The sequence below is a fragment of the Ambystoma mexicanum genome, chromosome 5q (assembly GCF_040938575.1).
Source record: "Ambystoma mexicanum isolate Mex_15411 chromosome 5q, UKY_AmexF1_1, whole genome shotgun sequence".
In the NCBI taxonomy this organism is placed as follows: Eukaryota; Metazoa; Chordata; class Amphibia; order Caudata; family Ambystomatidae; genus Ambystoma; species Ambystoma mexicanum.
Window position 1 is genome coordinate 492,134,244 of NC_090933.1, and position 144,179 is coordinate 492,278,422.

A 144,179-nucleotide genomic window follows, 5' to 3' on the forward strand; every position below is an offset into this window, starting at 1 on the left:
TTCCCGCCTTGGTGTCCGTGTTCCCTCTTAAAGGAGCTGTGTCCCTTTTAATCACACACAACAACATGCATTTCATTTTGGTAAATGAATTCCCATAAAAATACAAAATCAATCAAAATTTATACAAAAACACATCTATAGCAGGTTTACTTTCAATATACAGATTCTTTTCTATAGAGATTACTAGCCCCATCTGAGATAACAGCTTATATTTCATGCATGCGGATTTGCGGCAGGGAAAACAAAACAAATTTATTGAAAAGCAGAAGATTTCTGATGGTGTCCGAAAACCGCAGAGTGCTGAAAATCTGAAATTGGACTGTGGCTATGTTGCACCAACTCTTAAATGACTCCCTGCAGACATGTGCACAGTTCTCTGAACACTGCAATATGTTATACATATTTTAGTGATGATAGTGCCTTATCGATAACGCACATTGGGTGAATCATCATGAATGTTTTGGAAGAATGATACGTCATATTTTTTTAATTTAAACAATGTGTGCATTATTTTTTGTATTGTATTGTGCTCCGGCTCAATCTGACAAATAAATACATAAAAGCAACATGTCCACATGTCGCTTTCAAGTACAGTAGACTTATGTCGGGATTTTGGGATAAAGATTTCAGGATATGCTACGCTCCTGAATCCTCGTTTATCTCTTTTGGTCTTTTTCGATAAGAGGCTGCTTCTCTGTTCCTTTGGCATGCCTCTCCCCGGGGTCGGGCCCTCCTTTGCATTTGCTTGCATAGAGTGCCTTGCTCTGGTCTTCATTATGAGTGTGCCGGCATGGTACAAATTTGTGCCGGTGTGGTACAAATGGCGGAAAAAATACTGGTAATCCCAGATCCCGACACTCTTGAGTGTGCCGGTAGGGGCAGTGAAGTACCAACAGTACCAGGAGTTCAGGCCCCTACCATTACCAGCGATTGGGGCAAACCAATTCCATGGAGTCTTACGGGACTCCGTAGTTGCCAGCACCCATAATATCCCGGTAACACCGGGATATCAGATGCTTTAACGATAAGGTATGTTTTCCGGTAACCCCACAGTGCTACCGGCGGGTTACCGGCAAACTCGAAATGAGCCCCTATGTGTTTCTGTGTCTCCCTGCCTCCATGCCCCCTCTGAATGCTTCTCTGATGACTTGCATTTCCTGTATAAATCACCTGTTTCCCATTTTGTCATGTACTCAATGTGCTGGTGCCTGGGTACCCACATTCACAAGTGTATGTGCTAGGCCGCCATCTACAGAACTCAGAGGTTTGTTCGCTCCCATGGAAAAGTCCTGAGAATCAAGTCGATCTGCAACATCATTACAGTTCGTTCACATATTTCAAGCAAATGGCAGTTTATGAAATGAGCTTGCGTCCATGAAAACATCTGTCCTGACCTTGTCCTCGGCTGCACATGATGAGATGTGGATATTGTTCGGAGAGTTATTCATGCATTCACCATGTAGTCTTCTAGGCCAAGCAATGTTAAGCAGTTAAAGCATTTGTTTAATTTATACGTTTTGGTTCAAGTACAGTGATCATAAAAAAGCTTTTTTCCACATTGTTTTATAAAGTTCAATACCTTCTCCTGTGCAAGGATCATAGAACGTACATTACATAAGCAATATGACCCGAGCAGCGGGGGCATTACCGACTCAGGTAATAACCCGGGGCCCATAGTTATAACGAAGGACCCGGGGCATTACCTGAGTCAGTAATGCCCCGCCGCGAGGGTCATATAGCTTTTAGTACCCCAGCCCGCATTATGTGCGTGACCGGGACACTAAAAGCATTTTGTTCTGTCCCAAAACGCTGCGGCGTTTCGGGACAGGAAAAAAAAAAAAAAAACGACCAAGAAAATGGCCGCCATGCAAAGGGCCTTTTCATGGCGGCCATCGGGAGCGGACGCGCTGGGAACACAAGTATTCCCAGCGCGTCCGCTCCCGAAAAAGAAGCAGAAGGTAAGTGGGGTTGGGAGGGAGGGGATGGGGAAAAAAAAGAAAAAAAAAGTACCTGCGTCCCCGGCGGGGGACGATGGAAGCTTCCAGCAGTGCGGAGGCGTGGAGCGGCCCTTCTCCGAGTCTCCACACTGCTGGAGGCTGCTATCGTCCCCCACCGGGGATGCAGGAGCAAGCAGGTAAGTGGGGTGGGGAGGGCAGGGAGGAGGGAGGGAAGGGAAGAAAAAAAAAAAAAAAGCTTACCTGAGTCCCCGGCGGGGGACGAAGGCAGCCTCCCAGTCGTGGGGAGGCTCGGAGCGGGGATGGCCCCGCTTTGAGCCTCTTCATTGGCTGAGGGGCTGCCACGCTCCCCGCCGGGGACAAGGCAGCTGGAATCCCGGCCAAGAATCGAAGGATTCTCGGCCGGGTAAGGACCCGGTGAGAGACAATCAGAATGCGTGTTGCATTCTGCTTGACTCTCGCCGGGTACTAAATGTAATTCAGTACCACAATTAACTGCACACTTCACATGGCTCTGCTCATTTTGGAAGTCCAACGAGCCATGGCATGCATTGCAAGCATCTTAATAATCAACTAATAGCACAATCCATCTTGCATGAGTCCTTCCAGGTGTCAAATCATATAATATTCACACCAGGGCAAATCATGCACACAAGACCTGGGACACAATGATCTGCAATGTACACCAGTGTGAACATTTGGGCAAATTCATTTAACACCAGGGTCCAGATTATCTAACATTTGCACACTGTGGTAAATTGGGCCAATGCATAGATAATACAGAATGGAGCGAATAGGTTTTGTCACAATCCGTATTATCTGAAAACCATTGCACTAGGGTGTGATGAAATGACCACTTCTCTGCAGATGACCACTTCTCTGCAGGAGTTTTGGAATGAGCAGTGGTTTCTAAACTCCTACTTGCCCACACACTACTACTAAACCTGAAGTGCTCTTAATCACAATGTGAAACAGGCACACCATTTATGGTACACCTCCAAGACCTCTCTAAGGTAGTTTGGGCCGAGGGCGAGCTATGCACTTCAGAGGCTGTGATCAGCAAGGAAGCATCCCAAACAGCAATGGTACCATGGTATCATAATAAAATAAATGTCCAATCAAGGTTCTATAAAAAATAAGACTCTAATAACACTGAAAGGACAAAAAACGAGTACTAACACTGGAAACTCACCCGCTTTAAGAAAATATATCGATAGTGCGAACTCTTGGTAGTGAGGAACAGAAGCATGCAGGCAAAACACTTTGAAATAAGTTCAAATTGAAGAACATGTCTTAAGGTAAAAAGTAGGATCGTAGTTGTCACCAAGGCCGATAGAACATGGCCAGTGGAACAGAACCAATGTAGATACCTTAATGACTACTTCTGCTCTATAGCATCAAGCTGTGTGTCAGGGTGCTCTCCGTTGAGTTGAGTCGAGGTCAAGTCGGCCAAGCTGGTTCGAAAGGATTCAGCAACACTCTAATTCAACAAGTGGCAATGGTTCAAGGATTGAAGAAGTGTCCGACAAGCAGCGATGTGCGGATATGCATGGTTTGAAGGCTGAACAGTGGCTCAGTGCAGCTATTCAACTTCAGTGACAAGATGCCTGGTTGGGGTTCCTCATAACATTGTGGTTTAGCAGCTGCAACAACTCGAATCTCACAGAAGCTGGGAAACAGAGAGCTGAAAGGGGCTTGAAGTGGTTCAAAGCATAGCATGACAAAAACAGCTCCAGTGGTTCCTTGCAGCAGCTCAAAGATTCCTGAATGAGCTTGCACCAGCTCACAGTGCTTCTGTGGTGCAGGGAGAGCCAGAGACAGCTTCCTTAGGTTCTGGGGTGCTGTCCGAAATCCCTGAAGATACGTCCCATGAAGGAACATTGCCAGAGTCACTTGCAGGTTTGCCACTTCAGCAGGCATTCCCTGAGTACCACGGGCCCAGAGGCAGTGTGGTTTTCCAACAGCAGGTCACTGAAAATGTTCCCCTAAAGTGGTTAGAGGGAAAATGTGCATCCTCTTTGGAAATTCTTATCTACACCCAAATGGCTGAGGATTTGTTGGCAGTCCTTAATCCAACACATTTCTAGTGAAATCTTGTAAGAAATGTCAAGAAGATTGTGACGAAATAACCTCTGCTCTCCAGGATTACAAGGATGAGTAGTGGCTAAACTGCCTACTCGGCCCTCACACTTCTACAAACCAACAGTGATCCCAATCATAAAGGTAGAACGGGCACAGTCAAGAGATATACCTCTTTCGCCTTTTGTGGTAACGTTGTCTATGGGAAGGCTATACTCCTATACTCAAAAGAAGGGGTGTAAATAAGAGAGAGTAGCAACGCAAATAGCAATAGTACACAAAATCCAAAACAAAAGAATGTCCAATCAAGGTTCTATAACATATATAGTTTAATTAAATAAATCAAGTATACAACTATTAGAAACACCATAAAAACCCACCTTTGTAAGGTGCTCTCAATAGTACCTGATTCCATTTCTTATGTGGTTCGATCGGGTCAAACTAGGCTTCAGGATACTGTACATGCGTGCCAAGCCAGGTCCAGGGTCAGTGAGTCAAGATGATCCTAGGCAGTGAGCTGGCATCGAGCCGGTTCAAGCTGTGCTCCATGTTGTTCGAAGGCAGACTCGAACAATACAGGTCTTGGGTCATCAGGAACAGTTCAATGATCAAGAGTGATTCACGATGGGTACCATGGTTGGGGGTCAATGAGTAACCCAATGATCCAGCGGTTCAAGTCGATCTGAAATACGTAGTCCTGGGTGCTCTAGGGCAAGGTGAGTTATTTTCGGTCTCTGTTCTCCCAGCCTTGGGAGGTTTTTTCGAGCAGAGTGGCAGGTCTTGGTCCTCAGGGAAGTTATCCCCAATGTGTCGTGGGGTTGGGTAGTGAGCAAAGATCTCCTCTGCCTTAGAACACCTGTCTTCACCTTTAACAGAGAGCTTTGGAAAGGACTGCTCTCCCATCAGACTCTAAATACATTCTTCTTGATGTCCTTGAAGGATCAAAATCGAGTCTAAAAGGAATGGAAGACCCTTACTTTAATAGGTAAAAGGCCACAGGGGATTGGAGGAAAGTGAACCTGCCTTCAGGGGTTCAACCAGTCCTTGAAACAAGTGGCCTTTGCCCCCTGATGTCATACACAGAATACCTTCTTCTTGAGGAAGTGGAGGGGACAGGAAAGGGGGAAAGCTCACAGAGAATCAAGATGGAGGAACCTTTCCTCAAGGTCACTTGTGGTCCCTGACTGTCCTAAATCTTCCCCTTTCCCAGTCTGCAGCTTCGAAGGCTCTCTGGTGTGCATCCCCCAATTGTGAGGCAGGCCTTTGATATGGAATTGCCTCTTTGAAGGCAGGCTCCTAGGAGATGTCCTGTTGTGAGCTCCTGGACTGGACAGGGAGGAGTTACCTATCCTCCCAGGGTTGACACAGGTATGATACGAATCAACAGTGATTTTAATAATGATTTGAACTATCAGTCCCCATTCCAAACCTATGTTCGGCTTACATTTCCAGATTATCCTGCCACCAAGTGATAGTTAATCCTAATTATAATGGATTTGGATCAGAAGTGCAGATTTAAATGCAAACTCTGTCTTCAGAGACTTTCCTGTCACAGCAGATGTCAAACAGGCCACATATGACCTCTGAAACTTCTCTATATTACTGGCGAGCAGGAGCTGCAGGTCGGGATACTGATGCACAAGGACACAGGTGTAAACAATGTTTTTGGCAATGTCACAATTGAAAGGGGGTTGGGTTAGCAGATCATCCTTTCTGAAATGGATTAACTGCCTCATTTAATCATACTATATAATAAAAGGGCAGATGTATGTTTCTCTGAAGCCGTAATGTACCTTCTTCGTCTGTTAACACTGCTAGAAGGAGCTGTTGCCTTACGCATACAGGAAGAAGACTTCAAGTTCTTCTTCCAGGCAACCAAAATGTGTATTTAAACAAAATGTGTATTTCAATAACAGAAATATTTATTTCAATGTGTATTCCAACAATGATAACATGCACTTAGCTGCAAAAACGCTCAAGAAAGGGATACCACTTTAACAGCATACTTCGAGTTGCATGAAGAGAATTATGCTGCATGTGAATTGTATTACTCTGACATCCCTCAACATTACGAATTTGAGTCCAAAACCTGTAAGTGGAATCCGAGACAAGGAGGAGCATATACAACAATTGGCGATATGTACTTTGTTGAACTTTTTTTTTAAACTTCAATTTTTATTCAGGTTTACAAAACAGTTTATGAACGTTCCCAAGCCCCCCCCAACCCCATACCCCACCGCCCCAACTTGTGCCCACCCCCCGACCCCGTGTCCAAACCAAGTCTGTTGTTCCGGGAGACTCTTAACTTACTCTCCCTCTCTACGAATGTGATGCAGCTAGTGTCCGTAACTCCTATAGGCCTGAAGCCGCCTTGCCCCGGGTACCGGGCATCCCTGTCCTTTGTAGCACAGCTCTCGGTCTGATTCACCCCGTTGAGTCTGAGTTCCCCATCCAGGATTCAATGGACCTCCCATCCCCAGGATTGTTGTACTCCAAACCAGTTCGTGAGGAACGAGCTAGTGTTATTGTTCACCATGGCAGTCAGTTTGTCCATCACAAACATGTTTTTTACCTTCTTCATCCAATCTTCCTTGGAAGGGGGCTCCAGGCTTTTCCATTTTTGTGCAAGGGCTACTCTACCCGCCCGCAACATTGTCTCCCACATCCTTGGGTATTGGTGTACTTCCGTTTCCTCCGGGGGGAGGCCCAGTAGCACCGTCAGGGGATTTAGAGGTAAGAGTTCCTCTATCACTTCCGCCATCTTGTCCCTCACTGACCCCCAGTACACTTGAGCCTTTGGACAGTGCCACCACATATGGCTCCTGGAGCCTACTTGACCACATCCCCTCGGGCACAACGGGGACACCGCCGGGAACATCTTAGATCATTTCACTGGGTCCCTATGCCACCCCTGCAGTACCTTGAAATTGTGCTCCATATCGGTAGTGAATAGGTTCCCGTGGAAGGCAATTTTGAATATTCTGGACCAGGAGTCCTCTGAAATCTCCTCTCCCGCCAGATCATTCCAGAACTACAGGACCTAAACCCTTTGCTACCCAGGTTGAGGGGGTGGCCCCAGAGGGAGGTCATCGGGGACGGCCATGTAGTGAGGTGTGCTGTCTCAGGCCCTTCCTTCCAAATGTCCCAGAGAACCCCCAAGGTCGGGTGGGTTTTCAAATGACTCAGGATTGTTTTTCGTGGAGCCCACAAAAGGTCGCGGACCTTCAGGGGGTGAGTGTCCATATCCTCCAGGTACGACCAGTACGTCCCCATTCCTTCCTTCATGTGTTCCAAGAGTACCCGCAGCTGGGCAGCACGGAAGTACAGGTGGAAGTCCGGCAACCCAAATCCTCCCTCCTCCCTTGGCAGCATCAGCGTGGTCTTCCTGGTCCTCTGGGTTTTCCCCTGCGATATGAAGTCCTGGATAGCGTTCTGTAGAACCCTGAAAGCCTGCTCTGGGACATTGGTTGGAAGGCCTGTAAAAAGGTATAATAGCCGTGACAATACGTTCATTTTAACCGCTGTCATCCTGCCATACCAAGAGAGGATCATCCTCCCCCACCTCCTGAGATCTGATGTGATCCCTGTTATTATAGGGTCGTAGTTCGCAGTGGCCAGTTTATTTAGATCCCGTCTGAGGAGGACCCCCAGGTATCATATTTCAGCCTTCCCTATTTCAATCCCGTGAAGCCTGTCTAAGGGGTCTAGCACCGGGTCCCGGGGTCTCATAGGGAGCAGGACCGATTTCGAGGCGTTGACTTTCAGGCCTGAGAAGCGTCCAAACTCAGTCACCAGGTCCAGCAAAGGGGGGAGCGAGGAGCTAGGGTCTACCAGGTAGACCAGAATGTCATCTGCAAATAGGGAGAGTTTAAGTTCCACCTCTCCCCTGTTGATCCCCTTAATTCCTGGATGTGATCTGATCTCTATAGCCAAGGCCTCTATCGTGAGGACGTATATCAGAGGGGAGAGGAGGCATCCCTGTCTTGTCCCTCGAGAGAGTGGAAAGGCCTCGGTCAACTCCCCGTTCACTTGGACCCTTGCCGTGGGAGCTCTGTAAAGGGCCGTTACCCAGCTCATAATGTGGGCCCCGAAACCCATCTTCCTCAGGAGGAGATCCATATACCGCCATTCGACCCTGTCAAACGCTTTCTCCGAATCTAAGGAGAGGACACTTGCGTTAAGCTCCGACTGTTGCGCGAAGTGGAATAGATCTATGGTCTTACGTATATTATCCGAACCCTGCCTCCCCCTGATGAAGCCCACCTGATCCCCATGGACTAACTTCGGCAGTATTCCCTCCATCCTCCTACCCACCACCTTGGCCAGAATCTTAACGTCGACATTTAGCAATGATATAGGGCAGTAAGATGCACACTCTGCGGGGTCCCTCCCCTCCTTAGGTAACACCGCGATGATAGCCCCCATCATGGATTCAGGGAGAGTTCCCCCTCTAGCACCGAGTTGAAAACCCTCACCAAGTAGGGGATTAAGGAGGATCTGAATCTTTTGTAAAAGTAAACGGAAAACCCGTCATCCCCGGGGGAGGTTCCCACTTTCATCCCACCTATCACCTTGTCCACCTCTTCCTCGGTCACTGGCCCCTCCAGACCCTCGGACATCTCCCTAGACAGAGCAGGGAGTTGGATTGAGTTCAAGAAATCTTCTATCGGTGCAGTTCCCCCATCATATTCGGATGAATACAGGGTCTCATAATGTCGGCGAAAGGCCTCTCCAATATGGGAAAACTCGCAACCCAGGGTTCCCTGAGCGTCCCTCACTTCCCTCACCATTCTGCTCCTCTGGACCTCCCTCAGATTCAAGGCCAGGATCCTGTCCGCTTTGTCCCCTTTTTCGTAATACTTTTGCTTGACCATATGAAGGCTTCTCTCCGTTTTGTGGAGAAGTAAGTCCTTCAGCTGGAGCCTGTAGTCCTCCAGGGCGGCCACACAGTCGCGCTCCGGCTCCCGGTCTGGGGAGCCCCCCGGCTGGAGTCGGGCGATTTTTTCCCACAGGGTCTTCTCCTGTACCTCTCTCATCCTTTTTACCGATGCACCCTTTTGGATCAGAACACCCCGTAAAGTCGCCTTAAAGGCGTCCCAAAGCGTGTGTGTGCCCACCTCCCCATTGTCGTTTAGCTCAAAGAATTCTATTATGGCGTCAGCAATCTCTTGGGCGTGAACCTCGTCCTTTAATAAGGCATCGTTGCATTTTCAATGGCCTCTGCGTTCTTTACGCCATCCCCCCGATATTGTGACCCCCACCATGTCATGGTCCGACCAGGATACGGGATCGACCCTGTAGCCTGCAACATACGGGCAAAGGGCTTCATCCACCAGAATATAATCTATCCTTGAAAACGAGGCATGGATGGCCGAGTAGTATGTAAAAGAGGGGATTCCTGTTCTGGAGGACGGAATTGAGTCTACCAGGCCCAGCTCTTCATTCACCCTCAGGAAGGTTCGCACCGTGGACTCATCCGCGGGTCTAGGGTTCTGGGGGCCCACCCGCTTCCTATCCAAAGATGGGTCCAGCACCATATTGAAATCCCCCCCTACCACCAACATGCCCCGTACAAATAGCTTACCATCATTTGGACCATACACCACTGCCAGGGGGGATCCTTGTAAGGTGCCCCTCACCAATAGAAAACGGCCCTCTGGGTCCTGCAGGGTGGCTTCGCTAGTGAAGCAGACACCCCTGGCGACCAGGATAGCCATCCCTCTTTTCTTCCCCTTGTGGGATGCATGGGAAACCTCCCCCATGACCCCCCTCTCATTTTGGGTTCCTTCCCCCGCGCCCAGTGTGTCTCTTGCAAAAACAGCAGGTCCAACTTTGCCCTCCTGAATTCTCGGCAAACCAGGGACCTCTTGGTGGGGGTGTTCAGGCCCCGCACATTCAGGGTGCCCACTCCCAGGGCCGGTTGGCAATCAGCCACAGTCTAGGTCACCAGATCTTTTGGGCACCTGCTTAGCATCACTATTCCCTTTTCGCTCCCTTAGTCTCACTGTTTGAACATTATTTGGACCTTCCCCCAACTCTTCCCCAAACCCCTTCCCCAACAATAAACCCCAAACTAACTTCGTCACCCCCATCCCCCCACCCCGGCGTCCAGCCAATTAGTTTTGTCAATCCTGGCATTAGGCCGGACCACCAGACTGCCCTTCCCGATCGGGCACTCGTATCCAAGCTCTTTGTTATGAGCCCCCCCACCCCCTCTGTTTCTTCCCCACCGTCGCCCCCATCTTACTTGCTGCTCTGGGGGAATCTTTATTCATCTGGACCATCATTGCGTCGGATCCCGCCCCTCAAGTGGACGAGTCACCCCGATCCACAGTCCTCTGAGTCCTTGCGCTCCCCCTCCCTCGCAGACGGTGGAGTATTTAGCTTCCTGTATTTTCTCAAGCCGGTTTTCCTCCTCCTGGACCCAGGACGGTCCGAGTCCCCCTCCCCGATCGCAGCCGGGCCCACCGGCCCTCTTCTGGGGGTAGGCTCCGTCACATAATCCCCTTTTATGTCCTCTTCTGTAATTAACGACGTCCGTTGGCCCATGCATTCGAAGGTTCAGGAGAATGGGTACCCCCATCTTTAGCGCACCCTTTTATCCTTCAACAGTTGCGTGAGGGGGCGGCACATTCTCCGCTGCGCCAAGGTGTAGGTGGAGAGGTCTTAAAATATTGAGATCTCTGCGTTGTTGTAGGAGATCACCCCTCTTTCCTTGCCTCCTTCAAGACCTTTGCCTTATCTGTATAATAGTGAAACCGTGCGAGGATCGAGCGGGGGCCCCCCGCCCTTCCGCCCGCTCTGTGCACACGATCAAATGTCAGCTCCGTGGTCATCTCTTCAGCGGAAAGGAGGGTGATTATGTCTCGCACCACACGGATTAAGTCTCTCTCCGTTTCCCCCTCCATCTCGGGAACCCCAAAAAATCTAAGATTGTTCCTCCTTTCCCTATTTTCGTAGTCGTCCATTGGCTGGCCCTTTCCTCGTCCCTCTTTTCCAGGGCCGCCAGCCGCATATCCATTAGCACCTCCTGCGTAGCTGAGTTCGACTGATTGGTCTCCACCTGCAAGAGTCTGTCTTCCACCTTGTCCACCCTGTTGTCCATTTTTTCCAGTTTCTGTGCAATGTCTGATCGCATATCCCGGATCTCCTGGAGTATGGATTCAAATCCCCTCTCCATGGCTGCTGAGGAATGCGCCAGGGCTTCCGTATAATCAATTTTCCTGTAGTTAATAAGGTCCTCATTGCTGTCACCAGCCCCCTCGTAGCGAAAGGTTTGCAGGGTCTCCCGCCAGTTCATACGGGCATTTCACGTATCTGCTTCGTTGACCGCCACTGGCTCAGGGCCGAAGGGAATGCCCCCCGGGGCCAAGTGGCGGGAGCCGAAGTACGACCCGCAGGTGGGCCCGTACGGTGGGAGGGGACCTTCAGGCGGCCACATGCCCCACCAGAACTGGGTGGGGGCCTCACACCCGAGTCTATCTCCTTGTCCTGTTAAATCCTGGGGGACTGCAGGCGGGCACAAGCCCTGCGAACTAACGCAGGGGCCTCCACCTGTGAGCGCCAGTTGATTCTGTTGGCTCAGCGGTGTTGCTCCTCGGTTTCTCGGGAGGGGGGGTCGTGGGGTGGAAACCCTCTGGGTCTTTCACCTTTGTCGCCGTCGTCTGTCTCCTCCTCGGGCACAGGCCTCGAGAGGCCTGTGGGTCTTTCACTGGGGGGGGGGAAGAGGGCCACCCTCACTCCCCGGGCGTCGCCTCGTCTCTGGCCCCGCCGCGCTGCACCGGCCCAGGGCGGGCCTCCCACGGCACCCGCCGCAGCCGCTCAGGGTACGGGGGTCGCCGTCACTGGGCTGCTCTGGATTCACCTCCACTGGGCGGCGGGGTCTACCCCAGGCTCGTCCCGCCGCCACCAGTTCTCCTCACCGGGGGGGTTTGTGGGACACACGCCCAGGCTCTACCGCTATGGGAGCCCCATCCTGCTTCGGGACCGATGACCCAGGTCTCCGTGTCTTCCCACGGTGGCGGGCGGAGGGCTCTCCGTGTGGGCCCACCACTCGGATGAGAGTGCCCCGCTCTGCCGGGCAACGCCCACGTGTGCGGGTCCGCGGCCACGGGGATCGCCCTTCCAGGCCCTCCCTTCGCTCTGTCACCTTGGGCCGCAAAGCCCGTTCTCCGGCTTCCCGTTGCCCCCGAAGTCCGCTCTTTCGAGCAAAGGCGGCTCGGGGGGTTCCAGCAACCGATCCGACACTGCGTTGCCGGCAGGGAGGTCTGGGGGGGCTCAATCCCCTTCAACGGCCAAAGTCGGCGGGAGAGCAATGCTCAGGCTGCCATCACCTGCGCGCCCCCTGGTGGCCTCCGATTTTTTTTTTTCTTGTTGAACTTTTAACAGATTCTGAGAGATTTTGTTTGAGGTTACTACTTCTCGTAATAGGAGAAAGATCCTTTACAACGTGGCTAGTGCGCATCCATGCGCATTCAAAGTCCAGTTAATGGCCGGAGGCGCAGCAGATGGGCACAGTGGGCAAGAGCCTCACGCGCCAAAGTCACGCCAAATTCAATCCCGTCTGTGCTTGTCCGTCCCCAGACCGGGCCATGGGCTGACAACATAGGTAATTATCCATCACACACTTTTATGGGTCATATGTCCTGCACAGATCTATTGCGCTTTGCTCCCACTGAGACCAAGTGGCCGGTAGGCTTTAGTACGCATCAGCAAAATTCTATTCCCTCATTAGACTGCCTCTTACTGAATGCTCGCTCATTGGACGCACATGCTCAGCACTGCTGTATCCTGCTAGGTTCCCTCCAAGCTGATCTGCTGGCTCATATTGTTTCTCAGTGTGCCTCCACCGACTTCTGTTCCTTGACGACCTTTTCTTCAGCTTTTAGTAGTGTGGCTGATTCTATTCCCCCCTTAAGCTTTTTTAAGAGGAAATTCCATCCATTGGAACCTTGGTTCTCCAATGAATTAAAATCCTGTAAACTAGTGCGCTGGCAGGCTGAAAGGAAGTGGAGAGCTGGGCTACTGTGCTGTGGACAAGATTAATTTCCACAGTCACTGCTGCTGACCGGAAGGCTATTCTTCTTGCCAAACAAATATTTTTCAGCACTAAGATCGAGGGTGCTATTAACCAGCCCAAGGCATTATTTGATTTGATACACTCCCTGTCCTCCCCGGCTAAGGCTAACAATGGGTTTATGGTATGATACGATATGATAAGTTATTTATAACGTGCTTAATACCCAGAGGTTTCTAAGCGCCGACCCGGGGATCGAACCTGTGGTGCTCTGTGTCATCTTGCTTCTAAGGCAAGCACGTTGCCCCTGAGCTATCCTCCCTCTCAGGTTTTTTGCGAATCTCTTTCCTGTTTCTTTATTGACAAAATTGACACCATTCATCATAAAATTGCGACTGTTTGTTCGCACTCTGTATTACCTACCCACCCTCCTTCCCATTGTATGCCTAAGGTTAACTGGTCTACCGTTCCTATCTTCACTGATCATGATGTTGTGTTTGCTATTAACAAACTGAAATCTGCTTTGCCTCTTGACCAAAGAGATTGCAGCTGAGATTATATCATGGATTACGTTGGCAGTCAATACCTCCCTTTCCTCTGGTCATGTTCCTAGTGACCTGAAACATGCATTCGTCATTTCTTTGTTGAAAAAACCCTCATGGACCCCTCTATTTTATCACCTCATAAAAGTACTTGAGTCCCTGATCTCCCCTTTACTTGGTTCCTTTCTCGAATCCTCTAAATTCTTTCACTCCTTCCAGTCGGGCTTTTAACATGGCAGGGGAACTGAGTTGGTCTTGGTGTCCGCAGGCGACAGCCTTGCCTTCCTTATTGACCAAGGTGGCGTGGGGGCACTAATCCTACTGGATTTGTTGGCTGCATTCGACACCGTAGACCACCGCACCCTGATCACCCATCCGGATGTCTTCTGCAGGCCTGTCGGGCCAGGTTCTTGCCTGGTTCTCTGCCTTTCTGGCTGATCGTTCGCAGTCCGCCTAGCTTCCCCCCTTCCGTTCTAAGCCTGTGCCCCTATCCTGTGGAGTCCTTCAAGGCTCTGCTCTATGCCCCTCCTTGTTCAACATATATATTTAGCCACTTCTCTGCCTTATTCACTCCGACGGCTTCACATGCTATTCCCACCTCGACGACACACATATATTATTTCGTCTGGATCTCGCCAGACTGAACACTACTGCTTGGCTTAGGGGCTGCCTGGAGAAGGTGGGGGGCGTGGTGGTGGATCACCGAGAACTGGTTTAAGTTGAACCCCGAGAAGACAGAGGTTCTGGTTGTTGGCACCTCTAACCCTCTTCCCTTTTGCATCCCTGATTTCTGGCCCCATATTCTTGGTCCCCTCCCCTCTCCTGTAACTCTGGCAAAGGATTTGGGGATTGAAATATCTTCTGCCTTGTCAATGCGTAACCAAGTCTCGTCCATCTGACAATTGGGCCATTTGAAGCTCAAAATTCTCTGCAAGGTTCTACCTTTCATCCCCTCTAAATGTCACGCTCCTTTAGTAGCTCCGCTTGTGCTAAGCAGTATTGATTACTGCAATGCACTTTATTTGGCCCAACCTGCTTATCTCTTTCACCGCTTGCAGCTTTTACAGAATGCAGCGGCTGAACCCGTACTGCACCCTCCTTCTGGTGTACATATGTCACCCCTTCTTCACCAGCTCCATTGACTTCCAGCCGAGAAACAAGTACTGTTTAAGTCCTTGTGTATCGTCCATAAAGCTTTTTATAAACTTGGAGGAGAATACCATCAAACAAAATGTTCCCTGTTTGTTCCTCTCAGAGCTCTGCGCTCTCAATCTGCTCTGACAATACAAATACCTTGGGTAACACTTTCTTGTATGGGCGGTCGTGCCTTCACGGTAGCCGCAGCAAATGCCTGGAACTCACTTCCCTTCTCCCTGCATGCAACCAGCAACCATCTCTCATTTCGTCTTGCTTTGAAGACGTTTCATTTTAGGAGTACCCCATGTTGTCTCTTCTCTGGACCATATCTGTTAGCTGAGTGCCATGGTGCCCCCGCATGAACATGCACTTTATACATTTCATTAAAATAACATAATATAACATAACATATTTTTTTCTATTAAGATAAATTACGTGAAAATACACCACATAATATATTTACACTCTGAAAATGTCTTCCTTTACGCACATTAGCCCGTGTACACAGGCTTTTTCACTAAATATTAATAAAATTGTTTACAAAATCTGGGGCTTTTACACCCTTACCAGACTGCAATCCTTCACAAAGACCACTCATTAAAAATGATTCAAGGATTCAAATAAGGGTGTGTGGTCCCCCATCCTTCATAGTCATGTTTCCAGAGCATATTGGTCCATTCCAAGTAAGAGGCCAATCCTTGCTGCTGTCAAAAGGGTTTTGCATTCTCATGTCAGATCCCAGAGTTCCTCGTCTGCAAGAAGTTAGAAGGAGGTCACAGGAAAGGAGTGTAGCCTGGTCACTTTCAAGATGGCGGGACACTTCTTCTAGGTAGAAATCCTTTCTTCAAAAATACAATACTTCACCCCTCTCCTGCTTGCCTGAGATCAAAAAGACTCCAGTAATGTTCACCCAGTTGTGGCAGCCCATTGTGTTACAAAGATAAGAGATACAATTTGCAGTACCTACCCCCACCTTACCATTTGTGGATATGTACTGTCTTCATGGAAGGTGTCAAGCCAGGTATGTCGTGTCTTCTTGAAAGCTGCTAAGTAGTCCCAGCAGAGATCAAAGGAGTATCCAGGCATAGGTCCAGCATCTGTGTAAATTATACCACCAGCCCCAGACAGCAATACACAAAATGCTCTGGCAGCTGCAGGAGTCACAGGAAATCAATTGATAATAAAAATGACATCAGATAGGTTTTGGCTTTTATAACAATATCTTCTCAAAGGCCACTATACCAAACTAGTTATCATGTTATATTTATTCGTAATCATACTTCTTCAACCAGGACATCGGGATACACAGTTACATATTTTGAATCATGGGTACTGCAGTAGGTCGGAAGAAGGAGTTGAACTCTTTAGGACATTCTAATTCACTTTTATTCCAATTATAAGAAAAAGGGCTATCTTTCCCTATTTCTAGAGGGAGGTACCTATCTAAGGAACTAAATGTGCTTGTTTGTCATCAGGAAGTTCCAAAGAAACAAAAGTCCTCAGTCCAAATCTGATTCTTCCTGACCCTTCTTGGCTTGACTCCCCATGGTGTGCCGATATCTTCTGACAGTCTCTTTGTATCAATGTCGCTGTTCCTTGTGCTCCTTCTCTAGCATGTGTTTCTGTAATAGTCTCTCTTTATCCCTTGTGTTAACTCTTGTCGCTCTTCTAAAACAGTCTTTGTTTTTTTCTCTCTAGCGATGTATCTATGACAACTTTCCTAGTGATACTTTCTCACATTTTTGTTGAAGGCTTTAGACCACTCATAGTCTATTGATACAGGCTTTCTCAGCTTGGCTGTGGTTTCCTCCCACTTGGTATTCCCCCTCTCTGGGGTTCTCTCTTTCTAACTATCTTGTTCAATTGATAGTTTTGCCTGTCCTTCTTTATACAAGATTTTATGCCACAGTTTTATCCCATTTTCACCTTAATGCTCATATAGTAATTTCCCTCATTTATCAGGTCTTTGTTCAGAGTTTTCATAGACTTCCCACACAGGGTAATTCAATCTCTTCTTTATCAGCTTTACACAGTTCCAATTACACAGATTTATACTAAGGAACTCATCGTGAGATCTGGGATGAGTTTCTCTTCTCGTATTCGGCTGCCCCCGCTTCTCCCGGTCTCCCAGTTACAACTCTGTATGTAGGGGAATGTTTCAGGCCAAGGCATTCACTCGGGTGAAACTCAGAGATACTGCCTTTCTCTTGCCTTGGTTTCTTTGTGCTCCCATTCTAGGCTTCCTTTCTGCCGTGTACGAAGGTTGGCATTTGGAAGCTGTTTGCGTTACCGGTTGCCCTCTCATTCTGCGTTTTAGTGGGTCTCCTGTTCTCAGCTTCCCTTTTGCCATATATGGGGTTTAACACTAGGACGCTGTTCGTGATCCCACTTGCCTTCTCTGATGGTCTTGTGGTGTTTTGGTGGGCATCCTGCCACCACGATATGGATGTCATCTCGCCACCACCTGACACCGGACTCTGCTTTCCTGTTTTACATTGGCTCCTCTGTTGTTGGCTACACCGGATGTCCATCATCTCTTTCTGGCATTCTGCAGCTCTTCGAAAGTTACTGGCTTTGCGTCTTATCTCCTGTCCGTCTTTCCAAGGCATGCTTATGTCAGCGTGTTTCACCGGCGTAGAATACTCTCTGCTTCTCCATGTTCTTCCACTTGTCCCAGCTAAATATGCGTCTCCGCTTAAAGAGACATTCTCCTTTTCTTCTGGTTGGTTCCAGCATTATCTTCAGCCAAATATGCAGATGTCACATTTGTCTTAATAGCGGATAGTCCCATGAATGCCAATATTCTGTGCGGCTTAGGGAGTTCCTCACAGGAATGGGAGTCCTTGTCTCCTAAACTGGAGTCTCTCCCAGTGAGGTCTAACTTGCACAGGCACACCTCCCTAGTCCCAAAGGGAGAAGGGACGAATACCTTTGGTTCTATCAAATGTATTTTTTTTCAGATTTCTCCATTAATGCAAAAACATTAATTACACAATACAGTTCTAAAATCAGTCCAGATATCCAAACATCCCTGTTAGCCCATCATAGAATTATAAAATAAATCATCCCTAAAAATTGTATTTTCCTAAAAACCCCAAAAACAGATAAAATTACTAGGTACAGTTTTTCATTAAATCATCCCTAATACTTAGGGCTTCTCATACGAGCTCACAAAGGTTAAAAATAATGTCCTCATTACTACACTTCATTATAAAAAATAAAGCCTCTTGATAGGTTCTAATTTTAGCCTTTAGAAACTGGGGCCTAGGCCACCTTTTTCGCTGATCGAGATAATTCCTACAAATTAACAGAAAGTGCCCCAAGCCTTCATCAGCTCCCATTCCACAGTTACATGTCATGGACTCTACCCACCTTTTCCAGGTGTTACGAGCATTTAATGATAGTACATTAGGTCTGATCATTAACATGCATCTGCTGCATTCATGGGGATTAATAGTACACATTTCTCTTCCTTCTTCACTATACAGTCGGGTGTCCTTGTACAGTACGTGGGATGGCAATTTATACACCTTAGCCCTAGCTATTTCTTTGTCAAAACAAACGGCTTTCCTCGTCAACTGCTTTTTCATTTTAAAAAAATCCTATTATTCCTTCACTCCCTAATGGTCACACTTAGTTAAAAGAGCACAACCCTCGTTATACCATACATATTTGCTTCTGGAAACCGAGCCGACCATCTCCCCTAGTGCATTCTGTATATTAGGGTTCCTCAAGCCTAACACATGCATCTTCAATAAAAAAGTTGTCATTTTAAGGTTCGCCAGAGTACTATATTTGGAACCGCTAGTTCCAACCTAATTGCCCTAATAGGCGCACGCGGGAGAAGACTGGTTAACTTCTTAAGCAGTTTATTCCGGGCCACCCCCAGCTGCTCAAACTTGGTGAAACCCCCAAATATCACCCCCTTAAATAAGCATTGACCCTACTTTTGCTCTGTATAATTCAAGGCATTTACTTAAAATCTGGGCCCCATATTTATGATAGAAACTCATCAGGCCTGCCACCCTCGGCTTCAGTTTTGCAACTACTGCTTTAATATGCAGGCCCAAATTCCGGACTTGTCAAAGGTCAGCCCCAAGTAGCAAAATGACCTTACCTCTGCAATTTATTGTGCCATTAGATTCCAGTCATAGTTGTTCTCGCCTTCCCCAAATACCATTTATTTTCGTTTTCCCCATATTAAGCTTTAAGCTGTTTATGGATATCTGCATAGTCCAAGCACCTTTGAAGCCCCTCCCCCGATGTAAGAGCCAATAATGCAGTATCATCCGCAAATAGGAGCAAACCATATGACACTTTTTGAAGTACAGGAGGAACAATTCTTGCCCCCCCTTTATTCAGGATTAAAATCCAAAAGAAAAAGAATAAATAAAATTGAAGCCAACGAAACATCCTTGTTTTACCCCTTTGTTGTTTGTAAAATTCTGTTTAAAACTGACCTTGGATGAGGCACAAACTGCTGCATGAGTATCCAAATAGTAGGCTTGCATAACGTTCAAGAGGGCACTAGGGACCATGAGTGCTTCCAGCTTCCTCCATAGGATGTTCCTGTCTATTGAATCAGAAGCCCCTTCAAGGTCCATGATTTGTCGCATACAGCTTGCCCACTTCTAATCTTACAATAGTTCTCAATTAATACATTGACTATAAAACATTGGTATAGGGTGCAAAATCACTTCTTTAACCCTGCTTCAGTGGCACTCAGAACGTTGGTGCTCTCGGACCATTCTTCCAGCCTATACATTAAATATTTGCTAAAAAGAATATTAGTCGTAAGGGATATTGGGTGATAACAGTTGGGATTGGCAGTTGAACCTATCTTGAAAATCAGGATAATTAAACTCCCACTCCAAGAATTAGGTGTGACTCCCTCTAATGAGATCGCATTAGAGAAAGCCAAGTTAGAATAGGAGTCCACCATTCCTAGCATCATTTGTACACATCTGAGCAAAAACTGCCAGGGCAGGCGGCTTTGTCCAGTAACATGGTTTTATTGAAAGAGCAACTTCCCACTCAGAGAAGACCATATCCTCTCCACTGTAAATTCTTTCTTGTCCATCTTCATCAACCCACGTTGAATAAATACTTTTTGGAAATGCTTAACGCAGGCATCTGATGACTCCTTCTGGGCCTCCCCTGGTTCATCAAAATCTTCAGCCACAAATTTCCAGAATCTATTAATATCTTTATTTTGGACTGCCTCCTCCAGCATATCCCATAATTTTATTGTATACAGTCTTTTCTTCTTCTTCTTCTTCTTCTTCTTCTTCTTCTTCTTCTTCTTCTTCTTCTTCTTCTTCTTCTTCGATTTATTGAGCGTGTACCTAGCTTTGAGAAGCAACGGAGCACTTTAGATGGGTATACAACAATACAGATACACAACGGAATGCTCCACAGAGGTATGCAACAGTAATGATGCTTAACGGAGCACTTTTGAGAGGGAACAATATATAATATACAGCAGGGGGTAGGATAGAGAGGGCACAGAAGAGGGATAGAGCTGCACAGGGTGGCGGGAAGGAGAGGGGTGGATGGCATCTAGTGAGTCAAGTGGCACGGAGCAATGTGATGCACTAGGTGTTGAGGAGGAGAGACTCCTTGAAGAGGTGGGTCTTCAGTTCTTTTCTGAATTGCAGGGGCATGGGGCAAGCCTGATGCTGATGGGGAGGAGGTTCCATAGTCTTGGGGCTTAGGCAGAGAGGTCTTGTTTTCTGGTCCTTTCCAGTGAGAGCCAGTAAAGGTCTATGAATTGTTTAACTGAGATTTAAAAGCTCTACAATCTATATCAAACCATGGGCAGTGCATTCACCCCCCCTCTCCCCCCCATTCGTGGTTGCCTCTTGGTATCCAGAGAGGTTGAACACCTCTGTCAGATGTCCTCCATCAGGGATTACAATTTCAAAAGAACTTCTTTTCCCTGGTTCAGTACTTTCCTTGTAGTCCAGCGTGACTGCGCTGGTAGATTTCGGGGGGCTGGGAACTATCTTTGTAGGTAAAGTTACCATTAAGGTAAGGGTGAAATGGTCCCTGCCTGGGTGTCTGATACCATAAAATCTGTTATCCTCTGAAGGAGCAGCAATCTAATATACTGTAGTCACTGTCACCCCTCTCAAAAATACAGCTATAAGGATTATCACCATTGCATCTACCATTAAGCACCATAAGACAGTGGGCAACCATAAAAGAATGAAGCATGTCTCTCCTACGGTCTTGTCTTTGGTTTTTAAGATTCCTGGCAGGAATATTACATATACGATCAGTTAAATGTCTCATCCTCAGTCCCCCTCCTGAGGGTCCCTAGCTTAGCATTAAAATCCCCCCAAATTATAATATTAAGGCTCCTCCTATAGTTTGAAATGGCCAGGGCCAGTTTCTTTAAGACCTCTTCGATAGATGTACCCTTATTAGGGGGGAAATAAACATTCACTAGAAACAACTCCTCCTGATCCGCAACTCCTTTTAAAAGAACCCCCAGAGCATCTTTGGCCCCCAGATGTACTGTCTCTGGCTTCATATGGAAGAAGCTTCTTATAAACTCCTTCCCTTCCCTTGGCCCCCTTCTCGGCATAGCTGGAATAGCTGTTATACCCCACGAGGGAAATCTCGGCCTGGCACAAAGTCTCTTGAAGGCAAATAATATGATAGGCGGTAAAAAAGGTAGTCACTTCCCATTATCTACCTTTCCTTTAACTCCTAGCAGGTTCCAGATATCAGTTTTATCTGGTGGCTTTTATCTTCGGCTCCCAGTGCTAAAGGCAAAATCAAAGCCATGTAACCATAAGCTGTTTCTTGGGCACGTAATGAAGGCTTCAATAGCTGCTCTGGCATTTGTGTATCCCTACTTGATTCTGCAGTTGGCTTGGTCCTAACTATCAGGTTTCATTAGAAATGTCCTTATCCTTACCCCCTCATGGGAGCACCAATATTCCCTAAGTACATTATCAGACAAAAGGGAATCATGTCAAAAATCATGCAGATGGCAGATCGTAGCTTTTCCATCAAGGTAAACTTCAGTACACATCAATGCCAATGCCTCTCTACATTGAATAAGGCATGCCCTGAAATGTGGATTGTTAAAACCGATTCGCACATTACATCCACCACAATAGAAACAATCAGATAAAATTCGTACAGAGAACATTTTAAAGGAAATGTCACTGATTCTCAAAATCGTGTGTAATGCATTTCAAAGAGCCTTCTTATAGGAATGTTTATTCCTGTGTGAGAGCCCCTTAGAAGTACAAATTACATGTGTCCTTCTCCAACCCAGCAGGGGGTCTGCTGGTACAGCCACCCCCCCCCCATCCCCTGGGAACCTTTACTCCAGAGGGATTATATGGACCAGCATCCAGTTGGTTTAAAACTTCACGTGCCACTCCTATTATATCACTCTGGGTTCTTTCGGAGGTCTGTAATCCTCTTTCCGTACCTACTAAGGGTACACCATCCACCATCTTCGCGCATCCATCCTTCTCCTTATGGGTACGTATTAGGGGTGTCTCTTCAGTCCTGGTAAGAACATTAGATTCCAAACTTATGGTCCCATCTCTCAAGTCCTTCCCCCTTTTTTGTACTTTTATGGCTGCCGCTTTCTCTTGGATAGGCTTGAAAAGCCCCCCTGACATCCTCTTCCCCATTTCACAATCCACAGTGGCCACAATGTTCTTAGTGCTATGCAGGTCTGGGAGCGGCCTGGGAGATTTTCAAGATATGGTGGCCTCAGAAGGTTCCACAGTGGCAGGCAGACTGTCCAAAATTCTAGTAGTATCACCATACGGAGCTCCTACTTTGATTTAACCCTGAATTAAAGGACTGTAATAAATCTTTAATCTCAACTAGGATTGACTATAGATGCTAAGAATGACAGGTACACTGTCGGAAGGCTGGGCTGACAGGTCATCCAATTTGGAGGGAGTTCAAAGATTGCCCCCTAAAGGGGGAGGCATGCCATGCTAGATCCTAAAGCATGCCCAGCCTCCCATCAGACCCTCCCTTCAATTTTTCATCCTGCCTTAAAGCATGCATAGAAAGTGGGTCAGTAATAACTCCTGCTATCACTGGGCTCGGATTGAGTCTGGAGGATATAAACCTATGGCTTATTACATCATCGACTTGAGAGTTCTTGATTTTCAGGAGGGTTAAGTCGCCTCTGGGAACCTCCTCCTCTTATTCTGTCAGATTAAACAAAGATACATCTTGGACATTTTCAAGAGGATGGGGAGAAGCACATACCAATTCTGAGGGTGGTCGAATAATCCTCAAACACTGCTCGTCGTTATAGCTATGAATTGCTGGTCACACTGGGCAGTATCTAAATTGGACCTATGACTATGGCAGATCAAAGGCCCCCACCCTGACCTCCAAGAGTATTAATCTGGGGGTAGGTCCCGCCACATCTCTCAAAGTGGCAGCTGCTGGGTCACAGCCCACAATACCATGCTCACAGGTACAGGCTCCACAAGTCAAGCCCATGAGCCTTGGCTCTAGAGTGAGCCCCTTAGCATCACACACAGATGCCTGGTTGTGGGAAACGTAAGCACACGTGCTCAGAGTAATTTCTCTGCTCACCCTCAGCCTCTCTGCTGCCCATCGTAAATCCCTCAGGGGCCACAAACTCTTCCCATGAACCCTGAGAGACACCCCCAGAAAACACCATGCCCTGGGCCCTGGGGCTTGTAGCTCTCTGTAATGCTGCACTGTGTGGACCCTCAATGGGGTGCAGACTGCACTCACCACCTTGACGCTTCGCTGCTCGGCAGAGATCTTGCACCACGAGCCACTCCAGGGTCCATTTCCATCTTGTCCCTCTGATTTGGTCCAGGTCAAAGGTCTTCACTGGTTTTTCAGTGGGTCACCTGCTCTCTTTGTTGCTTGATTAAATGGAAAGGAACAGCAACACACAACAGTATACTGGGACAAAGCGTCTGTGTTTGCTGCAGCCGATTTCGACGCAATGCAGATTCAAGAAAAGGACCATACACCTAGCCGCCGCACTGCACCGCACAACTCAGGCAGCCACTTTCGACAGCCAATCCAAATAGTCTCTCCATCTTCAGTCCGCCTCTCCTAGGCTTACTCACGTCAGGGGGCTTCCCCGGCTTCCCCGACGTAGAATACTCTCTGCTTCTCCATGTTCTTCCACATGTTACAGTTACGTATGTGTCTTCTCTGAAAACAACATTCTCCTTTCCTTCTCTGGGCTGGTTGGCTCCAGCATTACCTTGGGCCAAATATGCAGATGTCACATTAGTCTTCATAGCAAATAGTCCCATGTATGTTACTATGCTGTTTGGCTTATGGAGTTCCTCACATGAACAGCAGTGCTTGTCCCCTAAGGGGGAATGTCTGCCAATGAGGTCCCACTTGCCCAGACCCTAAGGAGAGCCTTGCTGAGTGGTCTCACCTCCCTAACCTCGAAGGGGGGGACTCCCCTTTGGGGAGAAGGGAAGAATACCTTTGATTTGTCACAATACCCACTGTTAAAGGCAGCGCTTGGCTACTGGAATTAATTTTGTTGCAGCAGACTCTTTGAGGAAGGCACATGTTACTTTGTGGCTATGTTGCAGAGTCACATTGCATCTGTTGAAATGACAGTAGACAGGCCCAGCAAAGTACATATGTGTGATCTATACTGTTTTAGCAAATAATATAAGAAAATGAGTCCTGTTTAGTAGAACTCCCTTTCTGAGAGAGAAGAGAAAACCAGAATCAATACACATTTTAAACATTAAAAAAGCTCAGGATATCACCCCTTTGCAGAAAGATCTGACAGTTTGTTGTACTACGTTTGCTGCATAACATGAAAAAGTATGTTTACTACATTTCTTTTCATTTAACGTAGTTACGCAGCAAACCTAGCAAATAAAACAGTGTTTTCAATTTTGCACATGTTAATATACGAATTGGGGCTAAACGTGGTTGCTCCATTCCATAATATCTCAGGAGCAAAATCGGTGCTAAATTAATGTGCTCCTTTCTCTGCAAAAAGGCCACGTTTTCATAATCTGGCCGCAGTTTTGCTGTGTAGCTAATACAGAGAGCGGTAAACAGGTTTTTCACAAGCAGAATGTTTTTATACTGTTTGCTGCGTAACTTAAAACAGGTTACAGAAGCATCAGTCTGATTCTTTTTTACCCTAGCGACCACGGTGTTAGATATTATGGCTTGGGGAAAAGGCTGTTTGCTGCATACTGTATTAGCTAAGCAGCAACATTGCAGCTATTGTTTGCACCAGTGCAACTGTTAGGTAATCTAGCCCCGGGAGTAAGATTGAGTACTTATTTACCCAGTTTATATGTGACGTGCATCATTGCAGGTAGACATTACTGTCATGCAATTCACGTGTAATTGAGTAAATGCAATTGAGTTACTTTGCAAATGGATTCACTTCTATTCTGACTGCAGCCAGGGAGCTATGTACTTTATCAATGCATACAATGAACCCCGTTGGGCTCTTGATGCTGATGCGGCATAAATCAACCCTACTGTCATTGGACAGACCAATGTTTCTCTCTGGGATACATTAACGCCTGTTCTAAGGTTCCTGGACGTCCTTAATTCTCTCTAGCCACTCTCCTCTTTTGGCACTTTCCAGCAGTCACTCCTGACTAGTTGCTTATCCCTGAAGATCATTCGCTGTTGACCATTCTTTTGAAAGACGCGGGCATGGCTGAGCCTCAGCAAGCTGAGCATCTCAAAACTTCAGAACTGTGCAACCAACAGGTGGGCCAACATGACACACACTGTATGCCCCTGCCAACGGCTGCCTTACTACTAGATGTCCTAACCAGCCCCCGCCTATACCAAACTGCCAAATATATATACACCCTTAAAGGGAACCAGTGATGAAACCATTCACTGAGAGCTGGAGCAATGCACACCTGCACCAAAACAGAGAAAGATAATCAGATACAATAGATAGTAACCACGTGGACACCTGGAGAAACCGGGTCCCAAAGAATGTAGCACTCCAGACAGTAAGCGCAATAACCAACATGCCCTTGCACTGACCAGTCTCCGCGCTCCCTCGTCCATCTTACACTCTGTACATCACCCCAATAAGACACATGCAGAAGCTGCTCATGCTCGCCCACCCCAGACTAATCACTCTTATCTACTCTTTCATCCCGCTACATTGCATTGACACACCTGCTCATGCTCATAGGATGAATCTCGTTAGCATGTAAAGGAGCAGCAGACCTGGGCCCCTTTTGGCAACAAATAACACATGCCTCCAACTTAGTTAGAACCACACTTGCACACAGACAACAGGTACTTCTGAATTAAACACTTGTCAACAAATCAGTATTCACACCTTGCGCCAAGCAACCCCAATTTATATTACATCATCTGTATTGACAGAACCAGCCTTTCCCTAGAACAATGGTTCTCAAACCTTTTAATTCCCAGCCCCTCAGCCCCCCACCCGTACAAATATTGGTTCCGGGACCCCCACAGGGTGTCCACAGGATGTCCAGGGGGCCCCACTTTCTTTAAAATATAAGCAAATGTTCTTCTGCTTATATTTTATATTAAAATCAGTGACCTTAATCCTTTTATATATTAAAAGTAGTCATCCTAATCCCTTTTAAAGAGCCTGGGGCACCCCTGGATATCCTTTGGGCCACCCTACGGGGGCTAGCCCCCCAGTTTGAAGACCTCTGCTCTAGAACAAGCACCTCAGTTGTGATGGGCAAGCCATCGGCTTCCAGTTGAAATGTATGTTTTTGTTCATGCAGGTGCTTTTTGGGTATATGTGATATGCCGACTCCTCAAAGGGGTGCAGATCTGCACACCCCTGGTCCCCAGTATTTTCAATTGGGGGATGTTAACCTCGTGCTTTGTTAATTTGAAACTTGGCCATCCAATACATGGTTGCCCCATAAACTCCTTTTAGCCAAGCTGGTTACACTCATGTGTCTTGTGGCTTTTCATTGTGTTTCAGATGGACATGCCCTGGAACTTAAAGGTCGAGTATTGACCACTTCTAGGTTTTCCTTTTGCTTGCCTTAACGTACTAAGGCTGCTTCTAAGGATATTGAGATTCCAACATTTCCGGCAAATCCTTGTTGTGTTAGTACAGTGCCTGTGGCAATATGAACCAGTTACAGCTGCAATAGGAATCTCTGTGAGCCTGTATTTGTGTCCTTTAGGAAGTCGTTTGTGCCGGTTTCATCTCTTAGCATAGCTAGATGGGTAAACTGCATTATGATGGAGGCAGTGGTAGACACCGAATTGTTTGGAGCCCATTCATTTAGAGGGACCATGGCATGTACATCCTTTTGGTTAGGGGCATGGCTTGAAGATATTCGCAGGGCAGCAGACTGGGCTAATGCTTACTTTTTAGTGTAAACCAGTGGTGTACGTTTCAACTCTGGTCTAATCACATGCAAGGGGGGGTGGGTATGAAGGGGTACAGGGAGCAGGCGTATCAGCCTCGTGTTCTTTACCTGCTTCTGTTTGTGATGATAAAGAAAAGGGAAGTGCCTAATACTCTCCCCTGTGCCACTAATATAATCACGATTGTCCGTCGAATCCTAGGAGCAATTGTAATTGTTTGGTGATGTTATGAAGTGTTATGCAAGTGCTAGCCATGTGGCCAAATAGTCCCCACTTCCCATTGGCCATTAAAGAAGAGACCTTGCATATTTGCTGTCATGGAATACGAATTTTATTCAGGGTCAGTTTCGGCATTTCATGGATCATTAATCAGCAGAAAGGTAGATTAATTGATAATACAGTTACCACCTGTCCCAGGGGATGCAGCCAATCAGGTGTCAAGGAATGTGGGCTGAATCTCCGAGGTAAACCCACGTTCCTAGCTGCCTGATGGCTGCTTCCCCTGCCTGCCATTTTCCTGCCACCACTTCCCTTTTTTTCATTCCCCTTTTCCCACTTAACTGTCTGCAGTGGCGGCACCAACCATTGTGGCTGCCATTGAATTGGAAGAAAGGCCCCATAAGGAGCGCTGTCTTCCAGCTATGTGGCGGCCATCTTGCTACAGTATTTTGAATAAATGAGAGGAACGCTGTGAGGAGCCCCGCTCATTAATTCAAAATGCAATTCTCTCAACACCCAAGGTTACCGGATTGTCAACCCCGGGATGTTAATAGCATTAACAGCCGATCCGGCACAGCAAATTGGGTGTTAATTCTTAATAAAATCTAGCATTCAGATCTAATATAGCTGGGGAAAGACTTTTAACGCCAGTGTCAGGCATTTGTTACGAATTTACTGATGCGTGACCGCTACACTCCCATTACATTGTTCCTGTGTGGGAGCCTGCACACTCAAAGTTGGACATGAACTTCCATTATGTACAGAATTAAAAAAACATGTTTTCAACACAAAGGGCTTGATTCAAACAGCATTTTTCAATGGGAAAAGCCCATTGAAAAAGACTTTTTGAATAATGACCAAAGAGAAATTCATTAGAAAGTATGACATGTTACGTTGCTTCACAAACCATAGAATAGCTCATTCCTATTATAAGGACACGCACATTTGCTACATTTTAAAATAATTTAACAAAACCGAGGTCAATATTGCGTGTGTTGGCAAAGCCAAAATCTCAGGCTAGTTTATAGTCTTTCATTCTTTAGTTTCAGTTTGCATTTCTTCATGGAGACAATTGCATACCACAGTCTGATGCGTTCAAAATGAGTCCAGCACTCATTTAGCTAGGAGATAAATGACATTTTGTGACTAAAAGAGTCGGGTGGAAGCAGAGGAGATGATATAGGGACTGAAGCATAAAAAGAAATTACGAGATAGGGTGAGTGATAACAACTAAGCAAAGTACAGTGTGGGCTAGGAGGGGGGATGATACATTACTGGTCTTAGGAGGTGGGAGGGTAAGGCAGACATTACCACAGCTGGCTCCTTGTCAAGTACACAATCATAAAATGAGTCACTGTCATTTCAGACTTTTTAAAAACATGTTAATGGAAGGAAGTGGGTCGAAGGTAATGATTGCTGAAAGGGAGTTTATTGTGACTGAAAGAACCAGTCACCCAGTGGTACAAGTACTTTAAAGTAAAGTGTAGAAAGAACTTTGCACCTGTTTCGCAAAGGAAAATCGAGAGAAGAATAATGTATGTGTGTGCTGTGCACATGCACAGGAGTGGCGAGATGGAACGTTCCACACATGGACAGGTGGTACAACGACCGCATATATTTTCCATCATAAACAGGTTGTACACATACACTGGGATTGCAGATGGAATAGTCCCACATACACCAGTGGCCCACATACCATATATGCAATCTTACATACAGCGATGCTGCACATATTGGGAAATGTACCTTGTGAGGAAAGAGTTGAGGTGAGGGAGCCGGAAAACCCTACTTCAGCGGTCTAGAGTCATAGGGCCTCATTACGACCCAGGCAGTAAGTTACCGCCTGGGCCGTGACTTTACCACCATGGCGTAAACTACATTTACGCCATGGTGGTAGGCGGACTTACCGCCCCATTCCAACCTTGGCGGGGCGGTAAATCCCAATTTTCCCATTTTCCCTTCCCCATTCCCATTTTGCCCCATAGGGCATAATGGGAGTGGGGAAGGCGTTAATTACGCCACCGTAAATTACGGTGGCGTAATTAACTCCATGGTCCCTTAGCGCCATGGATTTTAACACCAGCTAAAAGCAGGTGTTAAAACCTCCATGGCGCTAAGGGACCTCGGAATCAGGCGGTAAGGGTCGGCGCTGTTTACGCCGCCGTAAAACCCTTACCGCCTGAGTCGTAATGAGGCCCATAGTGTATTTATGAAAAGGAGGGACCACAAGAAGAAACAGTGGGATGGTGGAAAGATGGGGGAGAAGTGAGGGGATCTGCTTAGAGATACAGATAACTTATTGGAGGTAGAGGGGTGACAGTAGAATGAGCACAGAAGAGAGACATGGAGTTGAGGAAAGATAGGAAGCAGGGGAACCAGGGCGATGCAGTGAAGCAGTGGAGTAGAGATGAAGGGGAACAGACAGGTATTTTTGCCAAGAATTCTGGAATATGTGCCTTTAAAATCAAAAGATGAGATGCCAAAATGATAATGAATTAGTTGTAATTTGAAAATAAAAATCAGGAGTTGATATCTTTCAGGAAATTCAGGCATGAGGAAATAATTGTTTGTTCAATTTTGGACTTGATTACTATTCAATGTGATAATCATTACAATATATTCCTCCCAATACACTAAAGGAGGATTTATACCCACCCCCTCCAATTGAAAAGAACAGCCTATTTTTCTGCTTCTCAAATTAAGTTTAAGCTTATTGCATTTTCACAGACTAGTTAAACGATTTAGAGTGCTCTGAAAAGTATGCAAATGGTTTGCGGATTTAAATGGAAGATTGCGAGAGTGGAGTGGCCTATGTAGTAATATGCAGGTTTCCTTGTAGGCTGGCAGCCTTGGAAACCAAGTAAGGCTGGGGCTGAGTGAGTCACGTGGACGGCTGACCCTTACACACCACTGCCTCTGGCCATCTCTCGAATCCTTTCATTCCGACTTTGCAAAATCAGATTGTCTGTGACCTGCAGAACTGAAATAACTTTTTTCAGGAGTGAAGCACTTCGTTGCTTTGCCATTGGTGCTATCAGGTTTTGACAGCAATGTCAGTAAAAGCTACTTCCTTTACACTGAGGTGGCATCCATTATGTGTTATCAGAATACAGGCGTCATGGTTGCATTGCATTGGTCCTTCCATTCAAAGCTCTCAAAAGCAGTTTAAAAGAAAGCCTTAACCTCCTTATCCATTACCCCTATGTTCCTCTTTCTCACTCGAGCCATTACTTTTCAAAGATGTCATCTCTCGACAGAAACTCTGTTTACTTATTTTGCTCTGTTTGATCATATAAATCTGGAACTCTTCCACTTATGAAGGAGGTGCAAAAGCCCACCTCTTCAACCCGCGGGAGAATGGATGTGTAACAACTGGCTTAAATTAAACGGAGAGAAAAATGAGGTGCTGGTGGTGGAGCCTCCACCTGCTGCTTCTTTCTGGACTTCTGCTTTTTGGCCACCTGGTTTGGATCCTCTTCCTTCTCCTACTTCATCTGTGAAAGCAGCCTCTGATTAAACTCCTTGGGAGAACGGAGTGCTCCAAGACCCGTGTGGTGATCAGAACTCCATTCCTTCTAAGGCTTAGCACCACGCATCTTCGACGCAAAGCCTGTTTAGGGCTGTTTGCAGCCTGGTGCAGCCTGGTGCGAGGGTCAGGGGTCAGGGGGAAGTGCTGGTCGACATTGCGCACTTCCTATTTAGGAGAATACCCTGAAATATAGGTAAGAGAGCGGCATGGGGGCAGGCGAGATGGTTCATTGTGTTTATACCAGGGACACTCTGAGGGCACTGGAAAGGGAGTTGGGGCTTGTAGCACTTCAGGCCTTAACAAATTAAGAGCTCTGGGACTCCAGAAACCCTCCCTGGCAGATGGCTCAGCCATGGGGGAATCGAATAGAGCCCTACTTAAAGCCCCACTTAGAGCGTCCTTGCTTAACGCAAGATCTGCAGTTAGGCAACAGCACCAGTTTTATGATTTTATCGAGGGTCATAACTTGGATATCCTGTTTCTTACGGAAACATGATTTACGGACATGTCACATGCAATCTTCCATTTGCTGGTACCTGATAACCATGTAATCCAATCTATTAATAGAGCCAACAAAAGAGGAGGGGGGCGTGGCAATAATTTCAAGAACCCTGTTAAAATATCTCATCTTGTGGCTCTATATTGGGATGATTCCACCCAGATTGGCCATTGCAGTGTGTGGGTTTTGGCCACCAGCTCCATCAAGATTGTGTTGGGGTAGAGGCCCCCAGGCCCAGCTAAAGCTGTTGTGGAAAATGTGACCACTTATTTATTACATCAGGCACAAAGCAAACAGAACTGTGCACCTGGGAGATTTTAATATATGGAAGGACGATTGTTCACTTCCAGATGCTACTGCACTCTGTGAGCTGACAAGTAATCATGATCTAACACCATTAGAAGTATTTGCCTCTCATATAGGTGATCACTGTCTTGACGTATTATTATCTAGAGGAGTATGTACTAAAGTGCTGAACACAACACCCATTTCCTGGTCAGACCATGCAGTGAGGTTGTTCACTTTTGGACAACCTGACACCAAATCGGTTTCCACTGCAAATACCTCACAGTTGTGGTTCCATAGATCAAAAGATTTAGACAAAATCATTGGCTTAGAAGTAAAAAATGCCTTACAATCGGTGGACGATGCTCAAGACTGCGATGAATTCTTTGCATCAGCTACAGTGATTCTGGAGGAAATTTTCTCTAAAATAGCCTATTGAGACAGGGGAAGACAAAACGTACGATAAAACCATGGTTCACTTCAGATCTTGCCCAGATGCGTAAGTCCTTGAGAGGCATTGAAAATAAGTGGAGGAAACATAGATCGACTGTCAATGCAGAAAGACTGAAGAAGGTGTCCAAAGAGTACAGAAGTGCAAAATTTGAAGCAAAGTCTGGATTTCAGAAGGAAAAAAATAAAGGTCTCAATGAATCAACCCAAAGAAATGCTTTCCATTATTAACAACTTTGTACAACCAAAATGTATATTGTCAACCATGGACGCCTCCGCAGAACAGGCAAATAGGTTTAATGCTTTTTTCTTTGAAAAGATCGAGTTGATCCAAAAATGCATTGTCGCAGATAGCACACCGTTGGCAGAGGGCGAAGTTGGTATCAAAAACCTACCTAAGTCTAATTGTAAAGGGGAACCTTTCTCTTTCTCAGTAGTTACAGAGAGATACGCTGCTAGTCTCTTAAAAAATGTAAAACCAACCAAAGACCTATTCTTTCCCATCCCCGCTAGAGTGGCAAAATGGTTGGCGTTGAATAGTTCCCCTTTTGTGACTCCATTTATTAACAAGTCTTTATCAACAGGAGTGATACCCTTATCACTAAAAAGGCTACTGTCTCACCTCTCCTGAAAAAGCCATATCTGTACCCTGGGGAACTGGAAAACAAACTACTGCCAAATTGCAGGCCTTTCCTTGCCAGCCAAAATTCTGGAGCCGATTGTAATCTCTCAATTTCAAAAATATATCGATGATGAATCCATACTGCATCCTCTGCAATGTGGCTTCTGCCCTGGTCTTGGGACGGAAACAGAATTGACAGCGGTACGGACGATCTCCTGGAGGTGGAAGATCAGGGGGACTTGTCCCTTCCGGTTATGCTACATCTACCTGCAGCGTTCGATATGGTGGATCACCATACCTTACTTGGGATCTCGGTTCAAGCTAGCAAATGGTTTGCATCCTTCCTCTCAGAGAGACAGCAAAGGGTCAAGATGGGTGGTTTTATGTCGACCCCCTTTCCACAGGGATATGGAGTTCCGCAGGTGTTATCACTCTCCTCCTGTTATTTAATATGTATTTGCGTCCTGTGATGGATTTTCTTAGGACACATAGGGCCTGATTACAAGCTTGCCGGTCCGGATACAATGGTAGCAGTAAGCTTGCCGGTACCATTTTATCCGGACCGGCAAACTCCCAGTTGTGCTCGCGAGTGCCTTTCATTCCACTAGGTCTGACCTGGCTGAATGAAAGGCACCCGCAAGCACAGCATGCCTGTAGCACAGGCACCATTATGCACTGTGCTGGTGCTACAGGCATCCCCATTCCCATTGTGTCCTATGGGGCTCAAATGGGAATGGGGATCACCCGAGTCCGGCACCCGCGAAAGAGCAATTACTGGGTCCAGCGGGGCCGGAATACCCCAGTAATTGCCCATTCGCGGTTGCCGGACTTTCTTGCGAGTTTGGAGGTAGCCTTGCCAGTTTTGCCAGCAAGTCTACCTCCAACCTTGTAATGAGGCTCATAATATTACATTCCACTCCTATGCGGACGGCACACAAGTGTTTGCAAAGCTAAGGTTTGAGGATGAAACGTATAAAATGGTTGAAAATTGTTTGCTTAAGGTAAGAACTTGGATGTCTTCAATTGACTCCTATTAAATGCCCGTAAAACAGAAGGGCATTGTTTGGGCCAAAACACTGTCTGAACCACAATAGGCGTCTAGACCTACCGTGCTTTTTGGATGCAGACCTATTGTTTGCTCCCAAATTCAAAAATCTTGGTTGTATATGGCAAGAAGATCTAGGATGTGCTTCCCAAGTGAGTGCAAAGGTCCAACTGCCTTTTTTAACTTGTGCCTTTTACGACAGGCCCTCCCTTACATTCCTGTAGAGGACCACCCTACAGTGGTGGGTGCAATGGTGAATTCCTGCCTAGATTAATGCAATGGACTACTACCAGGCATGCCACTCACTCAAATGCATCGTATGCAAAAAGCTCAAAACTCAGCTGTCAGGATTATTTTTAAAGTAAGTCCCAATTTCTGTGTTTTGTTGTTCCCTGCACTGGCTCATGGTGAAGGACCGGATTGATTTTAAAGTTCTTTGTTTGGTGTTTAAGTGTGTTAATGGTCTGGCTCCTGTATATCTATCTGAGAAAACTCTGCAGTATTTTCCCAACCTGCAACTGCGCTCAGGCGACAAGCTGCTTTTGGAAATTCCCAGGTATAAGCAGGTGTTTAAGGTGACTGTATATTTCGTGTGTACAGCCCTAAACTTTGGAATAGCCTACCACAGGAAATCCGGTCCCGTGAATTATTATATCAGTTCCATAGGGCACTAAAACGTATCTATTCAAATAACCGTTAGCTGGGTTAAGGTAAATAAATGAACAGATTCCGTTTTTATCAGGGTCAAGTGGTGGTCGCAGACCCCATCTGGACGGTGGCTGCCACCTTATGTCATCTGCACCCAGATACGATTAAGTTTGTCAGGTGAGCATTACAAATATTTCAAAATCATAATCAAATTTTGTGCATGGTTCTTCCTGTGTCCGTGCAACTCGGGTGTGTTTCCATTTTTGCCTAAGGCGGCATTCTATCTCCATCTTTCCTTTAGTGTTGTGTGAACATGTTTCTATCCAAACCCTTATTCTAAAGAGCAGAAGTGACATGTGCCTCATTACAAGTAAAGCGGTAAGGCAACAACGGCGCCGGTATCACTACCGGCACCGTTGCTACTGTACCGCCATACTAGGAGTTCTGCTCGCAGGTGCCCTTGCAGCCACCAGGTCTGACCTGGTGGCCCTACTGGCACCCGCGAGCAGAACATGATGGTAGCACCAGTAACGGTATCAGTGCTACCACCCTCCCCCTTCCCATTAAGCCCTATGGGGCTCAAATGGGAATGGGGATGTACCAGGCCTCGCACCAGTGAAACGGCAATTACCGGGTCTGGTTGGGCCGGAATAGCCCAGTAATTGCCCATTTGCGGGTGCCGGATCCGGATGCGAGTTTGGAGGTAGCCTTGCCGGTAAAACCGGCAAGGCTACCTGCAATCTCATAATGACGCCCAATTGTCTTGATGTTTGGAGGTAAGGTTGACTAATTTGGACAAACTTCTGGTTTTGTGCAATCAGATAGCCTTTTTGAGGCATATGGCATGGCTGGTAAGAGTAGAAGGGCTTCATCTGCTTCAATCAGTAGGTGAATGTCTCTTGCCATTTCCTTCTTCTGCTTATAGTCCATTACCTCTGGAGATCCCGGTTTGAGCTACAAGGGGAGTTTCTGCTTCTTAGACTGACAACTCGGGTCATTACGAGTTTGGTGGTATCTGGGTGGTAAATCCACCCAGATACCACCAAACTGTATTTCTGTTACTGCCACTTGGTCCAGCGGCATTACCACTGGATTATAAGTAGCAGTGTATCTCCCCATGTATTCTGAGTCCACAGAACTCAATGGGCCTTTTTGAGTGAAATTACAACGGCAGACATTTTGCTGCAGTGATTCCACCGAAAATGGTCAGAAAGTCGGCAGATTTATTTCCAGCTCATGCCTGCAAGTGAATCCTCCAACTTTCCACCCACCTCATAGTTGGGCAGTGCGGGAATGCGGCGGTATATGGTAATACCGCTGCATTTATCCCACACCGCCCAACCTGTAATGAGGCCCACATACAGTGTTTCTGTTTGCAAAGTATATAGGGCAGTTATTTCATTAAGCCCCCAAAGTTTTTAACACTTTATTTCTTGAGACCATGGTGGGCCAGACAGTGACAAAAATATCTGGGTGTACATGTTGCAATACATTTGGTCAAAAAGGTGCATAAAGAATGTTTTTTGTGCTTTGTTGGAATACCCACAGGCCAAAACTCATCGACTATGATGAACCTCAAAAGTAGGGATTGGGATGAGGGAGAGGTAAATTGGGGTAATGTTTGGAATATTATTTGTTAATCTTTAGTTGAAGGATTGTGAGTAAGGGGAGGTATTTTATGAATTAATAAATAAATAAATATAGATACGTTCCAATTCCTAAGAAAAGTAAAACTTCCCAAAGTATACCTGAACAAGACTAAAAAGAATGACCAGATAACAATCCAAGGACTAGAAGGCATGACATCCCTCTCCATTGCTGATTTTGCCACACTATCAGAGTTAGACGAACTGGAAATGGAGCCTGTCATGTCCAGGGATGAGCCAGAAACATAAACCCCAAAGCAATCGGTCTCCACGAACCCACAAGCACATATTCTCTGTCAAAACAAATCAAGACATCAGCACCTTCGGCATCACCACAGACTGTCTTCAAGGAAGTGGCCTCAAAAGGAAATCCCCATTTCTGCCCCAAACATAGTGATATAACCCAGTTCATTTATACTAAGACTTTAGGATTGTTGATTTAAGAAAATACGACTGAAAGGGCCCATGAAACTGAGGAACAGTAGCAAGGAATTACAGACTGTCTTACAAACCCAACGTATTGAGTATTACATTGACATGCATCCTGCAGACACATGGAGCAACATGATCATAATTGCCAGAGAGATGTGCACCCGAGGATCCACGAGATGGCTCTCTTATAAAGAGTGCTACCTGAGGCTAGTTTCTCCAGAAAGTGCCACAGCCACTGAGCAACTCACTTGGGAGACCTTGAGTTGCCTTTAATGCTTCTCTACTAGAGAATGCATTAACGTTCCTGGACCATTTCTCATTTCCATGTGTCACTGGAGTGCCATCTTATTTAAGGAACATCAAATTGTACTCAATAGTTGAATGCCATTCCCTGTCAGGAAGGGTCCATGCTTGTTACAATGGAGGAGGTCTCACTGTGTAGAAGCAATGACCATAAAATAGGCAGAGATTTGTGCAAATAACTTTCACAGAGCAGATCTCTTAACTCCCCACGTCGCTCCAATATGCTAACTGAAAGGATGACTACTTCCCTGCCAGCAGCTGCTTCTATTTCAATAGTGAACACTGCAAGAGGCGCATGTGCCAACCTCACGATGGGCTGAGGGGAGAAGGAGCTTGTGTGGTCAGCAGCTGAACGGGAATGGATAGAAATGGCAGTAATCTGGATTAGGGTTATTGATGGGCCATTCATCATATGGTCACCTGCCAATCAGAAAAAAATGAGTAATCAATACCTATCCTTCAATATTGATGGGAACGACATTAAGGTAGATAAAGAGGTAAAAACCTTAGGCTTTTACCTAGACTCCTCCCCGAATCTGCGTAAGCAGGTCAGTGCTACAGCTTCAGCTACAGCGTATACCTGCAAGCTTATTCACGCATGCAAACCCTTCCTCTCTACTAAAAGCTGCATCACGCTAGCCAGAGCACTAGCATTGTCTAAAATCGACTACTGCTATGCACGTTACCTAGGTGCTAGTAAATACATTACTTACAAACTACGGATCTTGCAGAATAATGCACTTAGATCTGCCCCGGGCATCTCCAGCAGGCAACACATTTCCGGTATCAGACGAGACAACAACTGGCTCTCAATCACTCAGAGAATACATCTAAAAACAGCCTGCCTAACCTAGAAATGCCACAACAATTCAGCCCCTCCCTACCTCATCGAAACATTCTCTATAAACAACACCACCAGACAAACCAGATCTACAAACTCGGGCTGCCTAAAAGTGCCCAGGTACAAATTAAAAAAAGGAGGGGGCAGCAGCTTCCCTATAATGGCTGCTCAACTGTGGAATTCACTACCTACCTCCTTAAGAACTGACCAGTCTTTCTATAAATTCAGGAAATAAATTAAACTTTGGCTCATCTCCAAAGACTCACCAGAATAGGCACCTTCTCCCAGGATCCCTCACTGCAGCCCTATTCCTTGTACCTACATTCTGCATCCTTGAAACTTCAGATTGACTTGGAGATTTTTAGCAAATATGTTATGTTATTATTATGTTATTAACATTTGTAAAGCGCGCGTTCGCCCAAAGGCATCATGGCACTGGAAGGAAGCTACCAAGTCGGAGAAGACCAGTGAAGTGGTTAGGCTTAGAACAGGTTGGTTTTCAACACTCTTCTGAATCCGAGATGGTTAACAGTGGCCCTAAGAGGTTCAGGGAGGCTGTTCCAAAGTATGGTCGCAGTAACAGAGAAGGCTCTACCACCGAGCCTTGCCCGGTTAAACCTAGGGACAGTAAGAAGGTTAGAAGTAGCAGAGCGGAGGTCCCGGTCCGGACAATATCGGGTGAATTTAAGCTGCAAAAATTCAGCACCCTGACCGTGAATAGCCCGGTGAACAATACACAGAGATTTAAACTGAATTTGTTGGTTCACCGGGAGCCAATGCAGTTGGCGAAGCATTGGTGTAATGTGGGCACCATAAGGGGAGCCAGTAGCCAGCCTAGCAGCCAGGTTATGCATACGCTGAAGGCGATGGATAAGGCCGATAGGTTGAGACAAATAGAGCGAATTGCAATAGTCCAGTCGTGTGAGGGCTAACGCGGCTGCCACAGGGGGGCGGAGGGCTACCAGGATCAAGGGCATGACCCTCCTAAGGATTCTGATCTGATGGTGAGTGGACTGGCACACGGCCGCAACCTGGTTAGACATTGACAAAGAAGCGGAGAGGATAACTCCTAAATTCTTGACTTTGCTAACTGGATTGGGTAGCGGGCCCAAGGCAGCGGGCCAGAAAGCAGGGGTTCACAGGGACGGGTTGGGGGGCAGCCTACCAACAGTACCTCCGTTTTATCACTATTTAACTTTAGCCAATTCTGGTCCATCCAGATCCTGACTGCCCTAAGGCAGTCGTGGAGGCATACACAGGTCTCTGATTGATCCTGGTCCAGACGGATCAGGATTTGGGTATCATCTGCATATGAGTAGCAGTTTAACCCATAGGAGCGGATGAGACAAATCAGGGCCCAGATGTAGATGTTAAACAGAATTGGCGATAGAGAGGATCCCTGAGGGACACCACAAGTGAGAAAGCAAGAAGGGGAGAGAAACGGTGGCATAGCGAGGGTCTGAGTGCGATCCGAAAGAAACAAAGTAAACCAGGCAAGAACAGCACCAGATATCCCAATCTGTGAGAGGCGAGAGAGAAGAATGGACTGGTCTACCGTGTCGAATGCGTCGGAGAGATCTAACAGGATCAGGGCCCCAACTCCGCCAGCATCGACAAGTCTGGACATGTCGTCCTGCACCGAGACCAGGACACTTTCCGTACCTCTCCCAGGCTCCCATGCCTAAAACCCGCCTGGGCATGATTACATATTTTGGAAGATTCCAAAAAAGAGGACAGAAGCGGTGTGACCAGTGATTCCAGCAGTTTGGACAGAAACGGAAGCAGAGAAATAGGGCGGAAATTAGCCGGGATAGTGGGGTCAAGAGAAGGCTTTTTAAGGAGGGCAATAACCCTAGCAGATTTCAGTTCTGAGGGAACGAATCCCGACTGACACGAGTTGTTTATTGCCAATGTGATCTCAGTCAGAATATCAGGAGCAATAACCTTCATAATAGAGGCTGGGATGGAGTCCTCGGGAGATGATGATTTAATCTTCAAAATGGCTGTCAAGACCTCTGCCTCGGTGAATGGAGGGAAAGAGGACCAACTAGCCAAGGTATCAGTAGAGGGCATAACGCTGGGGGTTTCAGGAGGCAATATCGCAAGAGATTTAGCAATGTTTGCTCGTATAGCATCAATTTTGGTGGTAAAAAAGGAGGCCAGGTCATTGCACAGTTCCTGAGAGGGCTTAACCATAGAGGTCAGGGTCTCCGAAGAGGATAACGAATGCACAATGGAAAAGAGTGTTTTTGGTTTGCACAGAGCGTGTTCAATTTTCTGGGCAAAGAAGGAGGATTTTGCCAGTTTAACGCTCGCCAGGTATGTGGACAGATTGCGTTTATATATATCTCTGAGCTCTGGCTTATAACTAGAACGCCATTTCCGTTCAGCTTGTCTAAGTTGGAGGTGAGCCGTTTTGAGCTGGTCAGTAAACCAGGGTTGGGAGGGGAGTCTACGGCCTTGAATCAGTTTCAGTGGGGCGAAAAGGTCGGCCACGGTGGTTAAAGAGTGGTACAGTGAGGATAAAGATAGTTGCTTCAAGGGGGCACAGTTAGAGACAATCTGATCAGTAAGAGCCTTTAGGTCAACTGAGCGCCAGGAGCGCAAAGGCATCTTAGGAGGGCGAGCTTTACAGGAGGAGCCGGTAGGAAAAAAAGAACATGAGACTAGATAATGATCTGACCATGTCACTGGCTCGATATGAATTGTACATTACTGTATATTACTGCGGACTCCCATTGAGTGAATTTTCTAGTACTGTAATTTTTACCTTGCTAGTTTTTAGTAATTCTGAACTGTTTATTTTTGTTTACTACTGTATATGCCCTTTTTATGTAATTTGATATTTCTGTGTAACTTGTCATTTGTGTAAATTTCACGACTGTACAAGCTACCTGTGTAACCAAGAAACTACATATCCTTGTAATCTGCACCCAGTCACCCCCGGGTTGGGAACTCATTATAAATAAATTAAACAAATAAACACACAAGGAAAATGGTAGAGCAGCTTCTGTTCACAGCAATGTTGAGCAGGAACAGATGCACATTGAGATTCACAGAGTAGCACAGCTGCAAGGACAACAACTTTTGGATGGTAAAATCCATACAGAGAGTGGGAGAGTGAAGATGACTATTTACCAAAATCTGGCAAACAGCAATTCTCTGCTACATGTCAAAGCAGCCTCCCAAGAAACTAGTTTGAGATGATTCCAAATGGAGAATTCTTGCGGGGCAGGGATAACTTCACTACTAATGAGAACTTTGAAAACAGCACTAAACGTATTACTAAGAGATTCAGGCAAGGGGGGGGGGGGGTACAGTACAAGGAACATAATATCTGGGTGCCAGAAAGCCATGAAGATTGAGCAAAATAAATTGATCATGTCAACAAAAGAAAATAAATACATGCAGAAGATCATAGTTTACAACAAACAATTTCCAAAAGTGAGAGCCATTCTTACCAAGCATTGGACAGACCTATGTCAAAGGCTTGAAAAGAATTCTGGGTAGAAACATACAGAAAATCTCCACAACCCACGGCTTTGGCAGCAAAATCAAGTCAAGAAAGCGGATTGGCCGACAACCATTACCGCAGAAAATGCTTTGCACGAATGCAAGAAGTGTAAATCTTGCAATCCTGTTGAAGAATGAAGGAAATTCATCCATCACCGTGCCTGGAAACAGTCCCCATTCCTAAGAGAATAACCTGCAATGATTAGTGCCACCAAGGCTATATATAGGCATCATGAACTGCACTCCCAGAAACCGAATCCTCCAGCACAGGAGAGCCCTAACATGTCTGGACTTTGCCTACCCAGAGGCAAACACTTTACTGAGACGCATGCATCTGGCCTTTCTTTCTTTAGCTTCTTTCCCATTAACAAAACCCACACACCCATCAAAGGGGGAGAAATGAAAAATAGAATGTGACCCTTGGAAGCAGGGACATAGTTGCCTGAGCCACAACATTGCCATCTAATTGTTTGTATTCTTGGGCAAATGATGATATCAGAGAAGTCATCCCTTTGTGAAATTAAAGACGTATATGCCATCATGTGTCTCTCACTCCCTTTTGTTCATCTCCCTTTGTCCCATATAAGTTGATACAGGGTCCACAACTAACTTCCTCTGTTCAAACAACCTTGGGCCTTTCCTTCCTCATTCTGAAATGTGGACATCCACTTTCACGCTGCAAAAGAACCAACCAGGAGAGTTTGATGGATCCTTAAAGGTTTGGGTCCACGTAGTCATTACTTTGGGAACTTGGAGAGAGTACGCTTGATGGATTACTGTCTTCCATCCTCTCCCTTCCCATCGCCCTGTCCTCCCCCGCCATTCCCCAGTCAGCCCACTGTACAATCCACCCGGCTGATCATCCCAGTAATCTCCACCTGCACCAAAGCTGAACAGTTTCTCCCCCTGGGCACCTGCAGTTGTCGCAGTGCAAATGTAACACAGGACAATATCCTACAAGCCTTTTCAATTTTCTGGGGTCCAGACGTAAACTCTTCTTAACTCTCCACCTGCACCAAAGCTGAACAGTTCCTCCTCCCCTTAGGCACCTGCTACCAGCCTCCTAAATTTTCTGGGGCCCAGAGGTCAGCTCTTATTAACTCTCTAGCTGCATCCAGGATGAACCCTATCTCTCTCCTGGGCCCTTGCAGTTTTTACTAGATACAAATGGTACAGGCATCTCTCCCTAAACAACCGTCTGAATTTTCTGGGTCCCAGAGGTCAACATATGGAATAGCCTACCCAACATGAAGGGTCTCACTGAACCATTTGGTCATACATTCCTTGTAGCTCAGCCCTTCCACCATTTCCATATCCCCCTCTTTCTTTTTCCTCCTAACTGAACCACATCCTGAGAACTGCCCCCAAACATCCTGCCCATCCTTCAGGGGCCTAGTGGTCAATGTATGAATTAGCATGGCTGCTCCGAGTAGCTTGATTCAAGAGTTTGGTCATACACAAGAGGCAACCTTTCCTTGCCACCTCAATCCTATCCACACTCTTTTTTCTTCTGCCTCCTCGTTCTTTTTCCCCCTAGCTGATCCACATTTAGGTTCTTGCCCAACACCGTCACCCAACACTCTGCCAACGACATGCTTAACAGTTGCCTCTCCTTGCACAGGGCTGGCTGCATATCGTGCCAGCGCACCCATGCTGCTCCGGAGCTTCCTATGGGTGCTCACAACTTGCCTACAATATTATGTTTCATTTAACTTTACTCTCCTTTCAGTGGTCGACACACCGCACCACGTGCAACTGGAAGGTCCAGATAGGGGGTCTTTGACATCTGGATCGTGAGCATGGGGTTCACATTTTAGCCATTCGGACCACAGAACAAGAGGCTTCTGCCAGATTTCGATGACACAAGTCAAACTTTAATTTCATAGGTGTATCTTACTTGCAGCTCAATAGTTGACTCAGCTATTTACCAGAACCCCTCCTAACATTAATACTAAAGACAATCGGTTAGGTCAACCATGTTTTCACCAAACTGATTTGGATAGAATATTTGGTACTCAGTTAATGACCTCGGAAGGATGACAGGCTGAGTTGCCCACGCCAATATTGAGATCTGCAATCTGCAGATGACACACAGACCACATCAGCGAGTGACAAACCTCCTAAGATATTTTACTGGCTACTTTAATGCTCATCCTGCATACAGAGTAAAAATATCAAGTGCCTCTCCATTTGCTCTCCCTGTTAACTTGATCATGAGCACGAGGCATGACTCATCTTCTCGAATCTGGACCTACAGGCCCTTGGAGCCTGGCCACACCCTCTTACACAGGTACAACTATCCTCCCGACTCCTCTGTGCATCACTTGAAAAAGTCTGGGTGAAATGAATCATCATGCGGGAGGCTCCACCACCCTCTATGAAGCAGCACAGAGGATTGGGAAACCTCCACCGGCCCTGTCATCGTGTGATTTAAAACGAGTGCATTGGCAAGCATGAGCGTTCAGGTATATGTATATACATTAATTTAGTGACACGTGACAGGCGTTGCTGAGGGTGTGTGAGGGCGCAACAGCCCGGGTCTTTTGGTTGTAGCCCTGGATAGAAGCACAGGGGCTACAACCAAAAGGCTAGCCAGCCCCGTTTCCGGGAAATGAATGTAATATGGCAACGAATGTAGGCAGAACTAAAGAGAACCCGTGAAACTGATTGGGAGGGGCTGTCACAGTGGCATTACGATGATCTACAAAGAACCTGATCCACTCAATAGCTGCACCCAATATCTTATTTTATGTTGGGTTTGTTTTGTAAACAATAATAGCCTAAAAACAATTATGCTGCTGTACACATTTTATTGCAAACATTGTGTAAATGTTACTTGTTTTACTTGTTGTATATACAAAGCCACTGGGCTGAAAGTAGATCAAATTAAATACATAAGTAAACAAATAAAAACAATTATAAAAGATATACTGGCCTGCAAGGCACTTTTCAATCCGGCATGCAGCATTGACTATATGCTATGAAATAGCTAACTGGTGACAATCTAACCGACCATGGAGCACATGGTGCTGACTTCTTGTAATTCTAGTTACCTTGCATGTAGTAGCCTCAGCAGTTTTTCAGCTTTTTCTGATTGTACTTTAGGTTCTGCCAGCATGTCGTGGATTCGGTAGAATCACCAGGCTAGACAGAAAATGCTGACCCTAATGGGGAGAAAGCAAGCCCCCCCCACCCCTCACCAGCTGTGCTGGCGATAAGGGCCCAGCGCCCTTTTTTCTCGCGACACTGTAGCAAATGGTCACTAGATCAGAGCTCAGAAAATGTCTTTTCTGGTCCGATTACAACACCATAATGTGATCTGCTACAAAGGTAGAAGTGTGAGTGGGTGTAGCTTTGTTTGTTCACCTCATATGAACTCAAAGCATGTGATCGTCTCCAACACTCATAAGCATATCACATTATTGCACATGCAGCCCTCTCCCATTATTGAATAAAGTGCTACTTCATGTGCTCACTGTATTCATGTACTCGTGTACTCCCTGTACCTATATGCATTCTAGAAAGGGAAAGTGAAGAAAACAGAAGGGCCTAATACTTCAACACAAGGTGTACACGTTGAATGAAGAATGACTACTATTGTATAAAAGAATACATTTTCTTTTACTAAATATCTCAGTTTGCTCTCTAATAATTCACCCAAAAATCTAAACAAATCCAATCAACCTTCTTACAACTTCTATCAAGCCACATTCATGAGCAGGGTCTTCAAAGTCCACCTCTTCAAAACACAACGCTAAACATTGCTCAGTTCATTCCCACATGGGGATGTCACAATTCTCATTCTCAGAAGCTATGAGCAAAAAGCTTCAACATCAACTAAATTCAAAGAAGTATGTGCAACTCCACTTCTCAAGATACAAGCCTGTATCAGAGAAACCACATGTAACGCAATGCAAGAATAACACCACCTTCTCTGGTGCAGGAATACATTCTCATCTCTACCAGAGAAAGACTAGCATTTTAGCATCATTGAAAGGTACTGCAGCAATGAAAATGGAAACACATTATAGCATTGTATTAAGCACCTATATGAAAAGTAAGAAATAAATGACCAACTGTTAGCACAGTCCCAGTTCAGTTATACCCAGCAAATAAGGTGCAATCTTCAAAAGGAAGCAATCACGCCCTTGCCCCATCTGATTGTGCCGGCCTCCTCCAATGGGCTTTCATAGGGTTTGTATAGGGCCCTGATGGAAATTCACTCATAATTAATGCACATGTCACTTGATGGGCCGTGCGTCAGTCAATGCCCAACTATGGAACATGGCATTAAACCCTGCCTCATGTTCTATGATGTATGTAAACATCCTAGAATGACTCCTCCCATTCAGTACAAAGCTTCAATAACAGTCTTTAGAGTCTAGTGTCATATCATGTGTAGGCAGGCAAGGTGCCCAATTAGTCTGGTCACTTTGTACAATGTATGAAGGACAAGATGTTCTACATGACATCTCTATATATGATACAATTGTAGCTTGGCACTGTGGCGTCTACTCATGTCTAGTCTATTCACATCATCAAGCTAGTGTTGCGCTTTAATCAATAAAATAAAAAAATACAAATATGCATGCCTGTATATTTGAATAAGCGATATCAATCAAACATCTATGTGTAAGTAAATTAAACACAGGCACCTCACTAGAAGATGCTTTGCAAATGTAAAGCAAATACTAGTTAATACAGGCATCTAGCCCCTTGAGCGCTTCCTGTTGTTTCAAAGCACTACATTCTACTAACAGACCTTGTTTTAGTCTATGCTAGGTTACATATATGAGCGATTCCTACATGTCATGGTATCTTATATGCAGCTTTCCTACCCCAGAGGGGGCAGAATGTTCGCTTACACACGACAAGCTCTGATTGTATTTCCTTCACTGGCATGGGTACAATGAGGTGCATTAAATGTTCACTCTCTGGGCACAATATTTTAAACTGTTATAGTTTGCGCCTACACATTATGGGCCTCATTACGAGTTTGGAGGTAGTCATGCCCTTAATAAGGGCATGGCTGCCTCCAAACTCGAGTCCGGGTCCAGGTTCCTTGAATGAGGAATTACCGGGCCATTCCAACCTTGGAGGACCCGGTAATTCCTCATTCAATTTTCCCATACCCATTCCCATTTGAGCCCTCATAGGGCTCAATGGGAATGGGGAGGGAGCTAACAATTATTTATGGCTTAAATGTATTCAATTGGAGGATCTTCGCGGGATGAAGCACTGAGGCCAGGGACACCAAATTGCCTGTGAAATGGACACTTTAGCTGTCTACTCTGTCCTTGAAAGCCTTTGAGACTCATCTTTTTTTTTCTCAAAGTTTACCTTGGATCGTATTTCGGACAGGTCAGTCATTTTCCATGGGTGGCCCAGATCTGTCCACTCCAGGGTGCCTTACAGCCAGGGACACCTCCGGCAACACTTCCTAGTCTTATTCAGTGTGGTGTTACTAAGTGCCAATGATTCAGTGAGGCTGCGTGAACTCAGGGAGGTGAGACAGGATTATCTATGAAAATGTTGTTTCATTGTGGCACCCTGTGTACATTGCTCATCTTCATAGCTGCTCGGTGAAGCAATGCTCTAGCAGATTCATCCATTCTCACGCACCCAGTTGCCCCTCCTCTGCTGCATGCAACCCCTTTTAGAGTGACCTTGTTGGGACAATGTGCACTTACTCACTGCACATTTCATTGGTGTCATCCAGTAGTTATGTCTATTGCTTCTCTTCCTGCAATGGCAAGGCCCTTAAGGCCAGCAATGAGTGAGAAGCTGAAGGAGCTTTATGGTGCTGGGTGCACTGTTCAGCAGATACAACATTGGCTACTTTAATGGCAACTATTTTTTATGAGCCTCTAACACATGATACTGAATTATGTTTAAGATATGTACTTATGTAAATTATTTTCCCTTATGTAAATCTCATATGATGTATCGTTGTAACTAGTTTGTAAAGGTTTATTGTATACACCAAAGACAAATAAAACAAATAAAAAACCATTGGCTACTTACTTTCAGAATGTCTTTAACGCTGCCCACAATCTACTGCCACAGCAGTGGAGAGGCCCACCCAGAGAAGACAACTATCAAGCATTAGGTAATGCAACAGCCGGGCTCTAAGGGAACATGGTGATGTGTGCCTCCGCAGCTTAGCGTCGGGGAAAGCGTTATATGGGCTGCCTGGGTGCCATATCTCAATTTATGACAAGGTAGAGCATGGCTGGCCTGGCATAGACAGGCAGAGGATGGGGTAGCAAATAGTGAATGGCAGGAACTCTGGCTAGGAGACACATTCAAGGCAAATCAAAGTGAATACAAAAAAGAATACCAGACTCCATAAAGAAACAAACAGGGCACTTGAATAGAAATCAGCACAGCTTTTAGGGACAGGTTTGCAGAAAGCAGCACAAGTGAGACAGTGGAATAGAGCGGACATATTTGCATCTGTACAGACAGCAGGGATACCAAACAGTTGTGGCTTTTCACCTATATTTTACAGAGCAATGTCCATATTACAACACAAAATGCACACTCAAGGTGCTTTCATTAAACCAGCCTAGTGCATACGATTTTCAACCTTTTTCTCCTTTCTTTAATTATGAACACTTTTTACATGTATGACTTGAAAATGAGTTTCCTTTTCCACACTGTTTAACGACAGAGTAAACAAATGTACAGCACATTTCACACTTGAAAAGGTCAAACAATGCTCAAATATAGACTGAATAGTTGCAAACCCCAAGGAATCTGTCTAAAATACTCAAACAATGCCCATAACACCGGAATCTCAGGCATATAGACATTCATTGGCATAATGGTGGGCCCTCTAGGTGTGGATATCGGTACTGCACTTAAACTAGATCACAGAAATCAATCATACAGTGCGAGTCAATAGAAAAGTCAGCACCGTGCTCCCTATTAGCTGTTAAGGTAAATGTACCAGGGTTAGAGAAACCACATACATAAAAGCAGAGACATCTGTATGTGAAAAATGGGAAATGCAAGGGGCCCACCAGGCACACAACCTAGAGCAGCAGCTAAGGAGCGGGATCTGCCCAGGACCTGAAGAGTACTCACAAGCAGTTCCAACAGGGAGCAGAGTGCTTACATGAAATCAGGGACCACAGCATTTGCAGAGTTCCCAGCAATGGAAAGTCAGCACACATAAGTGCAAAGGTGACAGGACTTCAGTAGCAGAAGGACAGACCTCATGCAGGTCTGGCAGCAAAACAATAAATTGCAGAAGAAGTGCTTTCTGAATAATACATATTAAAACAATGCTCGCAATATTAAAATAGCACAATAAAATGAACAATTAATGAAATCACTCAACAGTTCTGTGCCCATTAAATTCAATAAATAAATGAAGATTCCAGAAGGTGTCTAAGAGACATCCTTCAGTTAGGCCAGGTGGCCTGTCTCTTCCTAAGCGGGGGAGGAGGCCTGGAACCTTCCTGCATTATAGGAACAAGGGGAGTGGAAAAAAACAATGCAACATTTTCCAACTGTCATAACTGAAAGGTCTGGTAAACAGGGTCTGGCGGGGTGTGCTGAGCAGCAAAGCTGGTGCACTGGGAAACTCCATCACATGGAAAGCAACACAATCCACTGAACAGAGTGAGGGTACATAGAGGAAGATGGCTGTCCGTAGGAATCAATGCAGTTTAAAAGCGCATTTTACATGCAAGTTTTCACAGTGAATTCTCCCAGTCATTTCAGTTCTATGGTCAAACCTGCACTCAGTGGAGGCCTTATCTATCTATAAGTGAAGCGAAGTGTCGGACAAAGTATTGCGGTCGGCAGTTGGATTTGTCGCTGCTCGGACTACTGATTGTGATTCTTGGCTACGAGGACTACGAAGTGCTCTGCTCCTCCCCTCCTGGGACGGGATATAACCCCTACGAGCAGAGGAAGTGCGCGCAAAGTTTCGTGCAAAGTGTTGAAGTTGCAGTCTGCTGGGCTGGCAGTGACAAAGGCAAGCGGACACACATTACGCTGCAACGGATAGCATTGATAAGGTCACCTTCGCACATTGAAAACCATAGTCTGCTGATACAATAGTTAATCTCTGTGGTTATAGGTTAAAGGATCGAATAAAAAGGATCGAATGACAAAAGGTTCGAGTCAAAAGGACCGAAAAAAAGGGTCGAATTTTTGTTTTACATTTTGGTGTAAAAACCATTTTTTTACCTATAGGGAAGCCAAAAAAAAAAAAATATACATTTTAAAAAAGCCATTCGACCTTTTTGTTTTTCGGTCCTTTTGACTCGAGCCTTTTGTCATTCCATCCTTTTCATTCGATCCTTTGACCGGACACAAATCTCCGTTACAGGGTGTACAATCTGGGAATCAGGCCTAGAGAAAGGGTGACTTCTCCTAAGCAGGACTATACAATGGAAGATGGCGGTCCAAGGTCCAGTAAGGGGGAACAATAATGGCTTTTTCTGATCCAATAAAAGCCAGTGAGCGTATGTGTCGGGAAGCTGAGGTCGTGGATGTTATGGTGGAGCCTACTAACCTCATGGAGGCCTAGCTAGTTGATAAGAATTAATTGCTGGAATAATGTTTAAGCCTGCAGAGAGTAACTGAAAAAGGCAATCCGCTGTTGATTAATGACTCACCTCCCACTCAGCATACAAATTGCATGGACATGGTGCCTTGCACTGCACACTTCACCTCAAGTGACTTCCGTTGAACTCCAGTGCTGGTTCTCTTATCCCAAAGGACTCCACGTGCAAGCTGGCCTCCAGTCCTCTTCCATTATAGTTAAGTTGCCCAGTCTACTGGTGTTCTCTTCAACCTGACACACTATCTAGAGCCTTATTAAAGGATTGTTACATTATTTTAGTCAGTAATGAAATATTGAAGTGCTACTCCAAAATATTTGCCATCTTTTGTTACGGAAAGAAAGTTCTGGATCCCCTAGTATACTGGTGGTACCAAACTGCGTCAGGGAAAAGATGGATAACTGGGAAGTAGTTGACACTAAAGATGCTCAGACTGTTATAAGTGCAAGATCAAACAACCCCAAAGATTGTGTCAGCACAAGATGATGGGTACAGCCCCATGCTGATCTTGGATCCTGCCAAATGCCACCTCCTCAGACAATGACAATAATGCCAAAGTACGGAATAAGAAGAGGAGGAAGACCTGCCAAGCAAAACACATAAAGAAAAAGGACAAAAATCAGCAAAAACACCAAGAGGACGTTGAGCCTCTGGACCAACTGATTACGGCAATCGAAGGAAACACTTCAGACCTTTCGCTACCACAGCCTGAAATTGGAAGAAGAGGGAGGAAAAAGCAAGCAAAAAAAGAGGTTGACGACCCGGCAACAATTTAGATGGCTGGTTGATCCATAAGAAACTGGACACGGCAGTAACTGCAAAAGTCCCCGCCAAAGTAGTGCTTGAAGAAAGCCTACCATCTACGAGCTCGTGATCATCATGAGGACAGGAAGAGGAGAATGAACTTATCACCACTGCACTATAGGACGAATCTTCCACAAATGAGTCAGTCCGCGTCGCCCTGTCTGTACTGATAGAAGTGTCCCCTCTAAAAGGTCCTCAAAAGGAAACGTATAAAGCCATCCAGACTTTGCCTCGCCTCCGTACCAGCATGAGTTTTATGATCCAAGACATTTTTGACCCGCTAGAGAAGGGAGCAATCAACAGGTCAAATCTTTTGTCCCAATTTTCATTGATTCCAGAACTGTGGTTTTTGACCTTGGCTGATCCTGTGTGGAGATTATAGATACCACCTGCCCTAGAACATCGCTTGTACACTGCAAATCAACTTAAATGGTTCATTCATATCATCTTATCTGGAAGTATTTTTGAAAATGGGCTATAACCTGCTAGTCGGAACCCAAGAGCAATAAAGGTGTGTTTCCCGATGCCCAGAGATACGGGTGACTTGTACAAATGAAGGGAGGTAAATGGAGTAGGGGAGAACGAGGCCCATGGGGCTTAAGCAGCAGATGAATACTGACTTGGTCTGGCTTCCTTCCACCCTTACCCAGAAGAAAAGCAATTCCTAGCCCTGGCAGCAAACCCCTCCACATTTTATCATGGAACACAAGAGGCTTAACGGAATGGTTCGGTCAGAAAATATTATTGGCCAAAAAGATGGCCAATAATAAAACAAATATCTAAAATATATATATTTTTTAAGTCCCTATGGAAAGTTTCGAGCAAATGAAGCTCAAACTTTAAAATTGGAAGCACTAGGGGGCATCCATTTTGTGATTTCAGGCAGCCTCCTCGGCTCTGCCTTTGCGGCACTAAACAAGCAGCAAAAGCCCCCTACCGGGTGCTTTTGCTTACTGCAGCCTGAGCAGAGCCGAGGAGGCTGCCTTCACTTTCATTTTACGTTTTCTGTGCTCCCCAAGCCTAGGGAAGCACAGAAAACATAAAATGAAGGCAAAAAGCCGAGGCGCTCCAATTAAAAATATAACATTCTTGTATTTGTGATTGCCGTGGTTGGAAAACCACAGCAATCACAGATACAACAACGTTGTTATTCTGACAGCGGCAGCTTTTGCGTGGAGTCTCCTGGGCTCTCCCAACCCTGAGTTTTTGGATTTGTAAATACTGCGGCATTTACAAATCCAAAAACATTGTATTTCTAAACACTGCGGCATGGAAACACAACCCTGTTGTGTTTCTGCCTACAGCAGCTTTCACTCTGCAGCATTTCTAAACACCCACGTTGTGTTTCTGCCTGCAGCGGCTTTCACTTTGGAGCCTCAAAGTGAAATCTGCTGTAAGCAGAAACACTGCAGCATTTGTAAACACCCACGTTGTGTTTCTGCCTGCAGCGGCTTTCACTTTGGAGCTCTCGGGCTCCCCACGGGGAGCCAGAGAGCTCCAAAGTAAAAGCTGTTGTAGGCAGAAACATCGCGGCATGGAAACACAACCACGTTGTGTTTCTGCCTGCCTTGGCTTTCACTTTGGGTCTCCGGTGCTCCCCTGAGGGAGCACCGGAGACCCAACGTGATAGCCACGGCAGGCAGAAACACAACGTGGTTGTGTTTCAAAGACACTGCATTTTTTCTTTCTAAGTTTCTCATGCTCCTCTGGCTTGGAGGAGCGAGAAACTTAGAAAGAAAAACCGCAGCATTTTTGAAACACAAGAACGTTGTATTTATGTGGGCTCCAAGCTGAAGCTACCACAAACATAAATACAACATTTTAAAAGATGCGGTTTTATTTCTAAGTTTTCCAGGCTCCTCCAGCCCAGAAAACATAGAAAAAAAAACGCAGCTAGAGCTTATTTTTTAAAGAAAATAGCACTTACCGAGATGCAGCTGCAGCTTTCCTGCCTGTAGTCTCTGGTCCCTGTCCTCCGAGTCCGGCAACAATGAAGCAAAAGCCACCCAGTGGTAGCTTTTGTTTACTACAGCTGACTGGCTTTTGCTTCATTAGTGCCGCAAACGCAAGCACAGGCGGCATCCATTTCACAAAATGGATGCCCCCTAGTGCTTGCAATTTTAAAGTTTGAGCTTCATTTGCTCGAAACTTTCCATAGGGACTTTAAAAAAATATGTATTTTAGATATTTGTTTTATTATTGGCCATCTTTTTGGCCAATAATGTTTTCGGACCGAACCATTCCTTTAAGGATCTGTGACCTCTTGTCTAAAATTCGATGACAATGATATTCTCTTTTGCAGGAAACATGGCTGAGGGCTAAGTTCCACCTGAATGGTTTTGGCTCAATGATTACTGTTGCTACCTAAATTTCTAAAGGATGGGCCAACGGGGGCCTGATTATGGGGGTCCGAAATATCCATAAACAATACGCAGAGTTAAAATCGTAAAAACATTCCCTGCATACAATAGCTGCAATTATACATATGTGTAAAGGAAGGCAAGTCTTGTTGATAAACTTATACAACCTGCCAGGTGGAACCTTCCTTCAGAGTACCTTAGACACAATTATAGAGATACTGACAATAAATAATCACTGCAACCCAAATATGCTTACTATCATTGGTGGCAATTTCAATGTACATTGTGGTCAATCAAATAACAATGAGTTTTATAAACACATGCAAGAGGTGGTTCCTGCGGTAAATCTGAAAGCCAGACAATTCGGGTGTTGTGTTGCTGAATTATATGGCCAGACAGGAGAGGGTTATATTGAATGGTGGGGCCAAAGCAGAAAACCTCAAGCAACCCCACTTGGAAAATGGGTAACGTTGAGGCCACCCTGGACTATATGACCTGGTCAATTGGGGAAGGGTGGATAACATGTCGATACAGATCATGGAACATAGTGACCATGCCTTAATAGGCATCGATATTGACATCCGGAAAGACACAGGCAAGATGCTTATGGAATGCATGCTTAAAGCGAACAAGCAGGGCAATTGCCTCTACTGGTCTAGGTGCAATATCAGGACCCTGAATGGGAACTTCAATAATGTTTGGACAAATGGCATGTTAGAGAGGCCTGGAACTCGAAAAGATAGTAATAATTGGATAAGGGTGGGCATGAATGAATGGGGCAAACAACGCCCAGTGAGGGAACTTAAAATAAGCTGTGGCACCTATGATAGCTTAATATCATAGAGAAAGTGTAACCTTCGAAGGCATATTTGCAAATTAGTCAAAGACAAGGGAGTGCACCCTGAGGAAGGACGCAGGCATGTAAAGCAGCTTAAAAATAGCTGAAAATGTTTTCTGACAGCACACCGCTTCTCAAATAGAAATTAAAAGTGGCAAGACATACTGAAGATCTTATCCTCCAGCAACTCGATAGGTTTCTGGGGCATGGTGAATGGTAGTACAGTTAGTTCTAACAACACCTTAATTAACATCACAACATTCAAAACTAGTATTAGCTAGGGAAAAAGTGCACCCTGCTACGTGACAAAACCTCCTCTGCTCTCTGCTGTTTCCTCCCATGTTTGTTCCCTAAGCTTGGCTGGCTTTCATCTTTCACAACAGTTTGAAAAAAATGGTGTGGAAGCTGCTGAGTGATGCCGTGGCATAGAAGTGCTTCAGGGTTGAGTCCACACCTCTCCTGCGCATCCTACTTCTTTCTCCAGTCATTTCTGTTTATGCACCACCCCTGTACCCTTATGGCGCATGCCACACTGTCCTTCCTGTATGTGCACTGCCCATTCCCCACCTCCATGGCGGATCCTGATGCCTCATACAGCCCTGGACTCTAAAGAAAAGCACCCTGTATCCAAGACCAATCTGCTTCCTCGTCACTCCTTTGGGAGTCCTAAAAGCCAACTAGCCTAACCATCTCGCAGGACAAGCCCTCGCAGGACAAGGCCGCGGTGTTGAGCGACGCAGGTGCGCATGAGACACTGCCCGATTATACGTAGCACACTTCGCTATGTCCATGCTACATGCCTATAAGAACTGAGGTACAGACCCTCTGCAAAGTTGTGGTGTTGAACGACGCAGGTGCGCAGGGGACGTTGCCCAATTATATGTAGCACGTTTTGCTACATCCATGCTACCATGCTTATAAGAACTGAGGTATGGACCCTCTGCGGCAATGCCCTCGCAGGACATGGCTGCTGTGTTGAGCGACGCAGGTGTGCCAGAGATGCTACCTGATAAAACGTAGCACACTTTGCTAAGTCCACACTACTGTGTCTATAAGAACTGAAGTACGGACCCTTTGTGGCAAAGCCCTCACAGGACAAGGCCGCTGTGTTGAGCGAGGCAGTTGTTTGGCAGCGATGGGGTAGCAGTGCATACTGTGAGCGCAGACGACCTCACCCTGGCGGTTGCAAGATAAGAAGGTGTGTGGAGAGTTAGCTTTGCTACTTTCCACGCAACCCCCAACGTTGAGCCCTTTCACACTCTTGCATACGTGTTCTGCCACTGCAACCAACCCTTGCATCCCCCCACATGCTCGCGACTCCCCTTCTTACGTTTGCTCCCTCGCAACGTAGGCTGTGTGCGCTCCACCGCAACTTCAGGCCGCATGCGCTCACTTGTGACTTCAGGCTGAGTGTGCGCCCCTGCATGTCTAGCTGCGTGTGCTCCCTTGCATTGTAGGTCCCTGCATCCTGCTCGCAGGGGTGTGCTACCTTGAAAACTGCCCATGTGCGCTCCCTTGCTTCTCTAGCCACGTGCGCTCCCTTGCATTGTAGGTCCTGCTCATGTGCATGCGCTCCCTCCCAACTGGCCGCATGTGCTCCCCTGCTTCTCTAGCCATGTGCCCCCCCTCGCATCGTAGGTCCCTGCATCCTGTCCTGCCCCCCCCCGGATTCCCTTGAGTCTGTTTCTTATCCCCTCCCTTCTTGGTCTTTTGTTAAATGTTTTCGATATTGTGTTTGCTCCACTGCATTCTTCCTCTAGGCTCCAGTTGTGCTCTGTGCCTTGTTGATGTTATTGACTTTGTGTTGATCCTTACAGTTTTGGTATTGTGTTGTTCTCCACTGTCTGTGGCAGTACATTAAATTGCCTGCATTCCTCACTTCCACCTTCCTGCTGTGATCTGTGTTTTTTTTTGGTTCTGTATTACATCTGCTTTCTCACTTCTAGTTTCCCTGCTGGTTCTGTGCCATGTTTTTTGGTTTCTGTATTAATCTTGCCTTACTTCAAGGTTCCCTGTTGTGCTCTGTGCTTTTGTTTCTGGTTCCGTGTTGAATTTGTATGCTCTACTTGTAGGTTCCCTGCTATGCTCTGTGCTTGTTGTTGGTTCTGTATTGCCTCATACATTTAGGTCTTTTGCTCTTGCTTTTGTTGTGCTCCCCTCCCTCTCATTTCCTCCCCTTATGCCTACCTCCTAGCTACCCACCTGCACAGACACCCTGCTTGGGCTCCCCTCTCCTCCCTCTTTCCTCCATGCACCACTTATGGTGCTCTCTGTCTCACCTATCTTCTCTAATTGCTTTTCTCAACTATCCCATCTCTCTCACTAAGTCTAGAAGGAAGAAGCTCAAAAGGGACATCCTGGTCTCCAACCGAGACCTCCATATCGCTGATACCTACACCAGTGCTTCCTCCAGACAGATCCTTACCAACATACTCTTTGTCATTCCCTGTCCAGGCCTATGGACCCCCCCTTATCATCTCTGTACTCTCTCCTTTTTCCTCTTCTCCCATGAATGGTGGCACCCATTGGGAGGCCCTCCTGGCCCCCTTCCACTCCTTTAAGACCATCATTAATGCCGACCTAAATGATATCATCTTGGTCCAGAGCCCCAAGGCCAATCTCCCCATTTTTGATAGATGCTTCCCGTACCTTATCAACTTCCTTTCCTCTCCTGATATCCCTTCTTAGCCTTCTCAGACTCCTCTCCCTCCTCCTTCCTCAGTCACCTCTCCTGCACTTCCTGCTGCTTCTCTGGCCACCCTGTTGCCTCTATGCTCTGCCACCCCTCTGGCACCTTCTTCTTCATCTATGACTACCCTGCCTTCTCTTCCTTCCTCTTCTGCCCATCCGAGGGCACCTCCAACACTTCCGCAGGGAATACCTCTGGCCTGTACCCCTCCCCAGAAACTCGTCAAATGTGGCAACCTGTTCCACATTGCTACTCTCAACTCTTGTTCAGCTGTCAAACATTCTTCTGACATCTGCCGTCTCCTGAAAGAGCTTGATTTGGATGCACTTGGTCTCACAGAGACTTGGTTCACGGCCTGCTCTGTCACGAGTTTTGACACTCTCCTTCCCAATGGCTACGAGATCCTCAGCAAACCCAGAACCAACCATCCTGGTTGGGGTGTAGCCTTGATTTTCCCAGAGTGCATCACTGCTTCTATCATTCCAATGCAGGTCTACTCCTCCTTTGAATGCATGGTCTACATGCTCTCTATCTCTCCTGTCCTCTCTCTCACAGTGGCCTCGATCTACAGGCCACCTGGCCAGGCCACCCTCTTCCTCTCTGAGTGGGCTGACCTCTCCTACTCCCTCCTTGCCTCTTCCTCTCAACTTGGAGACCTCAACATCCACCTGGATGCTACCTGCCCTTCTGTGGGACCCTTTCGCAACCTTTGCGACTCTCTCTCTCTCTTGCTCTGTCTCTGTACTTCCCTCTGGCCCGACTCTGCAGGACGCACCTTGGATGTTCTGATCACCTCAGACCTCCCCCTTTCTAACCCTCTCACCACCAGTGGTCGAAGTGGCTGGGAGCGGTGCTCCTCTACTTTAAAAAGAAGTGTTTTACCGTTCCCATACTTTTATTTTAAAAAGAAACTGTTACGGAATGGTTTTGTTGTAAAATAAAAGTGTAGGAAGAAGCTGAAACTTGCAATTCAGTGCAGTGCACTGAACATTCCCTTGAACAGCAGGTGCGTTTGTTTGGAGGTTTTGATTGCGCATTGGAGGGGGCATGGCGATGGTGTTTGTGGAGAGCAGGGGCAGGCCAGCAGGGAACATAGTTCCACTACTTTTCGTACACTTTGACCACTGCTCACCACTCCTCTCTCTTGGAGTGATCACTTTCTTCTTTCCTCCCACCTGTCTCTCTCTACCTCTCAGGCCAAGCCAACTCCAATACTGCCACCTACCTTCTCGGTCATCAGACCCATGAAGTGTTTGTCAGTTGAGGCTTTTGCCGCCACTTTCTCTCCTCCTCCGGCACCCTTGGCTGACTCACACCCTGACACAGCCCTCTCTAACTTTCATCTCTCCATCTCTAACACTCTGGATGTCATTGCTCCTGTCATGAAGATCCGCTTGAAGACCAAATCCAAGTGCAACTGTTGGTATGATTCCAACCTTGTCACCCTTAAATGCAAGTGTATGGCGGCAGAGAGGAAGTGGAGTGCATCAGGTGCACCCCCTGACAAACTGGCCTGACGCCTGCTCCAAAAGCAGTACGGACTCTGTCCTCTCTAGGAAGAGAGCCTGTTAGTTGAGCCGTGTGCACAAAGGTGTGTGTTGTGTCAGCATGACGCAATTGTGTTTTGGCATGCACATTCTTCATTCTCCATGAGTGTACTTGAGAGCTGTTGTTTTATGGCTACAGACAAGGGTAAGCACCAGTCAGCGCGCCTCTGCCCAATGAGAAAGGACATCCTTTTTTATAGCCAAGACTACTGTTGCACTCAGATGTTTTAACGGAATGGCATTTACAAGCAATCAACATTACTCCAGTAAGCCTTGTGAAGGTAAATGTTTGAGGCCTGATCCCCAAGAAGAGGCCAAGCCTCATGACGTTTTTTGAGGGCATAATAGACACTGGCCCTCATTACGACCCTGGCGGAAAGGGGAAAACGATGGCGGAAATGCAATTCCGCCATCGAATAGCGCTCGGTGCGACTATGACCCGTCACCGGAAAGTACGAAGCCATTAGCGACACCGTAGTGAACGCCAACGCTAACTGCACCAAGCACGCGCGCGCGCGCCATGCCAAACCGCAAAGACCACCATGGCGCAAGGGTACGCCAATTCCGACCCTAGCGGACATGTACCTAACGCCATCAGGCATGGCGGAATGTACCAATCCGCCATGGCGAGAAGTACGGCATCGCGAATCAACCGTAAACGGCCCCACTGAGTGCCTGTACACCGCTCCCTGCCCACAAAGTACAACCCCCCGTAGGTGCAATGAAGTCACAATGCAACCATTGAAATGTACAAGTCACCCCTGCATGGCAACGAACAGAAGAAACACAAGAGGGGCCAATGGGAGCTGCAGGGCACAGATGGCACGAATACAGAAGCCATCCCAATGGACATGACCACAGTCCCCCACCAAGAAACGCACGCAAACACAGGCACCTGTGACCAGCAACATTCCGAAAATCACATCATTCCACCAGTCCACCTGGCTGACCGGCATCTGTCACACAAAACCCAATCCCCCGCCCCTGAGCATGACAACATTCAAACAGTCATATTGCCAGCCCCCATCCCTGACCTCACTGGGCTTCGTAGGCAAACGCGCCCAGCACTGTACCACGCAACTAAACCCCGAAGCAGGAACCCAATGCAGATCCCCTCACAATACATCGCCCCCCAAATAGGCATATGCCACATCACTTGCAAAGAAAAACGCTACACGGGCCAAATCAGAATAGAAATTTAATGCACATCAAAGTCACCAAGCCCACACAGCCATCAGGCCATGAACTCCAAAACACCAATCACCATTGTGTGCTGCATCCGCAAGAAATGACCAGCCACTACCTGTGTGTCGCCCTGTTCCCCCATGGTACACAGAGCCACATTCACGTACGAAAAGGCAACATGGAAGCGCACAGAACCGCAGGGCCGACCCAATGGGGAGGCACTAGTCCAGCTGAAAGGCCGAAATGTTGCTCCGAGCCACCAGTACTGCGTAAGGGCATGTGGGCCATTGGCGATCGTCCCATAAGATCGTAATGCTGCTCCACTGATTAACACGAAGCAGCAGGTGTCGGGAGTAAAAGCCATCTGCAGGAGTGGCATACAGATGGCAGTGGCAAAAGGGGAGGAGATACCTGTCAACCAAAAGAAAAGAACAAGAACAGAATGGCCATCAGAACTACATTCGATCAACTCACTTCAATGATCACACGAAATCCACAGCCATATGCATGCTAGCCCACTCAAAAGGACCATCACCACCCCAAAACCACTTGCGACTCATGACCATCTATATCGAGGTGCAAACACCATCACAAACGAGTGTACCTGTGCATGCGTCTGTCAAAACAGAATCCATCAGATGGGAATGTCAACGTGCATGGACACAAGTGTCTGAGGGCGCGTCGAGACAGGGAGGGCTCAACAAGGCCAGATAGACGATGGTCCCACTATGGCAGCCCTGCATCACATAGCGTAGGGGAGGCGGATAGATCCCAAGAAGCCCTGTACATGGCAAACCCTGTATCAAATCACCTGCCCATGCATCCATTCATCATTCCCTCATCCCGGGATCAATAGGCATGAATAATAACTCACATGACATTAGAAACATCCATTGAGTCTGTGCGTAATGCAGCCTGCTAAATCCACAGTGCCCCAGCCCGTAATTCCAGTGTCGTGAAGTAACATGTATTTGGGAACGGCCTGCCTCATCGCCCACGTAGCTATTGCGCATCCCAAACTATTCATATCAATCATTGCCCCCTCGCCATGGGCCCTGTCTCAAGGACATAGAACAAGAGAACGTTACATTTGCAGTCAGACCTGTGGGCATCTCCTCGCCAGCTGGAAACCGAAAGCGCCGCCCTTCGAATTCCTCATTTGCAACATCACGTCGAAAAGGCACCTGTGGCCGTTTGAAATCACTAATTATTCCATCGAGTGCGGCTGTGTGTGAAAATGGCAACTGCCTTCACCCACAAATGGGACGCCCCTGCTAAACCTGCTTAACTCCCCTCCGAAGTCTGCACTTAACCTGCATCTGGGCCACTCTGTGACCTCGGCCCAGGGCCCAGCCACTCTCCACTTGCACGGCCTCCCTGGCTCCCCCTGCACTGCGGGACTGTCACTGCATCCCTACAGCCCCCTTCCCAGCACTTGCTCTGCACTTACCTCGCACTTGCCACCAGCTGGCCCTTTTATTTATTATTTATTATTTTATTACGCTACTTACCTTGTATTGCACTTTCCCCCCCACCTCCTCCCCCTGCACTTCTCCTTTTCCCCTTACCTCTGCACTTGCGCGATCTGAATGACACCTGGCCTAGTAGGATCGTTTGTCTGTCTTCCCCTTGTTTCCCCCCCTCCCTGCCTCGTCGCGCCTTGAAACACTCGTGTATAGGCGCGTTACAAATACCATATCATATCATATCATATCATAACTCGGTACAGTGATGCATGAGGGCCCACCGTTACTCGAATACTACGTTCCACTGACCCTTCACAAGTCTGTTCGCGACTGCACAGATAGTATGTGAAACAACGGGACCACAGCAGAATGAACATATCAACCAATGTTACACGGCCATCGGGTACAAATACATGATTGCAATAGCAAGATACCATTCCCCGATTTGCAGCGTTCTGCGCGGGACGTGCCCGGCCAAAGGGGAGAGCAGTTTGCACAGGTGGAATTAATCACCACAGGTGGAGGCCATACAGCCTGGAAACACATAAATTGCACAGCCAGTCTCCTCCCACAACCACACCGAAATGCTACCGGCAGGACTCGCGATGTTGGCCCTGGGGGACCTGATAGCACTGCAAGTGCTCCGACTCCAAGAAGAAGACGAACGCCAACTACAACCGGCCGCACGGAGGAGACGCAGGAGGAGGAGGAGGAGGAGGCCAAGGCAGGGCCAGCAAGGGCCGCCAGCACAGCCACTACCACCACGCAGGCAGCCCGCAATCCCACGCCTCCGAGCACATCCGTTCAACCTCACTGATGAGCAGATCCACACCCTCTACCGTTTGGACCGGGACACCATAGCCGCCATTGTGGACATGACACAGGCTGACCTTGTCAGCATGATAGATAGCCCAACCGCCATCCCACCCCTACTGAAGGTGGTGTCTGTACTCCACTTCCTGGCCACAGGCACCTACCAGCACACAGTCGGACAGTTGCATGGCATTTCTCAGCCACTGTTCTCACGGACACTATTTCATGTGCTCGATGCCCTCCTGCAGCACGCAGACGACTACATCTCACTACCACGCTCGGAGCAGGAAATTACCAACACAAAAGTGGGATTCCATGCACTTGCCGGCATACCGGGTTGCATTGGTGCCATCGACTGCACCCATGTGGAATTGGTCGTCCCACATGCCATGGAGGCCCAGTACCGCAACCGAAAACAATTTCATTCCCTGAATGTACAAATGGTGTGTGACTCCAACAGGATCATTACACATTGTTGTGCACGATTCCCTGGATCAACCCATGATTCTATGGTCTTGAGGAACTCTACAATACCACGCTACATGGAGCGACACGCAGGGAACAGATCCTGGCTACTCGGTGAGTCTCATTACATGCATGATGATGTGGGGTATGTTAATTTTGCAATGTACTGGCAGGAAGCGGGGGGGTGTGCGTACGTATCAATGGCATTCCACATCATACGTTTCTCGTCCACATACAGGTGATGCTGGATATCCACTGAAGAGATGGCTCCTCACACCAGTCCGGAACCCACGGGACCAGCATGAGGAGGACTACAACCATGCCCACTCACGTACCCGTGTAGTCATAGAACAGGCATTCGGCCTACTGAAGGGTCGTTTCCGCTGCCTCAGCAGGTCTGGCGGGGCACTCCTGTACCGCCATGAGAAGGTTGCAAAGATGGTGATGGCATGTGTCATGCTCCACAACATGTGCGTACGTAGAAATGTGCCCATGCCCCCTGACGCAGAACTGCAAGCACCTGATGATGGTCATGATGAGGGTGGGGATGTGGCAGCACCTCATGGAGCCTGCGAGGCACCGGAGGCCCGTGACATTCGTCAGCATCTCATTGATGTATGCTTCTAGCACTCACGCCTGGTGGCTGATACATGGACACGGGACTCGTGGCACTGTGTGTGTCTGGTACATGCACAATATGGACTGTACGCCTATGATGGCCTAGTACACAAAGATCAATGTCCACACATCTCATTGGTTGATCGTGCACTGTTTATGGCATATGTGATATCATGTTAAACACCCTATCGACCCGCCACCCAAGTGAGCCCAACACACCCCCTCCACCCTCCTACCTCCCCCCCGAACACCAGTGTCCAAAGATGCTCATTGTCAGTGGGCTGTCGCTATTGCTTGCCCCCTCTGCGGGTATCAGGGGCACCCCTGCCTGTGGAGCGCAGGTTCCTTCCAGATCTACGTTGGGGGCTGCCCTGGACGGAACTTGCAACGGATGATGTGTCTGCCTGCTCACGTCCATGCATGTCCCTAAGGGTTTGCGAGAGCTCAGTGAGCACGCGGCGCACTGCGGCAAGTTCGGCACATACGTCTTTGGACGTCGCATGCAGTTCCCCCCTCAGGCTCTCGGTGCTTCTCTCCATTTCTACTCTCAGGCTCTCGGTGCTACTCTCCATTTGTGCCCTTAGTGTCTCTGTGCTTCTCTCCATTTCTGCCCTAAGTGTCTCAGTTGATGTTTCTATGCCTGCCTTAGTGCCCCCACATTCATCGGCATGGTCCTTGAGGAGTGTGGCCAGTTGCTGCTGTTGTTCGATCAACTGGTCGAGGGACTGTTGCCTCTGCTGGGCCATGGCCATTTGCGGGGGTGTCGCAGAGGGGCTGTTGTCCTCATGTTGCCTTGCCACAGGGCTTGTGGGGGATGGCCAGTCGTCGTCTTGTGGGTGCCCCTGCGTGGTATCCTCATGTTGTACGGGATGGGACAGACAGGGGGATTGGGACAGGTCATGGATGGATCTGACTTCGGCATCCCCGTTTTCTGTGTCCGAGCATGCTGCCATCAATGGGGTGTCACCTATGGTGCTGCTGCCACCTGAGGCAGTGCCTTCTGTGGCATCCATTGGGGGGACCTGTGGTGGTGGTGTTGTGGGCATGCTGGCTGCTGGGGTGCCTGTTGATGTTCCCTCCTCTGTGCTGCCACCTGATTTGTGCTGCTGCCGTGTCTTGATGCGTGCAGCTGAGGTGGAGGGTCTCTGGCCGTTGGTCTTGGCCCTCTTTGCAGGTGTGCTGGTAGGGGTGTCCTGTAGCTCGTCGTTTGGATCGGACCCTGTGGTGGAGTAAAGGAGGGCGAGGGTTATTGATGGGTCTGTGGGAATTGGAATGGCATTGTATCACATGCATTGGGGTGGTACCTGAGGGTGATTTGGGTCGGGGCCTTGGAGGTGCTTTGATTTGTGTGTGGAGTGAGGGTGCAGTTGTTTGGCAGCCTGCAGTTAGGGTGTGCCTGCTGCACGTGTAGTGCGTGTTTTAGGGGTTTTTAATTATTTATGTATTTATTGTGGGTTTTAACGTGCGCTATCAGGCCGATGTGTGTGGACGTTCTCCTGGACATGTGTTTCTGTTGCACTATGTGGACGCATGGTACTTCACATGGATGGTCTGTGTGGATTTGGCATTGTTTTATCTGGCCCACCTACCTGATTCTTCGGATGTCTGCACTCCTTTCTCCATCCCTCCGACTCCCTCTATGCTCTCCATTCCGATGGTGGAGGCACATATTTCTTCCCAGGGGGTCAACTTGATGGGTGATTCAGGACCTCCCCCGGTGGCTGTGGCAATGTTGCGGTTGGCAGAGAGTATGCTGCGGACGCGTATCCGCAGGTCGTCCCATCGCTTGCGGCATTGCTGTGGGGTGCGGGGTGCGGTCCCCACCGCACTTACCCGCTGTGCCACCAGGGCCCATATGGCCTTCTTGTTTGCAAGTGCCGTTCTGGTCATTTGCGTGGAGAAGAGGACGGCGGCATTCTCCTGGAGGGTCTCTGTTAGCACGGTGAGTTCCTCACGGGAGAAGTGGACCTGCCGCTTGCGGTCGCACGCTTTCTTCGCTGCTTTTCCCATTTTACTTGGTTTCGCTAGGGTGGTTGACGGGTTGGGGTGTGTTTCAGGGTGGTAATTTTGGTGGTTGTGTGGTTTTAGTGTTTTTATAGGTGTACGGCGGGTTGTTTCCCGTTCCGGGCCCATGTTTTAGCTTCCGTTTCCGTATTTTTCCGGTCACCGTACTTTACGGTAGGCGCACACTGCGGTGACCGCTGAGAGGGGTGGCGGTATTGCACCTAGGGCGCCGTACGGCGGCGGTGTGGGCCGTTTTGGGGTCATTTCCGCCATCGCGGACTTTGCACTTCCGCCGTGGCGTGGTGCTCGTGCCCGATGGGTCGGAATGGGCCGCACTTTGCTCCTTCGTGCAATGGCGGAAACGCTATTTACGCTGTGGCGCTCCGGTCAGTCGCTTTCCGCCAGGGTCGTAATGAGGGCCACTGCCTTTTTCAAGGAAAGCATTATAATGCAATCCCTATTGCTGTCGGCCATTACCGCCAAGGACACCCACAAATTATGGTTCATCCCGAATAATGACCCAAAGCACTATGCAGCGGCTGTGTTTAAGGCAGATGAAGGACTCCACTGGGTGAAAACGCCACACCAATCTCTTGTTCTAAACCACATCTAGATGGTTTGTGCACAATCTAAGGGGTTTCTTTTTTTAAAAATTGTTTTACTTTATTGTGGAATAATTCACTAGGAATTGTTCACATTAAAACAAGTCAGATTACAATATTAAAGTGTGGTAATGGAAGTATAGGTTCAGTGCGCAGGTCCCCAAAATTCTTGTTAGAAGTCCATAAGACAAATATATTTGGCTTCAAATCCCAATTTTATTGGTTATTGGACAGCCGACAGCACATTTTATGATGCTGAAAATACATCTATGTGGATTTAACCCCTGAACAACTCTCAAGATAACCAGCTATAGACAACTCATCTAAGTCTAATGACACACACCCATTGGAGGGTTACAATCAGACTGCTTTACATAATAATCTGCGCATCATAAATTTGGAACCGCGCCTTGAGAATGACCGGAAAGGTCGAAACACGTGTCGGCTGTCCAATAACCAATAAAATTGGGATTTGAAGCCAAATTTATTTGTCTTATGGACTTCTAACAAGAATTTTGGGGACCTGCGCACTGAACCTATACTTCCATTACCACACTTTATTTATCTGTACTGGTGTGTACTAGGGGACGCCAGTGGAAGTGTATCATTGCAGCAGACCATACTACTTTCCTATACCTGTGATATTAACTAGCGCACTGACTTAATTGACGACCCCCCAGTTTCTCTACTTTTTAAAATTACAATATTACATTTATTTCATTTAAAGCATCAAGAAGAGATAAAACATTTCATCAATGAGAAAAAAAAACATAACTTTAAAAACACTTAAAATACAATCCCACAAACACTGTTAGACAATTCACATAATCCTCAATAGTTCATTTTTACCCTCTAATTTGACTCTGCGTAAGTGGCCAAGCACCTCTTGTAAAAATGGTATGGCTGCCAGAGACCATTTAAAGGGTTCTCTAAAAAGATACGTTGCCGAAGCCATCCAGCCTGAACATCCTCAAAATCCTTCAAAATATACGCAAAATTAATTTCTCGATCTGAGCTTAATGAGGTGCATTCCACAGTCAGATGATAGTTTCCACACACTCATCTTGGTTACAGAACCTGCACCGCCTCAGACCACATTCTATACCTTTCTGGCACCCACAATTTCATTTGTTAGGTAAAGATGAATTCGGAGGTGTAAGCGACAAGTGCGCCAATAATTCCCCAGACACTGAGCAAATAGTAAGGCATAACGCCATATGGTCTAACATCCAGTAATAAACCGCCAAAGAGACAACAACCTCTAATCATATTGATTGTCCTTATCCAGTCTCTCTCTCTCCCAGATTCTATGTTTTACTTTCTCTGGCATGGAGAGCTAAAAATCAATTGATACATCAAGAGAGCACAGACGTTAAAAACACTGTTGCTGCCAACCTTCCAGAGGAAACGAAAGTTTGTTAACCAGGGCATGTTTCAACAATTCCCAAATTGGCTTAGGTTTGGATAAATAGATCTTCCTTAGGAAGTTGGTGTTTTTACAAGTAGCTAATGCCTGTAGTGATATCAGCCCCATCTTGTATCTTATTTTATTTATTTATTTATCTATTGTTCACTTGTTAGGCGCTTATAGGAAGCAGATACTGTTTCAAAGCACCCACAGGGCAAGAAGCAGGCGACAGAGGATGATAGAAAATTAGGTAACAACAATGTTAAATAATTAAATACAACAATATAAGTAGAGACAATGGGGAGGGGAAGTAAAAACCTACTATGCCTTGTGAGTGTTCAGAACGTGCAAGTGCAAAGGGGAGAGGGGTATGGGATAGGTGCAGTGGTGCTCCTGGAGAGCATCAGGTGAAGTGCTATGAAGAAAAATAAGTGCAACCTCCAGTGGTGTAGGTTGAGCCAAGGCAAATATAGAGGATAGACAGCAACAGGGATGATAAGATGTGGCAGGTCATGGCCTTGAGGATGCATAAAGGTCCTGCACACCAATAAAGCTACTGTGCGATTAGCAGGGGAGAGAGAGAGGGAAGCAAGGTCTTGAGGCTTTTCCGGAACTTAAGGCGGTCCTGCTCAAGATGAAGAGGAAGTGGGAAGCTGTTCCAAAGAAGGGAGCCCACTGAGGAAAGGGATCAACCACCTGCTCTCTATTTAGCAAACTGCTTTACACAGAGGGAGTTGGTGCCAGAGGAACATAGGTGTCCACAGGGAGAATATTTAGTAAGAAAAAGTGCAGATAGAGTGGTCCAAGGCACCAGACAGCCTGTGAATGATGCTGTGGAATTTGAATTTAATCCGTGCTGCGATCAGGAGCAAATGAAGACTTTGTAGGGCAGGAGAGATGCAGTCCCTCGGCTTGATGCCAAGGATAAGTCGTGTTGCCCTATTCTGGGTATGCTGGAGGGGTTGCAGGGTGGACGAAGGTATATTAAGAAGGAGGCTACTGCAATAGTCAAGCTTAGAGAGAAGCAGAGCCTGGGTAACATTTGGTCTCTGGGGGAAGGTGAGGAAAGGTAGAATTCCTTTCAAAAGGAAAAGCTGAAGGAGGGACTTCTTGGCAATGTCCAGAGTATGAGGGTGGAAGGAGAGAGAGGAGTCGAAGATGATTCCAAGGTTTCTGGCTACCGTAGAGGGAGCAGGGGGAGAGCGCATTGAAGAAGGCCTGAGTGAAGGGAAGAAGTCAGGTGCCAGGTCCCAATAGGGAGGATCTCTGTTTTGCTGGCATTGAGGCAGAGATCATTAGAAGTACACCAGGCCTGGATGTCTGAGAGGCAGTCTGGGTTAATGGAGGGTGCCAGAACATCTGTAGGAAGTTTAAAGAAGAGTTGTATGTCATCAGCATAGCACTGGAAGTTGGGGAGAAGGAGGAAATGAGGCATGCCAGCAGAGTAAGGTAGATGTTAAAGAGCCAAGGTGAAAGAATGGAGCCATGGGGGATGCCACAGGTGGAAAAGGAAGAAGGGGAGGAGAAGGTGCCTAGTATGACTTTGGAAGAGCGTTTAGTTAGGATGGAGGTCAGCCAGTTCAGTGCCCGCTCCGAGATACCAAGGGTGTCATGAAGCCTTTTTATGAGGATGGAGTGGTACACTGTGTCAAATGCAGAAGAGAGATCAAGGAGGATGAAGACAGCAGGGAAATTGGAATCAAGGGATGCAAGCAGTTGTTCACAGGTGTTCAGAAGAGCAGTTTCCGTGCCTCTGGATGCTCGGAATCCAGATCGATGGTCGTGGAAACCGCCAACAAGTTCAGTGTGGGAGTTAAGTTGGGACAGGGCCAGCTTCTCAAGCAGTTTCCCCAGGAAAGGGGTGATTGTGATAGGGTGATAGTTGGCTGGTCAGGAAGGGTCTGCTGATGGTTTTTTAAGTAGGGGTGCACAAGACAGTGCTTGAGGGAGGATGGAAAAGAACCAGTAGCAAAGGAGTGGTTACAAAGATCAGCAACAGCAGGGGCAAGAGAGAAAATGTTGTCCTTGATGGTTCTAGGTGAGGAAGGGGCAACCTGTTTGGAAGAGGTGCCCTCCAATTTTGCCCATTTGCTGGTTAGGTGAAACATAGGGGGTCATTACGAGTATGGGGGTAACCATGGAGCAATTAGCTCCAAGGCTGCCTCCCATACCGTGCCTGTGTCCGGTGTTGTGCAATGGGGACTTACCGGTCTAGTCTGACCCTGGCGGGACCAGTAAGTCCCCATTGCAGAAACCACTCCCCATTCCCATTTGAGCCCCCATAGGGCTCAATGGGAATGGGGAAGTCGCTATTTACGGGCCTGCTTGTGGTTCCCGTTAGGGGACCTCGGAATTCGGCACTAGGGGATTACCGGCACCGGTCTCCTTATCGGTGCCCGGTATCCCCTACCGCCCGACTCGTAATGACCTCCATAGTCCCTTCTGCCCCGTATGTCATAATTGGCACCATTTTTTACAGTAAACCCTCTAACTGGTATTAGCGAGAATTGACCGAATTTCGTATTTATATGGCTTGCCTCAGCAGCTAAAGCCTTAATTCTTTGCATCTAGATGGCCACCAACTGTGTACAATTTTCTTGACTAAATAACAGGAAACCCAAATATATGAATGTGTCAACCTTCTTCAAGGGAGTCTTACTTAAAATCCAATTGAAGTTGCACCTCGCTTTCCCAACTCATGATTGCACAGAGTAAGAATTTTTGATTTCTCGATGTTTATACGCAGGTTATTTATCTTTGTGTAATTCTCTAAAGAGGTCAAGTGTCACTTCAGTCCTATAGGTGTGTGGTCCAGTATAACTATATTGTCTGCATAAAGTAAATAATTAAGGTGAATACGGTCTACTTTTGGCAGAAAACAATGAGTGTCAGAAAATGCAGATGCAATATCAGAGATAAATAAATTAAATAAAAGTGGGGTTAATACACAGCCTTTTTTTAACCCTTTTTCCGCCATAATAGGGGCAGACAAACACCCCATTCTCTCTAGTCTAACATGAATAAGGTAGAAGAGTGGAGTCCTATTAAAATTGCTAAAAGGGGTGGAGGACCGCCTCATTTGTCAATTTTCAGCCACAGCATATTCCTAGGGACTGTATCGAATGCCACGGTAAAATCAATAAAAGCAACATATAATGAATTTTTACGTAATATGGCCTCTTTCTTCAACATCTCGATAATGAAACCATTAACTTCAGGCCCCACTCCTCGGCAGAACCCAGTTAGAAAGATGTCCATCCTTCCTGTCTTATTAGCCCAACTTCTCAGTTCACGAAGCACAAGGGCAACAAAACCCTTTGACAGACTATCCAACAAGGATAGTTACTAAGCACTAACCGCAAGCCTTTTTTGAAAATGGGCACTATGATTGAGGTTAACCAAGACAACGGGAACCCTTTTTCTTTAACAGCGGGTTTAAAAATGTTTTGTAAAACGTCAACCCAAATACCTGGGTTATTCTTTAACACAATTACTGTTAGTCCATCTGGACCTGGAGCCATTGATTTTTTACTTTTTAGGATAAGATATAAAGATCCTGTCTATCCCAATCGAGCACCCTGGCTGTATTGCCACTTTCACTCCCCACAGAAATGTCCTCAGTGTCAGCTCTATAAATCACTTGGAAATGTGCCCTCCAACACTCTTCAGAGATTGGATTTATCTGTGAGCCCGCTTGCAACTTGTCATTAAATTTTACCATGTTCCAAAATACATGGGAGTTTTTGCTCCCGAAAACTTTCAGCACTGAACATGCATTAAGAACTAGTTGATATTTATGATGTCAGAGCCCGTTTTATAGCAGGATTTTGCTGATCTCCTTGCAGCTTTGTCCTCTCTTTCCAAGGATTTGAGAGTCTTACACAGCCCACTTTTTTTCAAAAGTATCTTCTTGTCGAATTTATGTTGATGGACTATTCTCGAAGGCCCATTCTTCAGCATTTGCTAGATTCCGTCCCATATCACTTGATAGCCTTTGCACATAAACCCTACCCTAAAGCGGGGCAGGTACGCGCTAGAAGCCAAAACTGTATTAAGGATGGTCATCCTATGATCATTCCAGTGCAACATGTTTGCCCCTGGGTTTACTTCTAATGCGTAGGAATACCTTTCTGGGGACTGGTGGGTGATATTCATTGCCCAAACTAACCTTAAGGGGAGTTGGTCACTGGCCGCTGTGTCTTCAGTAGTCATACTGAGGATTTGGAGGTAGATATCCTCTGACACACTGCAGTAATCTAAGATGTTCCTTTGAGACCCCCTCTCCCACATGTGGTGTGGAAGCGCATCCCTCTTAATGTTAACATTTAGGATACACATACCCCAATCCTCCCTAAGGGACCCCCACAGACATCCCCTTTTTGGCAACACCTTGCCAGCCCAACAGGTTCCCTTCTCCCCTGGCCAGTCAAAGCATCAGCTATTTAGATCGCCACACAACATCGCTGAGTACATACCCATACTATAACAACAGAATAGGATGTCTTCTACTGAGTCTAAGAATGATTTTGTGCGATCTTTAAGGGGCTCCAGTAAATATTCAAAAGGAGAGTTTCCACCTTATCTGGGAACATTAATTGATTCCACGTAAGTCTTATTGCTTGCACATAAGGGTGCGGCTGAGCACAATTCTTTGCCTTGTCCCATATTACAATTGAAACTCCTACCAGTAAACCTGCGACGGGTCGGCCACTTTCCTGCTAATTGTAATTGCTGGTAATAATAGCACAGAGAACCCGTCCACAGTCGGGGCAACCCTTAACCAACATTCTTGTAGGTAAAATGAATCTGCACTTTAATAGATCAACACTCTCCATTTGAAACAAACGAGAAAAGCCTGTACAATTCCATGTAAGTATTAACTTTTCTCTTTTCATATCCCCTCCATGTTCTCCTTCAGGCAGTGCCACTAGGCCTCACCTTCAAAGTTGCTGCTATCCACAAACAATCAGCCCCGCCTTCCAAATATCTCAAAGTGATTAGCCTCAGAAGTAATTTGTCTTGTTTTAGACCCATCCATTAAATTTGTATTGGCTGTTATTTGCCCAGCCACAAGCTTTGTAGAGGGGCACACTTTTCTTTTACACATACATAGGCAACATTTTATACAAATCATAACCGCAAGCTCTTATGACATCTGCTAACACCTGATTGCCCACAAAGCTGTATTTGAAATGCAGCATGACCTTGTCCAAATTATGTTTCTTCCAAAATTCAACATTGCTAATGTTGATTGATGATAAATAGAGCCTGAGCTTTCTGCAAGATAAACAACACCCTGGATCTGATTAAAACAACACGCTCCCAGTCGAGCAGTCATTTTTGTAACACCACTTTACACTCGCTATCGGGGAGCCAGCCTCCCTCTGTCTCCTTACGAAGGGTGTCCACAATCTTTGGTTTTACTTGAGAGATTAGTTTCCTACGTTCCTCTAGGGTCAAGAAGACATCTGCATTTGGGTTTAGCTCCCTTCCGGCAGTATGGGGCTCAGTTCACCTCTGTTCTCACCCCAAATTCCTAATCTCCCCAGGGACTCCCTCCTTAACTACCTCCACTCTCTTCATTAGAGTTATCCTTTGGGGCAGTTTCGGATTACAATAAACCACTTGCCTTACTTCCAACCTCTCCTACTCCTCCACACCTCCCTGTCTAATCTCTTCCACTCTTATTCAGGAGGAGGAATCATGGTCTTGAAAAGGTACCTTGCCCAGGGTAATTTACCCCTGTACACAAAGCCTCATTATTCTTGGCTAAGGCCATCACACCCTCCCTTTCTCTTACTTTTCGCCATGGTGTATCATTTGCAGTTAAATCTCTCCATGGGGGTCTTAGTGCAGGAGGTATCGACAAGATGCAGATAAATTGTCAAGAACCCTTTTGAACATTTTTCTTTTGGCCCCTTTTATTTATAGTTATTGAGATGTTTGAATTCAACGATAGAAGAGCCCCCTGTAAGTGACTCCAATCAAGCAATCCCACTAAGTCAGTGCCTTGTCTGGGATGCCCAACGGAAGCCCTTATTTATATATTTTTATGGCAAGTTATAATCTGGATGATGAACCCTTGTATGACACCCCTCGCTTAGAATCCCCCTGACCCCACTGAGCCAAGAAGTAGATTTGTTTTGCAAATTTAAAAGGTTTATTTGAAAAATTAAACAATATATATATCACACTTCTATAAATAAATTGATAATGGATAGCACACTTGTGAATATGAGCAGTAATCAGCAATAGGTAATCCTACAGTAGCACAGTTCTTGGTTACTTATGAATAGGAAAAGAAAAATAAGGTGGTAGAGAATGCCTTTATGTGGTTCAAGGAAAGGCAAGGTGAGACAGAATACAACACAGAAATAACCTTGAGATGATTTCAACCAAAAGATAATATGATCACTTTTTCTTCAACAATTCACTCCCCCCTATGCAATGTAAGGAGATGAAAAGGAGAGCATACAGTTCTCAGGAATGCAAACAATATAATTCAGTTCCCCCCTAGCAAGCTTAGAGGAAAACAGGTAGAAGTTTGAAACACAGGCCCAAAATGCTTTGAATGTGATGACAATAAAGTGAGAAAGGTGCTAAAAATGCTTTTAATTCCCTCTAGAGGTTCAGGGTGGGTGATATCTAGTTTATATTAGTTCAGGCTCACTTTAGCAATGCTCTACAAGTAACTAGCAGGTTAAAACGAATTTTAGCAAAGGAAAGCAAGGAGCTGCTGATTTTTACACGTGGCTGAAATTGTGCAAAATGTGAAATGGCGGCAAATTTAATTGTGTGTGTCGGAGTAGCAAGTCGGTTCTAGGTTCGTTGGAATTTAAAAGTTAAATTTCGCTCCTAGCACAAACGGTTCCGTAGATACGGATGATTTTGTGAAGGTAGTTTTTCGGATTTGAAATTTAAAAGTTCAAAATGACAGGTGACAGTTTTCAGCTTTAAAAGGGACAGAATGACACACACAATTCCTATGAGGTAGTTCTAAATAGGTTAAAATAGTTTTAATTTGATTATTTTACACTAAGAGATTGGTTTTGGCACAGTGCTCGCTGGGTACTCACACTAGATTGTGGACAGGAATGGGCCTCGTCACGGATATGGTCAACAGGTTGAACGGGACTTCTGGCGGTTCTGCTCACAGCGTCTGCTCTCTGGTTCTCTCTGGTTCCGGACACAGCACTGCTTCCTGGATACTGCTACAGGTTCTTGCAAAAGTTCTTGGCAAAGAATTCAAACAGCTAGCCCGGCTGTTGAATAGTTTGGTTGGTTTTGAGGCCTGCTGAAGAGGATTCAGCTTGTGGATTCAGGCCTGTCTGCTACAAATCTGGAGTTAATTTCTGGTCTCTGGAGATTGATGGATTTGAAGTCTGGATCTCTGGATGTGAAGTCTGAAGTCTCCCGGCAAAGCGTCCCACAAGAAAGTGGAAAGTGAATGTCCGCACCTGTCCTGCACTGTCTGCTTTTATGTGTTTAGAAAGTGGGTGTGTGCATGGCATAACGGAGCCTGCCCCTCTCTACTTGTCATTGGCCCAATTCTACCCTCTCCCATGATTGGGGGAAGGAAATGGATTGTCATCATGATGAGGTCTGTTTATGGGTCAGAGGATCCTCCCCTGGTCAATTTGCCCACAAATCTATATTTGATTCAAATACATATTCCCCAGATACACAAGTGGTTGACATTACATGTACATATTATAGATGAATTAAGACAGGTCTGTGTTCAAGCCCCATGTTTCTGCGAGCTGGGATTCAGAAATGACAACATTTTGCGCTTTTTGGTCGGTTGACCAATATCGGACATTTACCAAAAATTACACAAATGTGCGCAAGGAGTATGGACATTAATTGATGAAGTGTCAGATTTGTAACATGCAGACATTTGGAGTAAGACCCTATTTTCTGCTAGCAACCCCACAGAATACACCACAGGGTCCTAACACCTCTTAAAACGTGCACGGAAAAATCCCAAGAATAATTATATTATTTATATAATTTTGACCAGTCCGCATTATGAGTTATCTATCTTTTTAAAATTATGCCCTGGTCAAAAAGGGGTGTGGCTTCCCACATCACATGGTGGAATAACTGGTTTATCCACTTCCCCCAAGCTCAGTTTGCTAGCAGAGGCACTGCCCCTCCCAGTTTCTCCCAAGAGGAAGCCACTTTACGGCCCCCCCAATATAACATTTGCCTGAGTCCAGGACAGGGCTTTGTTCAACTTCCTGCAATCCCCAGGTGCTCCTCCCCTAACCCAATCAGAGAGGCGTCCTCTCCTTTTGGCAGGGGCAGCAGGATGCAGCTAGGCCTGGGAAGAGTGGCTGAGCAGGTTTCTTCTGTCGGGGGTAGTTGTCAGGCAGAATTCAGCTAAATGTCACTTTAGTTCCCAGTTTAACTCAAACTTACAATTTTTACACATGCAGCTAGAATGCTGATTCTAAGTTCAAAACCATGACATTTAACAGTTGCAACTATGTGACACTCAAAAGTAGGTCACTCATTTAATTTAAACATTTCGATTTTAGTGGTTTTAAATCCAATTTCAATTAAGCTGCTGACATCCACAGCTCAGCCAGTTTTGTTATAAACATGTTTTGGGCTCTTCATCTTCCCAGATTTTGTATGAACACAACACTTCATTCTGCCAGATGTCTGCTGGTGTTCAGTAAGATTTTTGAATATCCTGCAATGTTCGAAATAGGCACTTTGAGCTTGCATTCATGAAAACAAAGGTGATTTTAAGGCGCTTTTGGTCTAACAACACTGTTATTTTTCCTTTGACACCACCTTTCACCCCTGGCGCTTCCGGTCCATCATGCTGGCACTGGTGGGTGGCAGGTTAGACAACCATTTTGGTGTGCGCACAACCGCGTGGTTTTCCTGGTTCTGGGATGGAATGATGGGCGGAGACAGCTCATCCCCACATCCACCCAGTCTATTGATTTAGTTTTGTTCTGGGATAGAATGATGGGCGGCGACAGCTCATCCCCACATCTACCCCGTCTAATAATTCAACATGGGTCAAAACCCTTGACAAACCCCCCCGCCCGACTGCACTTTGAATTTGAGTCGAGGGGGAGTCGAGTGCAAAGAATGTTTTGATCTACACGCTGGTATGTCCGCATCATCTTCTCCCAATTCTGTAGATGGCACAGTTCTGCATCTTTTCCTCCATCCGGTTGGATCGATCGGTTCTCCTCACTGGTCCTGATGGGAATATTGGGCGATACCCCGGGCCCCTTGGATCTTTGCTCCCGGTCCCTGGGTCGTTCTCCTTGGTCAGTCTCCATGGTTTCATCTCTCCTAGGATGATAAAGCAAAGCGGCAATACACATTCCTAGACATTTTTCCACCACTATTAATGGTGTGGCGAACATATACATTTTATAAATCAGAAGATATGAACATATACATTTTTTTTTAAATTAGGAGACAAGAACATATATATTCAAGAATCACAGAATTTTATATGCTATATATGGAATATTTTAGGGTTGGAACTGAATTACTCTGGAGCGGCCCCCTCTGGGATTCCAGTGGATTCCTCCAGTTGTTGCAGAGTGTGCCTGGGATGGCAACACTTTAGCTGATTAATATGGACCCACTTATCTTCCCCTTCCGCCAAATTACCTTTGGGGATGCGGATTTTGTAGGCAACAGGGGAGATCTTGTCTATAATTTCAAAGGGTGCCTTCCATGTAGGCAAACATTTTCGCTGTTTGGCCTGGTTCCTTTGGAAATTGTATAGATAGTCCCGGTCTCCCACATCATATTCCTTCCTGGTGGTTTTCAAATCATAGTGCATTTTCATACTCTCAGCTGATCTTTCTAGATTCCGTTGAGCATAGGCAAAAGCATGTTGGAGGTGTTTCCTTAAATTCTCCACATACTCATGAGTTGTGGAGGCATTTATCAGTGTCTGCTCTTGGGTCCTGTATAGCAAATGCTGAGGAAGCACCATCTTGTGTCCAGTCATCAACTCAAATGGTGACATTTTAGTTGCTGATGAAGGGGTAGATCTGATGGCCATTAGGACCAGAGGTAATCGGATATCCCAACTTGGCCCAGAATCTGCCACAAACTTTTTTAATATGCTCACAATTGACCGGTTGTAACGTTCTACTGCCCCCGAAGAAGCTGGCCTGTAAGCAATATGTAGCTTCCTTTTGACCCCCAGCATCTCCCACATCTTTGTCATTACTTCACTGGTGAAGTGGCTACCCCTGTCTTACTCAATCCTTTGAGGTAGACCAAAACGGGAAAAGATGTGGTTAATCATCAGGGCAGCTGCTGTTTCTGCCTTGCAGTTTGTGGCCGGGAGACATTCCACCCACTTAGTAAACAAGCATGTGACGGTCAACATGTACTTGTTTCCTCTAGACGAGCGAATTACAGGGCCTACAAAGTCGATTTGCAAATCTGACCATGGCAGTGTCATCCCCCTCTTTTGGAGAGGCGCACGGTGTGTGAGGGATGATGGCTGAAACTGTGCACACACAAGACACCCCTTCAAGTATTGGTCGAGGTCCTGCCCCATGTGTGGCCAGTATGCAATCTCTCTTAAGATTTCCAGTGTTGTGTGAAACCCCCTATGACCAGCGGTGGCCGCATCATGGGCGTGACTTAACATCAGGATTCGGAATGAGGTAGGGACCACCCACTGATCATGGCCAGCTTGGGATTTCCTTACCAACAAACCGTCTTGGATTCAGAACCTTTTTGGACATTTCATCAACACTCTTAGGTCCTCTTTCCCAATGTAATCGCTATCCGTCAGGGGAAAGTTCTCAGGGTCCTCAATGTGTTGGTAAAACTTACCAATTATTGGATCCCCCTTCTGAGCTGTAATCAAATCAGCATCAGGGGTCTCCTTACTCCATTGTGCAGTTGAAAGATCATTGTGAGCATTTGTCTGGGACCTAGTGATAGCAGTGACCTGGATTTCCCCCAACAGGGACTCTATTACTATTAGATCCCCTTGGATGGCCCCGGTTTTGGCAAGCTGATCAGCTAAGTCATTTCCAGTTTTGTCTGGTCCCTCTACTTTGGAATGACCCTTGATCTTTTTCCAGTAGTTGGTCATCCCATTCGAGGTGACCAGATCATCAATGTTTTGAATTAACTTCCCATGTTTTAAGGGTTTGTTATTAGCACATAACATGCCTCTGGTTTTCCAATTGACCAGGTGCTCCACAAACCCGTTCCGTACATAATCCGAATCTGTGATTATGACCAGTTCGTGGAGTTGATGTTGGACAGCAGTGAGGATGGCCTGATGCACAGCCATCAGTTCTGCCACCTGACTTCTTTGGGGACCAATTTTGTATCCAGCGGAGGGTTCTGGGGACTCATTCACCCATGCGTTCCCTACGCCGGCCACGAGTTCTTTTTCCCCGTTGTTGTCAACATGGTAAGAGCATCCATCCACATAGACAGTGGGCATTCCCTCACACTTGTCTTCTTCAAAGACTTTGTGTGGGGAATTAAGTTATGCCTCCATGTTGTCCTTGATTTTTAGACTTTCGTCCTCGAGACAGTTTTCTCTGGCACAATCATGCAAGTCAGCCAGACCTTGCACGAGGGGACTCTTCTTGTTTTGGCCATATCTGACCTCCACAGGAAAGCCTTGCATTGACAGAATCCAGGAAGTAATTCAGGAATTACTCACATTTCCGGCCCGGATTCTGTCACTTTGGAGATATTGCAGAGGCTAGTGTGGAGTCTCCACTATGATGTGTTACCCCTGGATAAACGGGCGGTAATTCTTCAATGCCCACACCGTTGCCAGGAGTGCCTTCTCACAATCGTTGAATTTTTCCTCCACAGAGGATAAAGTTTTGCTCGCATAGGAGATTACTTTATTGACCTTGTCATGCTTTTTGTAAATAATACTGCCGTCAAGCACGTATTAGAGAACCCTGTCTCCAGGAAGAACTCCTTGTTTCTGACAGGGTAAGCTAGGCAAGGCACTTGTGAGAGGCTTCTCTTGAGTTGTCTTACTGCTTCGGATTGTTCTGGACCCCATTCCCACTTGACCCCCCCTTCAAGAGATGAATCAGGGGTCTAGTGATCTCTGCGTAGCCCTCAATGAACTTTCTGCTGTAATTAGTCAGTCCAAGGAGGCTCCTTAGTTCCCGCAGAGTTGTGGGATCCTCAGTTTCTGGAGTGCTTCCACTTTCTTTTCCTGGGGACAGAGACCCTGAGGAGTAATCTCATGCCCCAAGAAATTAACACGGGTTCTACACCACTGTGCTTTCTGAAAGGAAAGTTTTGCTCCGGCGGCCCTCAACTGTGTCAGAACATACCGGATCTCCGCTATGTGTTCCTCCACAGATGAACTTTTGATGAGGACATCATCTACATAAGCCAGGTTACCCCTCGCACCCAGGTCGGGCATGGCCTTATGTAGGAAAATGTTGAATTCATTGCCGGAGTTGAGGTATCCGAAGGGAGTCCGGGTCCATGTGTACTGCTGGCCCCAAAAGGTAAAAGCCAGTTTGTATTGGTCCACCCTACTGACAGGCACGGTCCAGTATCCATTGGTCAGGTCTATTGCTGTGAATACCTGTGACCCCTGAATCTGGGCCAGCCCTTGGTCGATGTAGGGCAGAGGCCATCGGGAATTATGGACCCGTTTGTTGAGCTCCCTAAGGTCTGCGCAGAGTCTCCACTGGACGTTTGGATTCAATATTCACAGCACCGGATTATTGAAGGTGCTGTGTACTGGACGGATTATTCCCCGGGACTCAAGGTTCTTAATTATTTCAGTAAGGGACTCCATGGATGCGAGAGGCAAACGATATTGCTTCACAAACACTGGAGTCATTCCAGGGTCCGTGGGAATTGTTGTTGTGTGGATGTCGGTGCGACCACAGTCATATGAGTCTACCGCAAAGAGATCTTGGAAATCCAAGAAAACTTGTTTCAACTTTTGCTTCTGTTCCAGAGTCACGCAGGCATCAGCTAGGTTGAATCTCTCTTCCACCATCTGCCTGAAGCCTGGAAAGACTTCTGGTTTAGCTATATCAGCGGCCTCCTCCAGCTGGGTGGAGAAGTCCCTGGTCAGAGTGATGATTTGGACTGGAGGCTTCAGGTGGGAAAGGCAGCCCTCATGGACCTGGAAAATCACCTCATCCCTCCTGAAGTCACAAGTCACATCTTCCTTACCATAAGGGCAAGAAGTGTACACCAGGAAGTTCTCCCCATGCCGGGTGAAAATCCTGTCTGGTGTTGTATTGTCCTCACTGTCACTGTCAAAACAGTCCTTGGGGATTGGTCCTAACAGTTCATTTCCTAAATCAATGGAGAAATGTCGGTCATCAACCGCCATTCCCATAATGGTGCCTGCGGCTAGAGTAATACTCTTTAAGTTGCTGTTATCCACCTCTATTGGAATGGTGTCATGTTCTATGTTGACTAATGGTGTTGGGTTTACCCTTAACGCTTGCTGTTGGAGAGAAGCATTTAGATGAATATAAGCATCAGGGTTATTTCAGTAAGGGACTCCATGGATGCGAGAGGCAAACGATATTGCTTCACAAACACTGGAGTCATTCCAGGGTCCGTGGGAATTGTTGTTGTGTGGATGTCGGTGCGACCACAGTCATATGAGTCTACCGCAAAGAGATCTTGGAAATCCAAGAAAACTTGTTTCAACTTTTGCTTCTGTTCCAGAGTCACGCAGGCATCAGCTAGGTTGAATCTCTCTTCCACCATCTGCCTGAAGCCTGGAAAGACTTCTGGTTTAGCTATATCAGCGGCCTCCTCCAGCTGGGTGGAGAAGTCCCTGGTCAGAGTGATGATTTGGACTGGAGGCTTCAGGTGGGAAAGGCAGCCCTCATGGACCTGGAAAATCACCTCATCCCTCCTGAAGTCACAAGTCACATCTTCCTTACCATAAGGGCAAGAAGTGTACACCAGGAAGTTCTCCCCATGCCGGGTGAAAATCCTGTCTGGTGTTGTATTGTCCTCACTGTCACTGTCAAAACAGTCCTTGGGGATTGGTCCTAACAGTTCATTTCCTAAATCAATGGAGAAATGTCGGTCATCAACCGCCATTCCCATAATGGTGCCTGCGGCTAGAGTAATACTCTTTAAGTTGCTGTTATCCACCTCTATTGGAATGGTGTCATGTTCTATGTTGACTAATGGTGTTGGGTTTACCCTTAACGCTTGCTGTTGGAGAGAAGCATTTAGATGAATATAAGCATCAGGGTTTTTCAATTTTTGTCCTCTTTTAACTTTTACTTCCAGGGAGAATTGTCGGGTCCTTTCTGGGATGGTGACTTCCTCCTTAATCTGAATTTCCACTGCATAAGGTAGCAATTGAGCTGACCTAAATGCTTTTTCTCGATCATCAAAGCCCATGGGATTATCCGCTAATCGGGACCAAGCTTTGAAGTTTATTAGGTCCAAACTAATGGCGAAGCGATTGAGAATGTCACTGCCTAAGTAAAAGGTGGCAGTGACGTCTCGCACGACCCAACAATTATGGACTATGCTCTTGTTGCCAATGGAGATTTTGAGCATACACCTGCTTGGCAGGAGATGTTTGGAATTGGGTGCTTCCAGGTCCATTTCCCATTTGTCTATCAGTTTGACTGTGGGAATGGCTGGATCTTTTGGGAGTTGGCGGAACATGGCTTCGCTGATGAAGCTCTTACCGTTGTTCACACACACTCGAGCGAGAACAGAGTCCTTCCCATCATTTAACTGAACAGGGATGAACAACTGCTCTCCAATTTGCTGAATATCAGCCTGGCTCTGAGCTGATTTCACATCTTTCTTGACTATAGGAGTGGGAGTGTCTGATTGTGGATTGGTAAAGAATTTCAGAGTGTTTCCGTCCAGTGTGGAATACCACCTTAAACTGGAAGGAAGGTTGATTTTCAGAAATAGAGAGGACCCCCCTATCACCAGTCTGTTGTCCTACTGCTATTACTGTCACGTCTGGAATTTGGTTGTTCTGGAAGTGAAATTCTACTTGGTCAGATTTTTGTTCAACCATGTGGCAGGTGCCGTTTAAACTAACATGGTTGACACTCTGTTTTAATTTTATTGGTCAGCTAGTCTGGGTCCAGAGGACCTTGTTTACACAATCTATTAGGGGTGACAACCTTCTCAGGAGGTCATTCCCTAGTAAACAAGGGGTGCCCTCTGGAGTCACTACTATGACCGGGTGTTTCACCTTATGTCGCCCAATTTTAATGTCCAAGTCTGCAGTTCCCTCGACGGGAATTTCCTTCCCGTCAAAGTTCTGCAGTTGTCCAGGAAGAGAGGTGAGAGGAATTCGGTAATTCTCCCCCCTTCCTGCATTTAGTTCATCAAACACCCTTTTGGACAGAAGGGTAGCTTGGGATCCAGTGTCCACCAGTGCCAAAATTGTACCCTGCCCCTGTACTTGTACCGCGGCATAGTATCTTCCCTCCTTCTCGTCAAGGGGGCACAGATAATGCACATTTTTGGACAACTGGTGGGCTAATTTTCTGGTTTTGGACATTGCTAGCGAAGAGATTTGGGCAGAATTCTGTGGAGAGCCTGGGGAATCTGAAAGAAAAAGTTGGCAACTGGAAATGGTTTCGGGTTCTGGGCCACCCCTCCCCTTTTTGGAGGCAGTCATCAGGATGGGTTTGACCCATGGGATTTTGGTATTGTTGGTTCTGGGATAAAATGATGGGCGGCGACAGCCCAATCCCCACATCTACCCAGTCTGTTGATTCGGTTTTAGGTTCCCCTGGTTCCGGTTCTGGGCCACCCCTGCCTTTTGGGAGGCAGTCACCAGGATGGGTTTGAACCAGGGAAGTTTGGTTTTGTTGGATTGGAATCTCTTGGGACTCATTTTTCCTTGGGAGGAGTTCCCCCATCTCTGAAGGAGAAGATCCTTTTCCCAGCATCCTCTGAGGATCCCTCTCCCTCAAATTGGAAGACCTGTACCTCCTCCACAAAATGGGTCTGTTTGGGTCCTTTGTTTCTCCTACCTCCTCTTTGCTCTTTGGGTGGCAGACTTTCAGGGGTAGGAGATTTTGTTTCCAGTTCCTGGTATTCCAGGGGCTGTTTACAAGTTGGGAAGGAAGCTTCCTCCAAGGCTTTACACCCCCTTCCCCTTGTGCCTCCTCCCTGGGAACCGATGCGTTATCGGGGTGCTGCCCCCGTCATTGTTCTGGAGCACCAAGCCCAGAGATTGGGGCATTCTGCGGTGGCATGCTCATCTGAGGGTTTTGTTGAGCCCTCAGTATGTGACCCAGATCCCGTGCCATATTTTGGACCTGGCGCTCAAGTTGTGAAACCCGCTCAGGCTGATACGGGGCTCTATTTTCTCCCCTGGGCTGATCCCGGGAAGGGTAGCTATCCCTTCTCTGGTAATACCCCGGATTGGGAAGATTTGGGTACCCCTCCACCCTTGGGCTCCCCTCTCCCGATTAGGTTGTCTGGGCTCAGGGAATTGGGGAAAGAAGGATGGATGATTTTGGGGCTGGAAATTGGGTGGATACCTGGGAAAAAAGTTCTGCCCAGGATTTGGTGAATTTCTGCCCTCCTGGGGGAAGTTATGAGGGAAGTTCCCTGGGTTAGGTGCTTGGCTGGATCCGCCCCCTTGGGCTGGAGGAGTCCACACATAACCCAGGATGGGTCGGTTTCCCTTGTAGCAGGGACTTACATAATCAGGGGAGCGGGGGACCCCATTTGTGGGACTACCTCCTCGACTCCCTGTCTGTGACTGGCCCGAGGGCCTTCTGGGCTGTGAATTATTTGGTGCAGGCAGGTTTTTAGGCCCCCCTATCTCCAAATCTAAAACGGGGGCAACCTTTACTTCCGCCACCTTGGCAGCAGCAGGGGTGCTGTTGGTTTTGGGGTTTTTCTGCGCATTACTTTTATTTTCTATGGGCTTCTGCACCTCATAGATCCGGGTAGCCTGTTCAATGACCCAGTCTAGTGACCTCTTCTCGTGAAAATCTCTCACTAGCTGGGTCATGATGTATTTGGGCAAGGCATGGAAAAAAGTATTGACAAATTCTCTGCTGTCCGTGCGCACCCTTGTGGTGGTCTGCGCAAAGGCACGCTTCAATTCTTGTACGAATTCTTGTGGGGCCTGATCCTCCCCACATTGCAAATTGTAGGCTGCCTTGTGAGCCTGTTGAGGATTTCTATGAACAGAAAAATGTTTCAAGATGGCCGCCCTATATGCGGACCATCTTGAATGGTTTTGGTCCTCCAGCCCTGCAAAGAAACTGGAGTATTCTGGGGAGAATGTCCATTTGACGTACTGGATGCAGCTACTGCTGTCCTTCAAATGGAAAGTCTCCATCATTTGCTCTTAGAGCTCCAAGTGTTCCCAAACAGAATACTTGGCGTTCTTATGATAAGGCATGATGACACTCCTTATTGCCTTTATTTGTTTCAATGGGTCCTTAAGCAAGGCCCTTTTTGCTTTATTGGCCTTTTTGGTTCGGGTAACCCTGGTCCATTCATCCTCTGACTCCGAAGCACTGCTCCCAGAGGTGCCCGTCTGATCTTCCAGGTTTTCCCGGATTCTGCGAGCCTGGGAATGGCTGGGAGGATGTGGGGACATGGTCTCCTGTGTCCTGTAACGCTCAGAGGAGTCTTCTGATCCCTCCTTGCTGCCAGGATTTGATGGGTACCCCCCCACTGACCTAACTGGGCAGAGGTTTTCAGGATGCCCTTAATGGGCCTACTCTCCTGGGGTTCCCCACTAAATTGCACTGTGCTTGGGTGCCCATACCCGGATGCCTGCCCCTCCATTCCTGGGTGGTACTGGCCTATGAGCCCCATACTTTTGGCTGGATAGTAATCTGCCATCCCTGTGGCCCTGTGCTCATGTGCGCCAGGGGACATGGGAGTGGCAGAGTCCAGGGACTGAGAGAGATGAAGGCCTCTGGTACTAGGGCTTCTGAGGTTATGCTCAGGTGTTTCCCTTTCCCAGCGAACTTCATCTCTGTCAGCCCCTGCTCCCTGTTGCAATGCAAGAGCCTGCGCTTTCAGTTCCTCAGTTAAGGCCTTACTAGACTCTATCAGTCTCTCCTGCATGGCTACCTGTTGCTGGAGCCTATCATTGTGCTGACAGAGAGCCTCATTTTCTCTCTGTGCCTCCTGATTGGTCCTGGAGTACTGGGCCAGTTTCTGCTGCAGGAGGGTTACCTCCTGAGTCCCATCCCTACTGGCCTGCTCCTTTCTTGCCAGAGCCTCCTCCACCCTCCTGGTGTGCTCTAGCAAGTCGTGATGCTCTTTTTGGAGGTCACCCAGCCCCAGGAGGGCCAGGTGATTTTCTTCAATTTTTTCTTTTAATTGGCAGACTTCCTGGCCTAAGGTGTCCCTTTCCTGACTAAGAGCCTGCATCTGTGCCGCCAGGTCGTCCCTCTGCCTTTGAAAGGCACCAGCTGTCTGGCGCTCTTCCTGAAATTCTGTCTGGGTGTCCAGATCTTTCAGAATCAGTTTATTGCTCTCCTCTTTTTCTCTATCCAATTGGCTTTGCAGGGTGGCTACCTGCTTTGTGCATGCCCTGTTGAAATCTATCTGTTGCTCCAGCTTATTCTGGCTCTGCAGTAAGGAGTCCAAACTGTCTTGGTGCTCCTTCTGCAAAACCAGAATTCTGGTATCCTGGTCAGACTTTTCCTGTTGCAGGATATCCATATCCTCCTTCATTTTAATGATGTATTGTCTACTCTCGTTTTCTGACTCCTGGCTTCTGTGCAGCCTCTGCTCAGAAGAGACCAGGTCAGATTGGGCCTTTTCTAACGCCATCTGTTGCCTATTTGCCAGATCTTGGACTTCAGCACATTTGTCCTGCATGGCTCCCATATATAGATACAAATATGCCACTATCCTAACCATCTTGTCGTGTTCATCTTTGGCCTTAGGGCCATATATAGTTCACTCAGGGCCACATGTAATGGACCCTGATCTCTCCATATATCTGACCCTGTTTCAGTGACCTGCTGTGCGATTGCCTGCATCCACGCATCCTGGCCCTACTCAGTCCATTCACCTCTCACAAATAGCTTATGTAAGAAGTGCTCTCTGGCTATTTTGATGTCTACCAGTGTCGTCATTCTGGAAATTGAGTTCCTTCCTGACTTACAGAAGTTTGTATTTTATTTTGCAAAACAGACCGTTTCCTTAGAGCGTTCCTTTGAGGGGTGCTTTCACAGTGTAAAACAGCATGTTGGTCTAACCGGATATGTGTATCCGGTCAGTTGGCACACTGTATTAAGTTGCACAAGTGGTAAACCTCATCCAGAATCCCCGGCTACGAGCCCCCACTCTGTAAGTGACTCCAATCAAGCAATCCCACTAAGTCAGTGCCTTGTCTGGGATGCCGAAGGGAAGCCCTTATTTATATATTTTTATGGCAAGTTATAATCTGGATGATGAACCCTTGTATAACACCCCTCGCTTAGAATCCCCCTGATCCCACTGAGCCAAGAAGTAGATTTGTTTTGCAAATTTAAAAGGTTTATTTGAAAAATTAAACAATATATGTATATCACACTTCTATAAATCAATTGATAATCGATAGCACACTTGTGAATATGAGCAGTAATCAGCAATAGGTAATCCTACAGTAGCACAGTTCTTGGTTACTTATGAATAGGAAAAGAAAAATAAGGTGGTAGAGAATGCCTTTATGTGGTTCAAGGAAAGGCAAGGTGAGACAGAATACAACACAGAAATAACCTTGAGATGATTTCAACCAAAGGATAATATGATCACTTTTTCTTGAACAATTCACTCCCCCCCTATGCATTGTAAGGAGATGAAAAGGAGAGCATACAGTTCTCAGGAATGCAAACAATATAATTCAGTTCCCCCCTAGCAAGCTTAGAGGAAAACAGGTAGAAGTTTGAAACACAGGCCCAAAATGCTTTGAATGTGATGACAATGAAGTGAGAAAGGTGCTAAAAATGCTTTTAATTCCCTCTAGAGGTTCAGGGTGGGTGTTATCTAGTTTATATTAGTTCAGGCTCACTTTAGCAATGCTCTACGAGTAACTAGCAGGTTAAAACGCATTTTAGCAAAGGAAAGCAAGGAGCTGCTGATTTTTACACGTGGCTGAAATTGTGCAAAATGTCAAATCGCGGCAAATTTAATCGCGTGTGTCGAGCGTAATTACGGAGGCACTATAAGGAGTAGCAAGTCGGTTCTAGGTTCGTTGGAATCCTAGCACAAACGGTTCCGGAGATACGGACGATTTAGTGAAGGTAGTTTTTCGGATTTGAAATTTAAAAGTTCAAAATGACAGGTGACAGTTTTTAGCTTTAAAAAGGACAGAATGACACACACGATTCCTATGAGGTAGTTCTAAATAGGTTAAAATAGTTTTAATTAGATTATTTTACACTAAGAGATTGGTTTTGGCACAGTGCTAGCTGGGTACTCACACTAGATTGTAGCCAGGAATGGGCCTCGTCACGGATATGGTCAACAGGTTGAACAGGACTTCTGGCGGTTCTGCTCATAGCGTCTGGTCTCTGGTTCTCTCTGGTTCCGGATACAGCACTGCTTTCTGGATACTACTACAGGTTCTTGCAAAAGTTCTTGGCAAAGAATTCAAACAGCTCGCCCGGCTGTTGAATAGTTTGGTTGGTTTTGAGGCCTGCTGAAGAGGATTCAGCTTGTGGATTCAGGCCTCTCTGCTACAAATCTGGAGTTAATTTCTGGTCTCTGGAGATTGCTGGATTTGAAGTCTGGATCTCTGGATGTGAAGTCTGAAGTCTCCCGGCAAAGCGTCCCACAAGAAAGTGGAAAGTGAATGTCCCCACCTGTCCTGCACTGTCTGCTTTTATGTGTTTAGAAAGTGGGTTTGTGTGTGACATAACTGAGCCTGCCCCTCTCTACTTGTCATTGGCCCAATTCTACCCTCTCCCATGATTGGGGGAAGGAAATGGATTGTCATCATGATGAGGTCTGTTTATGGGTCAGAGGATCCTCCCCTGGTCAATTTGCCCACAAATCTATATTTGATTTAAATACATATTTCCCAGATATACAAGTGGTTGACATTACATGTACATTTACAGATGAATTAAGACAGGTCTCTGTTCAAGCCCCATGTTCCTGCGAGCTGGGATTCAGAAATGACAACATTTCGCGCTTTTTGGTCGGTTGACCAATATCGGACATTTACCAAAAATTACACAAATGTGCGCAAGGAGTATAGACATTAATTGATGAAGGGTCAGATTTTTAACATGCAGACATTTGGAGTAAGACCCTATTTTCCGCTAGCAACCCCCCAGAATACACCACAGGGTCCTAACACCTCTTAAAACGTGCACGGAAAAATCCCAAGAATAATGGTATTATTTATATAATTTTGACCAGTCCGCACTATGAGTTATCTATCTTTTTAAAATTATGCCCTGGTCAAAAAGGGGTGTGGCTCCCACATCACATGGTGGAATAACTGGTTTATCCACTTCCCCCAAGCTCAGTTTGCTAGCAGAGGCACTGCCCCTCCCAGTTTCTCCCAAGAGGAAGCCACTTTACGGCCCCCCCCAATATAACATTTGCCTGAGTCCAGGACAGGGCTTTGTTCAACTTCCTGCAGTCCCCAGGTGCTCCTCCCCTAACCCAATCAGAGAGGTGTCATCTCCTTTTGGCATGGGCAGCAGGATGCAGCTAGGCCTGGGAAGAGTGGCTGAGCAGGTTTCTCCTGTTGGGGGTAGTTGTCAGGCAGAATTCAGCTAAATGTCACTTTAGTTCCCAGTTTAACTCAAACTTACAATTTTTACACATGCAGCTAGAATGCTGATTCTAAGTTCAAAACCATGACATTTAACAGTTGCAACTATGTGACACTCAAAAGTAGGCCACTCATTTAATTTAAACATTTCGATTTTAGTGGTTTTAAATCCAATTTCAATTAAGCTGCTGACATCCACAGCTCAGCCAGTTTTGTTATAAACATTGTTTTGGGCTCTTCATCTTCCCAGATGTTGTATGCACACAACACTTCATTCTGCCAGATGTCTGCTGGTGTTCAGTAAGATTTTTGAATATCCTGCAATGTTCGAAATAGGCACTTTGAGCTTGCATTCAGGAAAACAAAGGTGATTTTAAGGCGCTTTTGGTCTAACAACACTGTTATTTTTCCTTTGACACCACCTTTCACCCCTGGCGCTTCCGGTCCATCATGCTGGCACTGGTGGGTGGCAGGTTAGACAACCATTTTGGTGTGCGCACAACCGCGCGGTTTTCCTGGTTCTGGGATGGAATGATGGGCGGCGACAGCTCATCCCCACATCCACCAAGTCTATTGATTTAGTTTTGTTCTGGGATAGAATGATGGGTGGCGACAGCTCATCCCCACATCTTCCCCGTCTAATATTTCAACATGGGTCAAAACCCTTGACACCCACTTTTCTTACTTTTACTCCATCTGAATATCTCAAAGCGTTCTCTCAGCTCAATATCTATGATCTCCTCCCTTACCCCACAACCCATCCCCTCCCCCTCACCCAAAGTCATTACAATATTTTTGTTCACTAAGTCTTCCGCCACCTCTAGGATTGATGGCGACGGCTCTGACAGGGGCAGACTGCCCTCCCCCCGTCAACCTCCATATCCCTGGGTAGCTGACTATCTCGTCTACCACAATCAATGACCATGATTTATATACAGTGGCTTCTGTCCTATCCACAACCCCCTCAGCCACATTCACATATGAGCTCTCTTTGTGCATTTTTCCACTTTTACCCCTAGTGTAACCTTCAATAAAATGTATTTTTGAAACAAGTAACAATAAAACCTCCCCCGGGTTAGTTACTGTTCTTCCTATTCTGTCTTGAGTTGTCAACAAAGCCGTCATGGCTATTTCCAAGGTTTTAGTTACATTCCCTAAGTTATTCATCACACACTTTAAATCACTTTTGGGGTCTTGAAAATTACAACTCACACTCTTGTTTTGGTGCTGAATTGTGGCCTCCTCACAAGCCGGTTGGGTCATTTCAGCCGGTTTGGTTATTTGAGTCCCTAGCCCACTTTTCTCCACATACCCGTCTTTTTGGGCAGGTCTCGCAATAAAGTGCCATCAACAGGTTTTTCCCATCGCTTCCTCTTTCTGAATTCCAGACTCTCCTCCCCACTTGCCCCACTCACCCCACTCGGAAAAGCACATTTACTATGAGTTTGGTCCATTTCTGAAGTGAAAGGGAAACCCACTGGTTTCGTAGCTGAGTGAGTACATATTGGGTTATTTCTTGTGTGGGAAACTTCAACTGGAGGAGACAGGGCTACTAACTCCCCTACCTGCACCGGGTTCCCCTGCTCCTTCGTTAGAAATGTCTTATGCAACCCAATCCCCCTCTCCGTCCCTTAAAAAGCTACGTTTTCGGCTTATAGCCTTAAGTGGAGGGGAGAAAATGATGAATTTAAGGTCCGCACCACCCCGACCTTCATCCTCTCTTAAGGGTTGTTGCCCATTGTACCCATGATACACTAGCGTCCGTCACACATGGTCTTAACACATACTCTGGCACAGACTCTAAAAACTCCAGAGACCCTGGTGACTCTGACATCTTCTTCACATTGACATTTACAAGGGTGGCTGTGGGGTCGTTTTCTGGCGTTGCCGACATTTCCCTTCCTATATCACCCTGATTAGTCACAAGATCTGGAAACTCCAGTAGTTCCAGGTCAGTAATTTTGTTCATCAAGTTTTTACTTGCATCAGAAGATAATTAAATGAATCGTCCATGATGGTTTCTCCAACCACCTCATCAGTTCTTAGTAGGGGAGACGCCAGCTGGGATTTTAAGTAATCTTCAACCACCCTTTCCGGCTGCAGTCCTGATCTCCCCTACCTTATTGCAATAAGAGTAGATGCTCCTGGCGCTTGTGAGTCCTCCTCCCTCGGACCTCTCTGGGTCGTGCAGACTTTACGTATGTTTGCCAGGAAGAGCGCTTTTGAAGCATGCAATTAACGGGATTTTCCCTTGGTCATATGAATTTGTAGCACTGTGGTTGTTAGATGTCTCCCCCCGGATAGGCCATAGCCAATAAGCCGCCATCAAGATTTTAGATGCGGCCCCCTCCATATCTTGCTCTTGCTCTGCTGAGGGCGCTTTAGGCATTTCTCGCCTTGAGAGCTCCATAAAATTACAAGTCTTACTCCGGAAGCCTGCCGCCATCAAGATATTCACAGTGAGTGGGGTGACACAAAAGGCAAGAGCTTCTCATAACTTAATCTAGTGCCAAATGCTCTCACATAAACACGGACAGTATACAAGACGTGCACTAATCCTCGGGATGATCTGGATGATTGCACAGCCAAGTAATCAAATCCAGTCACTCCACTCAACGGGGGAGACCACACCTCTCCGGGCAACATGAATTCAATTTCTTGAAACTCTGACTCTTGTGCTCCTCACTCCCAACACACCCAACACACTGCTCGCACACCGCGTGCTTACTGAGTATGGTGGGGATTTTAAAGGTCCTCCACCTGTAATAGTTTAGCAGGGTGACAGATTCTCCTCAAGCCACCGGAGCTCTGGAAAAAGAAACGTAGCTGTAGCTCACACCCAACACACTGAGCGCACACGCTCACTGCGTATGGTGGGGATTTTAAAGGTCCTCCTCCTGTAATAGTACAGTAGCACGGCAGACTGTCCACAATCCCCTGGCGCTCTGGAAAAACAAATGTAGCACCAGCTCACACCCAACAAACTGTGTCCACAACACGCACTCACAGCATATGTGGGGGTTTTAAAGGTCTTCCTCCTGTAATAGTTGAGCAGGGCGACAGACTCTCCACAAGCCACGGGAGCTCTGGAAAAACAAACATAGCTGCAGCTCACACCCAACACACTGTGTGCACAAAGGGTTTCAGAAACATGTTCATAAGCACAACAGTAAGTAAGAACTGATTGATGGGATCACTAAGTTTTGGTTCAAAGCATTGATACCTGATGCATGTCTGTGAACTATAGACCATATAAAGAAGATACTCACTGTCATGTCTGAGAAAAATGGTGTAGCAGATAGCATCTAAATAGAATAGTCTGAATCAGGGCTAAAAATAAATTCCTTAAGAAAATGTGGGACAGACTCTGACACATGCTTAGAGAAGTGACATCACAGTAACTGAACCAATCCCAAAACGAAATATGCAACTTCCATTTAAATTGTCTCTCATGACATGAGAATATGCACCGACCAAATAAAGCATTTGCCAAGAGAACAGTTTTTATTGTTACATTCATGGCTAAATTTAAAAGGTCCGCACCTTTTAGAACGAAGAGTTTTTAACAAAAATGCATCCTTTGTTGGTAGAATGTCAATAGACAACGTTTCAGGGACCCATGCTGTGCTATTTCTGTGGTGTTCTTGCTAAGCGCCACGTTTCCCAGTCGCGTGACCTGAATTCGGTTACAAGCTGTGGTCAAATGAGTAATTATTTTATTTATTTTTTACAATTCCTTACACACTGAGGGGGGGGGGGTGGCGTCCAGCCTTTCAAAACAGTGGGTGGAAATTGTCCACCCACGTGGTCGTTCGACGTGAACCCTGGTCTAAATAGAATAGTGGTTTGGACTCTGGGTTGAAATCTAGAGCACTGTACATGTATCTGGTACTTTCCCACATTTTATTGCATAAACAAATGTGCACCACTGGCGATAAATCATATCAGAGACACTCATTATACATAGTGCTTTAAGTGGGATTAGAAATCAAGGAGTGCACTAATGAGTCATGAAGAATTATTTATTTGGTGGTGCGACCTACAGTAAGGAGTGCCTGGCATGGCTGTTACCGGGGATAGGGCCATGGCTCACGAGAGATGCTGCCCATTTGTTCAGCAGGATTGGTAAGACTGGCAGGGAGCTTTGCACAGTGTGGATTCAGACGATTTGAAAGTCTTACACTCTGGGTGAAGGAGCTGTTGATGGAGGGATAGTTGTGGATAAGGTGCTAGGCACGAAGGGAGGCAGGAGAGAGATGGTGTTAAAAAAACAGAGCTGGTGTCAAAGGGGGGCCAGCCATGGCTGTTGTGGAGGGGGTGATCCTCTGGGTGCCAAGAGGGGAGGGTGGGGAAGGGGGTTTTGTGGTGTGTGGAGACAAATGATTTCACCTTTCCTTATAGAAGAATTTGTTGATTCAATTCTTACACACAGGCAAATGAGCACCTTCAAATCTTACATGGTCAGTCGTGAGGATAGTCATCCCCCGAAGAAGATGCAGCCCTGGGCTTATAATCAGTGCCATCAAATGTGACCCACTTATACCACCGATGATACTGCTAAAAGGTCAGCAAATGCTTCAGCAGGTTTACCCTCATCAATAATCAATCGCTCCTTCTCGGTTGAAATGGTTTGCAGTCGAAAGTCTGGCAAAGTGAGGCCATCACTTCTCTTCCCTTGAGACTTGCATCAGGCGTGTGGGGCGATAGGGCTTTTAGAGGCAGACATGACCCGCAAGTTGAAGATAGGGGACGAAGAAGAGGCCTGGTGTTTGGCTACCTCAATGAGGGGATCAGTGTGGTGCAAGTGGGTTGTAATGTGGGGATATGTAGGAATCAAGGGGTGTACTGTGGAGGGCAAGGGTGAGTTGCAGTCTGTTGAGAGGTGGCTCTCAAATGTAGAGTCAGGGTTACAGTCACATCCCCCCCATGATGCTTCTTCAGTACCTGCAAGTGTAGGGTAGGTCCAGGCTCCGTGCTCGCCACACTGCTAATCACGAGACACAGGTAGGCATTGATTAAACACCCTTTTCAGAAAAGTAACACAACTGTGCCCCAGATTCATAAGCCATTATTTGGAGTAAAGGTAAAGTACAAAATACAGTGTGACATGTTTGCAGACATCATATTGAAGAGCATGAGCCAGCAGTGCCAGTAGCAGTTATAGTCTCAATGGATGAGAGGACGGATTCCAGTGCAGCATAAACATGTAGTCCTGGGCAAACAGTGTTCATTCTGAGCGCTTGAGTTCTGTACACCTGCATTACATGGCATATTAGGATATCCGTAAATGGTGTGTTCTAAACACAGCAGCAAGATGCTTGCTCCTTTTTATTAAATGTACCTTTGGTGTAAAGCGCTTTATAAATCAATAAATACAAATAAACACAAATAGCAATCAATTGCCTGACATCTTCTCTCCAGGCACACATATTTGTGTGTTATGTCAAATTAAACCCTTTGATTTGGGCCCGCCAATAATGATCCAGGCTGGAATGATGGTATTTCACTCATGTCCAGGGTCGTGTACTTCAGTTTCCCCAAAAATGGTGTACTGTAGTGAAACAGTAGTGAGAGAAGATGTTCCTGACCTTTTACTGCCAAGCAACACAGTTCTCTCACAGTATCGAACATGCACATATAACATCTCATTGTTGCACAAAGGTCTGACACTGGTGGACTGCGCTGCATGTAATTCTTTATCAGATCAGCCTAGATGGCAAGAATGACCTGTACATTTGGCACTACCGCATAGCCTGGTCACTAAATTGGATAACCCCTGGTCAACACAATGCTTGTACAGTGGTATCTAAATAATGTAAGTGCACAATAGATTGTGAAAGGACTTGCCGGTGAGTTGGTTGAGCTCTCGCCGACAGGCTATTGTGATGCCCGGGGTAAAGGAATTTGTCTCTGTTATTACAGCCTGGTTTGTCAATGGGTCATTAGAGTACTGACTAATGCATCACGGGGTGCTGTGATGCTGGGGCCTCATGGTGTTGTCTCCGGGTTTATGGTCTTAATACCGAATTTACAAATCTCGAAAAAAAAAAAATCTCAAAAAAAAAGGCCGAAAAAAAAGTCTAATTTTTTTTTAATGACGTTTTTTATTCGAAATGGGGGGGTTCCCCCCAACCCCTGTTTTTTTTTTTTTAACTTTTTTTTTAATCCCGGACCCCAAAATAAATATATAATTAAAAAAGAGAAATTCGACTTTTTTTTTTTCGAGATTGTTTTTTTGACCTTTTTGTCATTCGAGATTATTTTTTCGATATTTTGACTGACCACCGTTGTCTCCGTTATTACAGCCAGGTGAGTTGATTGGCCACTGGAGTACTTTACATTTCATTGAATGAGCCTTTGGTATGATGCTGTAGCGGGATGACTGTGGCTGTCAAAGCCCTGTACCTCAGATTAGCACAAGGGGAGGCCCCTTGTGCTAATCTGAGGTACAGGGCTTTGGTCAGGGGGTTTGGGGATTCGTGTAAGGACTTCGATTGCAATGGAAACCCACATTCGGGGGCATGATCTCTCACCACCATACTTTAGGTATTTGGTGTTCTTGTGTGGATGCTGCCGGACCCAATGTGGAACTAGGCTTTCTTCCAGCATCTGATGATGCTTCAGCTAGCACAAGGAGCCACTGCAATTATTCTTTCTGCTGATGGTGGAAACCCACCCTGTCCAGAGGCTGCTCTCACTATAGTAACTAATACTACTATCAGAACACTCAGAGCATCATCACCGGCGCCACAATGTCTGTTGTAGCGCACAGTACATTGGCATTAAGTGGCCAGTGGCTACTGCAGTACACTAGCTTACATTCTGCAACCTGCCCGTAGCAAAAAGCGTCATGACTGAACAATATTTTGTATTCATGCGGTCCATAACCCCCACAGGATTTAGCTTGGGATACCATGGCAAGGGTGAAACTTCAGGAAAACAGGTCTGAGCTCAGGCTCAGAAAGATGGGGGTTGGGTATCGAGGGGGCATGATATGCGAGGTCATTTATAACGCACTTAATACCAACAGGTTTCTAAGCGCGGACCCGGAGATCGAACCTGTCTGGCTCCATGTCGCCTTGCTTCCAAGGTGAGCACGTTGCTGCTGAGCTATCCTCCCGAGACTGGTGGCAGCATTAGAGAGGAGGTCAGATTGATTGCATGTGCAGGCTGGCTCAGCGACATGGCCAATACCCTTCTGCAGACATTATATTACTTTCTGGTACATGTGCTGTCCTTTTAAAGTGGGTACAGAAGTAAACGGATGCACACATAACAGTGTGCATTAAAATTTCAAAGGGAAGTGGGCCTTATCACAGTACAGCACACTTGCTTTACACTAACCTGCCTAAAAATATACAGTTCAGTTAAAGCAATATACAGTGTACCGTATCACACCTATTTTACACAGACCTGGTCCACCCCACCAAATCCTGGCTTCGACACAGAAGTAAGCATGCAGACGCCATTTGCATACAATAACTACTGTGCAGCAGAGGGTCGCTAAGACGCTATGCGAACTGTGTGAATTATCCATAAAAGTGTGTAAACATAAAAACGTTTTACGATATGATAGGTTATTTATAACGCGCTTATAAATAACCAGAGGTTTCTAAGCACGGACCTAGGGATCGAACCTGTGTTGCTCCATGTCATCTTGCTGTCAAAGCGAGCACGTTGCCACTGAGCTATCCTCCCAAGACAAGTGATGCTGGTGGGATCATCAAGAACTGCAACCAATTGATCTTGGTCAACCAATTCATGAGGGGCATGCCCAATTGATCGGTGAGCAGAAGCCGTGAACCCCAGCTCCAAAATCTATTGCAGGGAGCAAGGCAGCCAAAACGCAGAAACCTAGCCACCGCCTTCAGGCAGAGTGCTGGGGATCGGAACGTCTATGTACTTTAATGGACCCCTACTGAATGCTCTCCTGCTACCTGCACCACCCTTGTGACACGCACCATGAAGGCACAGGTGCAGGGGCATCATTCACTGGCAATGAGCCACCTGGTGGTCAAATGAGAAACAGCATTTCAAAAGGTTGTGTACAGCCCACATCTTCGACAGATTGGGGCCAGACCAACACTGACCAATGTGACTGATGTGGCTTTTCAGGCAAGGAAAACAACAAGACTGTTAAGAACTTGATGACATGTACCATTGTGGCACACTGTGCCAAGCACTGTTTCAGTGAGGTGGCACCAATATATATTTTCGACTGTTCATCCAGTGTTTCTGTTTTGCACACAGTTTTCTGATGGAAACATACATGATTTGCTGTAGTGTAATGCTCGTGTGTTCCCTTGGTTACCTGGCATCTGGTTTATTGGAATATTTCCTGTGCTACCTTGAGAATGGGCTTCTTAATCCTATGGCTATTTAGCCAAGAATTCAGAAATGAAATGCACCAGTTCGACACATTGTTTTAGAAAGTTAATATTCAGAAGCAAAAGTTATACCCTAAGCAATTCTGATAAGGAAACCTTCTTGGTCTACTTGATCTCTTAGGTAAATATGGCAGTTTATTAGAACACCATTTGAAAAAGGTTCATTCATCCCAGATGGATGAAGGCAGTGTGTTATAGGCCAGGATGAGTTTCTCTTCTTAGACACTAACACAGTCTGTAAAGACATTCTGAAGAGGGTAACCAAAGCAACATATAGTGCAGTGACTGGTCTGTCATTATATTAAGATATAGAGAGCATGACGAGCCCTTGAATATATGATGAACACATAAAGAAACATGTATTGAGTTCCAGGCTAAGTAAAAGAAGACTGGATTTGAACTTGGCACTTTATTCCGCTCTATTCTGGAGAGAATGAAAGGTTAGGCAGCAGACAGTAGACAACTAATTACAATAGATCAGACATGACAGGAGTTTGTAAGGGAGAGGGGGTGGATATCCTTTAAAAAAAAGGAAATGTGTTTTTTTCTGCCTTTGTGCAGCTTAATGTCTGAATCTCTGATGAGGGCATGCTGGCCACATTATTTGAATGTTCAGCATATTTTGAAAGTATTCAAATGTTAAGCTCTCTCTTTAGTTGTAGTCCAGCCAAACATATGATTGTTCATGAAGACAAGAAGATTACCTTCAAATCACAGTCTCAATCTAGATGACGCCAGCCAACTGATGCGGTAAGCCCAGTCTCAGAGACAGGTGTGGGTTGGACAAAGGATCCCAAACCTCAAGCAAAATCTTTGCAGTTTTACTTTTGTTATCAATTTTATGCATCTGGCTTAACGTTCTTCTGTCCTCAGATAACACAGAATTAGCTGTGCCCACGAATGGTACGTGGATCCAGCCTCCTGCCTCTCTCCCGTGCGCTGTCCCCTGCCCGCGCTCCACAGTCCTTGTCAGCTGCATGTGCTTTGAGCACTGTTTTTGCTCTCCTTTTCTTACTCCCACTATGTGTTTGGTGCACTCATGCTGCTGCCGGCTGTGCTGAAGGGGTGCTGTGCACCTCAACGCTCTCTGCTGCACTGTCACTCTTACTTGTGTGTGCTTTGCTCTTCTTTCTTTACACCCCACGGGAATGCTCCCTTATGCCACTAAGTGTGCGTTCCGCTGCTACGCTGCACGTGAGGTGTGCCTGTGGTGTTTGCAACGTGTGCTGGACCTGTGCTGAAAGAGCAACCCAGAGAGCTGCACTGCGCGTGTTGGTGGGCTTTGCTCCGGGCTCCTCTCTCTTGGGCACCAGGGCTGTGGTGACAGGAGCTCTGCAGCTCCTGGCCAGGAGACCCTGGGAGCTCTGGTTGGTGTTTTTATGGTGCCGTTCTGTCAGTGCACGGGCTGTGCTCCAGGTCCCAGCCAGGCTGCCCTGTCAGTGCAGGAGTGTGCCGATATCCTGTGAGGTGGGAGTCCGACTATGCAGATGTCCTATGAGGCGAGGATGCTGCGTGAGTCGGAGAGTCTCTCTGTTCGTGTTCGATCTGTGCTCTGCTGATGTGCTCTGGGATGTGTTTTCTCCCCATAACCTGTGTGCTGTGCTCTGTAAAGATGAGCATAGGGCATGCGTGTGCACGACAAGGCCATTTATTTGCACACATATCCTTGCGCTTTCATAGACATAGACAACATTCAGAAAAAACGTGCACATCTCAGCGAGATTTCATGAATTCATGAAGAGAATACACGAGAATGCAGTGTGCACAAGAGAGTACAAGTTGTAGCAGAAAAGATGCACAAATAAGCTTGCATTTAATGCCTGATCTGACAAGATGCACACGTTGCTTTCCCATGCATCCGGTAGCCGTCATTTCCATCAAATTTCATTTAAACGTTTTTTTTAAAACATGCACATCATGCCTGAGGTGGCTAACACGCATACAAATCAGGTAGTAGCTTCATCTGGGAACAGTTTGTTGCTTTGGAACGGCATTCAAGGAAAACACAGGGTGGTGTCAAGAAAAACATGTAAACTCAAATTCAAAGCAATGAATACGAGATTCTGGCTGTGGGGGCCAAAAACTGTGAACGAGGTAGTACTAAAGGGTAATTCAAATGTCAGGATGGGCTCAGTGGATAAAAGTCACCCAATATTCAGAGACAACTAAACGTTTCAAATGGCTTCTCTCCAGCCTTGGGTTTCTCCCAGGCCTTCATTCCCTGTAGAGGTTGGTTTGTAAAGTCTTGAAACAGAGATTTGGTCTTGTGTAGTGGTTGGTCCTTTGATGTTTTCACAGACCACCATTGCCTGCTCCTGGTGGTGGTGGGTTTCAGCTAGTGACTCATGATCTCTAGGCAGGGCACGAGGGCCCTGGGCAAAGCGGGTGGCTATTTCCAAAGTCCTGGATTCAGACCGGGGAAGCTTGCAGGGTAAGAGGGTGAAAGAAAATCATCAGTCACAGGAAAGGCAACTAGTATCTGTGTGCTCCATTAACTCTGCAAGCTCCCAGCACACATCAATACGTACATCCAATAGTTCTTCATTCACAATTCTTTCCAAAATCATAGAGTATGATCCTACCCATTCTAATCTCCATAGTGTCTTTCTGAAACATAATATTTTATTACAAAATGACCATTACATATTTATATCACTCTCACAGTGAGGTTGGAATGTGCATCATCATGCAGCACAATAACAAATATAACCTTGAATTAAAAACAAGAGCAATTTTTTTTACAATAATGCCCCCAACTGACATTTTCTATGTCTAATTCTCTGCAAGGGGTAAATTGTCATTCCTGCATACCCTTGCTGACTAATTCAAGAGTCCTTTCAGAACAATTGCTGGCTTACTCTTGGTGTTCCTTCCTTCTGACTATATCCTGCTTCTGTACTCTCCTAGCTTTTGTCTTCCCTCTTGCACCAATTATTCCTTCTATTCCCTTTGGTCCTACTCCTGCTCCCCATTCCTACCTTGTCAACTCCTGTACCAAACTCTGATCTTGTTCCTCTTCCACTGCTCTCCTCCATATTATTATCTGCCTCACTACAGTCCCTCATTTCGTAACCTCTCCCTTCGATGAGCTTCTCCAATTGACGATTATCTCTTGTACCATCTTCACCACTCTGGGCACCACCCTCTCTCAGATCATCTTTACTATGTTTGACCACTACTCTCTCCCACCTTACAAACAGTTCCAGTTCTCTTGGATCCTCAGTTTGTCCTCCTGGATGTCTCCTACAGCTCCCAGGATCCAATGTTGTGAACCACAGCATTCTCTGCCAGCACCTCACCTCGGCGGCCAACTTCTCAAAGGAAGCCACGTCTTGGGTAACATCCTTACTTGCTGACAGGGAAATAAGAGTGTTCTCTGAAGTAGCATATGCCCCCTCCTCGATTCCATCTGATGTTCCCCAACGCTCCTGTGTCTCACCAACACTGTACAACATATTTACAAAGCCCCCTTTTGACCTCCTGGACTCCATCGGCATAACCTACACCAATTATGCCGATGACATGCAAATCCTGCTCCCCCTTACCGGCACCTACCTAGAGGACACCCAGTCCCTCAATTCTATCTACTCAGTCATCTATGTATGGACGACAGGCAATGGACTCTGCTTAAACGACGAAAAGACGGAACCCCATCTGTTATAAAATAATCTTGACACCCAATACACCACCTTCAAAATTGATAACCTTGTGATACCAGTGTCCACTCCAGTAAAAACTATAGGTGTCTACCTTTGCTCGACCCTCTCCCTCATCTGTCAAGTCAACGCCATTGTGACCTCAGCAGCCTACACAACGAAGCTCATTAACATAGCCAGAACATTCTTTGTCCAGGACAACTGCCTCACTATCACAAGAGCTGTCATAGAAGCCCAATTGGATTACTGCAATGCTCTATTCGCTGGCACGTCCACACACAATATTCACAAACTACAAGTAATCCAAATCAATGCCATAAGAGCAGCCCTCAATATACCGAAACGAGAGCATATCTCTGAGGCAAGACGAAATGCCCATTGGCTTCCTATCAAGGAAAGGATCATTTTCAAAACTCACTCGATCACACAGTGATGCCTATCTAACTTGGCACCCCTTTACCTTTCTCAGAATTTTACTAAAGTACAATCCTCCAGACCCATCAGAAGAGCTTACACCCACAGCCTAGTCGTGGCCATAACCAAGAGTGCCAAAAGTGGAGGAGCCAGCTTCCCTGCCGAAGCTGCCAGCCAATGGAATTCACTCCCACCGCACCTAAGAGAAGAACAGTCGCACTGGTCTTTCAGAAAAGCACTCAAAACCTGGCTCTTTGCCTGACTCCTATCACACTCATCCAACGAAAATTTGACATGCTTCCTTCAATGTTTGCCCCCCACCTTTTTCTCCCTTAAGTGAAAGTAACTGGTTGTAACAGTGCCTAGATGCCTTCAGGTTTTGCACTCATAACAAATGTAAAAATAAAAATAAAATAAATGTGGGTCAGCCTTCCGTACCAGGCCTCTAATCTACTGGGATGTGCTTCCTATCCAGGTTCCTCCATTCCCTCTTACAGCCTTCTCTAAACAGCTTCTATCTCAACTCTACTGTATGCAGCTCCTACTGCAAACACGTCTACTGCCAAAATATATTTATATATATATTTTATTTTTTATTACTGTTTTATTTTCTGTTTTCTCCTCTTTCTTCTCCCTTCTCCCTCTCTCTTCACACCCTCCTTTACTTTTTTCTATGCACTTACTCTATCAGAATTGTCCCTGAACCTAGTATGATAGCAATAAAAGTTTGTCTCCCTTCATTTACTTGTTCCCCCCCTCCAGCACTATCTGAAATGTCATCAGGCCTAGTACACAGTGGCTTGTTTTGTTCCTCTCCCTCCTTTCTCCTCCCCCCTCCCTCACCTTTTGTTTATCTCCGGCTCTACCAGAAATGTTATCAGGCCTAGTATGGTAGTCACCTGTCTGTTTCCAAATTTCCTTCCTATCTGCGTTTTAGCTCTTGCACTATCTGAAATGTCGTCAGGCCAAGTAGGATAGTTAACTTCACATTCTTGGTGTTCATGGCCTTTAACAATTTCATTGTATTTTCCCTTGTTCCCTCCCTTGCCGTGAAGCGCTTGAAACATAATGTGTATAGGCGCTATATAAATAAACTATCATACCATATCATATCAAACTGAGCTTGTGTGCTTTCAGAGGACTTCATTTAACCTCCCATTCTCTCTCTGGTGAAAGTAGATCCATGTGTGTTAGCTGTGATGGGTGTTGGCTGTCTGCCTCTAGACACCTCGATGGCGTGTAGCTTGTAGCCATCACAGGGTTGGGTTTGGCTTGTCTCTCCTCTTGAGTGGTAATCTCTATGCCTGCCACAGCCTGGCAATGCCTTTCTGCCTCTCTCTGGGGAAAGGAACTCAGGTATGCCTCCTCGGATAGCTGGTTTAGGGATTGGCTGATGGGCCTCAACCTTGAGGCTGGCTTCAGTCTGATGTGGGACTGGAGGCTGCCAGTCACTCCCCCTGGCGCCCCCCCCTCTCCAAGGCTGTCACAAGATGTGGTGAGGCCTGGGGCAAAACATTTTGTGTGGCCCTCTTATGATTTTTTCCACTGGGCCAGCTGAGGCACCCCCGCAAATAGGAGACTCGAGAAATCTCCCCTTGAGTTTGTGTGGAGGAACCCAAAAATGGTTTATTTCTACAACTGCAAATCATCAACAACAGCAAAGTTAGATTTCTCTACTGAAGAAAAGTTTATGTCAGACTAGCTTTTGTACCATTCCCCATTTGTATTTTTACACGTTGATTTTCCCTCTCTTCTTTATTCATTGTGTATTTCTTCCACCCGAATCATCTTGGTTTCGACTCCATAGATCGTCTGTCCGGTCGTATTTGTCCTCTTTTTAGGCATGCTTTGCAGCAAGTTCCTGGTACTTTCACTGCATAGGCCACTTAGTCCATTCAACGATTTGGGAGTTTTCACAGGAGTTTGTCCACTGTCAAAACTGCACAGCAGACACATTTGTGTATGGGCATCTGGTTAGGTCCCTTGACCCTTCTCTCTGCTCATAGGTTCGAGTGCTGCCAATTCTCCGGGTATGTATACGGTTCTCTTTCTCCCCACCTGTAATATAAAACTGAATGAGTTTCCTTTGAAAAATAAGTGTCTCTATCGTCAATATTTTTCCTTTCAACCCAACCCTTTAAAACCCATTTATGTGTTACCTTTAAACATTCCATTTGTTCCACTCCTCAAACTATCCAGAAGAGACCACATCACTCCAGCCCTAAAAACACTACACTGGCTCCCAGTAAAACATTGCATCACCTTCACCTCCTTCTACCACTTAGCCACAAAAACCTGGAACAACATCCCAAAAGAAATAAGAAACACTGAAAATCACCTAAAATTCAGGAAATCACTAAAAACCTGGCTCTTCAACACCACAGACTAAATCTGGAAACCGACCCGGAAAAAGGATGACTAATCCGGAAAGGACAAGGACATCCCCGACCCGAAAGGGTAGCTCCCACGGCACCTGGACGGGTGACACCGGATAGACTGGAACACAGGCGGCACGCACGAAGACTGAGCCAACTCCCCCAAACAATCCCACCAACACTTTCGCCCGTCCCTTAGTTACCGCCAGGTACCACAGTGGTGTGGAATTGTCAAGATATTGGCAATCACCACTCTACCTGAGAGGTTGACATTGGCAGGTGCACTGGCCACAGGAGTATGAAGGGAGGATAAGGGGAGCTATGAGAGAGCATGTTAGAGGTGGGGGCCAGAGGAGTAAGGAACCTGGTATGCCAGTCAGACCCAGATCAGGACAGAGCCGCACGAGGGGAGACTGCGCAAGCCGAGTGCCTGAATTCAGGATAGAGACACAAACTAACCAACCCTACTAACAATTTCCCTTTCTGCATACACCTCTCAAACTTCAAACCAAACACAACCAAAATCTACAGCACAACAAACCACACCAACTTCATTACATTGCAACAACAAAACAAAAACACACATAGTCTTGCACAACATTACACGACGACTACCGGCAGCAAGCACCCCAGGCCCAGCCAACGTACCCACCGGGCTGAGGCCGCCAACAGCACATCACTGCTCTCTTGCACTTTTCCTGCCTCCTCCCACTAACTCAACCTCCCCTCCTCTTTCAGAGCCGCCAGAGCGCCAGGGGACCACTCCGGTGGTGATAGTGCACGGTACAAATGTCATTTAACATTAACATAAATATATATAGGATGGCATGGCGGCATGTGGTGTGTGATGCCCGCATTGAGGAGCACCCTGCCCCCTCTGCATATTAAAACACACATCATACACAGTGGCAGACAGATAAGATGATGTACAGTGGGGGCTAGTGAATTTCTAAACTGAAGAGGCTTAAATGTTTAAGCCATTTATGCAGGATTGACAGAGCACAGTGAGGGAGCTCAAACCAAACAAGGGTTGCTTGAGGGGGTTTCTCACTCCCAAGAAAATGTTTGAAACATTGGGTTACAATTATGCATTTTACAGCACTTTCTCTGCAAAATTGGGTAGAAATCCATACAGTTTGAAATTGGTTTTGTATGGTAGCACATGGAAAAACCCAATAGTTGCAAGTCATCAACCGTGCACAGGAACATTTTCCAATACATTTCATGCCGCCTTTGCACACAACATATATTAGTACAAAAATATATTCATGCTTGTTTTTCCCATATATGTCCATGCAGGCTGCACCAATATATGCCATTATTACCATGTACGGACCCCCCGCCTGTACAAATGCCATGCCGCAGATAGTATGTCGCGACTGACAGTGCACCATAAGTGTTATTACTGGCTAGATTGGCCTAATGCTAACAGTTTGGGCTTTCTTGTAGGCATGGGAAAGGCACTGCTGTATTGGTATTTACTAACCGTTGATGTTAGCAGGTGCAAAAGGGTTTGAGTACCTGAGCATCTAACAGCAGTGCCTGGAAAATGCCTAATACTTATGCACAGGCCAAAACCGTTGGCTTTGTCAGTGTTCGTTTTTAACAGGACTTCAGTAAAAGACACACAGGGTGCTTTTAAATCGAGTGGCTGAAGGCAGACTGGTCAATACATTTGCATTACACTGGTACTGTGCTTACAACTCCAACTAAGTCATTAACTCTCAGAAGACTCCTTTGAGAAAACACAGATACTGTGAGGGCAAACTTTGATGGCAAGGCTTGAATAAAGCTAGCACAAAGAGTTCCAATAAGGAAGTGTTTTGGGTGGGAAGGGCAGAAACTGGGTGCGAATTGCCATAGGGATTAGCATGGCCTTGAGAAGTCATTGGATGGGCAAATAACTAAAAAACATCTACAAGCTTGTGTCCCTCCTCATCTGCCATTTCTCCCTATCTATTCTCAATGCTGTCATCAGGACTGGAATTTGGCAAAAAATGACTCACAGGATCTCAGATCCAGCTCCACAATCCTGGGAAATCTATGTGCACTATAAGTTTATTTTAGAATGCTGTGGCATGTTCATGTTTTAAACTATGTTGGGCAGGGCTTTGAACTGTGGTTTCTACTTTCGAAAGTGAGGAACTCCCCCCCCCCCCCAAGACCATTAGAAGGTCTGAGCAGGAGCCCTGTGAAATCCCCTGTCAATGTTGCACTGTACTGAAAATATTGAAGTGCATTTTTTAAGTTTAAAAGGGGTGCAGATTTTGCACTTTGCTGATGATAAATCCTCTGAGGTGAAGAGGTAATGGCATAAGTCATTTATAACGTGCCTATACACAAGTGTTTCTAGGCATGACAAGACAAGGTAGAGAAGACAGAGGGAGGACAATACAAATGATCTTACTAGGCCTTGTGACTTTCAGATCGTGCAAGTGCGACGGCGCTACAGTGCAGGGGGGATCGAGAGGGAGAAGTGCCAGGGAGCGGGAGGGGAATGGGGAGTGGAGTCGAAGATGAGACCAAGGTTTTTTGCCTCACAGGAAGGCAAAGGAAGAGGGCCCAAGGAGGGCGGCCAGAATGAGAGGGGGAAAGCCGGCACAGGGGTCCCAATGAGAAGGATCTCAATCTTACTGGCATTATGTTCATGGGGGTGACTACAATACCTGCCTTACACACTCCTAATCCTACCATCGCTGTACCCAGCCCCTTTTGCTGTGGTAGGACGGATGCCACAGTAAAAAAAAGTCTATTTCCACCAATGTTTGTTCGCTAAAGCAATCGTTTTGGCTTATTGGTGGCACACCTAATAACCCAAACAAAAGGAATGCCATGCAGTGGAGGGAGGAACACATTTGAGCAGATCGGGCTCTAGCCCCCTCCTGAAATATTGGGCTTTGTTGACTCGACCTGGCTGCATGGGTCGCGCCAGCCCTGGGCTGGGGAGGGCTTAAGCCCCCCCACTTTGAGGCAGATGGCCTCTTTCGAAGAGTCGCCAGCACGTAGCACTCATTAAGGAGCAGCATTAGCATCAAACATGCAGAGCACAAAAGCCTATTCACGCAATATCAACAGACTCACTTTGATAAAGCCAAAGTCTTAACCTCTGTTCTTAGCTTTTAGATGGCCCACCTTTCCAGAGATTAGCATAGCATTATCAAAGTAAAGAACCTCTGAATTGGGGTGAAAAGGGCGACAATGGCCAAAAGGAAGGTGCAATAGCTATTCAGCTTCCTAGCTGGGCTCAGAGAATTGGGAGGGAAGTGGGAAACGGCCAGGGTGAAGATATGTCAGGATTGGTGGGGGCCCATTTCCTTTTGATGTTTGTGGGGCACCCCTTACATTACAGATTGGAAAAATAGGCCAAGGCACCTGTGGATTGCTTAAATCAATAATGAAGTCAAAATAATGAAACGAGGTGGTTAAAAGCTGCAGATTATCAGTAGGTTTCTGTGTAATAAGACTGCCACATGGGGGCAGCTGCTTGGGGGCCCATTTCAACTGTAAAAGCTGAAAGGCCCAGATGTCCTCCCTCAGTGGGGAGACCGAAAGCACAATAGGTTTAGTGGCCCCACTCACTATCCGCTTTCAGAACTGTCATCCAGCCCCTGCCGGGCTGACCAACAGAGCCATGGCCAGACGCAACAGGACACAGAAGTTAAATGGTGCCTGGGCTTCGCTGTTAAGAAAGGCCCTGCAACAACTAACATAAAACAGGGAAATGGTGATATGAGACATCTCATTCTCACTGGCAGTAGTCCTTAAGTGTGGGGTTTCAGAAGCGAAGGAGATAGCTGCTTTAACATTGAACCAGAATAGTCTCATTTGAATGTGGAAAGATGTTATATAACCCCACAGTAATTTTGCTCCTCTACCAACATTTGAAGTGTTAGTCCTAACCTACCCCCCGAAAGTTTAGCCTAGGTGCAGCTCTGATGCTGTTACCCCACCCCTTAGTTAAGTGGGCTACAGGACTCCTAATTTTAGCGGTGGGGTCTGGCACACACACTCACATGCCACACTTTCATAGATGCACTCATCTACCAGTCACGCAACTCCTTACATGCACGCATACATAAAAACCAAACAGAGTTGACCCTAACATAAACTCCAACATGCACACATGCATTCATACACATATACATATTCATTAAACATATATACACATTTAATTTAAAATAAAAAAAAACACTAAACTTACCTCCATGCACCCTTCAAAAGCGGATGGCCCTCCCTTCACTCCGCCACGTAGACACGCTGCCTGACAGGAGAGGAGTCCTCTCTTGTCATTCAGCATGTCTGCGTTGTCAGCTGAATAACGGGAGGCAGCAGGGTTCACTTCTGAGCCCTGCTGTCTCCCATTATTTTGCTGTTTGCTGCAGAGCCAAACGGCTTTGCAAACAAACAGCAACATCATTGCAGGGGCAGAGAGCACAGTCCCCCGTGTCAATAAAGGACATGGGAGGACTGTGCTGCCTTCTTTGTACCCGGGGAGGTTGCCGCGAGGCCCCTGGCCAGCACGAGGCCCAGGGCAGTTTGCCCCTCCTGTCCCCCCCTCGTGAACGCACTTCCCCTATCTGATTGTCATGCACTAACTCTGTTCCCAGGGTGGACTCCCTGAGCCTATCTGTTCTTAACTGTATGAGAGTGGAGACCTTGTATGATGGATGGCTGACTGACTTTCGAGTTTTCATCCCTAATTAGGGGTTCCTGTTTTCCTTCTGTATTTTTAGATGGAACTTCTGCACCCACAACAGGGGATCCAATGGTGCAGGCTCTTACGGTTCTGTGGGACTTTCTTGCTTCTATTCCCTTAATGGAGCACAAGTTAGAGAGTCCCCAGATTCAGTGGTGAGTCTTTGCAAAAGTCCATAGACATGTCTGTGTACATTGATGCGTGCTGTGTAAGGGCATTGCGCCATGGGTATGCCTGTCACACTGTGCACATAAATATGTTCACTTCATAGTATTGAAGTGGGAGAATGGAAGACCAGGCTCCCGTCCTTCACCTCTCGCGCTTGGCCTAAAGGGTCACGACCCAGACACCCGCCACGAGAAGAGTTTGCCCATCTACCAGACGACCAAATACCCTGGTACAGGAACATACGGATGTGTCCATCTGCCTGCCCAGCAGCCCGCACTGGCCATGCCGACACCTGCGGCACGGATCAACTAGACTAAAACCTACACGTCGTTAGAGATGCCATGACGACCTAGCCAACGGTCAGCACACCTGTACAAATATACACACTGGACACTCCCGCACCAATCTACACGAAGAATATACTCAGTGCTATGACGTAGGCGACAGACATACTCACGGACGTGCATCTTTATTATTTTCCACATAGGCTTTCAAAATGCAGAAACGCAAGACGCATCATGAACTCATCTAAAAGAGCTTGCTTACGCTTCTCCTAAAACCAGTTGCCACAATGAGAAATATAATGAAGACACGATACTGGTCATAAGACAATATGGTACTGTAACCTAAAGCGCCTGTGCACCAAACGGCTCCACTTATACACCAGGCCTAAGTAGGCCGCAAGCAAGAGCTTCCATGGACGTTAAAAGAACAAGAGTCAAGTGCTGATCCTGCAGAATGAGCCCGGCGAAGCAACCAGCCAAGGTCGCAATGTTGCCAACCCACATTCCGAGAGCAAACCATCAAGGGCACGATGTTACAACCTCGCACGCCGCACACCAACGTTAAAGTCACACCTGCAAATTAAACCAGGCACACAGTGGAAAAACAATATTAATTGTGCAGAATTCTGCCTCAAACACGGTCTCACCTCACGTGACCAAGCCGAACCTGACAGGATGCCAAGCCCAGGAGGAAGAAAGCGTCTGGATCCCTCGTTACAAGACATAGGCAGATACAATTAAAAGGCTCAATGGACATCTGCGACAGTGGGAGTAGTCGGCCGTCCAGCTATGAATAAGTCCTCACATTGTCTGCACGTACCCATAGTGAAACATTGTTGCAAATGACAGGTACACCGAGAGCTGGGAACAGCGATGGTCCCAGGCTGGGAAGCTCGCGGGCGCACCAATCAGAACATGGGGCTCCTATCACTGACGCCATTAACTTTAACCAATCATCAGGGGTCTTCATGTAACAATTCTCATGTATCTAATTGTAGGGACAACCCAGATATATCACCTGACTAACCCTTGTCCACTAATATTGTTCTCTATACGTGTGCTATACTAACCCTACCACTCGAGCAACCAATTAAGAGTGGCGATAGGTTTTTTGCTAACTTTCCAAGGTGACGCAAGTAGCGCGTCATAATAAGGTAAAAAGGGCCTGCGAGCCCTACGATTGTGTGTGTGTCAGGACGGACGCGTACGCTCCTTGACCCATCCCTGCCGTTTTTGTCTAATAAACAGCAGAGTCACCTTGCTTCTTGCGTGTGTCTCATACTCTGTCTCATCTGGGATATACGGGAGGAGTTGGGGCCTCCCTGCCCGGAGGTCTGCGGACGGCCCTGCCGACCCCGGCAGAATTTCCCCCCCGACAAGTTGGAGGCACTGCTGAGATCTGTTTAAGATCCGCCTTTTTATTTTAAACTTTTTCCAGGCACTCCCGCTGCGAGGAGGCCCGGCGGCGCGGCCCCCTCTGCCGTTGCCCCCTTCTGAGGACTACAGGACCATTGCGGAGCTGCGAGAAGACCGGACAACGCAATCCGGATATAGGCCCTCGGGAGCCGGTTGAGAAGTATCCCGCCCGCGGTTGGCGAGTGTCCAGACGTGGTCCAGACGAGGGGAGGTGACGAGCCGCTTGGAGGGGTGCACGCAGTCGAGCGGCCCCGCATCAAGAGAACTTGGTGAGCATGACACGCACAACAAGCAATGCGAAATTGTGAGGGAGGCGGGAGGAATTAAATAAGGGAGGAGGGAGGTGTTGCACAGGTGCGCGGCGAAGGTTTGACAATATAGTGTTGGCAATGGAATGAATGGTAGTGAAACGAGTGCGAGAGCAGTCGGCTACGTCACGCGAAAGAGGGGGGCGGAGCACGAAAACATCACGTGCGGCCGCTCGTAGACACTGATTGGCCTAGGTCGCGACTACGTGTAAGGGTGGGTGTGTGTGGTTTCCTACGATTTGGCATTTATTGATCAATGAGTAGATGAGGATCCCTATTGTTCGAGCAAGAAACTCAATAGGTAGATGACGTTTCCCTGTAGGCGGTAGCTAGTTAGTTGCCCAATACGGAAGATAATTGGCTGGTTAAGCCCTCCTGTTGAGGGGCGTATCACACGCGAGGCGACGCAGCGTGCGCAGTCCGATTATATTATTGATTTGATTACCTTGTTCCAGGAGTGACAGGAAGACAGCTGTAGGGTTAACGGGGGTAGATTGCAAGTGTATTTTGAACTTAAAGAACATATGAAGAACTTACCAGTAGCTCGAAGAGATCGGTGACGTCACCAGTAGGGCTTTCATAGGATATCGCGAGCACAAGGCATCTTCGTTTTAAGAGTGGTGGGGAAGAGAAATATGGTAAGGGAGTGGAAACGGAGATAAAAGGTAAATGAGTTGATCGGGGAAAGGAGAAAAGGGGGCGTGGCTGCGCACGGAGAACGCCGGCCACGGCAAGTGTAAAAGGGGGAGGAGCACGTGAAAATAGGACGACTGTATAAGAGCGTCATAAGGGGTACGCAGTCGCAGGGGGCTACGTGCGCCTCGGCCGCAGGGGGCCGTAAGGGTGTTGTATAAAGAAAGAAAGACAGAAGGAAATATACAAATGTAAAATACCATATTTTTTATAATTTTCATTAGCGGATTGTCGTAAGTCCCCAAACTTACGGGGCCAGGTAAACAATATAAGGTTGTATATTGTAAACTGCTAGTGAGATAAACTGCTACCAGATAGGGGAAGGGTAACAAGTGGAGCGCTACCATGTCATACGGGACAGGGTTGGGAGGGTGGGGGAACACCCTCACTACCCCACTACAACACATATGCACAACACTGCCACCCCATAGGGAGAAACTAATTAAGTACAGCATAGAATGGACCCAGGGGACGGATAACAAAATGCTAACACCGTGGCCGCCTAATGGTAGCTTCGATCCATATGCCCAACATTCACTGCTAAACCATCTGCACAATACATACAAGGGGAAGAAGTTGGCAAACCATGTGGAGGTGTTTAACTTATGGAGGATGTTCCAGGGGTCCCGACCAGGACCAAATGGAATGTTCACTATGGGAGAAAAACCGGAAGAAAAAGAGATTAAGGAGGAAGGAGAGGATGGGAAAAAGGGGAGTGAAAGCAGAAAGAACACGGGGAACGGAGGAGGAGGAGGAGAAAAGAATAATAAATTAGATGACATAAAAAAGGAACCGAGCAACGACATACCCATAACACAGGAAGTGAAAACAGAGGGAGGGGGGCTGTACCCTTTAAGAGAATTAGGAGAGATAGAAAGAGGACAGTTAAGGGCGGCTGAGGGGTACTCGAACCCGGCATACAGCCCTCCACCATATGTGGCTCATAGGAAGATGCCAGTGGGGGAGGGGAGGACTGGAGAAGAGCAGACTGTGGAGATAGGAAATGATGAGTGGGTAGCTGCACAGATACTATTAAAATTACGAGGTTCACTAACTGGAGAAGAGAAGGAGGTAGTAAAGAAAACAGACGAGGATAGTGCCAGGGAGAGTGAAGTGAGGGGGGAAGAGCTATTACGGCAAAAGGAAGAGATTTTGGAGGAACGACTAGCGAAGCTAAGGGATGAGCAGAATGAATTGATCAAACAGCTCGAGAGGGAGGAGAGAGAGAGAGCGAGGAAAAGGAAAGAAGGTAAGAACGAATTGGAAAAAATAAGGGAACGGAATGAGGGGCAAAGGAGAGAAGCTGAAAGGGTAAAAGCAGCAGCAGAAAGGGTATCAAGAGTAGTCCTGCGAGAGAAGAAGAGGGAAGAAGAAGAAAAAGAAAAAGAAATGGCAATGTGGAAGAGGAGGTTACTATCAGAAACAACTAAGAAATATGAAGAAGGGAAGGTAATAGAGAGTATAGTAGAAAGAGAAAGGGTGAAATGGGAAAGGAAGAAAGAGGATGAAAGAATATTGGAACAGATGAGCAGTGAAGTGATGGAGGAATTAAAAAGGAAAAGGGAGGAAAATAGTAGGGAGATGGAGGAGAGAAGTGAAGGAGAAAGAGAAGATAGGAGTAGGGAGAGTGAAAGATGGGGGGATGTATATAGAAGCACAGAAGTAGCGACAACATCAGCACAAGGGGGAGCAGTTGGTAAAGGAGAAAAAGGAGAATTGGACCTAATAGACTTACAAACAGTAACAATGGGGGGTGCCGTTTATGACTGACTTTTGTAGTGAGGAAGAAGAAGGAGTGGAGAGGGAAGGAAGAAAAAGTGAAAGGGAAAGCTTAGACAAACTATACCTCACCCGAACCAACATAGACTCGCCATGGATCAGTAGGAGAAAGGATGAGCTGGAGAGAAGTGAGGAGGGAGAGCAAGGACTAGCGGAAAGACAGACACATGAAGCCACACCATCCCCATCCCCATCACACCCTTCCCCATCGCACCCTACATGCTCAACCACCTCATGCTCGTTGCGCAAAATAAAACTCGCGCCCTTCACAGACGAACTGACACCCTATGCATGTCGGCTTAGAGACCTCCCTAGTCGCAGGCAGGACAGACGAATACACATGCCCACATTAAATACAGGAAATGATGGAAGGAGGGGAAAAGATGGAGAAGAAAGAGTTACGAGCAGGGGTAATAAGGACGAAATTGAAGATGTAGAAGAAAGGGAAGAGGAGGAAGGGTGTGAGGACTCGATATTATGGAACATAAAGGGTGAAACGAGACACAACTTAATGCCACTTTTGGAGAGAGGGGGAGTTAGACCACAGTATGTCCCTTGGAAGCATACAGATAAAGAAAATATAAAATGCAGGCTTCCATCATTAAGTGGAGGTGCGGGTAAGTGGATATATGAAATGGAAAAACACACCGCAGGACAGAAACTGGCAGTAGGAGATGTAAAGGGCCTTTTAATATCAATATTAGGGGATAGAGCGGATGACATTTGGAAGAGAGCAGGATTCCATGGGGTAACAATAACAAACACATCGCATGATGGGGCACCATTCGCAAACTGCAGACATGCACTATGGCAGGCACTGAGGGTACAGTACCCAGACACATCAGACATAGGAGCAATTACCTCCCGTAAGATGCGTGAGAATGAAGATCCTGTTGACTATATCCAGGAGATCCAAGAGAAGTGGCGCATGGAAACTAGAGAGCAATGGGATAAAACACCAGCAATATTCTATCACATACTAGTACAAGGGCTCCCAGAAGGAGTTCAGAAACAACTAAAGAAAGTAGTGGGAATGGAAGCAAAACCATGGCCAGAAATACAACTGACGATAGCGCATCACTGCAGGACATGGCAAGGAAAAATGAAACAAAAGGAAGAGGACAGGAAAACGGAAGAGGCTAAACTAGTACAGAAAAAACTTACTAAATACACAATGGAAGGGGCACTAATAACCACGCCCACAACAATGGCCCAAAGCCCCACACAAGTAGTGGCTGCACAAGATTCCGCCCAAATACCACCTTCACAGACTATAACACAACAGGCGCCGCCACTGCAACCATACACAACCAACATGGGAGGAGGGTACCCAATGCAAGGAGCTGGGTATTATAATTATAACAGGGGGAGAGGAGGATTTATGAGAGGGAGAGGATACGGATATAACACCCAACAGCAGGTGGGAGGACTTAGAAATCCCTACCCCACAGGGCAACCAGTATACCAGGATAACACAGGGAGCTTCCCATGGCAGAGTAGGGAACCACCAGTGTGTTGGAGTTGTGGATTATTAGGACACATGTCACGCACGTGTAGAGTTAGGCCAGGAACACCATCATGGAGTGAACAGGGACAACCAAGGCCCTCACAAGAACAGCAGGGCCTACAACAACAGCAGACGTTGCAACAGGGAAATGAACAACAACAACAAATAACACAACAACAGCCACAGACATATCCACTGCCACAACAACAGGTAGCGATGACACAACAACCCCAAACACAACAAACACAATTGGGTAGGGTGACGGTCTTGGGACACAACCCTTACACAGGAAATGGCCAATCATTGTACCCTCAATAGGACAGCCCACAGACGGCCTTGGTGTGTCCCATCCTGTCAGTAATACCTAATAGTGCGGAGGAGCCACGCATAGAGGTAACGATAGGTGACAAAAAATTATCATTCCTTGTTGACACCCGGGCGACCCGGTCTTGCATAAGGGAAGGTAAATTTAAGATGTCAGGCGAAGCCATGAACACCCAAGGATTCTCTGGGGCTAGAGGGTTGGTTCCCTTTACTGATAACATTCCCTTATCTATTGGAGATTATGATCTGTCAGTTCCACTTTTATATTATAGTGCCTCACCAGTAAATATACTGGGGAGAGACATAATGAACAGGTTGAATATGACGATCTCCTTTACAGAGGACGGCATAATTTGCTCTACTCCAGGGATTAACATGCTCACAGCACGACAGATTATGCAAGCATACTGCGGACAGACAGCGATTAGGGCGGAGCCAGTAGATGGCGAACTATTCCAGTATGGAACAGATATGGCATTTGCATGGATGCCAGGGATAGAAGGGAAAATATGGAGGAGGCCAGCAGCCTATCTGTTCAGACCAGAAACACCTGTTAATGAACCAGAAGGAAAGGTGGTTCTAATGGACATTGAGAGCATTATTGCAACAGCTGATTATATTGCTGTGCATGCCCAAGACAAAGAAGGAAGAGCATGGAGGGCAGTGATAGCACTAGCAGAAGGATGTAGGCTAACCCAGGTGTCAGATGAGGAGCTGTTCTCAGAAGAAAAGGAGGAAGGTGAAATGGTGTTCATGATGAGTGTAGAAATATGGCTAAGAGTGGCTCACAAACAAGTAGCACAGAAAATTGCGATGGCACTTGAGGCACCCGCATGCACCCCAGTCCCCTTCTTTAAGGAGGATATGTCAAAGGTACCCAAATCATTGTGGACTACTAGCCCTTATGACGTGGGGTGCATAAAAAGCATAGAGGGAGTAAGGATAAAATTGAAAAAAGGTGCAATACTTCCCAGAGTGAAACAGTACCCACTGTCAAAAGAGGCAGATGAGGGCATATATGAAACCATAACGGCCCTTATAAACAATGGCATATTGGTCCCCTCAGAATCACCATGCAACACGGCTGTGTACCCAGTGCGCAAGGCTAAAGGGGGGTCTTGGCGCTTCATACAGGATCTCAGGCCCTTGAACAACATAGTAGAAGCAGAATATCCCGTAGCAGCAAACCCGGCCACAATATTGTGTGGCATTCCAGCAGAAGCATCACGATTTACAGTGATCGACCTTACAAATGCTTTTTTCTCAATACCATTGCACCCAGACTCACAAGATCTGACAAGCTTCACTTACCGAAATACAAAGTGGAAACATACCAGATTGCCACAGGGGTATTGCGAATCACCCTCAATTTTCAATAGAGTAATACAGATGGATTTGGGTAACATTGAAGTGGAAAGCACAGTGTTGCAGTATGTGGATGACATAATAATTTGCAGTACAAACGAAAGTAAATGCAGAGAGGACTCCTTAAAGATGTTGACAATATTGGCTGAAAAAGGGTACAAGGTAGACATGGAAAAGATACAATACTGTCAAGAACAGGTACTTTACATTGGTCAACTTATATCCCAACATGGAAGAAAGATTGCACCACAAAGAGCACAGGCCATTTCAAGCACTCCAATGCCACAAACAGTGAGGGAACTGCAGCAATTCCTGGGGCTGTGCAACTACTGTAGAGCATGGGTATTTGATTACAGCTCGTACATAGGACCCCTGCTTGAGGCTTTAAGGGAAGCTAATAAAGGGGAGAAAAAGTTGGGGTGGACTATGGAAATGAAAGCGGCTTTTGATGAATTGAAAGATGCGATATCAACTGCTCCAGTACTGGCATCCCCAGACTATGAGCGACAATTTTTTATTTTTTCACATTGCGACTCAGCAGTAATGAAAGCAGTGTTGGCTCAAAAAACAAGTATGGGCTACAAACCAGTAGCATTTTACAGCGGTCACTTGGATCCTGTGATGTTAGGTCACTTCCCTTGCGAACAAGGTCTCGCTGCAGCTGCTTTTGCAGTGGAAAAAGCATCAGCAATAACCATGGGGTGCCCAACTACACTGTTTGTGGAACATGCACTATTTGCAATATTGAATAAACCTAAGTCCACCCTAACCACGCAGAGGGCATCAGGTTATGAGATCATTCTATCTAGAGCTGAACTATCAATTGTTAGATGTAGCACGGTTAACCCTGCAAGGTTCCTAGCAGAAGTAATTGAGGAGGGAGATTATGCCCACGACTGTACGCAAATAACTGAAATGTACTCATGTACTAGAAAGGTTGAAGAAAACGCACTAGAGGGAGGTGAGCTTTTGTTTATTGATGGGTCATCAACTATTGATCAAAGAGATGGGATAAGGAGAACTTGGGCAGCAGTGGTAAAAATGATGGCGGTACCGGTGTGTGTGGCTATGAAATGTGTACAATTACCACAGCATTACTCCGCTCAAGCAGCGGAACTGGTTGCACTAATCTTGGCGTTGAAGGAAAGCTTTGACAAACGAGTAACCATATACTCCGACAGTGCATATGTTACATCCACTGTCCACTCAGGGCTGTCGAAATGGAGAAGAAGAGGGTTTAGGAGAGCTGATGGCACTCCAGTGCAACATGCCCTCTTATTGGCTGAACTAATTGAAGTAATAAATGACCCCCAAGAATTAGCCCTAGTAAAATGCACCGCACACACCAATGGTGAAGACCACGTCTCAAAGGGGAATGCAGCAGCAGACGCACATGCGAAGTATGCTGCATACTTTGGTGAGATATGGAACCCCCCAGAGTCACAGAGAGGGAGAGGGAGGGGATTGGCTAAGGAGATGTTGATAAGAGAAGGGTACACCCATCTCCCAGCCACGCAGATTATGGAGCTACAAGCGGCTGCAACAATGGCCGAAAAAGAAATATGGGTAAAACGAGGATGCACAATGTCACCAACCGACGCACTATGGCGCCAGGGTGGCACTGGAAAGGTTGTAATACCATTGGCACTTTTGAACACCGCCCTGAGCCAATTACATCATCCAGCCCACACAGGCAAGGAAGTAATTGCAGCACGAATTAGAGAAGATTGGTTCTGCCCCGAGTTAAATTCTCATGTGTCAAATTTTATCAGCAATTGTCTCACATGTTAACAGTTTACGGCCGGCCATACCCTAAAAGTAATAAGAGGTACTATACCCCGGCCAGAGGGACCTTTTCGGCATCTCCATATTGACTATGTTGATATGATCAACATATGTCAAGGTAATAGGTATATGATTGTAGTAGTATGCCCATTCTCTAGGTGGATTGAAGCAGGGCCCTGTTCACACCCAGATGCATTTAGAGCAGCTAAATTCCTAGTGAGGGAGGTCTTCCCCAGGTGGGGAGTGTGCGAGGTGTTAAGGTCAGACAATGGCCCACATTTCGCAAACGAAATGTTCCAGCATATCACATCCTTGCTGAACATAAAACATAAATTTGCATGTGCCTACCACCCACAGGCCAACGGTGTATGTGAACGCCTGAATGGCCTATTAAAAGAGGCAATTGCAAAGATACAGCAAAAAACAAAGAAAAGCTGGTTATATTGCCTTCCATTAGCCCTATTTGAGCTAAGGAATAGACCAGGGTCCGACCACCACCTCACCCCACACGAGGTGGTTACCGGACGTCAAATGCGCCTTCCCCTAACGCCAACATCAAGAGCATTTACCGACCACGAAAGCAAAGCGAGTGTTCTTGGTGATGAAATGTACCAATATGTGTCTTCTTTGATTACTAGTGTAGTGTTTGTGTCTCAACAGCTCGAGCGCACACGGGGCGGGTCTAACAGCAATCAACAAGAAGACGCGGATAAAGAATCGGAAAAGGAAAACCTGTGTAAAATTGCTAAAGGTGACCACGTGCTCCTTCGCAATTTCAACAGGAAGTGGAATAATGCACGATTTACTGGCCCCCATCTGGTAGAGGAAGTATCAACAAGGGCAGTAAAGCTACAAGACAAGCGTGCCTGGAACCACCTACATGATGTAAAGATCTACAAACTGCAGACCCGCCCCAGCGCCACCGACAGGTCCATTGGGAGAACAACAACATCACCAACGGAGGAAGAGAGTTCTACCACAGCCAAGGACCCAATTGTTCCCATACCCTGTCACTCCCCAGATTCCTCGGAGACAATAACTGAAGAAGAAAGGGGTGATCCCCATACTGCCCACCCCATGGTCACATGCTCAAAGAGTAAAAATACTTCCGCCAGCTGAGCCCAAACCCCCTGCCATTGACCCCTACCCCCAATACAGTAATAACCGAACTGAAGGACATTGCCTTGCACGCGTACACATGTAAACACGTGAATGCTCTCTTTTCTCTTCTCTCGCACATGCAGGAACTGCGTATTATTGTATTACTAAGAAAATAGATAACTAACAAATTCACTGCCCAGGAGTAGATGGTACCCCCAGACGATAACTACCCGGAAGAATTGTCACACCAATTTGTATATGAAATAAAAAGGCCAACGTACCTGAAAAGGAGAAGGGTACGTGTCTACTACACAGCATTCCTCTTGGCCATAGAATATTCAATGCCCCACCTCCACCCATACTTGCCTGTCCTAAGAGATAGATCACTTAGAGTAGCGTGGGAACAGCTCTTCGCCTGGGCACTGAATGACTATTTGATAGGGAGAGCTTAAAGAAAAACAACAACTAACATTTAATAACCAGCATTTTGAGAATTTTCAGGCGGGCAACTTTAACGTCGCAAGAATACGCTGCCAGGACTGCAGCAAGGTAAGAGCAAAATGCCGGTGAAATTAGCATATGTAATAAAACTAATAGGGATTTTGATGATCACCGGGTACTTGGCTGCCTCTGTATGGCAGTACAGCTATGCTATTCATCTTATTGCTGCACCCAAACCTAATACACCCCCATCCCCTGCTGCAACAGGTGTTACGTCAGGTGATACTAGTAAAATTGCACACAAGCAAAATAGAGTTAAACGCAGCACATACTCAGATAATAAAGGTATTGATAATTATATACAAGATTCAACACACGTCTCAAACAACATATGGTACCAACACATGACCCGCATTGGTAAGCAGACAACAGAGGACAGCTGCTACGTTTGCTCATTAATACCATACGCCATGAGCGCTTCTCGAACATTTGTTGCCACAGAAATAGATGAAAAGACAGCACGATGCATAATATACTTGGCACTGTTCCAAACGAAGGGAAGATTCCAAGGGACAGTGGTGCATATGGTGTGGAAAACACGAGACTCATACCCATATGAAAACAACTTCCTCAAGACTTATTTGAGTTACCACAAGAGCAGTCTACATGCTGAAGCATTCAAATACATAACAAGTGGTCCTGCAAAAGGGGAAACAAAGAAAGTAACACTGCAGTATCTACCATGTGATTGGTACGCCACTGAAGTTCCTGGTAAACCAGGATGTTGGGAAAGGCCACTGGTGACGATAACAGGGAAGGTGTACCTGGACAACAATTGGGAGATAGGAGTGATTGGCAGCAACATGGTAACAAAAGAAACTATCTCAACTATCGAGGCACACAACCACAGGTGTTGGACGACGTGGATCAAGTACGTACCCATGCTCACGTGGGTGGAGACAGATGAAGACCCAATAACAATACTGCCGCTGACTGCGCCCAAGGTATGCTACCAACATAAAGGAGAGGTGGACGTAGGATACAACACCAACTGTGCAAGCGTGATGGAGTTACCTGAGGGGGGAGCAGGAACAGCAGTAATAATGGACCATTATTGGGCCTGTGGAGAAAAGGCATACCATACACTGCCTCCCCTGTGGAATGGTGTGTGCACGATGGTGCACGTCAATGTACCATCACTAGTGGTACCCCGGAAGCATGTGAATGTGGCGAACTTTCCCAAAATGGATGAAGGGGACACAAGAAGGAAGAGATCTGCACCACCTCAGGAGGAGCAAGGGAACAGGACCAACAGCAATGATACTGTCCTAAACAGAAGGAAAAGACAAGGAGAACCTCTGACAGGAAATTACCTGTGGGGAAGGTCGGAAACGGCACTCACTTCAATCCCGCCAGAACACAGACTATTCAGCAGAGCAGCAATGTTCTTCTCCTCAATCATACATCCGGGACTGCAGGCCTAAGCAAACGCAAAATGGCTCCAGATAACTAGATGGGAACTAATGATGACCATCAATTCTACAGTAAATGGATTCAACGCAATAAAAGAGGAGCTGCGAGCTATAAGGATGGTAGCACTCCAGAACCGATATGTATTGGACCTCCTCACAGCCATGGAAGGAGGAGTTTGTGCAAAGATAGGACAATCATGCTGCACGTTCATTCCTGCCAACGATGCTGACAATGGTACACTGACAGAAGCAGTTTCACAATTGGCCCAGATGCACTCCAAAATGATGGATGAAAGTAACGGTGTAAACAAGGATAAGAGCTGGTTTTCACTATTATGGTCATGGATGCCATCTTGGCTGTCAGATGGACTGAAGATTATAGTTGGTTGTACTATTTTGGCTGGAGCTACACTGATCATAATAAGATTTTGGAAGGCCCGGAAGGCACGCACCACTGACGAGTTGCTTGAAATGGTCGGTATGCACCCCTTGATGCCAGCAGATGACGGCCAACACACAGGCATAATAATACAAGAGAGGGAGAAGTTGCGCAACCAGATCATCACCAACCATCTGGACCCACCATCGGTGAAGATCGAGAACCCAAGAAACCCCAGGAGCTACATAGGGAAATGGGTATACTGTACTCCTGGAGGAACCTGTGAATATATGTATTGGTCATTTGAAGATCATATGAACCACTATGGACATTTAGGAGGAATAACTAAGATGTGGAGAGTAAGAGGAGACAACGAAAAGGATATGTTTGTGGTCGACAAGTCGACCAGAGGGGGGACTGAAGTGGGAGAATGGAAGACCAGGCTCCCGTCCTTCACCTCTCGCGCTTGGCCTAAAGGGTCACAACCCAGACACCCGCCACGAGAAGAGTTTGCCCATCTACCAGACGACCAAATACCCTGGTACAGGAACATACGGATGTGTCCATCTGCCTGCCCAGCAGCCCGCACTGGCCATGCCGACACCTGCGGCACGGATCAACTAGACTAAAACCTGCAGGTCGTTAGAGATGCCATGACGACCTAGCCAACGGTCAGCACACCTGTACAAATATACACACTGGACACTCCCGCACCAATCTACACGAAGAATATACTCAGTGCTATGACGTAGGCGACAGACATACTCACGGACGTGCATCTTTATTATTTTCCACATAGGCTTTCAAAATGCAGAAATGCAAGACGCATCATGAACTCATCTAAAAGAGCCTGCTTACGCTTCTCCTAAAACCAGTTGCCACAATGAGAAATATAATGAAGACACGATACTGGTCATAAGACAATATGGTACTGTAACCTAAAGCGCCTGTGCACCAAACGGCTCCACTTATACACCAGGCCTAAGTAGGCCGCAAGCAAGAGCTTCCATGGACGTTAAAAGAACAAGAGTCAAGTGCTGATCCTGCAGAATGAGCCCGGCGAAGCAACCAGCCAAGGTCGCAATGTTGCCAACCCACATTCCGAGAGCAAACCATCAAGGGCACGATGTTACAACCTCGCACGCCGCACACCAACGTTAAAGTCACACCTGCAAATTAAACCAGGCACACAGTGGAAAAACAATATTAATTGTGCAGAATTCTGCCTCAAACACGGTCTCACCTCACGTGACCAAGCCGAACCTGACAGGATGCCAAGCCCAGGAGGAAGAAAGCGTCTGGATCCCTCGTTACAAGACATAGGCAGATACAATTAAAAGGCTCAATGGACATCTGCGACAGTGGGAGTAGTCGGCCTTCCAGCTATGAATAAGTCCTCACATTGTCTGCACGTACCCATAGTGAAACATTGTTGCAAATGACAGGTACACCGAGAGCTGGGAACAGCGATGGTCCCAGGCTGGGAAGCTCGCGGGCGCACCAATCAGAACATGGGGCTCCTATCACTGACGCCATTAACTTTAACCAATCATCAGGGGTCTTCATGTAACAATTCTCATGTATCTAATTGTAGGGACAACCCAGATATATCACCTGACTAACCCTTGTCCACTAATATTGTTCTCTATACGTGTGCTATACTAACCCTACCACTCGAGCAACCAATTAAGAGTGGCGATAGGTTTTTTGCTAACTTTCCAAGGTGACGCAAGTAGCGCGTCATAATAAGGTAAAAAGGGCCTGCGAGCCCTACGATTGTGTGTGTGTCAGGACGGACGCGTACGCTCCTTGACCCATCCCTGCCGTTTTTGTCTAATAAACAGCAGAGTCACCTTGCTTCTTGCGTGTGTCTCATACTCTGTCTCATCTGGGATATACGGGAGGAGTTGGGGCCTCCCTGCCCGGAGGTCTGCGGACGGCCCGGCCGACCCCGGCAGAATTTCCCCCCCGACAGTATGTGCAACATAAAATAATTGTCAGTAACACGCAAGCCTTTTTCTTTACTTGTACAGTACCTGTGAGTGAGTTTTATACGCACCCCTTTATATTTATCAGCCAAATAGGCCACGTGTACCACAGAGCTTGATGCTGGTTTAGTGCCAATCTTTTTTCGATATTGGTTGTGCAAAGCCTGGCAAATGCGGGTTGTAATTTCACAAGTCGGGGGCTCCTTACCATTACAGATCATGTTTTTACAGGACATATTGAATGTATTGAGCATAGTGTTTTGGTATGCACTACATATAACACAAAACAGAAACACTCTACAGTACGCTTCTCAATGAACCCCCACTCCAACACCTTACTTAAAGGCACTGTTCAGTTCAAGCGCAAACTGGATTCCCCTCGCTCCACTACCCGTTGACACCTGAGAGGACCAGGATCCCATGTGAAAAGTTGCAAGGTGTGTATGCCTTTCAAGTGGTCAACTGAGGTAATGAGGGCTCTGCAGGTGGCTAACAATCTCCATATGAGTGCTGCCCTCACCCAACAACCACCAAATACAAAAGTCAAAGGTACAGTTATAAGATTAAGCGATGAAATAAGGAATCCCAACCCGTAGCTCACAACTGAATAAAGCTGTCACAATAAAGAGACAAAATTTGAATTATCTTTAGTATTTTACCCAAAAACAAAATATTTAAAGGCACTCTAAAAAAGGTAACAAATGGAAAAGGCACCCCGAACTGTAGAACACAAAGAAAAGCCACCATTGAGATAGTTATTATTTTACCCAAAAGCCAAACACAATGTTGGTTGTCAAGCAGTTACAGACCTCTGCGATTTGGTCAGTGGAGGGATTATTTCAAATTGCCCCTGGACATCTCAGTACATGGAAAGGCTACCTCCAGCTAGGAGGGCAGTGCGCAGGAAACCTGGGTACGATGATAGATGCCGCTTCCAATGGGCATAATCATACATATGGTACTGTAGGTTTAAACTAGTATTTGCATTCTGCATTTATTTCTCCTGTTATTTCGTATTTGAATTGCGTGTAGACATCAAAAATACCGAAATAAACTTTAATAGAGGCCAATTCCTACCGGTTTTAGCTGGGCTGACAGTCGAATACAGCTACTCCATCCTCCTGCAACTGGAGGCAAACACTTTCACTGATTCACCACCAAAATCATGAACATGAAGCCTGTAGAACAGTAGGAGAGTATCAATCCACCTGCATACGTCACCACGTGGTATGCTGCACGGTGACAATCACATCACAATGTACCACTGCGCGCCACGACCATTGCTGCTCCGAGCATGTCTGTTTCTGCTTCTATTTACACTGTTGCAAAGCCAAGAAAAACAAGCTGTTGCAAAGCTTGTTTTGGCTTCTGTATGGGGGTATTCGACCTGCGCGACTCTCCCACGCCATTGACACTGCTGTCTAGGGCTCATAGGAGTTGTAACCAAAGACATCTGATCCCTGAGTGTGACAACATGTGCGTTATGCCAAATGAATTTAAAACATGACACACATCTAAACGGATGCAGCAAAAGGCTTTCTCCTTTAACCTGTTTTGGTTCCACCTTTCAAGGGGTGGGGTTGCACAAGTTGCTGCCCTTGGGGTATTTTCAACATATCAAAAATGCCTGTCCTCTGTCATACCTATTCAATGAAACAATGCCATGCAAAAGGAGGCTCCTACCAAGGTGGCATTTCAACCCAGCTCGCGTGACTGCTCCTCATTCAGAGGGCCATGCCGCATCCACTTGGCAGCCTGATGAGTGAAGCCTGCAGAAGCACAGCTGACCTTTGACACATAGTCAAGTGTCACCATGTACGCAGCTCGAGGAAGTCCTTCAACTGGAGCTGAGCGGTTTACTTCTAGCGCCACACCATGGAGCAAGTGGAGAAGTGAAGTTACTTTCTTTTTAGGCGTTTTCATGACAGGAAAACAGAAATAAATCAAACAGGGGTCCACCAACGAGACAATGGGACTTGGATTAGGAAAAGATGAGCATTGTGGTTCGGCAAATATTAATTACATCTGTTCAAGACAGGTATTATATTTTCTGTCTTTAACTCTCACAGTGTCAGGAACACCATCAAGAATCAACAGACCCGTTATAAATGCCATATCATATCATATCCTATCATATCATATCAACAGACCACCAGACCTGAATATAAAGTACAACACTAGTTTTTTGGGGAACAAAACCAAAAAACACGGTTGAAGAAGGAATCTTGAAATGCTGCTATGGTTCATACGCTGATCCCTGCTCAGTTATATCCCAATTCAGCCTTTCCCTGTCTGTCCTCAGGATTTCAACTATAGTGGTCTCTTCTTTTGTCTTTTTCTTGTGTTTGTTTTGCTGTTCTGTGTATCTAAGTTGATCACCAAATGATCACCCATAAGATCCCTGATCTCACAGAAATGTATTGAAATAAGTGAGAAGTCGGATTTCTACTGAACACCACAGTGCAATATAGGAAGGAGACGGATGTTATCCCTGAAGAAGGACATGGAATGGCTGAAATGCTTTGGACCAATGTGTCTGTCCCCAACTGAATTTGTATTTTGGATTTTGATTCTATATTAAAAGAAGTTAAACAATACTAACTGCTTCTTCAATATTAAGGACATTGTATAGGAGCAGTGTACATGCAAGGGCACACACAGCACTGGGAATGGTTTCCTTGGTCTTTGATTCTTTTCTTTGGTTTTTCCAGTGCAGGATTAAAGGGGATCCCAAACACTGTTTAGGTAAATTGCAAAGAGCTGTTTAAGGGCCACTTGAAGGGTGTGTCACAGTTTCTCATGGAGATGAGGCTGGCTTTGCCTGGATTGGTGTATTTCTGGGGTTCTTGCCCTCTCTACGTGGTTCCCCAACTTTCCATGGTTCTCACCACCCCTTTCCCAATCAAATGTCTACAATAAACTCCCTCCTCACTGCTTCTCTGCCGGCTCATTCCTTCTCCCACCTCCAATGCCTGCTGAGGGCCAGACTTGACCCTCCTAAACCTACTTTGTCTAGTTCCTTGTAGAAGACCTTTTCCTCTCCTTGACTGTCTCCCTTCTTTAAACCACCTCACCTGTTCATCCTTGTAGGAGGTGGGGATTTGGCCTACTCACTATGCTTGCTTTCTCTATGCAGATTCCTGTCTGTGGTCTTTTCCCATCTCCTCTTCCCACCTCCTCCTCCCGTATGGCTAGCTGGAATACTTCCCTTCTCAGGAAGGCCTGCTTCTGCCCCCTCATATGTACTACCTCCTTCTCTCAATAATGACGTTGGGCCTCTCCCTTTTTCCTCACCACTGTTTATCTCTTTCTAACTTCTCCTTCTCTGCAGTCCCTGTCTCTCCTTTACCACTCTGTCCTGGACTTCCCCCTGCCTATAATGGATCTCTTTAATGATTTCAATCTTCACCATAACCTCATCAATGTCTTCTCTAACCATCGCCTTTGTACTTTCCTCCTCCAGATCCATGCTCCATCATCTCTCCTCTTATAACCTCTTTGGGAATTCCCTTCTCATTCACCTGTATATCTCTACCTAACCACTCCTCCCCCACCTCCAGACACTATGGTATCTGTTCTCTGACCACTTTTTCCAACAAATGTTCTTCCCTCTCCCACAACAACAAGTCTTCAGTCTCATATTGGATATCTTTACCACCAACCTCCATATACTCCTCTACTTTCTCAATGGATAATATTGCTACCTCTCCTTGCTGTTTGTCCACATTCCCCACTGTTACTTTAATCTCCACCTCCTTACTCTCATGAATCATCAATAGGGCATCTCCATTCTGGGCTTCAGACTCCTCCTCTACCACCACCTTCTTCAAACTCCCTCCAGCTCCTTCCGCACTCCTTCCTCCACTCTATCCAACTCTTTCTCCCTGCACAAGACGGGGACCCCCTTCATCCCAGCTCCCACATTGACTGACTGAGACCTTGGATTCTTAAAGGGTCTTGTCCTTCCCTTTCAGAGTGAGGAACTGCAGCCTCGGGATGTAGTCCAACATCTTGAAGTTCTTACCTCCCTCTTAGTGTTTAGCTTGGTGGTATAGGCATTGGTTGATAGGGCCCTCCCTAACAGTGGTCTCCAGTTTTGAGGTGCAGCTTGGGGCCTTTGGGGATCATCAGCATCACTCATGTCCCTCATTTTGCAGGTTTAAGAGCGTTTTGTCAGCCCCTTGAGGGGAGCTGAACACTCAGGCGTTGCTGGCCCACTAGGACCAGTGTTACTTGATTCCATTAAAGTGGCCCAACAATTTTCCTATTCCTTCACTTGCAGCATGGGGGGTTGGAATGTTCCTTATTCTTCCATCCCTTAACGTTAAAGGGTCACTGTCAAATCCGGGTACCCTTTGACTGTCCCCTGCATTCATCACCAGACAGAGACTTCATCACACAAGATACACACATGTGAAGTTGCGGACAGCATTGATATCATGAAGGTGTGCCCATCATGTCTAGCCATGCCTGCTGGGGGTGTGTTGAGACAAATGATTTCATGGGTACAATCGTGATGTGGCTCATAGCCATTGACATTGGCGGTGTCCATGAGAAGGACTTCAGCACCCTACTTGAATTCCAGTGGATGTGACAATGTGTTTAGATGTCAGGTGAAAAAGGTTTCTGCGGCTTCCCATTCCAGGAACAATGAGCTATGTCTACACATTTTCATTTGCAGCAGATCATGACATGTGCATACCATTACAGTCACATATCAATGAATGTTATCCTCCTCTGCAACAATGTCACTCAACAGAAAACCCTCATTCACAAATGTGGGGCAAAAAGGCCATTGTTGGAGGAGGATGACCAGGAAGAAGAGCTGGCCATGGGTGAACCTTCCACATACAGACAAGGGAGTGGGCACCACTTTTGATTAGGAGTCTTTTCCAATCTTGTAATTAAATGTGGAAGTGGAAGTATGCAGATTGTAGTTCAGAAGGAGCTGGCTGTGACAAGTCTGGAGACACCCTGACTTAAAAATACCAGGTCACACAGCCGCTCTCAATGGGGCCCAGACACGGGCTAATATTCTTTCAAAATTCAAAAATGTAATTCTTTTTCAAGTATCAAAAGTAAAAATACAAAATAATAAAGATGAAGTCTGTTGGTTACATAAAAAACAACAAACAATGAGTGAATAAAAACACGTACATTAACATGAGGCTCGTTTGTGGCACTCCTATTGAGGGATAAATAAACTTAAGCTGGTACATTGATTCGCATCAGACAGGAAGATAGTGCATGGAATCACATAGAATCAGCAATGGTTGAAAATACTACACAACCTCGTTGCGGGCGGTGTCGCCCATGACAGGCGGCACCTTGGGTCCCAGACCAAGCCCACGGCTTATCGTTGCGAGCCATGCTGCTGTGAGCATTGACAACGAACGTTCTCATCTATGCAACACTATTAAGGTAACCACAGTTTTCTTACACGTCTGTTTCTTGTTTTTGTTTTCTAGCATACAATTTACTTATTATTTCTATCTTTTTTTTTTTTCTCGTTTAATCCTTCTGAAAACTCGACTGACGGGTATGTTGACATCACTATTATTTTCACAAACACATGTAATTGTTATGTTGACATTGGTGCATTATGTTGTTTATGTGCATTTGACTAGACTTGCCCTGAAGAAGGAATTATTTCCGAAATGCATTGGCTTTAGTCTGTATTACATATGAGTTGCGGCAACTGCTCCCTCAATAAGAAGATATTAGCGACAGCTTTGTTTTTTCTTCGGATAAATTACTATTTGAAAACCAACAGACTTCATCTTTATTATTTTGTATTTTTACTTTTGATACTTGAAAAAGAATTACATTTTTGAACTTTTAAAGAATATTAGCCCGTGTCTGGGCTCCATTGAGAGCGGCTGTGTGACCTGGTATTTTTACTCGGTCTCTAGCTTTTGTTGAACCTTCCACATAGGCTGTCCCTCAAGTGGACCCAGACAGGTGACAGTGAAGGGCCAGTACAGGTTCAGGATGACCAGTTTATGCCCAGAACAACCGCCTCATTTGATACCCAGTCCTCAAACACTGAGACATCCATATGTGTGCAAAGGCACCTCTGCATAAATAGACCCCTGCACAGGCCTCTACCCTTCATGGCACGAGGAAACGAGTTAGCACCGGCTGACTATCTGGACCAAACTGACCTCCGTACTCTCCAGTAGTCTTGTGGAGGGCCCCCTTGGAATGTCAAACCAGGTCACTGCTATCAGGCAGGCTCTGTCAGAAGAGGCAAAGAAGAGGAGGCGCGAGCTGAGTGAACTGTGAAGTGGCTTGCATTGGATTGAGCAAAGACAAATAATACTACAGGTTCTACAACACGCAGAAAACATGGCAGGCACTAGCCAGTTAGCAGTAGCCCTAGGCTCAAGGCAGAGCACCACTAAAAGTGCCTCTTCTCAGGCTCAGTGGAGCCATCATGAAGTGGAGGTGGCCTCTGCAGGGACAGGGCCACAATTAGGTGAAGGAAGCACCAGGCTCACAAATGACAGTGCTATTATTGATTAGATCTCATTTATCATGAACACGTTTGTGAATTTTGGGCAATGGGTTTATGGTTTATTCTATTCTTCTTACATGTGAGTAGAAGGCATGAGATTAATACAAGAATACATTTTTAATAATGAAAGTAATCGAGAGGTTTTTTGTTTTCTTAATGCAGGAAATGTTATGCGTCTCTCAGAAAACTCAAGAAAGATGTGTTTATGCAGAGTGGTCTTTCTTGAAATAAATCCTTTATCACCTCTCCCTTGGGATATTCTACAAGGAATGTGAAGACAGAGAGGCTATCTGGTGACAAGATATTCTGAGTGTTCCTTTCCATTGAAGAGAGAGATTTATTGAGCCAATGTGGTCGCCTCCACCGCTGACTGGGAAGTTGTCTTCTGCTATTTTACTTTTTTCAATTTTTTCATTCTCCTTTTATCTTCACCCTCAACTCTTCCGTTGGTTATTTGCCCTTGCTGGTTCCCCGGGCACACTTCTTACTGTCACTGCGCCGCCCAGAGGTGGTACAATTGACAAAAAACATAAATGAGGGTCTAAGTCCAGACCCTGTTTCGTGAGCGAGTCTGCCAATTCTTGTCAATGGTGGCTAGTATTGATGAGCTTGACAGTTTATTTATTTATTTATGCATTTGTTGCACCGCACCGAACTCTGGGTATCTAGGTGCTAGTTACATTGTGGGAAAAAATTACAAAATACAGAGAATACAAGAAACAAACGCGAACCACAACAGGGAGAGAGGGGTGTTACAGTGTTTTAAAGTTTTGGTTCGAGGAGCAAGGGGAGAAGGAGGGGGAGACAGTTACCCAATTGCCTTAGTCTGTTAGCTAAGGGGGCTTTTAGGCAAAAAGCCATGTTTTTAAATTTTTTCTGAAGGTCCAGTAGGAGGGTTCCTTTCTCAGAGTGTTGGGGAGATTGTTCCAGAATTTGGCGGCCATGACAGGAAAGCTCTGTCCTCCTGTGGTCTTTTTGGCGACAGTGGGCACTCTGAGGAGATGGTTTTTCGTGGTTCCCATAGGCTGGGGGTGTATTTCTCCACCCGGCATGATGGGTGGGCTGGGGCAGTGTTCGTGGTGCACCTCGAGCTGAGATCAGAACCGTCCTTTCACAGATTTAGACACAACACCAAAACTTGGCTTCTATCCAAAGAAACTGCCTAGCCCTACCGCACTAGCATGCACCAAGACTGTAAATTTGTAAATATGTAATCGATTTGTACATTTCTGCTGCATTATTCTTGTTGTATTCATTATTCTTGTTGTATTCTTCGCAAGCGCCTGGATGCCCTAGGGCCAGGCGGCGCTATACAAATAATAAACTAAACTAAACTAAACTAAACCTGTGTGTGATGGAAAGGGCCTTGAATTGAATCCATTCGTTCATGGATCGGGAGCAAGTGGGTCATCTTTCCTAATCTTCGTATATGGTTGTGCTTGTACAAACCTATGGCTCCTCAGAGGGCATTGTTTTGGATGGTTTGCAGCTTGCACAAGTTATGTTCAGAGGTTTCTGCAAAAAGAGCGTTACAGTAGTCCAGACCAGCTCCGGGATGGCTCTTGCTATGGTGAGGCACTTGGTTGTGGTGAGGAATGGCTTGCTGGTGTTCAGTAGTTTTGCGTTGTAGGCAGCGGAGGAGGCAATGGCGTAGAATTGGTGAGAGAGGTCAAGGGTGGCGTCTAGGTAGATGCTCAGGGTTTTGGCTGCAGAAGATGTTCAGATCTGGTTGTTGGCAATGTCAAATGCTTTTTAGGCTGGGTTAATGCTGCAGAGGGTGGAGTGAGAGCCTACAATGAGGATCTAAATTTTGTCATCGTTGAGGCAGAACTGGTGGGTTGCCATCCAGTTTTGGATAATATCATAAACTGAGTTGATGGTTGCAGCGTCATGGTGATAGGTGCCTGAGAGAGGGAGGAGGATTTGGGTGTCATCGGCATAATTTGTGTAGGATCTGCAGAGGGCTTCCAGATGATCAAAAATGGGATTAGTATAAATGTTATACTGGGTTGGGATTCCACAGGTTATTGGTGTCGGTGGGACAGCATGGTCGTCCATGAAGACATGGGAGGAGATGACTGCTAGAAAGGGTCTGATCCACACTGTTGCTGCTAGGGATATGTTTGCTGTTGTGCTGAGGTGGTTTCAGAGTGTTGGGTGGTCCACGATGTCGAATGCTGCTGATAGGTCCAGCATGAGGAGCAAGGGAGATTGCCTGAATCTTTGATGTCATCTAACTGTTTTTTAGGTCCAGTATGGCGGTTTCGTGCCTTGGTCAGAACCCTGGTTGGTGGATGTCCAGGATGTGGTTGTCCTCAAGGTATTGTTGGACCTGGATATATGCTGCGTGGTCGAGGATTTTAAGGATGAAGTGTACGGGGCGATGGGGTGGTAGTTGGTGGGGATGGTGAGGTCAACAGAGGATTTCTTTAGTAGCGGAGGATCCAGTCTTCTTTCAGGGCAGTTGGCACAGTTTGTTTTGCAAAGGAGGAGTTGATGATAGATGTGACGATGGGTGTGAGCATCTTGGGGAAGTCTTTGATGAAAGGGGCTAGACAGACATCTCCTTTGTATTGGGAGGGCTTGAGGCCTTTGATGATATGTGTCACTTCGGGTTCCGATATCGGGCAGAAGTCAAATTGGGAGATGGGTCGGCTGATCGGAGTGGTGAGGGGTATGGAGTTGGCCAGTGTTGGTTTGTGAGGATGGCCAGTTACTTGGCACAGATTTTTGTCTGGAGGAAGGTGGTCCTCACCGTGAGGGCTTCTTGTACTTTGGTACACCAGGTGTCATCTATGATGAGGTCTGTAGGAGAGGAGACTGGCAACTCAAGTTGACGTAAGATCGTGAAGAGTTTGCAGATGTTGGATTGTGAATTGTTTATTCTGGCATTGTAGCTGCTGGCTTTGGCGCTGTGACTAGCTCTTTTGAAGTCTTTGGCTAGGGAGGTGTACTGGGGTTTGGGGACTGTGGAGGGGTCTTTTCTCCATGCCATTTTGATGGTGTGTTTCTTGGTGCTGGAGGCAAGGAGCCCAGGGGTGAACCAGGCATTTTTTTTCAAAGCTTGCTTGGCTTTGCGCTTTTTAGCAAGGCTAGAGTGTAGACAGCTAGAGCAATGATGTCATTGTACAGTTTGACCAAGGCCTCTGGGTTCATATCTGTGTTTGATGGAATTGTGAGGGCTGAGAGGAGGGGTGTGAGGCGGTCCTTGTTCAGGTTTTTGGTGCAGCGAGCTAAGTCTTCAGGTTCCATTGAGTGACAGGGACTGGGCCTCTTGTTGCTGAGGGGGTCGAATGCGATGTTGTGGTGGTCATACGACAGACTAGTTTTGGTGGTGAGGCCGATCTAGTTGCAGTTCAAGTCAGCAATCCAATTGAGGGGTCGCACTGGATGTGGGTGGGTTCGGTGGTTCGTTGAGCAAAGCCAATGTGGTTGAGAGCTGTGGCTAGGATTTTTGTGTGTGGGTGTGTGGGGACACTGAGACCAAGATTGAGGTCTCCCAGAATTGGGATTTTAGAGCTGGGCTTTACGGTGGGATTGATGATGATTGGTCTTCCTGAAAGGATGAGATGGGGCCTGGTGGGCGATATATGAGGTGGAGATTGAGGGTATTGGTGGATGAGAGAGTGAGTTTGGAGGACAGCATTTCACAGTTTGGGATTGGGTTGGAATTGATGGCCCTGATGGTGATGGTATTTTTGTAGATCAGAGCGACTCCACCGCCTCTGCTGTGGGCTCTGTCATTGCCCATGATGGTATATCTTGGGGGGATAGTGATGGATAGTGCAGGGCCTGCTTCAGGGTGAAGCCATGTTTCAGATATGGCAAGCAGGTTGAGATCGGAGGGGAGGAGGTCGTGAATTTCAGGGGCATGCCCTGGGACTGATCTGGTGTTGATTAGAGCGCATTTGAGAGGCTTGTTGGGAGAGGCTGCTGGGGATGTGGGGGTGTGCAGGCACAGTGTTTTTGGGTTGGTGGGGGCGGAGGGTGGAGCTGAGGGGGGAGGCATGGGGTGATTGTGGGTGAGGGGTCTTCTGGTGCAGAGCTGCAGGCGCTGGTTCCTGATAGATATTGGGGGGGAGTAGGCAGGTGGGAGCCATGGCAACTGCAGATTTTGAGACAGATGTTTTCCAATGAATAGCGGGCATGGGCAGGGTGCCATGCAGGGCCTTAGTGCAAGTTGCATGATTGTGCTTGCTTGATGCAACGGGTAGCAGGGCTGGACAGGTGTTGGGCGCAGCCTGGGGCACAAGAAGCAGGGCCTTAGTGCAAGTGGTGCGATTGCACTTACCTAATGCAGCGAGTAGTGGGCTGGTCGAGAGTCGGGATGCAGCTCGGGGTACGAGATGCATGTCCGAGGTGCAAGGGGCTGATTGCGCTTACCTGATGTAATGGGTAGCCAAATCATGGCACCTAACACCTGTGGCACACAACACTAAAGCCGTTGTCTGCCTTAGTTCGTGTGAGGAATTCATAGATCCTTTGGATTGTTGGTTTGGTCGGGTAGCCACTCCACAGCTCTGTAACAGGTGTAAGATATCTGTGGGGCAGTTTGAAGTTTTCCACGTAAGCTCTGGTACCTGTGTTGGTCTGCTGAGGTGTAGCAGCTTTGCTTCATTGTGCTGCCGATTGGGGTACATGGTCATACAGAAACTCTTCTGAGTCTTCCTCAGGCTGCTGTCTCGTCCTTATACTCCCAGTCATGCTTGAACATATCGTTTCCTACAAAAGACATAAATAAACTGCCCAGCATCGGGTCATTTACAGTGGTACTCTGTGCAAGCATGTGCTGGCATAACAAGAAAGGACAAGGACTGTGGTCCCCCAACCTCCCGCCTCTGGGAGTGGACTGGCTTTGGTTTCCACCCTAGTAGGCCTGAAAGGGGACCGTATCACCTCTTGATAGTCTCCGGCTACTGACCCTGTCACGATGTTCATTATGAAAGGGTGTTATCGATGATTATTGGTAGTGTAGACCTTACTTTTATAACTACTAACAGTGATGGTGAAGAAAACAACTTTTTGCAAGATGAAATAAAAAGCATTGTGTAAATTCACTACTCCTGTTAAGAATGTTTTTACATCGATTTTGTATTCCAATAACACAGAAATGCATTAAAAAAAATATAGATAATCACGAGTAGGGAATACACAAATGAGGAGACCTGTGGAGATAGCAAAGAAAACAAAATAATAGTGAACACATAAAATATTTTTGGGAGTTGTGCTGAGAGCGCAAAAGAGTAGGACTGCCAAAAATAACAGCAGTTTTTTTCTTCTTCTGAGCCGTGTACATACATGAGCCAAGGGCAGAGCAAAACCACAACCATAACTATAAGATGATGCAGTGAACTCATCCTATTAGTGCAGGTGGCATGGTAAAAGAACTGATTGGTTAGCGTGCACTTGAAGACCCATGGGCCATGCGTACATGACATCAGCCTCTGTTCAAGACACAGAAACATTCTATACGTATACTAATGAAGGGGGATTAAGACGCCTGATAACCGGAACAAGGATCCCATGGACTGTTTGGCTGATCAGGTCTTCCTGCATGTGCTGAAAGCATCTGCTAGAGAAGGTGGGTTGCATCTCATGGGTAGGATACGCAGAATAGTACACGTCATGAATTATGCTGTAAAGCCATACGCTGAAAGGTCAGAGATTTGCTGTGTTAGGAATTTCATGGTTAATGCAACCAACTAAATGCTTCATAGTGACTCTTCTACATAAGACCCATTCTATAAAACCCTATATAACCTATATAAATCCCTGTGGTTTCTGTGTTCTGAGACACATTTTTGGTACTGGATACAATGCCAGTTTCCCTTTTCATTTCTGCACAGCTGCATGGAAATAAATATTGTCTCTACCTTTGCTGCCTGTGGTTGCTTATTGGAGTATGTCGTGATGGGTTTTAGGTTCTACACTCCCCTGTGGGTTGCCTAACTTTGCAGATGTATATATGTTTACTGTTCATATTTTTTGTGTAATAGCCTATACTTTTATTACATGTGTGCTTATATTAATAAATAGTATATGTTTCAGATATTTATGTAGACATTTATCAACTTTATTTGTTGTCAGCTGTACCTGACTCCTACCAATTTTTGTCCAAAATCTAGGTCTTGCTGCTCATTTTATGCTACCCAGAGCATTTGGTGTACAAAGCAATGTCATGCCCACTAGATCAGCTATCCAGAATGCCACAACAGTATCGGTTTTGGAAAATTCTCAGTCACTGCAATTCCGCTGTTGATGTGTCTCTTGCTACATTGTATTCTGTTGTGCAGATAGAGATTGGATAGTCGATTGCTTCTGCCTGGATCTGGGCTTGTCTGCTTTTGCCTGCAATACATCAAAATGGCCACAAGAGCGTATTGTCACATCGTTGAGTCGGCGTGTGTGTGCGTTTGTGCATCAGCTCGTCAGTGCATCAGCAATACATCAAAAGGGCCACATGTGCATGTCCGTGGTGAGGGAGATGCAGAGAGTTGCGTCGCAGTCACTGCAGTCTATGCGGGATTAGCGGGTGAGCTCTTTTTGTTCTTATTACATATCAAAACAAAAAGAACATTTGAAAAATTTTATTTTAAAAAACTGTAAAAACAGGAGTTAAAAATACAATAATTTGCCAATGTCAATTAGATTTTGCAGCTGGGTAGGAAGACCAAATGCTGCTTTAAGTTCAGGGAAGTCCCTAATGAGAGGCACGGCGAAAATAAATATTTTACCTAAAGCAGGTATTCTCAGCTCCTTGCCATGAACCCAGGCTGAGTCTTCATCTCATTATGCACTCCCTAATGAAGCTGCACAAAGTAAATACATTTTCTGGTATTTCCTAACCAGGCAACAGACCAGAATATACAAGGTGTAAATAAAACAATGTCTGTGCTATCTCCATCCATCTCATTTGCAATAGACAATGATAATTCTCTCCTCAATGTATGTTTAAATTGCAGGGGGCATGTTGGAGCTATTATCATTAACAAAGATACCGCCACATACAAAATGGCCCAACGTTAATACCTATCACAAATTTGACGGTCTCTCCAGATTTAAACATTTTGTCGGATGATTCTGATTTAGATTCTTGTGCTACTACCCCGCAGGAAATAAATCAAGAACATTTACATTTCAAATACATTTCATTATAGATGGTATCACTGCCACAGTAAAAGCTGTATTTGCTCTTTGTTCCTCACTTGCACAAGATCAGCATGATACCAAAGATATACTGGCAAAGCTGGTGGACATAATCCTAATGCAACGTCAAGTGGACAACACCATTTGTGACAGAACTATAGGATTACAAAATGCTGATTTCTTTGAAGATGAGGATTATGGCATGCCCCTAAGAATCCCATTTATTAGTCAGGAAAAAAGTGAAATAATTGAGTCGAATTGGAACCTTCCAGGGGCGAAGAATCCTGTTCAAATTCGGAAGTGATCATATTTGGGAAGACCACAAAAATCAATGCCAAAGAAACAAAGGTTAAATGGTAAGAAATGCTGGAATAGGCGTAAAAGAAAGAAAATGAGCGGACAGACAAGTGAAGGAGCACAGAGAGGCTTTGGCAGTGTCCAACCAAGCAGACATTGTTTGTGTAGAAGGTGAAGTATGTTATGAATTAAACCACCAAAAGGAATCAGATTTTCTACCTAAGAAAAAAACAGTGACACAAGCCACTAATACTCCAGATAGCTGGCTATTGGACCAGGAAGTGGCATATAGTCACAGTACAGAGCAAAAACAAACACATCATTTGGTGAAACAACGGAAATATTTAGAAGTTCAACAGCCCACACAAACATTTAATCTAGAAGTGGTCATCAGACTCCCACTTTTGTTTGGATTCCAGTGCCAAATAGAAATGATGCAGCTGACAGATTGCAAGATGGCAATCAATCAGGAACTGTAGGCACTGGTGTTGGCGGTTGGTATCAAAATGCACAAAGCCAACCTGTCTATGTATTAGCAAATGATTCTAAGGGAAATTTGTCTCCTGGAAATACCATTTGAATATGGGAGAAGTACCTCTTGTGATAGCCCATACATTAATCATTCACACCTTTTACGGTTACTACATTTGGTACCGGTTCTGAAAATAAATTCCATGAGAGATTTGCTTGAATTGGAATTGCCAGAATTGGGCAGTAGTAACAATTGGGTAGATGCTACATGTGTTACTCTGGCTGTAGTGGATCATATTTGCGCATCATTAAACTATCTACAAAAATTGGCTTTGAAATACAGCACAAAACAAAAATAAATTCCATACAAGTAATGTCGGAACATATATTTGATCAGAGAGGATATGATAATCAATCACAGTGGTATGTCCAAAAGCACATTGTGCCTGAATCGTCCCAAATCCAGATGGTACAGCCCAGATCTCTTGGCAATGCTCCACAATTTAGAGCAACAAATTGGATGACACAACCAAATCTGGGATGGCAATATTGGTTCCATGTGATAATATTGCCGCAAAAATATCGCCATACAAAAATTTTGCCATATTTTTGCGGCGATATTACCCCATGGAACCTGCGGGGACACCCCTGCAACCCCCATATATTTTAAAAGGGAGTGGGGTACACCCCCAAAAAAACCCCCATCCATTTACCTCATAAATTATCCCCACCAAAAATATCGCCTATGGCTGTTCCCGACGACCATATGTACGGCGATATTTTTGATGGGGATAATATTACCTGATACCGCAATATTGAATATCTCAGAAGAACCAAGCCCTACAAATATAATCATGGAATTTTAGGGGATACCATTCTTTCATTTCTCTGAAAGATGGACAGATGTTATTCAATTCTTCAGATTTGTTTCTATTGCAAGAGACTTGGATAATCGGCAAGCTGGCTGTTGATGGATATACCGTACTCACAAGGGAAGCAAGTAAAGGAAAAGGGGGGCGCCCTAGTGGTGGTTTTTACATTGGGGCCAGAAGAAATTTGAATATGATTAAATACCCCTTGGACAACTTAAATAGGAAGCTGCTGTGCACTATAATTATGTATTTTCCTAGATTAAAACAACAACAAATTCTGGTGATATCAATGTATGATCCACCAGAAGGCACTTGTAGCCAAATATTGAAAGGTACTCTTGGACAAATTCTAGAAGCATGGCTGGAAGAAGCTCCAGGTGAGGCAGTCATTATAGCTGGACACTTCAACGTTCATTGCGTTGCTATTGAAGGTCTTGAGTTAGAAGAAAGCTATTGTGAGCTGGGAAAAGGAAAAAGGAAATATTACAGTTCACATCAAAACAAGCTTTTGAAAAGGGGAAGAATCTGGTTAAGTCTCCTCCTGGATTTTGAGTTGCTTCCATGCATACCCGCAGACTGCCCATCACTGCTGAATCTAAAGACTTGTCGGGGCAAGGTTAGCTCCACGTGTCTGGATTCAATTTTTACCTCACTTCATGTACGCAAGTGCATCTGGTCCTATAACGTCACTTTTAATGATCTGCGTGACCATGCAACATTGGTAGTTACTCTGTGCTCACAAATTAAGGTGGTTCAAGGCAGCTATTCTATTTTAGCCGTTAGAAACAAACAAGGCAGTAGAATTAGATAGTAAGTGGCAGAAATAAGTGGAATAAAACATATACTGTCTGGGGATGCCATGCAAGTGGGTCAAAAAAGCCAGGATGCGATTTTAAGTATCTACACAGATGTGAGAAGTATTATTTCCTCCTTAAACCGGGACAAACCCTCACAGAGAATAGAGGGGAAGCATCAAATTCCATTTGATATAGTCATACAGAAGGCTAAATGAGAATATTGAAATTGTGTTCACACCATAAAATTCTCAAAGGAAAAAACGTTCAATGAAAAAGAGCTAAATATGTAAAGCCAAGTATGAACAGTGGCTAAGATCGCATAAATCAAGTAGAAATTCAACCAATTGGAAACTGATGTATCGCTTAATGAAAGCACATGATGCAAAATAATTTTGGCACCTATATAGGTCCCATATTTTGGCACAGGTACCTAAGGAAATCAGTTCCATTTCGGAGGAAAGATGGTGTGAAAACATAAATAGCCTGTATTATAAAACATCAAATGGAAAAAATAATGTGTAGATGCAGGAAGGCATTAAATTAAGAAATCTATTGTTTGATGAAGAAGATATATATCAGATCATCATGGGTCGCAAGTCATCCAGGGCTCCTGGCCCTGACAACCTTCCACATATAGCAATGAAACGGAGTTCTGACATGTGGGCAAATATACTGTGTGCTCTATTTAGACAGATTGTAGAGAGTGGGCGTATACCAGATAGTTGATGTTGCTCCATCCTGATACTGGTACAAAAAAAGGCTCTTATTCTGACCCTAGCAGTTTTACATTATTGGCAATGCTAGATGTTAGCAGTAAAATCTTTGCTACAATATTGCTAATACAGTTGAATAAATGGGTTGCCGTAAAAAAGTTTCTAAATCCACAACAAACAGGCTTTATAACTGAGTGTGTCACGATGCATAGTATATGAGCACTATGATTGCTGGTGGCAGAAGTAAGCCATAGAAGAAACAGCTTCCTATATCTATGCTTCGCAAATTATTCCTATGCCTTTTGATAGTGTAAATTGAGGGTGTTTGTGGGAAATATTTATCAAATGGGGCATCGATCCAGACCTGCTCTTTTTTATTCAGGCCTTTTATACAGACACTAGTGTGGCAGTTAGAACATCACAGGCTGTAGTGTTAACAAGCTTTAACAACACAAACGTGGGACTGAAACAAGGCTGCATCCTTGCACCCGCCCTCTATAATCTGTATGTGTGTGATATGGGTAAGAAGATTGAGAAATCTTTAAACTTCCCCCCATAAGTTGGCTGGTAAGAGCATAGGTTGGCAGTGCTATGTGGACGATACAGTCCTGGTAGACCTCACTTTAGTGGGTGTCCAGAGATCAATAACGAGATCGTATGAATATGTGCAGGCAAATGGACTTAGGGGAAATAGAAAAAAGACAAAGGTAATGAATGACCTTAGCTGATAGGAAACATGGTACCCTTCCCTTTGCCTGGTGTATTGATGGAGATAAACTGGAGGTTGTCAACCTGTATCCCTATCTAGGATGCCCGATCCGCACCTATCCTGTTGCATCCTTGTTTAAAGACATGATGTGTACAAAGGTCATTGGGTGCTGGCAGGTGATGAAAAATTACATCAAATCAAAATGCGGGGGCTCTGTGCAGATATAAAGAGGTATATACAAAAAGCACAGTTCCCTGCATATTGTAGGCACTTGAAACTGCTCTAGAGAAGGACATCAACGGGCTAAAGGTATTGGAGGGAAATATGGTCTGTAATGGGTTTGCCTAAATCAGTCCCGGTGGTAGTAATTCTCCTAGAACTGGGCCTAACCTCATTGCATATATATTGAAAGACTGCCTGTAGCAAGTTATACATCAAGCTTTACTATGGGCGGGAGCAGGGTCATTCCTTAATGTCCATTATGACAGATTATGTGTACTATCTGGAAGATGGCAGTAGAGAAAGGGGAAAAAAACTTGCATATGAATAACCTATAAGGGTAGCCACTCATCGGTTAATTGAATTCAGTATTGCTATCCCGGAAATGAATGAACTTGGTATTTTTCAGAAAATACTTAAGAAGAAATCTCTGCACTGAGATAGAATTAATAACATTGATGTTCTGACCAAAAAAATACATTATATGGAATATTTCACACAGGGTCATGTGTCAGGAATCCTGCAAACATTTTAACGAAACCTTTTTGTCCTAAACATCGCCGCTTCATTTTAAATCCTATCGGTCCTTGATTATTCTGGGGCATGGCAGGCAGTGGAATTGGAAAGACGTAAATGTCGCTTGTGTAAGTGAGAGGTGGAGACACTGAGACATATCCTGACAGGAACATTACAGGAGGTGGCATGGTGACTGCTGTACAATTGGCAATGGTTTGTAAACTGATCAACTGTGGTCAGCAATATATACTGCAGAGTGGTTAGTTATCACGGCAGCTGCATATCATATCTGGTTAATTGCTCAAAAAACACTTTACAGTACTGGGTTAACATGGACGTTAATTAAACTTGGAAATATTGGGAATTGTTTCTAGTACGGACTGTTGATGTATCAAATAAGTGCCTGTTTTAAATGATACTGTCTAATAGGTATATATGTTTTAATTGTGATAGATTTAGTATTTATCGCTTTTGTTTTGTTGTGTGAAGTACATAAAGCTGTTTAGCTAAAAGCACAAATACATTTTAAACACCCCCCAAGCCCCAACAAAAAAAAAAATAATACTTTTGTGAAGTCAACCTGGCAGATCTTGGAGAGATGATTTGGGAGAGCTGACTACCCAGTGTTCATAATCAAAAACAGAAGAATTATTACAATCCAGAACTCTAAGATAATGGCCTAATCATCTGTCATAGCAGCCAGGGAGAACAAGACCATCAGAATTCTAAGTGTAGACCCTGCTTAAATTGCGATAAGGAAGAGCTTTAATGTTTGTCTGTTCTTTTTTCGCACTTGTGTACTTTGCAGCTGCAGTCTGCCATGCAAAAGGTCCATTGCTTTCATTATCTTATAATGCATTTACATCAGGCCTAGTGGACAGTTTCACAAGACAGCTGAGATGGCTGACCAGTGGCATGCTTAGCAGAGGGCAGAGCTGCACCCTCAGATATCAGGTGACCTAAAAGGGTGAAGGCTGAATTCCAACAAATGTGTTCCATTGGAGAGTAGCCTTTTGGCATTTGTTTCTGAAGTGAGTTGGTCCAGTGAAGATAATGGAAAAGGAGGCTGTGAATAAGGTGTTTTGGTAAGTGGTCACACAATAATGTCACTGGTCTCGGCCTTTTCATTACTAAACCCCGGGGGTTAGCATGATTAAGTAAGGGGGATCCCCGGGGGTTAGCATGATTAAGTAAGGGGGATCCCCCAACCATAGGTGCAGAGTATATGTGCTGCATTTTGCTTGGCGCACTGGTTATTTGAAAGACCCTTTGAGGGGTGAAGTGTTTTGCAATAGGCAAGCACAGCTCCTGGTGAGCGCTGGGCACTGTCGATGAGGGAGTTTGAATGACTCTGGGTGCCTGACACTATGACAGAGTTAGTCATAGGGACACAGTAATGATTTGTCAGATGGTTGTGTGAGCAGATGGAGGAATGATTTAGTGAGTGTAAGGACAGGAGGTTCCAGTGAACCCTGTCTCATATGAAGTGGCTCATTTTTGAGAGCATTGAGATGGGTGTCTAGCGTCTGTCCCCTGGTTTAACCTATTTTTAAAGAGTTTTTGTAATAAGCCTCGGAATGAGGATTCTGCTAAGACTATGGGGGTGCAATCCCTATTATACTGGTTTCTGCCCTAAGGCGTGCACCTCGGTGCTCAAATGCCGGATTGGGGCGAAGTGTCTCTCACACTGAGATCCACAGGAATCTCTTAAACAGGGCAGGTGTACATCTTTATGCAGTGACTAGGAAAATATGAAGACCGTTCAAACCAGAAATATGCTAATCAGAGTTCCCATACTGTACCCAGGAGTAGCTTTCAAGGACGTCATTTCACCAAAATGCCAGGGGTAGCGGAAGTGACATCACATGACCCTTGACTCCCCTGATGACATCACAGGAACTGATGTCATTTGACCCCATCCTAAAGTGATATCTCGGGAAGCGATGGAATGTGACCTTTCACCCCTTGATAAAACAGGAAGTGGCATCACATAGCATTGTTCCTAAGTACACTACGAAAAATATGGTTACGATATCACTGATATACATTTCTTTTCTTTTTTTTTTGCATTTATATAGCGCTACAAACCCTCAGGTATCTGAGCACTGCTTACCGCTGGTGTGCCGTGCACATTTATCGACCTCAGAAGGATGAAAGGCTGAGTTTGGCCCTGCCAGGATTCATACCTGCGTCGGCAGGCTCTGCACGGATGTCAAGGCGAGAACTCTACTTGCTGTGCTATCTGACCAGCAAATCTGACCATTTCATACAAGAATGGATCGCCATTTATTTCGTTAAGCTCAGTGTGTAAAGGCCATATTACCAAATTACTTTGAATGCCAGCAGACGTCCATGGCCAAATGTGGGGAAAATGTATAAAAGATGCAAATGTTTAGACGTCCAGTACCTTTCACTTCTCACACCGAAAGGGCTGGTATTCGCTGTGAGGGCCAGATAGCTATCTGATACTTTGTTTCTTTGTAAACTGTACAGTTATAGAATAAAGATCTGTGAATCTTTATAAGCCCGTGTTTGGTGTATTTCCTTTTGGGGTACTCAGCCTCGATATTTTCCCTTCGCTTTTACAGATGGCGCCCGAATAGGGACCCTCAAGATTGATGCCAGCTCGTTGAAGGTTGATGCGGCTATCGGACCGGGTTCAGACGGTGTAAAAGGAGGGCCCTTTCTTGGATGAGACGCGACACCTCAGCAGCGCTGCACGACCCGATCCCTGGACGGTGAGCATGCGGTCCGAGTCGGCATCTTGACGAGGGTCCATATATTGAGGCGGGCAGATTTGCCGAAATCACCAAACCACGTAGGAACTTAGTTAGAACTTTGCAATCCGATCTGACCCCCTTAGGATTTGATCAGGTGAGTAGTGACCCGATTCTTAAGTATCCTGATAATTTGTTTTGGCGTATTGCACTTGCGAGTACAATTATTGACCAGGTAACACCAGTGTTCTGATATGCCTGGGAAATTGTCTGCCTGCTTCAGGGCGTTATTCCACAGTGACAGACAATCTTTGGAATTTGGCCGAACAGCGCCAATCAAGGGGTCGCCGGCGTGTACTATGTACTGTAAGTACGGTATTGGTAGTATAGTATTTAATGATATTTGGCACAGACAAACTAGACATGCTTACGAACTTCAGTGGCCAATCAATGGTA